Source organism: Ischnura elegans, chromosome 4 (genome assembly GCF_921293095.1).
Source record: "Ischnura elegans chromosome 4, ioIscEleg1.1, whole genome shotgun sequence".
Taxonomy (NCBI): domain Eukaryota; kingdom Metazoa; phylum Arthropoda; class Insecta; order Odonata; family Coenagrionidae; genus Ischnura; species Ischnura elegans.
In genome coordinates, this window is record NC_060249.1 from 5056609 (window position 1) to 5162135 (window position 105527).

General features: G+C 39.4%; 2 protein-coding genes across 5 annotated transcripts; one reads left to right on the top strand and one right to left on the bottom strand.

The window, feature by feature from the left end:
• Nucleotides 1-235: 235 nt before the first annotated feature.
• Nucleotides 236-56770, bottom strand: LOC124157012 (tafazzin). The gene is made up of 5 exons (XM_046531477.1): nt 56491-56770; nt 56166-56294; nt 35726-35874; nt 18481-18693; nt 236-3273 (listed from the first exon to the last, which is right to left on the bottom strand). Exons 1-5 carry the CDS (start codon nt 56603-56605, stop codon nt 3061-3063), a joined length of 819 nt encoding a protein of 272 aa, XP_046387433.1. The 5' UTR covers nt 56606-56770; the 3' UTR covers nt 236-3060.
• Nucleotides 56771-56853: 83 nt separating this feature from the next.
• Nucleotides 56854-102604, top strand: LOC124157011 (probable galactose-1-phosphate uridylyltransferase). Of its 4 annotated transcripts, none has more exons than XM_046531475.1 (7): nt 56854-56938; nt 73214-73392; nt 74477-74682; nt 77172-77400; nt 77581-77797; nt 99359-99464; nt 102258-102604. In XM_046531475.1, exons 2-7 carry the CDS (start codon nt 73276-73278, stop codon nt 102352-102354), a joined length of 972 nt encoding a protein of 323 aa, XP_046387431.1. In that variant the 5' UTR covers nt 56854-56938; nt 73214-73275; the 3' UTR covers nt 102355-102604. The 4 variants fall into 4 exon arrangements, with proteins under 4 accessions (XP_046387431.1, XP_046387430.1, XP_046387429.1 ...); XM_046531474.1 differs by lacking the exon at nt 56854-56938 and adding an exon at nt 57506-57999; XM_046531473.1 differs by lacking the exon at nt 56854-56938 and adding an exon at nt 71523-71688.
• Nucleotides 102605-105527: the final 2923 nt, after the last annotated feature.

Consider the following 105527-nt stretch of genomic DNA (forward strand, 5'->3'; position numbering starts at 1 on the left):
CTATGCTATCAGCATACCATTGATTAACGTTCTGTGTTCAGAGCTGAAATAATTTGAGCGTATGAGACGACTGGTCGATTATTCTAATGTATGTTTTGACCATCACTATCATCTATTATTCTGATGATCACTGTTTCCAGGAACTCTACTGTTGACTATTTCAAAGTAGCATTGAGTTTATCAGCTAAAATCATGATTTACAGAAAAATACAAATTGTAAAAGAAAGTTTATAGAAAACATTAAAAATTTCATTTATTAGGCCATCCTTTAAAAAAATCCAAACCTATAACTCAATTGATAGTATGTATGTTAAAAAAGCAACAAATTAGCTAGTACACTGAAACCAATGCCTAGCACATGGACCACCCATAGGGGGGCCCTTAGGGCCAGTTAAAACAAATGAAATGGCACAAGAACCTTCTCTTTGAAGAACAACATACATATGTACAATCATCAACTTTCATGGCAATTGATGAAACGATCGATTGATCTAGGATCATCTTTAATGTATATACATGTAAGTAAGATTACAATGATCAAACAGTAAATAGGAAGAAAAACTTAAAAGTATGATTAAACTTAGTATGGGTCCAAAGACCAACTATAGAATGGCAGAACTCCCATCCTTTTAGTTAAAAAGTGAATAACTTCAAAATCAATATCTCTGTTCACATAATTTAGATACTACGTACAGTATGTAACCCCCTGTGAAAAATAATACAAACAAAATAGACTTTTGATAATAATAAGGGACCAAAAATCCAAATTACAGATGTTTTTGAAGAACTGCTATTGAGGAATTTTGGAGTGTTTCCTTCCCTATTGCACCTAAGGAGGTCATATTCCTACCATGACAGCAAAGCATACCAAGCTAAATTCTCAAAACTGCTCAATACGTGCGATACTCAAGATTGCATCCCTTCTGATCAACGGGTCCTCTCAGTGAACCATTACTCACTTTAGACATAGACTATCCTCACAAAATTTGCAGGGTACACACACTAAGTAGATGCTGGTCAACATTTGCCTGTTTTTCATTGCCTCATTATTATCTCAGATGCTAATATAATATATTTGAGATACTGACAAATAATGACTAATGTCTCCTCCATATGCTGAGAAGCTTTCAAGATGATCGCATAATTTTCAAATGAGTCAACACAATGGAGAATGCAAGTGTGCCCCCTTCAGTCTGATTTCCCAACTGCCATCACACACGAGGGGATCACTAATCGGATGCATGCATGCCTGCAGTGAAAATATATTCTTGGATACTGAGGAATATGTCTTTAGGACTTGACTTTTACATAATGTTACCTGATTGACTGCTGGTGACCAACTGGAATGAAGCAGAGCACATCTTTGGTGAAGCAGACATTTTAACAGTCTAGAAACTATTATCTGCTCATTACTGTAATCCACCTCCATGGGTGCAGTGAGCATAGCATAACTTATTAGAGATAATGCTGTAACAGCAACTGCAGACGCAATTACTGCATTGTTCATGCATGCGCCTTCCACCACGCTCTCCTCTCACCCCACCATGATGGAATTGCATGATTCATGGTGTACGCATATTTCCAGGGTTTGTGTGAGGGTGAACCTCTGCTTTCTGAGGATGCTGTGAGGTGGTGGTGGAGGAGCAGTCTTCTTCTTTCAAGTGTGACACAAGACGTGCATCGTACACGCAAGATTCACAGAAAAAAACAACAGAAATTGAGAATGACTTTTTCCATTACCAATTTTCTCAAACAGTAAAGTGAGAGAAATGGGAGTGAGAGAATTTCCTTTATGCCTTCACACGCATGCAATGCAACTCACCCAAATGCACTGTCTCCTATGGAAATGAGACCACTCATGAATCACAGGCGGTCGAATTATGCATAGCATTTCCCAACGCCAGGACACTGATGGCAACTACAAGTGCCAAGCTTTCAGGGCAAGGAATCATTATTCCTTACGCCATTATCCTATATGCTCAGCCCTTTGGGGAAAACAGTCAAATTGTGGGAAAAAAACTAATAGTAATAGTAAGAAACAAATGACCAAAGACAAATTAATTACTCAGCCCACAACATATTCACATATACTCAGCAAGAATTTAAGAAGCAAATATAAATCCTTAACCTGTGAGTACTTCTAAAAACCTGAAACCATCACATAATCACCAAAGACGGGTGTCAATTAAACACACAGTGAGACAATCAAATGGAGGTAAAAAAACATCTAAAACTATAAAAATATACACACAAATATAAATACACCAATGGCAATTTATCTTGCAGACAGCACATTTAAAAATTGATCATTGAAAATACTTGAGAACCATAAATCAAAAATGAAATAAAAATACAACCAAAAGCAATGAACTATGGAGGCATAAAGAGTTTCCAGCAATGGCAAAACATTTTGGAGTCTGAAGGAGAAGTGACAGTATATACCTGCCCACTTGGAAAGTGGGCGAAATACGCAATGGCTATCAATGCAAGCACACTTTGTAAGCCGGGTCTTAGATACCTAAGACATGCTTCCACCAGTCAAGGGGTCGTTTTCCTTGGAAATATGTAATGCCCTAGAATCACTAATAAAGCTTTGCCGCCCAAAGAGGGGAAAACTCAAGCAAGCTACTCAATAATCTGACTAGCATTCATCCCGTAAGGTGAAAAAACATTCTTGGGAATCAAATACAATAGTTTTAATTCGTAAACATTTTTGCACACACAGCTCTTCTTTGGAATTTTGAAGCACCACCACACCGGTGAAACCAGCAACACGCAATGTCGTCTGTTGTCAGTCGTTGTTCGGATGTAGTGCGGTAGCCAGGTAATCCATTAGTGTAACATGGCCTCAAGATAACAATAAACCACAATCACAGCCTCAAAGTGTTTCCATGTGATTAGGTGCAACAACTAAAGGAATAAACAATGTTCGATAAAATAAAAAGATGAACAGGATGGCCCACCAGGTGAGGCAGGTTGAGGACACAGTGAGACCCATTGCCATCTGATTTCACACACAGCCCACGCAATCGACATGGCAGGTGGTGTTCATCAGCGTGGTCACGAGTCCTTATCCTTGCCACTGGTGGCAGTTGGCTCCATCTGCAAGTGCAGCTCCTCCGTCTGCAGCCTGAGTTCCTCAAGAGCGTCCTGCACGCGATTCGTCAGCGCCAGTCTCGCCTCCTCCGGCCCCACCCCCTTTGCCTTCAACGCCAACACTTCCTCCGTCAAGTCCAGCGGCTGCCCTATGTTCAGCGTCACCCGCCGCCCCACCTACAGTGATAAACATCACACGAGAGAAAGGCAGGGTATATTTGAAAGAATTCAACAACCTCCTTTCACGTGGACACTGCAAAGAGAGAAAGTGCATGTGAATGTTTCACATGAACTTCTGTTTATCGACTGAACAGGGAAGGAGAGAGCTCTATAGCCTCAATCGTGAAACAAAAAGATGCAACTGCAATGGCCTTCACATTAGAAACCTCGCCTTAAGGACAGACCGGACTTACTGTGCTGGTTTTTGGGAATAGGGTCATTCACATAGTATGTACATATGCAGTGACCAATCCGACACTCTCCATCAACATGCTCGTGACTCGTATCCTTTGAAGAGTTGATCTGAGTCAACTAAGGGAGTTTTTTAAAGAGTCAACAACCAAGTTAACTAAGGCTATACCAACAACATTGCTCATTGATTGGGAGATAGTTGAAAGATGAGATTGATGGGATTTGCTGGTTCACGGACATTTTTGCATGAACCAGCACACTAAGGTGGAGTGGGATGGATAACTACAAAGAACTTTTTCACTTTTAAGTTAATGTAGATATTGTGTTTCATATTTTTATGGAAACCTGTGATTTAATAAAAAAATAACATGTTTAAATGTTTTTAATTTAAGCTATGTAACAAAAAAGAAATTTGTTTCTGTACTGTAATCAAAACATAGAGGATTATGGACAAAATTGACAAGAATGTTTCAAAAATTACATTCCCAGTGAAATAGCGCACAACTTGCCAAGTATTTCTCAAACTCGTTGCTTCAGCTGTGGCCAGGAGGGCCACCCCCATAAAGATTGCAGGAGCCACCGAGGGCCAAGAGGAGACCAGAATTTAAACAGCGCACGAGGCCGTCGGATCCAACCCCTAGTGAGGATGACTCTGCCGAAGGTGAAAATTGTTGCAGGGGAGGAAGATTTGGTGGCAGCCTTGTACATAGAGGGTGAGAAGTATCGTGTATTTGTGGACACTGGTTCCCAAATTTCCCCAATCACACGCATAGGGATGTAGGGGATTCAAGGGGTGAGACTTTCTTCAATTAGAATTTTTGGGGTGAAAGGACACAGAATGTGGAATTACGGGGAAAATTTTGTCGTATTTAGGGTTAGTAATGTGGATTATGAAGTGACAATTCAGGTAATCGATAACTTTGGGGGATTTGATGCCATTGTAGGGTTACATTTTTTGAGAAGATATGGAGGTGTTACAGTACCCTCTCGTCATTACGAAGTTCACGGGACTGAAAAGGGTTCCGTGAAGAAAGGAGCCGGAAGGGACAATGAGCGTGAAAGACCCAAAGGAAGAATGCCTCGTTGTGGTGATTCAAAGATAGGGATTGTTTTGGTGGTTCAGGCTTATTTTGGTAATCCATATGCATGTGACAACATTGTATGACTAGGCAAGGGTGTGAGGTGTGTTTGGGGGACATCGATTGGCAGCAAACCATGCTGGCGCAGGGTTTTCCACCCCTCCTACTGTGCTGTCATCAGACACCTCTCGCCGGCTGGACTACACAAGGTATAGAGTACGGTTATCCTGCCGCATGCAACACAGCATCACAATTATGCACTAACTCATGATTGTGACCAACTGATCTAGCTGGGCGAGCGATGCTGCAGGAGCCAAAAGTATTGCTCTCTGCAGTAAGGAAGAACGGGGGAAACGCTGAACAGGTCCTAACTTCACACCGGATTCAATGATACTTTGTTCAGATACTGCCCCAAGTGCGAGTTCTTCTATGCCACACCTCGTCACATCGGCCAAATCAAAGCCACCGAATTCATGGGATGTTGCATGGGTTGATACCAACACAATGTATTGTGTATTTAGATGACGTGATTGCTTTTCTAAGGGATCAAGGAGCAAGCGGAGAGGTTGCGGCTGGTTTTTGAAAAACTGAGGGAGGACAAGTTATCCCTAAAATTTGAAAAATGCAATTAAGTGAAATACAATGAATCTTCGGTTAGCGAACGCCTTTGCTAACAAACAATTCGGATAACAACCAAAAATTTTGCTAAAAATTTGCCTTGAATAGTGAACAAAATTTCGGTTAGCGAACAGGTGTGTAGCAGCCATGTTTGTTTGTGTTCAGTGCTGTGCGATCCCAAATGGATACAAAGTTTTACAATGTCTACAAGTAATACAATGTAATACAATACCTATATACCCTGTAACTTTCATATAATAACAAGTCAATAGGAGCTAGGAACCAATTATTCCTTTAACCTCTATTTCTTATGGGGAAAATTGTTTCAGGTAGCGAACATTTCGGATAATGACCAGCTCTCTGGAATGGATTGTGGCCCTTATCCGAGGTTCTACTGTAATCAGGTCACATAATTTCTAGAGAAGGTGTGCATCCTGACCTGGAGAAAATTGAGGCTGTATAAAATTTCCCCATTCCCACAAATGAAAGGAATTACAGTCATTTCTAGCCTTTCAAACAATTATAGATGATTTGTGGATGGCTGTGCTGCGATTGCGACACCTTTGATGCGGCTCTTTAAGAAAGGGACGGCCTCATATGGTCCCTGAATTGCCAAGAGGCAATGCAAAATTTGAAGAATGCATTGACTAGAAGTCCTGTGCTGGTTTACCCTGGTTTTTTCAAAAACCTTCATTCTATCTACGGACGCAAGTAATTTTGCAGTTTTGTCACAGGGGAGAAATGGAGAGGAACACCCATGTGCTTATGCTTCACGATAGTAGAGTTCTCCAGAAGTTTCATATGCCACCACGGAGAAAGAGCTTTTGGATGTAGTTTGGAGAGTCAATCAGTTTCCCTGGGCATTGATTGGGCAGAAATTCAAAATTGTAACTGATCATGCCACACTTAAGTGGCTTTTTACTCTAAAAGATCCTAGTGGTCGTCTCTTAAGGTGGGCATTGAAACTTGGGGAGTATGAACATGAAGTTACTCATAAGCCGGGCAAGAAGCAATTGAATGCTGATGCCCTCGGTGGAAAAGTTGCCTGTGCTGACACCTCTTGCGACATCAAGGTCACCAAAAAGCAAGAGGAGGATGATAATTGCATAAGATGGCACTCCGAAAAGGTTGTTATTGAGAAAGGGGGAATTTTGAAAAAAGTGGTGGAGGAGGGCGGGAGGGTTGCAGTTCCTAATTCTTGGCAATCTGAGGCACTATGTCAATGTCACAACCATCAGCTCGCGGGGCATAGAGGAGTTGGGCCAACTATCAGTCATATTAAGGAAATTAATTGGTAGCCCACGCTTGGGAAAAACTGAAAATTAGTAAAAAAAATTGTGTGTCATGTCAACAGAGGAGCCGATACGGGAGAACTAAGGCTACCTTACAAGAGTTACCGGCCAAAGAGAGACCATTCGACTTAAAAGCGGTAAACATTATGGGACCCTTTCCTAGGGCAGGAAACGGAGATAGATGTATTTTGTCCATTATGGACCACTTCTCCCAATATTTGGAGATGGTAGCAATCCCTGATCAGACTGCTGAAATTGTGGCCGCTGCTCTTGAATGGCAGTGGATTCTGAAATTCAGCATCCCAGAGGTAGTGTTGCCTGATCAAGGGACTAATTTTATGTCAGGGCTATTCTCGGAAATGTGGCCCCTGCTAGTAGAAAAGGGCCTGAGAACATTGTCGTGGCACCCAGAGACAAATGGCCGACTTGAGCACGTACACAGAACAATCGCCAAAGTGTTAATTGCCATCACACAGATTCGAATGAATGGCCCCTATAACCTGTTTTTGCATACAATTCTAGTCAACATTCTAGTTAAGGGTTCTCTCCGCACCAAGTGATTTTTGGCCATCCAATGAGGTCACCATTTGAGCAGGTGGGTGGGATAGTCAAAGGCTTGGATGAGAGCTATGTGTGTGAGTTTGGAAAAAAACTTAGTAACATCTGGAATGTATGCCCTGAAAACAGTAAACGAGCATGTAGAACACAGAAAAAGCAATACATTAAGGGTGTGAAAGAGACAAAGACTTTCAGGGTTCAAGGCGAACCCTGATGAGGGTACAACGCACCGGGGCCCGGAACCAAGCCAGGGGCTTATACGCCAGGAATCCCGGGGAGGGGGAGGAGAGAGGAAGGAAAAAAAAGGATGGAGACGCCGTCGCGATCGGAGCCCGCCGGCGCCTCCAGGGAAAGGAAAAGGGATGGAAGGGAGGGGAAGAGGGATAAAACACTCCAGTGCTATGGAAGCAAAGGAGGCCCAATCTAGCGAAACCAAGCAAAGCTATTTCTCTGCCACCATCCCGGAAGGATTTTCCTATGAGGAAGAAAAATCCCAGATAGGGACAGTGGGAATGTGAAAGAGACAGTATGCTATTGGTCAGTGGGAGTGTCTGAGAGATTTTGGTGTAAAGGTGGGGCAAGTGAACCCTTTACAGTCCATAAGGATTGCAGCCATTAAATTGCATTACAAATTAAGTTAATAGGCTAATACTCATGTGTATATTCCAAAAAAATTGTATACAAGTGATTTCTCTAATAGTTTCTGAGATATTGTCTGGAACAAATATTCCCCTATGGATGATAAGGGTAAAATTCATTCAGAATAAGAAAATCATGTGCTGATTATGGTATATTTTATTACTATATATTGGGACAATGAATATTGTCTTAAGGTATTTTTAAAATCTTATTTAAAATCTTTAAATTCCATGCATATGGTAACGAATGGCATGTCCATAATTTAATAAAGATAATACAATTAAACAAATGTAAACAAATGAAAAACTTTCAGAGATATCAAGATGGCCGCCGAACTGAATTCGCATTCGTGTGGCTCCTGTAAAAAACAGTTTGAAAATTGCGAAAAAGTTATTGCATGTGACCTCTGTCCATTAATTTTTCACTTTAAATGCTCAAAGCTCAATGAGTTATCGTTAAAAGCTTTGATGGAAAACCGTAGTATCTTTTGGAAGTGCTTTTCTTGTCAGAGTGCCAAACTATTCCTATCTAACATGGCGGCTGAAATTGAAACTTTAAAGCGAGAATTTCAAGACTTTAAATCAAATCGCGGAGTGAGCATCATAAAACATCAAAGAAACGTCACTTTCGCAAATAGCGAAGAAAGTGATTGTGTTTCAAAGAGTGATCTTAGCGCTAACACTCCTACCCATATCGGTGAAATTCCGAGTAAAACGCGATCGACCACGTTGGCAAGTTCTACACCTACCGTAACAACAACTAAAATCATCGAAGAATGTGGCTCTGAAGATCCTCAGCGTAACAAACAAACAGCACCAACTGAAGAAAATGGTTTTGTCGAAGTAAAATCTCGGAGGAAAAGGAGAAACCAAGCTACCATCGGTACGGGTGAAAATCTGAAAAATCTCCAAGGTCTACGGGCAGCAAAACGCTCAACTTTCCTTTACATCGGTCGTTTGGATCCGGATACCACGACGGATGAGGTAACAGACCATATTTTAACTAACTTTGATATAACCTGTGAATCGTGTGAAAAGATTGAAGGAAAGAGTAAATATGGTGCTTTTAAAGTGGGTATGCCGCACTTCAGCTTGGATAAGTTGAAAGATAGATCTTGGTGGCCGCCCGGTACTATCATCAATCGCTTCACGTTCCCTAAAACTGTTGTAAATGATGTCAATTCTAATGCCAACACAACTCAAATGCCCCCGGAAAGCATTAACAAAGGGGTCAGTCGTTCCTCAAACAGGACGGTGGCTCACCCACAAACATGACTAGGTAGCTCTCTAAGTATCTACTACCACAACGTGCAATCTTTGAGAAATAAATTGCATGATCTAGAAATTCTAGTTACTAAAGAATATGCTCAAATTAATGTCTTATGTATTACTGAACACTGGCTAAATGTTAATGAAGTCGACTTTGTCCGCATTCCTGGTTTTTCTGTTGGCAGCATTTCTTGCAGGAAAATTTATAAAAATGGTGGAACATGTATTTTTGTAAAAAGTGGTATTGATCACAAGCCTATCTTTTTAAAAAGTGTTTCTAGCATTGATAAACACATTGAATTCTCAATTGTAAATATTACTCCTCTCAATACCATCATTGTTTGTGTGTATAGATCACCTGTTGGTGACATAAACATTTTCTTAAAATCACTTACAGAGTTATTGGATAAATTGTTGAAACATTGTAGTGCAAACTTCATTTTATGTGGTGACTTTAATATTGACTTCTCAAAGGATGACTGTGATATTGTCTCGAAACTTGTTAATTTTATGAACTGTTTTAACCTTCATATGTGTATCAAAACCCCAACTAGAATTGCAAGATATAAAAAATCCACCCTGGACCAAGTCATGACTAATATCCCTGAAAATAATATTAAAATTGACATGCTTTAACCTGGCTTCTCCGACCACAAAGCTATTTTACTGGAAGTAAACTGTGATACAAAGCTTCTTGAAAATCCCAGTGTATGGTCTTACAAACGTTGCTACCATGATAACCTCATCCATCTCTTTGGGCTTGCACTGCAAAATGAAAAATGGAGTGAAGTATACGAGGCAAACTCCTTTGATGCTAAAATGGTTGCTTTCCTATCTATAGAGCGTTCCACATTTAGTTGACAGTATGGGCTCTTATGGAGAATCGTTTCCCATGTTAATCTCCATAAGGCCAGGAGCGCGGTGTTGTCAACAACAGCACGAAAATTAAAGTTGCGTTATGCACTGATTAAAAATTTTATTCTAATGTAGAAAAAGGTGCTGCATTCATTGGCGCCAATAGTTTTTCGATAAAAATTATAACAAAAGCTATAAAAAACATTTCCGTAAATTTCCGTCAGAAACGTGTATTTTTTTACTTTATCTTCTTCTCGCAATTTCTGCCTGACCGTTGTCTGTATTGAATTGAATTTTTTTGCAAAAATTTCTTCACACTATTTTCTGCTTGAAGGTCTTCACCAATTGTACAAATATTGAGTTTTAATGTTGCTATGCCGACGTAACACACTTTAGGACAAGAAAATTTTGATTTTTGCAAGGTAAAAAGTAGTCGCTTTTTAACTTACGTTTCTTACGTCGTAGGTCCCTATATGCTGCGTACCAAATAGGAAGAACACTACAAGGTTATTTTTGGTGAAAAAATCATTAACTTACATCAATTCTGAAGCGAGTTACAAGGTTTTTATCTTAAGAAAAAATATTACGGTGCCGCTGGGCGGGCTTCTTGCTTTTTCTTGCACGCAGAGGGAAAATTCTCGGGCGGAAAAGGAGTTTTTTGTCAATGCATACTATGAAATGTATTTATGTATTCCTTTGATATCCTAAACAGAGAATACCTACTCATACGTCGTAACAGCAGTGTTTTTATCTGAATACATTGATACACGAAAGTAAGCAAGCGGCTTGGAAGTAAGACTCTTTCGCCTTGGGTGTTTAGGTCCCATCGGGGAAACCAAGAAAAAGAATATCTCATAATCTGTACCAAACACTACCCCATCCAGTGCACGCATTTACAAAAGGGGGCTTGGGTTTTTTCTGAGTTCCTTTCATAGGGTACCATAAAACCTGCCCCAAAAGCGACCCAGGCCGAAGGGGCTGAGGGAAGAATTTACGAAGGCGTTCAGTTTGTCATTGCATTTTTTTGGAGTGAACAAGTGAGTGTTATGTGGTGTATTGACCTTGAGAATTGTGAAGTGTGTTTTACACTTATCTTTGCTGTAACACGCCCAATCAATATGTCCGATACAAAGAAGAGGAGAAAAGGTGAGAAGCTCATATAGCCGCGAAAGACGATTGGTGCTCAAAGTCTTCTCGTACATAAGGAAATCTCTCAGCATTAGTGAGGCCTGCCGAGACGCTTCGAAGGCTACTGGGTGCTCGTAGTCTACTGTTTACAGAGTGAGAAAGGAAAGCTCCCGTGGTCCATTGGTAACTCCTTCAAAAACTAAAGAAATTAGACGGCCTTGCAAAAATTCGAGGGCAGTGATTTCCGACGGTTTGGTGAGATCGGGAATTAGAAGGAAGGTACATGAATCCTTCGTGAAAATTATACCTCCTACTTTAAAATCCATCTGAAACCCGGTGAATATGGATAGTATTCTCCCAGATTACAAAAGGACAACACTATATCGTCTTCTTTTGGACATAGGCTTCGTGTACGAACGCAGGGGGAAAAGAATCATCCTTATCGAAAGGGATGATATTATTAGTTGGTGGCACAATTAAATATCTAAGGTAGCTAAAAAAATACCGTCGCGAACTCAGGACGAGTGTATTTACAGGCGAAAGTTGGATTAATTTTGGACAAATAGTGAACATTAGTTTGCGAAACAAACAATTAGAAAATCCGCGTCAAGCTTTCCTTGCTGGACTAAATACTGGGCTTGGCCCCCACTTCCCGAGGAGGACGATTTGCAATTATACACGCAGGAACGGAAAATGGGTTCATAAAAGGAGCATCGCATGTGTTTCTGTACAAAAAGAACTCAATGGATGAGCATGAAGAAGTGGGTGGCGAGTGTTACGAGAGATGGTTTGAGCACTCACTTCTTGCAAACTTACCCGAAGGATCAATTATAGTGGTAGATAATGCCTCTTATTACTCAAGGAAATTGGAATCCTTGCCTACTACAAGGTGAAGGAAAGAGAACATTAATGAAATTAGCTTTGAAGATGTCAGCTTGAAAAGAGATCTTTAATTTACAATAAACCAAGTACGGGAAAATTTTGAAAAATTAAAGATTGATGATGTCTTATACAACGTCGCCTTTCATGTAATACTAGCTAGAGCCAAAAAAGATTGCATAATATGGAAGGAATAGAAATTTTGTCTCATTCAGGAGCGGCTATAATTTTTATTATCCTTCAATTTATTGTTATTTTTTACATTACAGATTATTCATTATTCAGTTTGTGCATTGAATAAGTACGTACATGAAATAACAAAAGACTTTTCCTTTTATACTGCAGCAAAGGTATTGTAATATACGCTAAAAAATTCCTTAATTTACGCAGTCTGTCGTGCGATCCCTAACTCCTTTTTGAACTAAACCGTTTTGGCGCCATATTATGTGTGGTTGCATACACTGTTAGGATGCCTGCCGGCGGAGCGGAAGCTTGGCAACACTGTTATCCATAAGGCCCGTACTGTCAACTAAATGTGGAACGCTCTATAGATTTCAGTTCATATTTGACACATCTTTTCAATCTAAAAAGTGTAGGGTTTGCATCTCTGACACAAGACTAAAGAGTTGGATAACACCTGAAATTGTCCACTTGAGCAAAGTAAAGCGAGAGCTATACAATAAATATAAGCAGTGTAGCAGTGATCAAAACAAGACTGCTTACAAACATTTCGTCAAGCAATACAAGAAAATAATCCATCGTGCAAAATCTTCTTACAACGATAAATGGATAGAAAATTCAGGAAAACCTTCAAGGGCAGCCTGGTCAATTATTAAAAAGGAGAGCAATAACAATCCAGCCTCTTTGCCTGAAGCTTTAAGTGTTATGAAATCTGGTACATTAGTGACAAACCCATTAACTGTAGCTAATGTTTTTAATGATTACTTTATTGAAGCTCCAGAGAAAATACTCAAGGTATTCAGCAACACTCATTCTACCAAAGATCCTCAATACAAGCTATCTATACAAGCTAATTTAAAGAGTGCACCCTTTATTTACCCAGCCACCCCAAGGGAAATTTTAAAAATCGGCCTCTCCCTCCAAAACAAAATGTCATCAGGCTTTGATGGCATTCCAGATAAGATTATTAAATACTCTATTCCTTTCATTGTCAACCTACTTACCTATCTGTGTAATTTATCAATATCAGAAGGTACCTTCCCCCAGCAATTAAAAATTTGCAAAGTCTACCCTCTCTTCAAAAAAGGAGATAAAAAGGATTGTAATAACTATAGGCCTATAAGCTTACTTTCAGGTTTTTCAAAGATAATTGAAAAGGTCATGTACAATCGCCTTATAGGTTTCTTGAATAAAAACAATAGTTTATCCAAATACCAATTTGGCTTCCGCCACAATAAATCAACAGCCGATGCTTTTTTTGAATTTGTGAATGAGGCAACTAATGCTCTCGACAAAAATAATCTTGCTGTGGGGTTGTTTATCGATCTCAAAAAAGCTTTTGATACTGTTAGCCATGACATAATGTTACGGTGCCTTTCAAATTATGGTATTACTGGAGTAGCTTATTCTTGGTTAAAATCTTATCTGACAAACAGGTACCAATTTGTCCAAATATCTTACCTGGATTCAGATACAAAGTATATAAATAATTTCTCTTCAACCATGAAACAAGTTAAATTTGGAGTACCCCAAGGCTCAATATTAGGGCCATTATTGTTCACATTATACATAAATGACCTTCCTGCATACTTACAGGAAGTAAAAACAATATTATTTGCTGATGATACTAGTATATTGGTGCAAGCCCCTAACTCACAAGAACTGCAAGAAAAGATAAACTCCACAGTTCAACGTATACAGCTATGGCTGAGAAGTAGTATGCTAGTTCTCAACCTGGAAAAAACTGTCTGTGTGAACTTCAACTGTAAACAGCCACCAAAAATTGAACTATTCAATACTGAAATCTCTTATGTAAATAACACTTCCTTCCTTGGAATTACTTTAGAAAAATCCTTGAAGTGGTGTACACATATCGAAACCTTAACCTCCAAATTGTCACGTACTATTTATCAACTGCGTCACTTACGTTCAAGTGTCTCTTTGAGTGTCTTAAAACATGTGTACTATGCTAACTTTCAATCCTTAATTTCTTATGGTATTATTTTCTGGGGTGACAGTTGCAATAGCAACGAGATATTTATTCTACAAAAGAAAGCCTTGAGAATTATGTTAAATTTACAATATAATGAATCTTGTCGGCCTCACTTTGAAACACACAAAATATTGACTGTAACATCCCTCTACATTCTGAATTTAATGGTATTCATAAAAAAGCGTGTACATTTTCTCCCAAAAAATGCTGACTACCATTCGCATATGACAAGAACAAAAGACTACCTGCATGTTCTTCCTAGAAAGACAAAAAGGAGTAGTGATGGTCCTCTCCATAAGGGAACAAAACTTTATAACCTTCTACCTGAACAGTTAAGAAATTTATCATCAATTGAACTCTTTAAAGTGAATCTCAAAAGATACCTAATTAAAAATACCTTGTATAGTGTTGATGAATATATGATCTATTGTAAAGAAAACATTTGTAAACGTATTCTATGAGCAGTGCTTGTACTTAAAATTTTATGCTGTGACAAATGTAACTTTCCAAATGTATACTTTTTTATGTGAATGTTACCTGATATATCACCCCATGCTATTCATCAGTGTATTGTATTGACGAAGCCTATACCATTTACTAATCTGTATTGGTTCTCTTGGCTAATAAAACTAGTACAGTGAAACCTGCCTTTAGCGGAACCTGAGTTAGGCGGAAACCTGTCTTATCCGGAAAATTTTGTTGGTCCTGGCAGTCACAATAGGGTTTTACGTGCATTGGTGCCCTCTGTTAAACGGAAACTGTCAAACGCGGAAACGGAATCGATTCCCGGGCACGTGTTTCTTGGTTAAGCGGAATTGCAAAAAAAAATTCCATGGACAATTTTTACCGTAAGGAAATAAAGTACTAAAAATGTTTTGTAAAGCCATCTCCATAGAAAATAATCCAACGGAACCGGCCAAATGCGTCGCACGTTCACCATGGTCTACGTCATTATTGACTGACATCACGTCGCAGGAGGGACTTAGGACAATATTGCATCGACCTTAACCACAGCACTTCCGCGTCTCCCTAAACCTAGTGTTAATCCTCCTCCAGTGCCTTATGTCCCTCGTCCCTAATGTAAAGTGCCGTGCGTTTCGTTTCACGTGCATTGTATCACATGCTCAACAATACTCCACCCCTCTTCCCTCCTGCTACCTCCTTTCTTAACCAATCCGCCAACCCATTTTTGCAGCAGATACAAGTGAAGTTGAAGTGTGGAAAGACTCAAGTTTACGAAGCCATTAAGAAGAAAGACGAAATTAAGAAAGAATTTGAAAGAGGTAGGTTCTAAGAAACATATTTCTTCTTTTCCCATGCCACAATAGTTTGCAAAACGACACACCATAAAATAATTGTTGTTTCCGTCGATTATTTTAGGCCTTAGTTTACATTCAAAGAGGAAAACGCCTCTCTGCGAATATGAAGAAATAAACGATTTAGTTTGGGAATGGTTTGTGCGGGCAAGATCGAGGAATATTCCATTGTCAGGTCCAATAGTCCAAGAAAAGGTCAAGGAATTCGCAGTTCCTTTAGGAAAATTGGATTTTAAGGCCTCCAATGGATGGTTAGAGAGCTTCAGAGCAAGACACAATGTTGTTTGGAGCAGTGTTGTTGGCGAGTCAAATGATGTTGATATGGAAACCGTGGAGTGGAAATGTAGGGTTCAAGTAAAAATTAAAGATTATCAACGATGTGATATCTACAACGGGGATGAAACCGGGATGTATTTTAGGGCTCTGCCGTCTAAGTCATTGTGTGTAAAAGGAGACAACTGCAAGAGTTTACATGCATTTCCGAGTTCTATTTATATAAATTAGGGTAAAAATTCAAACAATGATGTTTTATGTACACTAATTCTTTATTCTGTGGGAGGGAAGCACTCAAAGGAGCATTTGACCATTTTCATTTGTGGGAATATGGCAGGGGAGCTCCTAAAGCCTCTTGTCATCCGGAAATCAGCTCGACCACAATGCTTTAAAAACGTTGAAATTGAGAAGCTACCGGTCAAATGGAGTCAGAATAAAAAAGCATGGAACACGGCTTCAATCATGGAAGAGTGGCTTAAAAGTTTCAATGTCGAAATGAGGAGGAAAAATAGGAAAGTCATACTTTTCCTTGACAATGCAACCCGTTACCCTAAAATTCACCTGGCGAATATGAAGCTAGCCTGGTTTCCGGCAAACACAGCAAGCATCACTTAGCCAATGGATCAGGGAGTAATTAGATCGCAGAATGCACAATATAGGAAAAACATGATGCGATCATTATTAGCTGCAGCAGATACTGCGAATTCAGTATCAGAGGTATAAAAAGTATCAGTGCTGGATGCCATTAATTGGATTAATTTGGCAGTGAAAGATATTAAAACATCAACTGTTAAACAATCTTTCGCCAAAGCTGGAATTCTGCCAGAGCTGATCCCCGAGGAAGGTAAAGAAAATAATTTACATCCTGACATATCACCAATGTAAATGCATATTTACGCATTTACAGGATTATATATATGACCTTTGCTATTTAGGAGCCAATGGTGGATCTAAGCGAATTTGAAGTAAGTAATAAACTGAGATAACATGAGTGCTGAGAGATTTGTGGATTTCGACAACGATCTTCTCACGAGCAATGAAGATGGTTCCTTAACAGCCAATAATGAAGAAGAAGAAATCTGTGATACCGACGAAGAAGTGACCTTAATATGTGAAGAAAATAAAAAATCGTATAGAGAAATGTTGGTCTCATCAAAAGAATTAGAAGAATGCAGTCTCACCAAAGATTACACTGATTTGTTTAACATCTTGCATGGGGCCATTGGCAACGTAGAAAATTGTATTCTACAGGAAAAAAGGAAAGACAGACAAAAATGACTGATTACTTCAAATAAACTATTTAAAAATAATGCGATGCTGTTCTTTTATAATTTCATTATAATTAATCATTTCATAATCGTCTACGTGTAGAATTTGAGTCAAACCAACCTTTTAGGCAACGCATTCAATGGACGTGATATGACTTTCGCGGTCTTTTTTGAATTGTCAGACCCTGAGTTAAGCGGAATACTGTCTTATCCGGAAAAAAGTGAAGGGCCCGAGAGATTCCGCTTAAGACAGGTTTCACTGTATTATTATTATTAATGAGTGGTTTGGAAGCCAAGGGGTACAAGTGATTTCTTTTTTTCTGTACACATTTAGGTACAGAAATTAAGTATAGAAAACAAACGAGATGAATTAGATATTTAATATAGTGCATTTGATTTTCCACTCGATGTCAGCACAGAACTTAGATTCACTCATATCCCTTGGTAACCAATTCTTGTGTATTTCTTCTAACAATTAATTTTACCTAACTCTGTTGAGAAAAAAATCACTTGTACCCCTTGGCTTCTCACCCCCTCAAATATAAGAAAACTTTAAATTTTTTAAGAGCATCCATCCACGTCAATAATAATAAAATTTTACTGTAAATTGCTTCAACTATTATTATTAAGAAACATACTTTATCGATAAAAAATTAATAATAAAAAACTATGTCAAAAAGTGCAAGATGGAAAATTTAATTCTTTTCGTGTGACTGAAATCCTCCTGCAAACGGTGATAACAATGTGCACTGTTGTGAAACACAAATAAACCTGGTATATTCCACACATACTGGTTTTCTAGTTTTCAATTTCATTTCTTGCTAATTCAGAGCACCTCTTTCATCTGGGCATTTTCAGTTACAGTTCATTTTTACTATAGAATTTTTAATGTACCTTAGTGCAGTTTATTTATGGTAACTAAGGTTCATGCTTACCGGTCAATTTTGGTTAGTTAAATAAGAATAAATGCTTAAATTGTCAGTCTGTCTTTTATTACAACTATTTTTGGTATTTGAAATATGTAACACGTCTTTAAATAATCTTTTTGTTAAATTATTTTCAGTGTCTAAAATAGAAATTGTTTTATTTTTTGCGAGAACTCGGGAGTCTCCACGGATGTCTAGAAATCTCAAAGGGGTGAGACTTCTCGAGTCTCATAAAGACTCTCAATCCAGGCAAGGCCCTTGCCATGCTGAGAGAGTCGTCCCGACAATGCCGAGAAATTAAAGTCTCGTCTCGACCGTGGTCAGGTGGTCGAGAGTCTCGCACAGCCGTGTCACAAGCACTAAGGAAGTCACACACTCACATGTGAGTGCTTATTTAATTATGCGTTTCTCATTTAGTGCTAGTGACTGGCTAACGAACCACTTTTTCAAATTAAATAATTTTGACTTACTTGTCTTGCATTGGTATGAATAAAGTTTTATTTTCTACCTGTTTGGCATTATTTATCTTACTCTTGATCCAATGTTAATGGAGCATATGCATTTATTTTAAGTGTGATAATTGTGCAATTTTGATGACTATGTAAAAAGGCATCACCTCATGAAGGAAACGTTATTGCCATTATCATCATTACTTGATATAGTGTGCAGCACATTTTCCCAACGGGGACATATGGACATACCTGGAGGCAATAGGGCTCCTGGTTGGGCAATACACCATCCATGCCAACATGCCACAGCGGCAGGACAAGGGGTGGGTGCGGTGAGTCAAGGATGAGGCGCCCCACGCCCCACTTGAGGCGCATGCTCTCATGCGTCATGTTGACACGACCCTCGGGGAATATGTGCACCCAGCCACCATGACCCAACTGCTCCACGCAAAACTCCATCGCCTCCTGCAACGAGGTTCATCTTATTTGAGCATCCACTAATGTAAGCATCAGCTGCCTCTCTCTTCATAACAAACTTCTTGAGAATGGCATTATATTTCATTCCATCGAGGTGGTATTTGCAATGAGTCTGACATACTTATATCTACAAACTATAAACCCCACTTCCAACCACTGAATCACTGATTCATAGAAAGGTTTAGGGTGAGGACAACAGGCAAGAGGACAACAGAAAGCCATAGAACCAACCTCCTCTTCAATTGTCTGAAATACTGGGAAAAATTGTCAAAATACTAGATTTTCTATCTATTACAGTGTTGCCAACTGCCTCTGCTTTTCAGGTGTATTTGGGGGTCAAAAAATTCATTTTGCAAACATTTTATTTTTGTAAAATCAATTTTTTCTCAAATTAATCTAGTTCACGTGATACATTGAGAACCCAATTTTCAAACCGACTACAGCACTTTTTAATTTTTGCCAAATAGTGCAATTTTCCTATTTCATGAATTATTATTGCAGCAATGGAGGTAGATACAGCAAATAATAATATTTTATTCACCTGTTTCGTCATACATAATGCAGACTTAGGCTTTGTCATAATAAAACAGTCATAATAAAAAATCCTTTACAGTACAATGATTCAAAATTCACATTCCAAAGGACTTATATTTTCTATTGATGGGTCGGTTCGATTCCTCGATTCTCGACCAAGAACCGGAATCGATAACGAGTACTTGCCAAGGTGAAAAATCGATTCCGATTCCAGTAGTACTTGAAACCACAAATTTATATAAGACCGCGTTTCCAAGTCATTTGAATTTTCGCGCCACGTAATCGTAATAACAAAACAAATATCTTGTAGGAATGTGCGAGTACTCGAAAATTCAAATCGAGTCGAGCAGTTGGTACTCGACTCGAGCGTTTCGAGTATATAGCATTACGAATGTCGAGTCGATTAGTTAAGGTTACAGAGCTTTCGAGGCTAGGAAGCGCTATCATGAAACTCATGTAATAATGCAGTTTTTAAAGCCGATATGTCATTCTAACGCCTTGGCCTGGTAGTTTCAGCTTTCCGAATACACTATAGTCACAGTCTAAACATAGTTATAGTAAACTATAGCAAAGTCTAAACATGTTTAGACTGTGCTATAGTTGTCGACGTGGGCGCCGAATACCTTTACGCCAGCCGCGACGGCCGATCGTCTTCTTTGCCCGGCGCACACTGGTCCGAAATCGGAAAAAGCTGGATTAAAGTCCAAAATGACCTTTTTGGGGATAGAGACTTGAAAATTGGCGTAAATACTCATAAATCATTACCAGATACAGATTTTTATGCCATTTAACTTAAATACGACTATTTAGTGAGATACAGGGGCCCAAAGATGACCAATTTTTCAATGCCACGCGAGATATCGTTTTTCCCCAAAAAATCTTTGAATTTATGCAGGTGGTTTTGCGTTGGTATGAGTTTTATGTAATGAAAAACGCAATATTCCTTTGACATGTGCTTTGCCTTTACTTCCAATGACTTTTGAAGATTTTGGCCCTCATCTGTCTGGTTTTACAACTCGAAATGGCCGACCCGTTTTTCACGTGAAATTTGACATAAAGTAGACATTATCTTTCGTTTACGAAAAATATAACTCGGAAAATTTGAACCACAATATAAAGTAGTGATTTCTAAAGAATACTAATCTGAAATCGTGGAAAAAAAGTTTGCGACGAAGGAAATAAGTGCGATTTTTCAATCGCACATCAAGACTGAGCTACACGCCGCGGAACTCTTAGGCTCGGTAACTGATTTATCAAGTTTTTTCAGACATTAGTCTTGAAAATCGTCATTTAAAGATTGGATAATCGTCTTCATTGACTTAAAACACTAAACTGAGGATTTTAAAAAGGATTATGTATAGATCGACTTGACCATTTAGCGCATTACTCGAGTAAAAATACTAAGGATTGGATATTTTTCGGAACCATCCCACGCATAAGAAATATGGCTCGAGTATTGAAGTAAAGTGAAGAGATTGAGTCAGCATGCTTAAGAGAGAGAAAAATGAACTGTTTCCATGAAATGCAACAACCGATACCCTTTTTCTCTTTCCACCTTCGCCGAGGTGAGTCGCGCGGAAGGGGGAGTTTTCACACCACAAGGCTCTTTTAGCTTTTTTTATTACTGAGTCCGTCCGATGTGATAACTTAAAATAGCTGCAATAGATGCAATAGATTTTAAGGTTGATTGAATGACGTGAGAAGTATAGAATTTTTTTGGCTCTAAAAAACTAAAGTTTAGTTCCATAGTTCGTTCGCTTCGTCCTCTTGAATTCCAGAAGATTTAAGATCCAAAAAAATCGTTGATACAATTTTTAATAAAAATTCCAAAGTCTCCGAAATCTTGCAATTTTGACGGGAAAGTACTTGCCCAGTCACACAAGTGTGTAGCAAAAGGCAATTTTCTGCAGGCAGTAATACTGTAACATGGAGACGTCAAAACCTGCTGGCTGAGCATGTAGAATAATTGGTTTTTCTGCTTGAGAATTTTAAAGGGCCAAATATTACATGATTCATATATGTAGTATGTAATCTTTATTATAGCTGTGAAAATGACTATACTCAGGGCTCTCCCTTGTAGTTTGGATACATATACGACTTAAATGGTAGACATATTACTTGAGGTTCATCAATTTCAATTGTGCCCATGGAACTATTGAAGACGTTAATTTTCATTCATCTCCTACTTCTGACAATAGCCATCAACGATCCTCATTATATTTTCCATCTTACATTAGGCTAGACATTCACCATAGAAAATTGGAGTAGAATATATTGTATTGTATTGGAGTAGAATAGTATGCATTGCTGTATTGCCTGGTTCAGAAATTATCATACTCGCCTCGATACTTGCGAGTAATTTTCAACGACTCGAGATCGACTAGGGAGCCTGTGACAGGTATATGGTCAAGATAGAGTTACGTATTTGGAAAAGTACCCAAAGTCACCATAGCAAACACTGTTGAAGCTGAAGTGGAAGTTTATTTATCAGAAATGAATGCACCACCAAATTCCTTCCCTGGGAAATACTGGAAGACTTGTATCTCCTACCCAAGGCTTAAAGTATTAGCGAAGAGGTTTCTTGCCATACCACCATCCACTGTGTTCAGTGAAAGACATTTATTTCTGCAGGAAAAATATGTGATGTAAAATGCAATAGGCTTAATCCTGACAGAGTGAAGATGCTTTGCTTTCTGAGCAAAAATTTAAAGTCTGTAAAATGAGACTAAATTTGTGAGACATTATTGATAATGATAAAATATTATCTATAAAAGATGCATATTAAAGGAGATACTTTTATTTTAAATTTAAACATGAGTGCTAATATTCTAAAGTGATACCTATCATGCAACACCACTTTTCAGGTGTTAAGAAATTAGCTATTATATTTTAATTACATGGTGATGATATGAAAGATGCTTTTGTCAACCGACTCTTTCACAGAGTAATATTTTTTAAAGTGGTTTTCTTGTTGCCTGAAATTAAGTGTTATTTTTCTTGGAGCCTATGGCATCAGAATCGATGGAATCAGTATCGGTAGAATCGGAATCGAAATGTCAGAATCGGAATCGGGATCGGAATCGATAAAATTTTGGAATTGACCCATCACTAATATTTTCACATTGGAAAATTTAAACATTTAAAATTGAACATTTTTATGCAGGTTTTAGGAGTGATAATATTTACAATATTTTACAATTTTCCAATATTTCATAAATAACAATCCATTTTGGTTTCTTAGAAAAAAAAAGAACTCATCCACAGTATAAAAAACTTCACAAAGTAGTAAGGTTCTCAGTTTCCTATAAATTCCCCAAGGGGTCCAATATTCCTAATACTCTGAATTTTATGCAATTTTATTCCTTTATGGTATGGACCGACCATTGACGTGCCGTATATCATGGAACATGTATGTACCAAGATCTCCACGCAATAAAATATTATTATTATTATTACCATCACTGCAAAGATTTGTGTCTCTCGGTAAGACATGAAGTTTATCACTAGATCTAGTTTTGTAGCTAAGGTACTCATTATTTTTAACAAAAGAGTTTATACTTATTTCTATAAATACCAGAATGTTAAAGATAATAATGTAAAGATTTTTTGGTTTTTAAAGTGAATTCTGCATGATTCCCTATACGGTAACTGTAACATAGTTCGTAAAACCTTTTTTTTTTTTAATCTTAAAGATCTGTGAACTGTGATTACTATTAACCCAGAATATAATTCCGTACGAAATGAGGGACTGGAAATTGGCAGAATACAAACATTTAAGAATACTTATAGGGGTACTGGCCCTCATGTATCTAATTTGGAATATAACACAGGATAACTTTGATTTTAACCCTTTAATATGTGGACTCGATTTCATGGATTTGTCAACAACTGCACCAAGAAAACTTACATTATTTACAAAACAAAGATCCAAGTTCGCTAATTTCACATTTGGTTGAAAATGACAATTAAAATCAATACAAACTGACATCTTTAGGTTAATAGAGAGCGTATTTTCTTGAAGCCAGTCTTGAAGACTATGGGTTGTTCTAGTTATTTTTTCTTGCAGAGAAAGGTAGTTTTGGGCCTGTATTAATATACTGTTGTCATCAGCATACAGACCAGTTTTTACATCAGGAAGATTATCTGGCAATTCATTTACATACAAATTAAATAGGAAAGGCCCAAGGATTGAGCCTTGAGGGACACATTTTCAATCACAATTTTCGTGCTTGAGGAAAATGTTTTAATTGAGTTGGTACAGGCATCATAGCGAGAAATTTGCGTCATTTGTTTTCCGTCAGTTAGATATAATTTTATTCAATTGTTTGCAAGTCCAGTTATGCCATATTTTGTTAATCGTTCAAGCAACAGATCATGTTTTACTGTATTGAAAGCTTTTGTCAGGTCAATGTAGAGTCCCAAAGTTTGATTATTGTCATCCATACTGTTCAAAGTATCATTAAAAAACTCATGCAGTGCCTCAGTAGTTGACTTATTTTGTCTAAAGCCGAACTGTGAAGAAGTGATGGTAGCATTTTTGCCTAGAAAATTAATAAGACGCTTGAGCATAATTTTTTCAAAAATCATTGAGAAGCCTGAGAGAAGACTAATAGGTCTGTAATTGTCAGGATTTTTCTTTCCGCTTTTTTAAAAAGTGGATATAATATACTCGTTTTAAGCTGTTGGGGAAAATTACCCTCAAATTTAGATAGGTTGCCTAACTAGGTAAGTACAGAAGTTATGTATTTAGAGTATAACTCTCTTTTAAGTCTGCTCGGATGAATTATTTCAGAAGTTAGCCAACTATTCTTTTTTGAGCTACTATTATTTACTCAACATAATGTCTTCAGGAAAGTAGTCCCAAAAATATACTGATATTTACTTAGGAAAGCCTCGATTTTTGCTATGAATGAATCGGCATGGAAGATCTCCTCCATGTTTTCATTCTACAGCAAGAAATCAAACAGCAGTAATTGTTCATTGTTATAACACCGCTTATGCATCCAAAAGGTCTGTGGGTTGTTTATTAGATCACAGTTTGTTTCTACATTAATGGGTTTATGATATGAGAAACCAGGGTCAAAAATGTTAACTGAAAAATTACTTATTGCAATTTTGGTTATAATTTGATGCAAAACAGATTCTTTGTACTTTAATATTCTGGTGGGGGGCGTAATGAAGTGTGATAAGTTAAAACAGTTCAAAAGATTTACTACTTTCCAAACCTTGTGGCATCCTTCGTTTAAGAAATTGATGTCAATATCACCACATATTACCAAGGATTCTAGTTTTTTAGTACTGATTCAAGTAGAATCGTCAAATTGTGTACAAAAAGATTAATATCCCCAGTTGGTGAAAGATATATACAAACGACAACCACATTAAACGACGTCAACTTAACGATCAAGAATACGAGATGTTTGTCCGTAGGCATCACATTTTTAAGATTAATTGCTTGGGATGAAATACTGTTCCTAATTAATATACACGTTCCACCATTTTTCTGATCAGTTCTGCAGGAGTAATTCCCAAAATAAAAACCAGAAACAAAAGCAAAGTTAATCTCATCCAGCTTCAACCAATGTTCCATTACACAGCAAGCGATAGCGGGTGGAATACATAAAAGCTCTTTAAAAGGATGAATGATAAAACATAATTTGGCATTCTCTCACCTGATGTTACATGTAACTCAAATAAAAGAGATGGCTATTCATCCCACTTCTTCTGTAACATGCTGACTGTTGATGGATGCCAATCGATCTAGCTTGGTGAAACCATTCACTTCTTCATTCTTTGGCATCCTCAACTGCTGCTTTTTCAATGGCAACTCTTCGAACTAAAATATTAGGCTGCGTAGATGATGATATGTCATATTTCTTTGCTATTTCTTTTTGTGAAAGTTACGACTATGGTCCACGTGATTAAGAATTATCATCTTCACTTCGTTATCGAGCTATTTCTCTCAAAATTGTACTTTTTTCACTTCATTGGCAGCCAGAAACGAAGACATTTTCCTGAGCCAACCACAACAGTCGTGAACAGTCACCACACTGACCGTTGATTTTCTGGGGCCCAAATCCTAATGCTGCACTGCGTAAATTTAACAAGATAGGACGATAGGCAAATTGAATGTAAGGTAAATGTGCAAGCAACCATCAGTAATGTGAGTATTACTTTATTTATATTTTTAAATTAATTAAAGAGCAAGACAACATAGTAGGGATACTCGGGGAAGATTTGCAGAGCACAACAGTGGCCCTAAGGTGGGCAGTTTTGCACTGCACCACCAACAGCACATGTTCACAACTTTAAGTCTTCTCTCTTCGGCTGCAAGTGCAACCCTTTACCCCCCTTGTTTGGAAGCATGATGCCACACTAACATGCCTGGCTTCAGAGATAGGAATCTGCTAACTACTTAGTGGCAAAACTGGTAACGCTAGTTTCAGCAATTCTATTCACAGTCTCCAAGCTAGCACGCCTACTTCCAAACCGCTCCATATTTTTGGCAAAATAGGTTCACTACCAATCACATCGTATTGAGTTCAAGTGGCTCGAAGCAACGAGTTTAATCACTTCGTCTCATTTCTTTCTGCTGCATTTAATTTGATTCCCGGATTCGAAGTCCCGGATTAGGGACCCTTCGAAGTGCTTCGGCGAAAAGTTGTCAAGTAGTCTTCGAAGTATGTTCACAGCAGCCTGCCTTGCGAACGTACCAGGTACGTTCACAGCAGTGCAAAGGGTTAAGTAGGAGTGTACGAAATACCCCGCACGACATTCCTGACATGTTAAACTACGAAGTATTGTCGATGCGATTTTTACGAATAGGCACATAAATAGGGGCATTATGTCAGTCGCGATATTTTTACTGAACTCCTACTTCCCTTAAATTCCCTCCGTGAGGTTTTAGGCGAACACTTTCTTTCCAAATTTGCACTATCACTTACGATTTCACACTTGATGGACCACAGTCGGAAGCGCTGATTTTTTTAGCTACTTACGCTGGCGTAACTAGTTTTGTTGACAAATATTTCGCCGTAGTTCATATAAACGAATGCCATTTGCTCCTGGGGACCGAGCTGAGGTTCGTAATTTCAAAACATTTCGTATAATCGAAACTTCGTACAATGGAATAGTGCCTTGTATTTAGCATACGCTTTTCGCCGGGACAGCAATATCACTTCGTATAATCGAAAACTTCGTAAAATCCTGCTTCGTATAATCGAGAGTTTACTGTAGTTCATACACTGAATCTCTCTACGTTCAAACCGCTTTCATAATTCCAGATTGGTAGAAGTTTGTGGTTTTACTGTGACAATTTTTTTGAAGTGACTTTGTCTTCCAAAGTGCATCTCAAGCAGAAAATTACATTACAGGCCGAACAAGAGATAGTGACAAAACATTATGAGGGTGCTCCGTTGAGCACTTTATCACGTGAGTACGGTTATTTGCAGTCAACTGTATTGACGACAATCAAAGAGAAAGAGCGGCTAAGAGAAATGAAAGTGTTTGACGAATCCAATACTCTGCAAAAAGGAAGAGAGTTGGTTGCTGAAATGGAGAGTACCTCTTATATAAAGTCAAGTGCAGGAGGAGGAAGACTTACTAATAGGTCAAAAAAATTTATTAAAAAACTGCACGAAATATTTTTAAATTATGAAAGTAGAAACACAAATAAGCCACTGAACCTATAAATTAATCAGTCAAATTCATTGTATATTATTGACGCTATTATTGTGGCCCTTCAATGTTCAGGGAGAAAACTCAGAATCGAAGATCAACCTTGTATCACGGATATGATACCGTTCATTATTTGAAATGCCGAATTTAATTTCAATTGAGCTCAGGGTTCCCACTCTACTTGAGTAATAAAATTCACGGCTTTTTCCAGGTTTTCACGGTTATTTTTTAGATTTTGCACGGTTTTTTTCAGGTTTTCACGGTCCGTTAATAAGTCAACAATAAGAAAATCACTGGCCGTATATGAACAGAAAATTAACGTACGCGACAAACGCCGTGAATGTTAACGCCGCAATGAAAAGTGATATCTGTTATGACTTGATCTATCGTTTGCAAAATTCAGGGCCGACAAAAGGACCAGCCCAACCGCGCTCTTGCCTGGACGCCGAATACCCTTCGGACCTGCTTCCGTCCGGACACCCGAGGGCCTTTTTTAATTCCTCGCCGAGAGATTGTTTTTTGCGCACGTTGTTATTACTGCACAGTGGCCGAATTTCCCCTACCCCAATCTTTCTTATTTAACGGAAAATATTTTATTTAAATTGTTTATAGAATATAATAAATTGATTCTTTCTTATTTAACGGAAAATATTTTATGAAAATTGTTTATAGAACATAATAAATCGAAAAACAATTTCATACACCGTATTAGCTCAAATCTAAGACTACCCTCCTTTTTTGGAACTCCACTAGGGGAATTTTTTTTTTCCTAATAACGAAACGATAATAAAATGAATGCGGAAAAACGATCAATGCTTTATTTTTTTGCTAGGTTGCCTATGTCCCAGGAAACGCAGGATTTTGGCGAGTAATTAAGATATTCATTAAAGGTTTCAAACAATATTTTAGATAATAACAGGAATAGTAGTACTTTATCAAGACACAAAGGTCATATTGTTGATTCGACCCATATCTCTTTCAAAATTCTGAAGGAAAACGCCACCTCACTAAAAAAAGTTTGCTCTCCACTCGGCATTTACACTGCTATTATGGATTTCAGTCTGATGTAAAAATTCTTATCCATCAAACACCATTTCCAGTACACGTATTCACGAGAGCAATGTGCATGTTGTGCCTAAAACAACCGCATTCGCCGGCGCAGTGACTGGTTGTGAGATAGATGACGAAGGCCAAAAATAGTCTATTACTTGAATTGTTCCTGTCTAATGAATATATTTTAAATATAATTCAGGTAGTGTTGTGTTACTTTCCCACGGCACTGAGCTTCTCCCAATGGTAGTTCCATCCCTTGGGAAGATTCCAACTATGTGCTTGTCGTTATTAGCCATAAATGACACATTGTATTTATTTCGTCTCATTTTCGTCAAACGATGGATGCGGGAAAATTATGCGTCGGAACCGCAATTATCAAACGATCAATGCGAGAAACGATACTTCGGGGAACGATAGATGCGGGAAAAAATTACATTGTCTATAAGGAACTTTATTTGGGACCAGAAACGGCGAACGATCAATGCGGGAACGATAGATCGAGGTTCCACCGTATAACTTTTCTTTTGAAAGCGGCAGTGTAATGACTTCTTTTCTCTGCTATCGTAATACTCTGAAACCAAAACTGAATCGATTTCTCTAATCAGAGGCAAATCATGTTCCCTTCATACTTTTGCTCTGGAAAAAATGGAATGACTTTTGTAGCAGTTTATATCGCGACGGCATTGAGGCTTTAACGTTACAATCCTCGGCGGATCTAGGGAGGGGCACGGGGGCACATTCCCCCCAGACACTTAAAAAATATGCATTATTCTGAATACGGTCATATTATCATTGCGCTCGTTTTGTATCATGAGGTATCCTTGTGCCCCCCCCCCCCCCCCCCCCCCAGGAACAAAATCCTGGATACGGCTTTGCTTGTGCTCCCCCACTCCCCAGAAAGAAATCCTGGATCCGCCTCTGGTTAAAATTTAGGTAAATTGTAATCAATCACACAAACATTTTGTAAGTTGATCAAGCTCTAACTTGAATGGAGCCGAACCCAGGGTAAAGCAGGCGATCTCGCGGACACGGCAGAAGTGCACCCGGCGATTGATTGGCACGCACGCTTTACCTGCTGCCTAAAATGGCAATAGTTTTTCACTTAAACACAAAATTAAATAAGCTAAATTACAGTTCAGGTATTTTTGACGTTGATTTTTCGTTGTATAGCTATATATATTAGGTGACAAACTCTGGTATCCATAATTTTTCCTGACGAAAATTATGCAACCCGATTGACGTCGAGAATTTTGCATTCGATTGTAAGACGAACCCTCTTTTCTGCAGGAGTTAGGAGGAAAAAATACCTTGTCTTAGATAGGTGCAATTAGGTAAATTTAATTCACTTGGTTTGAAATATATAAAGACATAAAAAATACCTGCTGAAACATGTTATTTTCACTTTCACTTTACTTTATTACTCGTCAAATATTTCCACACAAACTTTCCGGTTGCGACGTAAAACTGGCAAGTCCCAGGTCGACGCATGCGAAAATCGTGTAATGCTGTGTTGCCATAAGCGGAAATTTTCTCTCGTTTTCAGGCCGCAACGCGCGAGAATTAGTTACGTCGCGCCGAAAGCTCGCTGTCGCCCGGTTCAAACTCAGGGAGCGTTATGTCCACTAGTGATGGGTCGATCATGAACGATTCGATCAAAAAGATTGAATCACTAGGTGAATCAAATGACTCATGATTCATTTCGTTAAACAAGTCGATCATCAATCATCAATCACTCCGAATTCCGGTATCATATCAATCATCCCGGTTTCCGGTTTATTTCAAAATTTGGAACGATCGGTGCTTGATCTCTTTTCGACAGGGCAGAAATAGTTGTGAGAAAATTAAATACTATGTTATACAGAACTGAATACTTGTGTAATCTTTTTCTTATATGTTTTCCAACAGTTATAAGTATTAATAACACCAATACACGTAAAAGGAAAATATTAAGATGACTCTTAAATTGTAGGAGAACGTTAAGAAGTAGAAGTTAAAGCTGTTAACATTTTACTGTGCCGTTAATAAAATTATCCTGCAGATCAGATTCATGGGTGTGGTGTACTTAGTGTTATATTTTGAGATATATAGTTAGAAATTCTTCTATTAGTGTTAAGAAACTGTGGCAGTTTTGCCTTCCCAAATATTTTCATGACACCACTTCCTTCATTTTTGCAATGTAATTTACTGATCTAGTAAATCACAATCAAAATAGTATATGAAATGATAATATGGATAGCAATCAGCGTTACCAATGATCTTCGCAGATGAGGCAGTATTTATTCGATTATTCAAAGTGATTTATTACATCCATTGATTGAGTCTTTTCGATCTTGATTCCTTTTGAGTCTTTTCGATCATGATTCCCTTGAGTCTTTTCAATCATGACTCCTTTGAGTCTTTTCGATCTTGATTCATTTGAGTATTTTCGATCATATTGATTGAATCAATTGATTGAATCATTTATGTGACTCGAGTCAAAATGATTGAATCACCAAAATGATCAACTTTGCCCATCACTAATGTCCACAGCGAATAGCAGGTTGTCAAGGTTAGCGGTCTTCCAATCAGAGGATTGAGGGTGTTGAATATACGTTCAAATTTTTCGACACAAATGCCATCTAGATTTAGTTTCGAAAGCGGTCGCTGCAGCCAGTGGGAAGCCTAATTGGATGGAAGGGGGACTTAGGAGTGACCGAGGGAGGGGAAACCAAGCCAGTCGAGGAAAGTAAACAAGCTGATGAGAAGTGGTGTCATATTTCAGGAGGGGGGGAGAGAAAAGGCCTGCCCTGGGGAAAGATGTTTTTTTTTCTTCAGGCAACATTCGTTCCCACGCTTTTCTGACCCATGCGATGATGCTCGCCACAATGAATAGAAGTGCGCTGGCTACGAACGAAGTTGAAAATTTCTGGGAAGGTATTATTATCAAGATTGAGAGATTTTTAAGGTTTAAGGACGAAATTCACGACTTTTTCCATGTTTTTTCACGGTAGACGAAATTCACGGCTAATTCACGGTTTTAAGGTTTTCACGGTTGAGTGGGAACCCTGGAGCTGTAATTGTGTTATGTGGCACGTAGAAATTATGGATGAACAGAAGAATATTGTGGCCATTTAAGTGATCAATTATCCTCCATCAACTGAAGAGGTACCTTCCACGTGCGTCGTACCTTCTTCGTCTCATATCAGATTGAATCTGAAGTATATCCCAGGACCATAAAAATTTGGCCCCAACATCAAATTAGATTTGAACTATGCATTTCAAAGTACTTTAGATTATAAATACAGTCAGATCTGGATTTAAGGTTTTCGCATTCAATGTTTTTCGGCATTTAGCGTTTATTTTTTGGGGTCCCAATTCATTCCCTAAGCGAGCAATGTAAACATTATCCTCATTTAGTGCTTCTGCATTCTGTGTTTTTCCACATTTAAGGTCGTAAAAACTAGTCCCGCACAAGATATTTTGCCCAATTAAATGTTTTTTCATTATGGTTCATTCAAATGACTATCAAAATATTTGAATTTCTGTTCAACAATAAGAAAATTCTCATGAAATTTTAGCATGAGTCGATTGAATCTACCCGTGAATACTTTGTCAGCATTCTCTCACGAATGTGGCGCTGGGACTTTCAACTTGCAAGCGGGTTATTTGTCCCAAAATCATCAGTTCAGACCTCTTAAAGCAATGCAGGGTGAAATACAGAATAACCCAGTTAAAAGTTGATTCCATTACAAATAATTTAGTAATAAAATATGTAGTGGATGTAACATATTTAAACAATTTTGGCCGTATTCATAGTTTCCTTAGTAAGCTACTAACGCCTAAGTAGCGTTCTAAGTAGTAGCATACTAGCAAAATGGTATTCATAGATCGTTAGTAAGGGCTACTAAGCTTAGTATGCTACTATCTTAGTAGCCGGTTCTTAGTCGCCCTCCGGCCTTGTCTAAGGGAGCTACTAAATATGGCGGACCGTTGTGGATGATCGAACTCCGGTTTTATTTGTATAATGTTATAGAGTTTTTACGCACTTGTGCCAAAATGGAATACGAGAATCCATTCTTCAAGTAAGGCAGGCCATGTATGTAGTGTAATTGTTGACAGGAATTGAAAGTTTTTTGTAGCTGCGAGGAAGCTACGACTTGCAGTGAACTTGTGCTTCTAGTGTAAGTGAACACAATTTGTACATTCAATGCACCCCTAAGTGAATTGATTGCATAAAGACTATTAAAATTAAAGAGTGAAGCAACAAGTGAAGTGATCTGTGAGTGTATGAGCTTCGACAAAATAATTTATTCCTTCCATACTGGTTTAATCATTTCGATCAAAGGTATCTACTAGCTTTTGCGAAGGGGGTATGTTTCATATTTGAAGCAGTTGTTCTTTAGGGATACAGCAAATGCTTATAAATTTTCATTCGTTTGTACGCTTATAAGTTGTGTTTGAATTTAATGCTTATTCTAGTCACTTCATCGTGAGCTTTCTCCATTGTTTACATTTCGTGTATTTCGTTGCGCTGTTGTTTTTGTTTTGGTTACGACTCGAGTGATAGTGGAGAGTGAGATTGGAAGTTTGTTGATGTTACAATTTCTGGTTTAAAAATTTGTTTCGGCCTATTTATTTCATTGTCTACGTAATGGTAATGTGAAATAACATCAACTGATTCTAAATCATTAGTGATGAGTGGGAAGTGAGATGTGAAGAATTCTTTCGAACGTCAACGAGTGCAAATTCTTTTGGTGTGTGCAGAGTGACTGGAAAACTGATTATCACGTTTTACTACAGTTACATTTTAGTGTTTTAAATTAAGTGTGAGTCAAGCTTTTCATTGAACCAGTTGATTTGGAATGTACAGATTATAAGTGTCATAAAGACAGCTCGTGAAATGTGAAGTGAAATGTTGTGTGCGTTGTAGTGCTATTTGTGATATGATCTGCAATAAATAAGTGAAACAAGTTACGTTAATTATGCTTTGTTTTTTACATTAACCACCTCTAATAAACTATATGCCGTATATTTCCGCACGCTGTCAATATTTGAAACATTTAAATGTAGCGAAGCAGATTTTTGTTTCCTTGACTAACATTTGAGGAGTTGCAATCATATGTTACTAATTGCTCGCACGTAGGTGTTTGTAATAATGAATATGTTTGATTCACACATTTATCTTAACGTTATTTTCTTAGTGATTCATTTCTGCATTGTAAAACTTTTCGTTTCTACTCTGACATTGAGGTGTATCTCTGCTTTCCGATTACAAATGTGTATAATACTGACGTTGCTAGTTATGTTTTTCCATACTAATCATGCATACACTAATGGAAACAAATATCGGAAGTGCAAAAAATATCTAATGTATATGATCAATGAATACACGGCCGTTTGTACAACAATAACTGCATCTCAAACATACAAATGCTTTGGTATTACCCATAAATCTACTCTTTCCCAATGGTATTGCATAATTTTTGTGTACAGCAATCAAAAAATATGTCTGCGATGCGATATCACATCGAATTATCCACTATGAAGTAAAAATTTCATTGCATTTTGCTGAATCAATTGCTTTTGTTGGAAAGTTTTACGAATTTTCCGCGCCGCGGAGGAGTCAGATGCAGTGTTGTCAAGCGTAGCCTAGCGGGTTGAACCCAAATCGCTACCAAGTATCGGCTGCCGAGCTGGCTAGTAGCATACTAAGTTAGTAGCTCATAGTAGCTCACGCAATAGAATCCATGAATACCATATCTTAGTAGGCGACTAAAAGGTCTTAGTAGCCAACTAAGATAGTCGCCCTACTAGCGTGTTTTAGCGGAAATCTATGAATACGGCCGTTTATGTTTAACTTTTCCGTTTGCTGAAATAGATTTTTGCATCAATATAACCAATCAAAATATAGTTTTAACCTAATGTTTAAATTAACTTTGAACTATAGCACGAATTACAAACAGATAAACCACCCGTAAATTAATCGCGAACTCGAACCATCGCATCCTGTTCATCGAGTGTAAATGTTCAAATGAACAAGAAATCAAAATGAATGCGAGATCCCAATGAACAGCCAGAGGAAACAAATGGCCTCCAAAAAAAGAATGCCGTCCGAGGAATAAATACCCTCCAAAAAAAGAACGCCGTCCAAGAAAAGAATACCCTCCGCAAAATGAACGCAGTGGGGAAAAGAATGGCCTCCGCAAAATGAATACCCTGATAAAAAGAGCGGCTAAAACGAACTTAATATTTTGAATGCCCATTCGTAATATTTGGGCATTCAAACCGTTCAGCAGTTATCCTGTTCTTTTTTGTGGATTGAGGGGAATGGTATGGAAAGAAGGGGAGGGGCTCAGTCATCTGTGGCGCACTTCGATGGCCTTGGATGAACTGCATCTTGCACGCCATCTGTTGTAGCCACCATGCACTTGATGCAGTGAGCTGCAGTTCAAAATTCCTATTGGTGAGCATACCTGATGGACCGAATATGCCGAACCTGTGCAGTGCAGTCATGAACAGAGAACTGGGAATTTTAGGGAACTGTTCATTTTACAACCGGTTCATTACAGTGAACATTTCGTTTTGGCAGTTTGGTTCTTTTTGACCCATCTCTAGTCTGCGCGTGCCAGACCTTGAAACATGATTCACATATCGAATTTGATCAGTCAATCGTAGTTCTATCATCAAGATTGAGATATTTTTAAGGTTTCATGGCCAAGTTCACAGCTTATTCACAGTTTTAACATGGATCCGCCCAAAATATTTATTTTGAGATTAATAATTATGAGCAAGAAGTATATTACTCAATCAAAATTCTTGAGACACAGGAATTAGTAGAGGACATTGATTTACTGATTGAACAAGTAATGATAATGATTTTGATGAAGTAATATACTTCTTGCTCATGATAATTCTATTAGATCTGGATTGCGTGATTTAGTAACCTTTCTCTATAATTTTCTATATACCCCACCACCCAGAAATTTCTCTATACCCCACCACCATGCACATTTCTGAGCTTGTGAATCGCATGTATTCCATTTTTCTGTTGGAATTTTAATCTTTCAAATCTCTTAAACACCCAAGTCAGGGTGATACATTGGTACAGGACAAGGAAACATGATTGATGGGGGGAGATGATTAGACCAAGGACACTTAAGATGGACTAGCAACGAAGTCAACTTTGAACAGTTTTGAACACACTCACTGGTCCCTCCCATGAATGCAATGAAACATCTAGATGGCAGACATCTATGAGACAGCCAAATGCCGACGGACAGTGTGAAAGTGGGGATGAAACTACAAACCATCGAATGCTATGCAAGTGGACAGGGCATGAGAAGACTACATATGTACAGGCACCTGGGCTCACCTTTTTATGGAGCCCAATGACATTTGTACATATACCCATTAAGGAGCAGCTTGCCTTCAGCAAGGACATTGGTCTTCACATGTGATCACTGGCTGCCACAATGGATGCCCAAGTCTCAATGCACCTACCCCACAATTAATCTAACGTTGCAATGTGGAAATTAGTCATCCTCATTTTACATTGGAGTAATCTCAGGTGTGATTCTACAGTATGGTTGGAAAAATCTATGACACTCTTGCACTCTCTCTTGCACTTCCCATCAAGAAATACTCAATTGTACACTTAAACCAAGTAATACAGCAACAAATATGTACTTTTATAATGGCAATATCTTTTGACTGTCATACGTGAGAGAGTTACCCCACTGAGATTGGAGACTAACGTCACGGCCAACCTCAACCTCACCTGATAGACTCCATCGCCCCTCACCACAGGGACACACTTGCCCAGCATGAAGAAGTACGAGTGGAACACATTGGTGAAGCAGATGTCATGGGCAGTCAGGGACCAGCGCATCTTGTCACGGCTCCACAGCTGACGAAAGCCCAAAGTCCCTGAGGAGGTAATGAAAGAGAGAAGCTAGTGTCAGCATGACCACATCACATCACTCCATGGCACCACACTTAGGTGCACAAGAGAGAGACGGCACTCAAAAGCAATGAGTGAAGGGCGACATAGGCGAAGTGTGAATATCCTTAGCAATCACAATTCGGGCACTGAGCAGGCCTAAACCATGTGAGGAATTCTCACACCAGAGGAATGATTGGCAACTGATAAAGAGGATGAAGTGGACCAATGTAATGGCATCCAGCATCATCACAGTCTCAGTGTTCCTTTTCACGCATATGTCACACCTGTACATATAGTACTTCTCTCGTGAAAATCACAGGAAACATTTCCAAAAGGGTAAGCAGGGAGGGAATACCTACTGAAAACTGCCTAACGTGGAAGAATAAGAGATAGGTTACCGGACAAGGTGGAGGAAGCATTTACAATTTCTTGATCCCATTTGCAGGTATACATGACCTAGATCTGATGGAGTGTGGACAGACAGCCCTGATTTGGTAGTAATGCAATTTTTCCACTGAGTGTGAAGAGGGTCGGCCATCAATACATTCGTAGGAGTAAGAGCCAGGGGCGTAGCACAGAATTTCGATGCCATGAGTGGACATAGCAGTTGCTACCCCATTCCCCCTAAAGAAGAAGTCATGATAGTAGGCGAAGGAATTAATTCTCCAATTCCATTTCTTCGTCTGGGTGTAACATTGAATTTGTAATGAAGCCAAACTTTTTACTAAATTTATTTTTGAGTTTCCATTCTTATTTTAAATGCTGTCAATTTCATTATTACAGTTCTTCTTAAATGAAACAATTTTCAGTACAAAAATAATAAATGTTTTTTATTTTTTTACAATTTCTGTGATATAATACAGTAAGCAATTAATGAAACGGCATAAGTGGTACAAGAATACATTCATAAATTATACGTAAGAATGCCTTTAAGATTTAAAATGTCTGTTTCCTCACTTTGACTATGGCAAATTTGTTAATTGCTTCATCAAAACTAATCCTGCTGGCAATGCTGTTTGTAATCGATAAAATCACAAGATTTGATATTCAAGAATCACAGTACATAGTCACGTATTGCATCATAGTTGAACGAAAGTGAGATTTTATTAATTTTAATTTAGAAAAACTTCTCTTAAATGAAGCAATAGAAACATACACAGCCAGGTAATATTACAGTAAAACCTCTATGTGGTGAACCTCTTTACATCGTAAACCTCCCCAACGATCCCGTCAGATTTACAAGTAAAATTATAGGCAAACCTATAGTGAACCTCCATCTTGTAAAACCCCCACATATCATACCAACGAGACACCCCCGAGACGGCCTAGCTACCTCCGCAAATCGTACCAAGATGATTAAAGACCATTAACACAGCCACGATTGCATACATGGAATGAAATTATCAGCAATATACGCTTCACACTTTTTTTTTCTCGTACACCTTTATTATGCTGTAATTTTCATCTTAATCATTAGTTATGGCCATTTTGTTCCATATGAGAGCATACCTAACAGTAAATAAGAGAAAAGGTATCCAACTATTCTAATCATTTTAAGTGACTGTTGAATTAAGAGAGATCACATCCTTTTTTCTTGAATCATAGTAAAAATCATGCGATAGCGCTCCCTTTCTTTAGTTATTAAGTAATAAATATATGTTCACTAATGCATGCATTTTTATTTAAACACATAAATATAATGGTTTAAAAGACAGTAGTACCTTTCATTTCCAAAGGATATGAAAAAATGGTGCCTACCACTAAAACCTCTCTATAGTGAACCTCCATACATCAGATAGCCCAAATTTTGGTCCCATCCATTATGATACAAAGAGATTTTACTGTATAAGACTAAAAATATATTGGGTAAAGCATCAGAAAGTTGAACTGAAGAAACTGCAGGACTGTCCATTGCTCAGAGTCCTCAGGGTTATGTAGAACTGCAATTAAGTTTCGCCTGAGATGGATGACCTCTTCTACCAAACCCCTTGAGCTCAATTTGTTAAAATATTCAGTTAAATTAGGTGTCAAGTCATGCAAATTTTTACTAGGGGTGTGAATAATATTCTTTGCTTTGAGGATGGCAATTTTTGAAGAAATTATCTCCATCGATGATAAATGCTGAGCCAGTTCTTCACAAAAGCAGTCCAAACATTCGAACATGGCCGGCCAGAGATCTTGAGTCAGTGTGAGTCCCTCGCTTTCTAAACAGCTGTCTTTTTCCTGCTTTTTCTTACTTTGCTCTGCAATCCATTGAGATGTTCATCTCCTGGCATACTTCTATTGCATACTTAACAGAATTCTCTACCAGTTCATCTGGAGTCTCTCATAGAAATGATAGAAAATACCTAAGCTTCTTGACACTTTTTTCCAAACCCATTCCACAAATTTGCAGATATGTTTGGCCAGCATTTACAACTAATACAAAAAGGAGAAGTCACAAACATTTGTAAACAATACTTGAGCCAATCCTCTCTTATCAATATTTTTTGAGGGGTTGGTAAGAGCTTCGATGGCAACAATCATTTCTGGGAACTACTCCATCACTGACTTCACAGCATCATCAGGTCAGGAGTCCCACCTAACAAAATGCCAAAATATTTTGCTTCTTTAATATCACTGACCTTTCCCTTGAGCTATAACCTTGTCGCAGTGGAAACACTTGCGCGTTTGTATACATTCATATTTGTCCCCTAGAGCTGCACTGGTGGGATTACTGGTATGGTATGGTATTTGGAGGAGGCGACCGACAGCTGAGGTCATTTGCGCCACGAGGGAAGGGTGTGGAAGGAAGGGTGGAGAGAAACCCGGCGTCGGCGTTAGCCTGCTCTTAACGAGAGGCGCAAAGGGGACCACGGCTTAACGTCCCATCCGACGGACGGAGTGTTGCGCTTGGAATGTCCTCCACAAAACACTCAAGCAGGGATCGGGCAGTCTCTGAAAATTCTCTGCCACTGCCGTGATTTGAACCAGAGCCCACCGGGTGGGAAGCCAACACTCTAGCCACCACACCAGCCCGATCCCCTGGTGGGATTACTTCTAGATTTTTCCTCGTAGGGCCACCCATGCCAGATCAGTTAAAGGGTAAGAGCCTCACCAAAGGCAGTACATGTGATGGTGTCACGTAAAAAACACTATTGGAATGGAAGTGGAAAACCCTACCAACTATCTCTTCCCTCAAAAAAGAAAGACCAAGAAGATGGAGAAGAAGAGAGCAATAAACTTAGGGACGTGGAATGTGAGGACATGGATGAGGGTGGGGAAACTACAAAATATCAAAACGGACATGGGTAAAGGGATGATGTATATCTTAGGGTTATGCAAAGTGAGGTGGAAGGATGGTGGGGACTATTGGAGTGATTGGTATGGGGTAATATGTATGTAGTAGTGGGGAAGAATATCAACAAGGGGTTGCTTTAGAATGAAACAGGAATATGGGTAAGCGTGTGGTAGGAATATATCAGGTAAGTGATAGAATACTTGTGGTAGAAATCTAGGCGTGACCCACCAACCTTGTGGTAGTTCAAGTATATATTCCCACTAGTAATCATAGGGAGAAAGAAGTAGATGAGGTGTATGAACAGCTTGAGGAAATAATTAGAGAAACTCCGGATAGGAAAATCTAGTAGTGATGGGGGACTGGAATGCCTCAGTCGGGGAAGGGAGGGATGGAAACGAAATAGGAGAAAGTGGATTAGGACTTCAGAACGACAGGGGTGAGAAAGCAGCTGAATTTTGCAGGAGAAACAAGTTATTCATCACAAACACGAGGTTCAATCATCATAAAGAACGAAAGTACATGTGGAAAAGCCCAGGGGATGTGGGGAGATATCAGATACTCTACATTATAGTAGAACAGAGATTTAGGAATATGTAGTATGAAAAACTCGAGCAGCTTTGCTGATGCGGATTCAGACCATAACCTAGTGATCATGAAATGCTACATACGATTCAAAAACTTATAAAAGTTAGGAAGGCGAGGAAATCGAATGCAGAAGCTTTAAAGGAGAGTATGAGGAGAGAATAGCAGGAACTTGTGGAAAACAGCATCCGGGAGATTGATAGTGCACAGACTGTAGAGGAAAGATGGGATAACATTAAAATGTGAGTAGTCAAAGTGGCTGAGAAGTCATTTGGCTACATAGACAGTAGAAGGATAGAGAAGTCATGGATTAGGGAGGCGATGGTAACATAAATGGAGGAGAGAAGGAAGAGGAAGAACGTGGACATGAAGCAGGGCAAAAGAATGTATGTATAAGGAACTAAATAATCGATTATGGCATGAACTAAGAGGGCAAGGGAGGCTTGATGGAAAAGACAGTGTGCAGAAATGGAAAAGTTTCAAAGGGAAGGAGAGGTAGGTGGGTCATATGCCAATGTTAAGTCATTATTGGGTGGAAAAATAGGACAAACCATGTCTACAATTAAAGCCAAAGATGGAAGGATACTAACCAAGTGAGAAGAGGTACAGATTAGATGGAAGGAATGCATGAAGGATACGTACGACGGAATGAACAGACCGGAGAGATTGACTTTAAAGGAGAAAAGTGCAGTGGAGGAGGATAATCTTGGGACGGGGTTTTTAGATGCGGAAATCGATGGAGCACTTTGTGATATGAAGGCTAGGAAAGCAGTGGGCGTGGACAATATGCCGTGTGAGCTTCTGAAGAATCAAAGGAGGGGTGGTAAGGTTTTTCGATCTAGCAAGCAGGATCTATGAGGAGGGATGTTGGCTGGAGGAACGTTCTAATTCCACCACCAAAAAAGAAGACAGCTGTAGAATGCAGAAATTATAAGACTCTTAGCCCATTATCGCACGCTGCACAAGTGGCACATACTGAGGATATTAAACAGATGAATGGATGTGAGAGCAAACGAGTAATTGGGTGAAGATTGGTTGTGTTTCAGAAAAGTCAACTCAAAATGCAAGAGCAATAATGAGGTCCCTGGTGGAAAGGAACCTAGATTATGACCAGGATGTGCAGTCATGATTTGCGGGTTTCAAAAGAGCATTTGATGTGCTGGAACAGGTATAGATTAGGGATGGACAGATCCCAGATTTTTTTCGGATTCGGATCCTTGATTTTCGGAGCCGGTGCATTCGGATCGGATATTTTTGGATCCAAATGCATTTTCAAATTCCTGCTTTTAAACGAAGTAATTATTCAAGTTTATTCTGGGTACATACAATCAAAGGAATGCTTTTTAGATTTTTATACACATTTTAATATTTTCACGAATTAAAAATCATTAACATAGGCTTTCAAGTTGTTTTTTTGAAAACATCTTTATATACTCAGGACCTTAACTGTTACGCTTGGGTTTGGAAATGAAAATAGGAAAAATCTTCAGATAAACCACTGACCAGTGGCATAGAGACAGGGGAACGTCCGGGGGGTCCGGACCCCCCAATATATAGATACGCAATTACTTTCCTTCATCAAAGGAAACAAAATATTGAAAAATCATGAATTTACAACAGATTTCTTTGAAAAATGAAGTTTTGAAGTTTGTGAAGGGTGTCAAAATTAGTTTGAAACTCTCTACTTTGTACCTTGTTCTTTAAAAATTTCCCCCCCTAACTAAATTCCTGGCTACCCCACTGCCATCAACAGAATTCAAATTTTCCTCACGCATGTTTTCCCCAAATTTTGTCACTTTCTCATTGCATACCGACTTGTGTTACACCTAAAAATGCTTCAGTATGGTGAGGTGAATTTAGTACTTCCTTACGATAATTTCACGCCACAGTGCACACACATGGCATACATTGGTTACTCATATCTCAATAGAAATATTTCTACACAATGAAGGACATTTTTATCGGTATATCATTAAATTAAATGGCAACTACACAATTAGCAGTATTTATAACAGCATTAACGTCACGTGCGACGAGGTGCTCGACCGCTCAGCATAAGGAAGGGGTGGGCAGCAGAAGCGCGTATATAGGGGAGGTGGATAGGAAGGAGCGCACTCCCTCTGTATTTTGAGCAACGAGGCTACAAATGAGGGAGTCAAGGACGAACAAGTCAGATCTTGCTTCAGTTCCAATCAGTCTCTACTTGTTTAAGGGGTTTAAGCTGCGCTTGTTTCTTTGAAAATTGTTTTGTTTGGACAATGTTGCATATTAGTACAGTATAATTGTAAATAGAAAACTTAATGGCAATCAATAAGGGCTGAAAAATAAACAGAAATATTGTCAGGAATGCGTAGCGTTTGGTCTAATTCTACTGTAAATCTCGTGCATGTCATCTAATTGTCGAAGCTATCAAGACATCTTCAGGTCCAGAAAGTCACTCACCTAGCATTCGCCATCTAGAAATGGAGAATTGAAGCAGGTAGGTCAAAAAAGGTCATTTGTTGAGACGGGGTAGGGATGAAACACACTTCAATTGTTCTCGTGTAATTTGATATTTTCCTTAGAAGACAATGATTTATGGTCTGTGTGATTTCGGAAACTAAAAAACAACAGAGGCACGGGCTGATGGACGGCCGAGGGTGGTTTTCTGAAATCTGCGACGTAGTTACTTTTGACGTGGTTATTATCCAGGGTTCCCACTCTATCTGAATAATGAAATTCACGGCTTTTTCCAGGTTTTCACGGTTATTTTTCAGGTTTTCACGGTTTTTTTCAGGTTTTCACGGTCTCACTTTCGCTAAATTCACGGTCCCTTAATAAGCCAACAATAAGAAAATCACTAGCCGTATATCAACAGAAAATTAACATACGCGACAAACGGCCGTGAATGTTAACGCCGCAATGAAAAGTGATATCTGTTATGACGTGATCTATCGTTTGCAAAATTCAGGCCCGACAAAAGGACCAGCCCAACCACGCTCTTGCCTGGACGCCGAATACCTTCTTCCGTCCGGACACCCGAGGTTCTTTTTTAATTCCTCGCCGAGAGATTGTCTTTTGCGCACGTTGTTATTACTGCACAGTAACCGAATTTCCCCCACCCCAATATTTCTTATTTAACGGAAAATATTTTATTTAAATTGTTTATAGAATATAATACATCGATTCTTTCTTATTTAACGGAAAATATTTCATGAAAATTGTTAATAGAACATAATAAATCGAAAAACAATTTCATACACCGTATTAGCACGAATCTAAGACGAACACGATTCTAAGACTACCCTCCTTTTTTGGAACTCCACTAGGGGAAAATTTTTCTTTCCTAATAACGATACGATTATAAAATGAATGCGGAAAAATGATCAATGCTTTATTTTTTGCTAGGTTGCCTATGTCCCAGGAAACGCAGGATTTTGGCGACTAATTAAGATATTCCTTAAAGGTTTCAAACAATATTTTAGATAATAACAGGAATAGTAGTACTTCATCAAGACACATAGGTCATATTGTTGATTCGACCCATATCTCTTTCAAAATTCTGAAGGAAAACGCCACCTCTCTAAAAAAAATGTTTGCTCTCCACTCGGCATTTACACTGCTATTATGGATTTCAGTCAGATGTAAAAATTCTTATCCATCAAACACCATTTCCAGTACACGTATTCACGAGAGCAACGTGCATGTTGTGCCTAAAACAACCGCATTCGCCGGCGCAGTGACTGGTTGTGAGATGGATGACGAAGGCCAAAAATAGTCTATTACTTGAATGTTCCTGTCTAATGAATATATTTTTAATATAATTGAGGTAGTGTGTAAAGCGTGAACAATGTTGCGTTAATCGTCTGCGGCACGCCCACCTGGATCTTCGCCTTCACATCTCTACTTGTTTTCTCCAGGTAGGTCATGTGCTAGCGGACAACCCAAGGCGCTCAGCAATATTCACGCACATCTAGCCCGGATTCTTTTCTTCATGTTCAATTATTTTCAGTCCATCTCTTAAAGTTCTCAACAGTTTCTTTGGAGGGGCCATGGTCAGAAGACGAATAAAATTAAACTAGTGAAAATGAAACCTGACTTTATTAAACCCACATGGAAAACACTCGGTGGTTCGAAGTCCAGCCACCCTGGAAAGTAGGGAACCACTCGTACGAGGTGAAGTTCGGAACTGATGCTATCGCGTACAGGGGTACGCAGAGCATACTGCAGAGGGCGAAGCGTGACCATATGACTGCGCCATGAAATTTTCTACCCTAAAGATACCCATTCTTTTCTAATTAGCGTAGCGCCAGATGAGCAGATGAATTCGGATTGTTCGTAGGGAGAAACAAAAATCCTGAGAAGATATCCCTTCGTCAGTAACTCTGACAAGTGAGACTTATAGTATAGCTCGTAAATTGATAACTGATAACAACCTGATATCATGTTTTCGGAACAAAAAGCCGAATTAACTGCCGAGAAGCTCAGCTACGAGGATATCGCGTTTCTCCAAAAATCACCATCGTATTTTTCCATCTATTTCCTTGCTTAAAATACGTCGTGTTTGGTCTCGTTTTTTTTAACGTGCAAATACTAACATTTCAATCTATTAAAAGCATAATAGCAATTGCTGAATATAACTGTTAGATACCTTTTGGGCTAATAGGTGACTCATGAAGCAGTTGACCTCCAGGAACAGGGAACTTGAAGGAGTTAGGCTGAAAAAGGTCAGTGGGTGAGAAGAGGGGGGAGCGCGAAACACGTTTCTATTGTTCTCGTGTAACTCGATATTTTTTTCGAAGCTAAGGTCTTCGTAATACGATCCCTGTGCGAGCTGGGACCTTTTTTTTATTTTGAAGAAGAGGAAAGCGTCAGAAGGGGGGAGGCGAATGCTGAATGGAGGGGGATAAAGGTTCTTGGGAAATGCACTAATGTTACTTTCCCATGGCACTGAGCTTCTCCAAATGGTAGTTCCATCTCTTGGGGAAGATTCCTACCATGTACTTGTCGTTATTAGCCATAAATGACACATCGTATTTATTTCGTCTAATTTTCGTCAAACGATGGATGCAGGAAATTCTGCGTCGGAACCGCGATCTTCAAACGATCAGTGCGAGAAACGATAGATGCGGGAAAAAATTACATTGTCTATAAGTAATTTATTTGGGACCAGAAAGGCAAACGATCAATGCGGGAACGATAGATCGAGGTTCCACCATAAACTTTCTTTTGAAAGCGGCAGTGTAATGACTTCTTTCCCTGCTATCGTAATACTCTGAAACCAAAACTGAATCGATCTCTCTAATCAGAGGCAAATCATGTTCCCTTCTTACCGTTGCTCTGGGAAAAATGGAACGACTTTGTAGCAGTTTATATCGCGACGGCATTGAGGCTTTAACGACACAAACAAACAGCATTACCTTAGATAGCACAAAGCGAAGGAACTGGATCACCACCGACAGTAAATAACTCCACACAAACTTTCCGGTTGCGACGTAAAACTGGCAAGTCCCAGGTCGACGCATGCGAAAATTGTGTAATGCTGTGTTGCCATAAGCGGAAATCTTCTCTCGTTTTCAGGGGCTTAAAGGCCGCAACGCGCCAGAATTAGTAACGTCGCGCCGAAAGCTCCCTGTCACCTGGTTCAAACGCAGGGAGCGTAGTGTCCACAGCGCATGGCAGGTTGTCATGGCTAGCGGTCTTCCAGTCACAGGATTGAGGGTGTTGAATAAACGTTCAAATTTTTCGACACAAAGGTCATCTAGATTTAGTTTCGAAAGTGGTCGCTGCAGCCAGTGGGAAGCCTAATTGGGTGGAAGGGGGACTAAGCAGTGACCGAGGGAGGGGAAACCAAGCCAGTCGAGGAAAGTAAACAAGCTGATGAGAAGTGGTGTCATATTTCAGGAGGGGGGGAGAGAAAAGGCCTGCCCTGGGGAAAGATGTTTTTTTTTCTTCAGGCAACATTCGTTCCCACGCTTATCTGACCCATGCGATGATGCTCGCCACAATGAATAGAAGTGCGCTGGCTACGAACGAAGTTGAAAATTTCTGGGAAGGTATTATTATCAAGATTGAGAGATTTTTAAGGTTTAAGGACGAAATTCACGGCTTTTTCCATGTTTTTTCACGGTAGACGAAATTCACGGCTTTTTCCAGGTTTTTTCACGGTAGACGAAATTCACGGCTAATTCACGGTTTTAAGGTTTTCACGGTTGAGTGGGAACCCTGTTATCCTATGACGCTGAGATTCTCCCGATGATTGTTCAATCTCTTGGGAAGAGTCACACTATGTGCCAGTCGTATTTTGCCTTTTTTATTTCCAACGGCTGGAATTATGCAACGTAACCTCTGCGATAGCTTTCACACAAAACGGATCATGAGTAGGACAAGAATCGCATGCAACGGCGCATTTGAAGAGAGAATTGGAACTCTTTCCACTCTTATGGGCTGTTGCATTCACTGAAGCTATTATTTAGAAATTTCGGATCCAGATCCAATCTCTTCCATGACTTTGGATCCAATGTATACGATAAAGGGCAATATCCACGGATATTTGGATCCGAGGTATCCGATCCGACCTTCCCAGTATAGATAATGTAAATTCTTAAGAAAATAGGCATAGATACTGGATATGGGCGACACATTCTTACTAGATGTACATTAGGGTGGTACTTATCTTAAAAATTTTCGAATTTCTTTTCGGAAGCCTCCCCAGTTTTGTTCCATTTGGTGACAAAATAAATCATGAGCATTATTTTTGCAATCGGATGCCAGGAAAACATGCCGCAACGCACAAGTTTTGAAATTTTGGTATTTTTGGGTGTTTTTCGGACATAACTGAAGATGATATCACTCTCAGATTATTCTATCGCTTTTTTGTCTTCTACAAGGGCTCATTAGACATTTGCGGAGTATTCCCTCATATTTCTTTCATTTCTGAAAGGAGCGCGCTCCCTCCCCTCTGTATTTCAAGCTACGAGGCTATGAGCGAAGGAGCACGGGAAGAACACGTCCGATCTTGCATGTGTCGTCGTTGCCTTCAAAGCGAAGGGGCAAAGGCACAGCAATGTCATATACGCAGTTTGCATTGCCTAAAGTTTCCAGTCCGTCTCGTCTTGTTTGAATGCACTTATGCTACGCTCGTTTCTTCCGAAATTGTCCTGTTTGGACTATTTTGAATATTAGTAGCCTTGTTTTAACCATAAATCTTTGTGTCAAACAAATAGAGCTTAAAAAACTTAAATTCTGTCAGATATGCGTCGCGTTAGATATCTTTCTTTTTTTGAACCTCGTGCGTGTCATACAATTATTGAAAGCTATCGAGATATCTTCGGGCTCAGTAGATGACTCTCCTAGCATTTGGCCTCCATAAACTGGGAGATCGATTAAGGTCAGTTGGTGAGACGGGGTAGGGATGACTAACGTTTCCATTGTTCCCCTGTAACTTGATGTTTTCCTATTTTCCTGTGGGGTCTCGGAAAGGAAAAAAACGGCAGAGGCATTGGCTGATGGAGGGCCGGGTGTGTTTCTGTTAAATCTACGACGTGGTTATTATCGTACGGCGCTGAGATTGCCCCGATTGTTGTCCAAGCTCTTGGGAAGGTTCATGCTATGTGCCTATCGTGTTTTGCCTTAAAATTTTCCACGGCTGCAATTCTATTGCAATACTCCTGCAAGAGCATTTAAACAAAATTCTTCGTGAATAGGACAAGCATCGTAGAGGAACGGCGTATGCGAAGAGAGGATCGGAACTCTTTCTACTCCCTCTTATGCCGCTATTACCGCCGCAGTTATCAAAATTTCCTCTTTCAAATAATATTGAAAGAGGAAAGTTCGATAACTGTCGAAATTCCAGGCATACGTCTGCAACACCGCGCGATATATTAAAAAAAATGCTGCAAAATTTTTTTTCTTCATATCTCCGATGCTCAAAATATGGGTGCGCCTCTTACACGTGTGCACCTCTTACACACGCTTATACGGTATTTGTTGATCAGTGCAACTAGTACGTGTAGACAGAGACTGAGAAGCACAGGGAAGAGGGTAAGAATCGACTGAGGTCTTGATTTAACAATTACTGAAGTTGAAGCAGTTCAACTTGGAACGCAGTAGGAGCAGATGGCTGTGTATATTAGGGTGGTGCGAAAAAACTCAAGTTCCAAATTTCGTGTTGTAATAGTGCGGAAAAGTTGCGATACGTTAGTACAAGAAAAACAAAAAAAGAATTATTAAAATCGGACGTCATCTTCCGATCCCGCAAAGCACCTGAAAAAATGACAAAAATGAAAAAAATTGTTTTTTTTTTCGTTGTAAAAAAATTAAATAAAATTTATATATTTTAACGCTGTAGCAAAAAATGATTACAAATAGCATAAGTTATTATTTATATATGCATATTTATGGCTTTTAACTGTTATTACCGATCGCACAAGATCATTAAAAATGTATAAATTTTTCAATTTAGCCGGTTTTTCAGAGTTGTGTCATAATAACTTAAGGTAATATTTTAGTCTGAAATACATGTTTGATTATGCAGCTCTTCCTTTGTTTATATATGATTTAATAATATTTAAACAACCCAGAACTCACCGCAGAGAGGTTGCCGCACTTTGAGTTCTACCCACACCCTCCATCCATCCAACCAATGAGGGTTACTGCTTCTACGATATTTAATTTTTTTGTCCTTTTAAATTTTGACTTTTGAAAACTACTTTGTACTGCGATTTAGTGGTAAGGTCTGGCATAATGGACCTTGATTTGAATTAGCCCTAATAAATCCATCTCTGGATCGATAGCCACAAAGCTTAAGGGATGCCTCCGTTACCAATTTCACACACGGCTCCATTGCTTGCGTGTGATATGGGAAGTTATAATATTCCAATCTTGTTTATCGCCAGATTCAATGAAGGAATCTATTTCTTCATTAGTAATTATTCTCATAGGAAGAGGTGGAGTAGATAGTATGACTACATTCCAGTCAATCAATTCTATATGGTCAGTTATTTCGAAGTTCATGGTAGGAGTAATGAAGTTTACGATAGGTTTGCATTTTGGTTAAGTCTGTCTGGCTTTAAATACTCTTTTTAGCCCTAGCTCTCTAATGTGCCTTCTGTAATCAAAAACCATCGCCATCAATACATTCTCTTCGTGATCAAAGTTAGAGTTCCGTTCAATAGCAGGGAAAACTACTTTCTTTTAATATCCAGGTATGTATCGAGAGGTTTCCTTTGCTCTGTTCACACGAGCCATCTAGCATGTGAAAATAGTCCAGTATCCCGGTTTGCTAATTCATTTGGAAAGTCGGCACTTGTGATTGCTTGACTAATACCAATAAGGTATCTTTGGTCCTTGCTCAAAATTTATCGATCAACTGGTAGAATTTCACTTTCAATTGTTTGGAAATGCAGTTTGGAAGCTTTCCACAACCATTCATATTAGTCCAATTGGCCCAACAAATGATTTTTGGCCACTTGTTTCACCATCTAAATACTGAAAAATATGACAAAAGTAATTCAATGAAATGAAGTAACCCAACTGCTCACTGCAGCGGGTGTCATTGGTGTTTTACGAGCTTTCTAATGGTGCAACCTTTCCATCTAATGTTGATGTTCGTGCCATCACAGCAAACTAACTATAAGAACTCTAATGATACTCCTTGATCAGAGAGATAAGATAGTATGGAGACCACTAAATCTTTAGCAGACCCGGAGCTTGGAGAAACATAACTCAAATACACAAAAGCCGGTTCTTTTATTAGAGAATGGTGTTCCGCTATAACTGTCCGACAGTACTCCTTCGATTCAATCATTTCTATTACTATGGTATTGTCTACCCTTCCGTCAAAGTATAACCCTGTAGCTCACCTAAATCAAGATGGATTTGCTGTAAATCGCTAATAATATTTTTCTTTTCCCTTTTAATTCTACATACGTCAATGAACTTAGAAGTATATTCTTCAGTTATAACACCAATGTCTACAAGTACACTTGATGCTATAGCAGCAGCTGTACGGTGATAGAGCAGCTGTACGGTGTAAGGTATCAAGGTCTCCAAGGTGAGACACCCCGTATTGATCACAATGAAAAGCTGTATTTTGGAATTTTACCCTCATTTGCCATGGTGATTTATATTTTTTTGGATGTACTAGGCATGTAATCTTCCTAGTCAACAAATTTCTCCTTGATTGTTGAACTTTGCGTTGCGTCATTTAAAACCTCAACATCTTCACTTTCGGTTTCAATAGGGTTAACATGCTGCCTTTTCATGTACCATAATGTGGAATAAATATATATATTATTATTATTTTTAAATTGCAATTTTGTCTTTCAATTCTAGTGGTCAGTTTTATTGTCATTTTTGATCTAAAGAGCTAATTAAAACTTCTCAAAAATTATCCTCAAGTAATTATTACAAAACTCTGAAAAATAGGCGAAATTGCAAAATTTATACATTTTTAATGATCTTGTGTGATCGGTAATAACAGTTAAAAGCCATAAATATGCATATATAAATAATAACTTATGCTATTTGTAATCATTTTTTGCTATGGCGTTAAAAGATATTAATTTTATTTAATTTTTTTACGACGAAAAAAAAAACAATTTTTTTCATTTTTGTCATTTTTTCAGGTGCTTTGCGGGATCGGAAGATGACGTCCGATTTTAATAATTCTTTTTTTGTTTTTCTTGTACTAACGTATCGCAACTTTTCCGCACTATTACGACACGAAATTTGGAACTTGAGTTTTTTCGCACCACCCTAGTGTATATATCGCAAGCAGAAAATGTGGATTTATCTATGAGGGCAAAGAATTTAATTACAGATTGCTATTTTTTAATTTACTTCTTGTGAGGGATCATTGGTTAGCTAAAATTTCATTTAATTTTCTCATAAAGAAGAGAAGATGAAATTGTTTCTCCTTTGTAACTGTCAAATCTTCTGTTTTTCTATATGAAGCATATTGGCACTCTTGAGACCCTTCTTTGTTGAAATTAGTCACAAGTTATCATTTTGGTGCTACTGCTATAGCAGCCTACTTCGACTTGTGAACCCACCAAAGAGTACTAATCTGATATTTGTTAGTTTATCTGACCCTAAGAGTTTGCTGCGACTGGGGAGAGCTGGAAAGGTAGACAGACGCTTGAGGGGTTGAGGGGAGTGGTCCCTATTCCACTTTCTGCAACGTTTCCGTTGCTGGGAGGGCGGAGCGGGGTGAGGGAAGTAAGAAATTTGAATTGGCCCAAATCAGTACTCCATGGTGGACCTATTTTAGGCCACGCAAATTGACATAGAACTGTGGGTCTCAAGGTGATTGTGGAAGAAAGGTGCAGCCACAGAATGATCACTTTAAAATTTTTATGTTTTAGCCTTGAGGCAAGTTATAATTAGCCAAAGTCCAACTTGATTTTCATCTGAGGACATATTACTATTTATTTCCTTCTCTTCCAGGGAATACACGTCTCCTAAGTACAATAAAGAAAACCACAAGTCTCTATTTCTTCTAGTTGTTCCGCAATTGAGTGGTGTGTGAGTGGTATGTGAACTCCGGCAGTGGGAAAAAACGATCAGCATAGGTCGCCCAGAGCGGCTCCCAGCCGTCACTACCATAACATCTTTAGAACCGTGATGTTCACCATCATTCTACCAGTTAAGTTGATAAGCTGTATGTTTCATATGAGCGCACTAGGAATACTAGTGCTGGTCCAAACTGTATGGGTCTTCAATTCTATAATAAATTGCCGGTTGAACTTAAGGCACCAATAAGTTGAACTCATGCTGGTAAGATCAACCTCCTAAAATATCTGAAACTAAAAATGCATTATTCTATTGATGAATTTCCAAATAAATTTTGGCATATCTTGTATCCATTGTATATTTGTACTTATTGTATATTGATTCTTTAACCTAATGTCTCAGGGAAAAATTGTTGCTGTGTAGGCCATTTGGAACTGTCATGTATCTACTTTGTACCACTGATTTGTATGTGCTTTCGAACTGCTGGGGAATTGAAACACGGTACACAGCAGTTCATGACGTCATAGCGACCTACCATGCCATCAACTCATTTGTAACACATTCTGAACCGCTTTGGATTTCCATTGGAAACTGCTATGGAACTAATTTCCAATCTTTGGAACTCATTTGGAATCAACTTTGGAACTTATTTGTACCAGTCGGACACCCATTTGGAACTCATATGTACACCATGGAAACTGCTTAATAGCAGTTCAAGATGGCTTCTAGAGTTCTCTTGAAACTCATGGCGATAGTTAGAAAAATTTAGGCCAGACGACGATGGACGATGGCAGAGTGATGTGCGGCTTTAACTGCAATCCTACTTAGTGAATAGCCACCACTCCATGATTAATCCCGATACAGTTCCGCAATACACGAACATATTCATTGCGCCGCCGTCGCAGGCTTCGTTAACAGAGGATGAAGTGGGGGGAAACTCAATTTGGTGGTCAACAAAGACCACATCGAGAGTCCACTCTTATTTGGTTGGCGTGGATCAATCATTGTTCATTTTTGAGTGAAATGCCTCCGTTTTTAGATATTTTTTTCTTTAAATCCATCATGTTAAATATCCGAAAATCCGATGCAAAAATGCGAAAAATGGCCTTTCCGGGTACCTGAACTTGTCTCAATACTGAGACATTAAAACCAAAGGGGGGGCACGTGCCCCCCCAGGCCCTTATAAAATATGCAAGATATTTTAAACGGTCCCATTGTCATTGCGTTCGTTTTGCATTGCGAGGTATCTTGTGTCCCCGTAGAACAAAATCCTTGATATAGCCTTGCTGTGCCCACCCCCCTTCCCCTAAAAGAAATCCTGGGGCCTAAGTCTGTAACTTCGTTTTCTCCCGAGTTGGGAGAAAAAAAAACTCGTGAAGCTCCAGTTTCATCCAACTGAAGTCCGTAACTCGTTTCTCCCGGTAACGGAGAAAACTTTCTCCCAGTAATGGAGAAACTGACTCTCCTGGAGAGTATCTTTCTCCCGACTGAAGTCCGTAACGCGATTTGGAGAAACTGACGCGCCCTGGACGGGAGCTTCGGAGTCACCCGCCCGGGACCCGGCGATTCATTTTCTCCATAGGAGAAACGAGGAAAATACCAATGGCGGACCGTTGTGGGCGATCGTACTGCGGTTCTAATTGTATTCTAATATGGTTTTTTACGTATTTGTGACAAAATAGAACACGAAAATGCATTCTTCAAGTTAGGCAGGCAACGTATGTAGTGTAATTTGTGACAAGAATAGAAATTTTTGTATGGCTGCATTTGCAAGGAAACTACGTGCAGTGAACTTTCATTGTGCCTCTAGTATAAGTGAACAAAATTTGTGTCCTTAGTGTACCCCTTAGTGAATTGATTGCACATAGACGATGAAGTAAAGAGTGAAGTGTGTTGTGAATGTAACATCTTCGACGAAATTATTTCGCACGTATATAACTTAGGCTACGAATCAACTGTATACATTACGATGAAAGGTATCTAACTATTGCGAAGGGGATATGTTTCATATTTGAACTAGTCTTACTTTAGGGATACATCGAACGCCTGTTAATGTTCATTCGTTTGTTCGCTTCTAAGTTCTGTTTGATTTTATTACGTATTGCATCTATTACCAATTCCCAATTCGTTGTGAGATGTGAGATTTTGGCAATGTTTACATTTCACGCATTTCGTTGTGTTGTTGTTTGTTTTTGTTTTGGTCATGTTACGGTGAGAGTGATAGTGAAATTCGAAGTTTGTTGGTGTTACAATAACTGGTTTAGCAATTTGTTTCAACCTATTCATTTAATTGTCTTCGCAATGTTAATGTGAAATAACGTAATCTGATTCTAAGTCGTTAGTGATGAGTAGGAAGTGAGGTGTAAAGAATCTTTTCGAACTTCAAGGAGTGCAAATTCTTTTAGTGTGTGCAAAGTGATTGGAAAACCGATTATCATGTTTTATTAGTGTTACATAATAGTGTTTTATATTTATTGTGAGCCAAGATATTTATTGAAACAGTCGATTCCGAATATAATGATTATAAGTATAAAAAAGATAGAAATGTGTGCGTTGTAGTGCTGTATGTGATATGATGAGCAATAAATATGTATAAGTAAGGGTAATTTTGCTTTGTTTTCTCTATATTTCTCCAGTAAACCATTTTCCCCATGTTTTCGCTATTCTACGCTGTCAGTATTTGAAATTTTTAAAAGTAGCGAGGCAGGTTGTTGTGTTTCCTAAACTATAACATTTTGGGAGATTGTAACATATGTTACTAATTGCTCGCACGTAGGTATTTGCAAGAATAAATATGTACCATTCACACATTTATCTTAACGTTATTTTCTTTACGATTCTTTTCTGCATAGTAAAGTTTTTCAATTTTCTTTTTCCACTCCCACATAGTGTATTTCAGCTTTTCGAGGATAAATGCATGTAATACTGACGTTGATAGTTATGTTTTTCCATACTCATCATGCATTCACCAATGAAAGTTAGCATCCGATGTGCAAAAAAATATGCCATATATATCATCAATGAATACAGCGGCCGTTTGTATACAAGATTACCTACATCTAAAACATAAAAATGCTTTGGTGTTACGCATTAGTCTCTCCTTTTTCAATGGTATAATATACTCTTTTGTGTGTACTAATGAACAAATATATCTGCGATGGATTTAAATCGATTTATCCACTATCACTTATAATTTCGATGCATCAATTTCTTTTATTTGAAATTTTAACTTTAATGATGAACGAGTAGCCCTTACTACAGGTGAGAATCGTTTGATTTCCCTCTCGTTTTTTTATTTGAAACAAAGCTTTTCTATTGGTTCTTCACGGTATCGTCGGCTTCGGATTCAATATTTTTCATACCTATCTGCTCTTCCTATCCGATACCGAGAATTAGAGTTTTCTCCGGTAGCGGCCAGGAACTGATGTTTTCTCCGCCAAGTTACGGACTACAGTCGGGAGAAAACTACGGGAGAGTACAGAGTCTCCGGAGAAAGGAGAATTCAAGTTACGGACTTAGGCCCCTGGATCCGCCCCTGATTGAAACAGATTTTCGAAGGAGGGATTCATTTTTTGCAAAAAATAAAGTCCTGAAATACGGAACAAAAGATGGGCATAAACCATTGACCAGGGATCGGGAAGTCAATACGTCGACCAGTTTGTGTTATGTATATAAATCGATGCAAAATACTATTTTTTCGAAAATATTATGTGCGAAATATACTTTGAAATCATTGACTTTGATGTTTTTACAATAATAATCTACTTGGAAACGCCAAAAAAATGCCATTATTAACGACGTTTGCCATGAAGTTGCTATTGAATACCTTAATTTACGCAACCAAGATTCTCGGTACATAGTGAAGATAACCTTGTCGCATTTCAAAACGGCCCCAAAAATACGATTTAAGCAACAAGGAAAATAGAATAATTTTTAAACCCATTCCAGTGTATATTTGGGAGTTCCGTTTCTATTAACTGCTTGTGATTATTTCTTAAACCATTTATGCATTTTATTGCATATATTAAAGAATTTTCGTTTTCTCGACCAAACAAATCAGACTGAACCTGGCCATGGGTTGTTGGCGCGTAGAAGGCAGTTCCAAAACAAATGATGATGTCTATAAACCGCATGTAGTCGTTCAACAAGAATTGCAAACGTATGGAAATCAGTTACACATGAATCTTCTCAGTACACAGCAGTTACAATACGAATGATATGTCTGGAAATCCTGTCGAATCGTTCAAAAGGAGTTCCAAATGTGTAGAAAGCAGTTCCAAATATTTTTCCCTGAGGTGTTACCTGTGTGTAACCTGATGTGTTACCTCTTGATGAACCTGGCGTGTCCTATATCGGTGTAACCTTTGTATTGCTTGATCTTTGGACAAATAAAACACTATTATTATCACTATTACATATTATAGCAATCATTCCTGTAATTAATTAGACAATAAAGATACAAATATACGTGCATAGATATTAGAGAGAACAATTTTTTAAATAATTATGAATAAGAAATTTCACATTTAGGTGTAGAACACTTAAACACATCATATTTTATGGATCAGTTTCATAATCGTACTTCTATTTACCTATTCCAGGCAAACAGCAATTAATGCAGGCAGATCAACTGTAATTTGACTGCGGATGTGACCATGTCAGTGACGATGGGTAGGCGACATTGGCCTGGTTTTCTCACGGTCAATAAGATGTTTTTGCGTAGAAAAGTTGAATATTCAAGGTTACGATTGAGGAAGTGACCTTCAAGGTTTACTTCCTGACGGGCATTAAGCAGACAAAAGAAAACGTACAAATCAATCGGTGTATCGTCATGTATGGGAGCAAAACTGTGACTGATGACGATAAGCCTTAAAATGTAGCACTCAAATTCCGAAACCCTTTAATAAAATTACACTTTACCCCACAATCCTGGATCGTCAAAACACGAGTAATGATTAGACACTGTGATCAAGGGAACTCCAGGAGGTCTTCTCTCAATCGCATGAATCAGCACTTCCCTGTTGTGAACAGTGGTTGTATTGAGCCATTCTAGAAAGAATAAACAATATAACTGTGATTAGGTCAATTACTGCAGATAAGCCCAGATTGGACTCTTTCACCGACGTCCAAAACTTAGATAAGAAAGCAAATAATAAATACCAAAAAACGTCGAAAAAACTGACGGAGCGAACGTTTCGACTTTAAAAAAAACACAATATGCACCAATGATTCAAAATTCACTTACCCATGACAATTTTGGAGAATAAGCCCACTGTCGAAACAGCCAGAGAACTAGCTAAATTCCAAAATCTATTAGGCTGCCTAAGCACAGGGAACACCCAATCTATATCAGAAGCCATTCTTTACCGCTAATAATACTGTTAAATTGACCCTTAATAGTATTAATTACAAACGCACAACAAGAAACAACCTAACAGCTGACGACATTTCCGAGCACTAGCACTGCGAAGGCTCGGAAAGCAGAAAACAATCTGCCATCGATATGATCGAAATCGTTCTCTCGTTATATCGTCTCGAGGGTCGATATCGACCAAGGAGATTGTAAATACGGTAAATACACTGGAGGCGCCGTATTCTTCCGCCACGATATGGCGCCGTATCGTGGGCTGATGTTCGCCATCTTGGTTTGACCATTTTCGGGTTTACAATTACAAGTCTCACAATCAAACAGTGTACGTATATAATCAAGTATTCTATGCTTAATATCGCCTCTGATTTATAAAATGAAGATGCAACAATTAATTCTTGATTTTCGTCGAAGTTTTTCGATTGTTTCTCGTACTACTATGCATATTATATGACTGTGAAATCGTGGTGATAATATATCGTCGTGAACACACTTTCGTACTACTATTGCGACCGGTCCTCTATCGTAATATTTCCATAGGCTGTAATCTTAATTACCAGTAGAAGTGGAGGGGAATGGACATAAGTTATTTTCGGCTAAGCCAGTTGCACAGCCGAACCGTGGTGATTGATTATACTCTTTCCTTGGGAAAAGATATTCGAGGCATATTTTCACGTAGCCTTCCCATAATCATAGAAAAACGTTTTACTGTATAAGTTTATTTCAACGTAACAACGATCATGACCTAATATTTCACCTGATAGTTGGCGTTGACTCTCATGGGATTATCATGTTTTTGTCAAAGTAGGCGTGGCTTCCTACCATATTCTCCCCAATGCGCACAACGCTCGGAACCAGTCCTGCCAAGTCCTGCTCTTGCAGCATAAGTTCAATCGTTCCGCCATGTTTTTCAACACGCGCGGTCGTTCTCACTCATCATTCCTTGTTCCTCTCTAACAATAGCCCTCCCGATTAGTTATTTACATCACATTATCTCAACTACAATGTCCACAATTTATTAATAACATTTTCCTTGCGTGAATTAACTGCCTCGCGTTTGTATCCTGCCTTTTTATTCTGCCCTCAACCTTGCTAATAAAGGACATGAAAAATATCTCAAACACATCGATTTGGCCATTATACAAGGCCATTATAGGCCTATATTAACCTTTCTCTCTTTATGTACGTTACGTTATCTATTGTAACATAGTTTTGCTGGAGTGTAAGCATGTTGTGACTATGATGGACTATGACCTATTTGAGAGTACCCTTAAGATAAAAGTTATTCATAAGGTGACGTGGTGATTAAAACGTGATTATAGAGCGACATCCATTCGGCGAACGGTAAAGCGCTGTGATATTTGCTGATGGAGTTCAAATTAAACGGTATGTGGTTATTTTATCCGTTGGTCATTCATGCTCTTCGTAGAATCGTGTTTTGCGATGAATTGATGATGAAAGTAGTTAGAGAATGATTAGTTTTGGAAAAGTGGAAAGTACTCGTTTACGTGTTGCATTATTTCGACGTCGTTGAAATGCGTAGCCAGACGTTTTCCGTCAAAAAGGCTGCTATAAAAACGCCTAAACGCATTTTGAATGAGGTCTTCAAGTGCTCGTCACTTTTAATCCCCATTTGTTAACTTCCACTTGATCAGGAAAATTACTAGGTAATTAAGCAGCAGCTTTTCAGAGAAAAAAGAATAAAGCTTTGTCTTGCTCATATTTACATTACACGCTGTGATAAGGGGATGCATCACTGGCTCGTCAACTTATGTTGTGTGACGTTTTACTCGTTTCAGACTCGAGATATCATTATGTAACTTTCCGGATTTACTAAGTAAACCTTATCCAGCCAACATTTTAGAATTTCAGCGCACTATTTTTATTTTTTTAGATGCAAGATTCAGGGATACAGGTTTCATTATTTATCTTTATCTTTATTCATCCACGGCGAGGATTGGCCCTCGCGGATGTTGTATACAACACATTTATAAAAACATTCGATACAACGAAACATACAAAACATGTACATTGGATCAAAACATTAGAAACACATACATTACAAAGATTACATTTAAAATAAAAGAGAAGAAAAGTCCAGCTCAAAATATTCATGAATTGAGTACAGTGGATAATTGCACAGCCACTTTTCCAGCACATTTTTCAGTCTAGTGATGCTCACTGGCTTTGCTGGGTAATTTATTAAATAATTTTATTCCCAAATTGTCAGACTGGTTGTGGGTCTTAAACAGCCTACAGTAATTAATATTTAGGCTATTTTTAGCCCTAGTGTCATGAGAGTGGATGGTGGATCGTATGGGGTAGGTTTCTAAGTTATCTTTAATGTGCATAATGCTGCGAAACACAAAGAGGCTGTAGATGGTGAGGATATGAAAGTTTAAAAATTGGCCTGCAGTGGTCACGGGGCCCAGCACCACTCAGAATCCTCAATGCTTTTTTTTGCAGTTTTAGAATTTCTTTGGTTTCATTTGCATGTCCCCAGAGTCGAACACCATAGGCAAGAATACTATGAAAAATAGGCTAATCTCATGTACTTTTCATTGACACAGGTTTTAAGTTTCCTCAATAAGTACAAAACCCTAGAGAGTTTTCTGCTGACTAGGAAAACATGTGAATTCCATGTCAATTTAGTGTCAATATTAAAGCCTAGAAGCATGACAGGATCATTGTTTAGCTCAGTGCTTTTAAGACAGCATGTAAGATGTTGTGTCTTGCCATTGTTCAGAAAGAGATTATTGGCTGTAAACCACAGTTGAGATTCTTCTATTGCCTTTTTTGTAAGAAGTCTGACTTGGCTAGGAGTATTGCATTTCTGCACCAGAGTGGTGTCATCAGCATATATCATGCAGTCCATAGAAAGATTGTAAGGTAGGTCGTTGATTAGAATAAGGAACAAGAGAGGACCAAGGACGGACCCCTGAGGAACTCCATGTTTCACTGGAAGAAAATCAGATTGGTTACAATTTACTTGTACCATCTGCTTTCGATCAGTGAGGTAAGAGGTCATGAATTTCAGCTCACTGTTATGAAAGCCGTAGTATTGGAGTTTTTGCAGGAGGGTAGCATGATTGACGCAGTCAAAGGCAGAGGTTAAATCACAAAGTGTGAGTGAGACACATTGCTTGTCTTCAAATGCCCTTGATAAATTTTTTACCACTGACTCAACTGCCAATTCAGTGGATTTCCCAGGGCGAAATCCAAACTGGGAAGGGGTGAAGAGATTGTGTTTCTCAAAGTGTACTAGAATTTGTGTATAGGCAATAGTTTCTATTATTTTAGCGATCACTGATATAATGGTGATGGGCCTATAGCTGTTGGGAAGAGTAGTGTCTCCTTTTTTGAAGACAGGTATAACCTTGGAATATTTTAAGGAGTCTGGGAAGTATCCAGTGGAAAAACGGGCATTAATAATAATAGATAGATGATGAGCTATAATATGTATTATGGACTTAATCAGATCATTGGAAAGCCCATTGATGTCACGACTGGTGGAGTTTTTAAATTTTTTTACTACATTGAAAATATCCCTCATACTAATCCATTGCCACTGAAATTTTGGAGGGGATATCAGGTGTTTATTGAGTAGTGCTAAGGCATCACACCTGTTATTTGTGATTTTTGATAATGTGGTGTCCACGGAATTGACAAAGTGATTGTTGAAGGTATCGGGATCAATTGTAATAGGAGATCTGTTTATAGAAGTGCCTTTTTCCCTATTGATCACATTCCAGGCAGCTATTTGAATTTATTTTTATTAGAGGCACTATTAATGAAATCCATGTTTGCATTTTGTTTCGCTTTTATTGCTGCGGAATGATACTCCTTATTCAATCTTTTATACACTTGTTTAAGATCCTCAGTGGGTAGTCGCTTGTACTCATGATAGGCATGTAGTACACTTTCCCTGCGTATTTGGACCTCGGGATTGTTTGAGTGGCCACGTGATTTAAAGAATTTTCGGACTGGGACAGCTTTTCTGGGAAAGGATTCATTAAAAAGGGAGATTAAAGTTTCAAAGAACAAAGAGAAATTTGAATGACTGTCGTTGTGTGAGAGTAAGCTAGTCCAATCCACACCACCAAGCAGGCCTTTAAAGACTTCAAGGCCGTGAATGGTGATTGGACTTATGTACCTAGTGCTGGATTCCCTAGGTGGACCATTGTTAATTGCAATCAACTGAAAGAGTATGGCCATATGGTCTGCAACAAGAGGATCGATGACAGTAAGGTTATATGCATGAACATTAAGAGTGGTTATCACATTATCAATACATGAATTGTTCCTCGTGGGTTCACTGTTTACACAATAGAGGTTGAAAGATCTCAGGAGATTAGACAGTTGCCTGCTACTCTTAGAGGAATGGCCTACTTTGGAGGAATGGAAATTATTGACAATGGCCTACTCTTTGTAACCTAAAAACTTCTAGTGATAGCTTAAAAATTGTGCACAAAGGATAAGTGAATATGCACGATGAAAGACAAAATTCGACTGGTTGAGTTGTTTTATTCGTCCTCGCTAGGTACACACGTAACCACATGACTATTGATATAAATAGTGTTTTTGACACTGAGCGCAATTTAGTTATTTGTATACAAACTTGAGGACACTTCATTTCTGCTCCGATAGGAGTGTCTCTCCTCTGATTTTCTAACCAGTTTTAGTACAAATGGTACTTCTATTTAAAGTCATTTCCCTAGATATTTCAGTTGCTGTTAATCCTGCCTCAATTAAGCTTGCTAATTTTCCCTCTTGCCTAGACTCAACTGCATTTCAAAGGAAAGACTCCTATCCTTTTCAATGCAAATAAAAAAGTTTTTGAGCAATGAGTTCGCCACTCCTCCTAATAGTTATGTTTTCAAGTTAACTGTATTCAAAAGCCTAATCCATCGAATCTGCTGGTTGACTGTCTTTTTCCCTCAGGAGAAAGTTTTCTTTGGTATTTTGTAGGGTATTTTGAGAGGAAAATGTGTTAGGTGCTATCGTTTTGTTAAGACATGTGAAGTGGAATTCAAGGGAACACTTCAAATCGGCACATGATGCCATGCAATGCACCAATGGAGTTGGGGCCGTCACTAGAAGGACAGGCACTAATCTTTCACATATTTGTGTGGGGAAAAAAATTGAGATGGTTTACCTATTTGAATTTCCATTGTTGACCTAAGAATTTCAACCCACTTTAAAGGACTTATCTCACTCTTCTCCATCTTCTTGGTCTTCTTTCTTGGATGTCGATGTGAAGACTCCACAAAGGTTTAATGATAATAATAATTATATTTATTTATCACCCTTGGCAAAATACAGCGCATCGCTTTGTCAAGGTTTGCATACATAAAATGCAATATAAAATACAAATGACATTAAGAGATGCATACATAATAAGACCATACATATATAATTTATATATGTGTGTAACATATAAATATCCCAGGTTGGGCTGAAGCAAAGGACACAAAAATATTTTTTTAAACACTCACGGAACTAAATTTTCGGTGGAATACATCCATCTTTCTCAGAGTTAGATAGGACACTGTAGGTAAAGGATGAAAGATAGCTGAGGGAAGGGGAAATAATGGGGAGGTAGGGTCCAAAGGTTGGGGAGTGTGTTAAGGCAATTAAGGGATTATCGGTTAATATTTAAGCCGGGAGGAAGAAATGCTTTAAATAGCCATATGCCATATAAGTTTGAGTGGGTCGTCTGTGGGGGGAAGAGAGGCTAAAACTGATACATTGTAGCAATCATTGAATTGACACTGATGAGTGGCCGCATGTTTCGCCACCGGGAAGGACGCAAAGTCAGAGGAAGTGCATGATGCCCTGTGGTTATTGATCCTTAAGTTAAGGGGAGTTGAGGATTTGCCTATAGAAAATGAGGGACGGTGTTGACATTGAATAAGATAAACTACAGTCTTGGAAGTACAGGAGGCCGCAGGGGGTGGTGGTAGACAGGAGACGAGATGATTGGGGATAGAAGGAGGGGTGAAAATTGGGCAGGTCTTGCATCTAGGATGACTGCAGTACGAAGGTGTACTATGGGGAGTCGTGGGTGACTTATGTAAGGGGTTTGTCGAGCGGAATAAGTCTGAAAGGTTTGCAGGTCGTCTGAAGGTGATAGTTGAGGGTTTGGCAAAAAGATTGGCTGTCAACTTATTATTTTTTAGAATAGGGAAAAGGTCTTTAAAGATAGATTGCAGGGATTGTATTTCAGGAAAGTAAGTGGTGTAGAGGGAAATGTCATGTGGTTTGTTTCCATTGCAAGGTTCTGGGGGGCATCTGTGTTTGAGAATTTTTTTATATAGGAGGAACTCTGGGTAGCCTCTCTGGAGGAGGGAACGGTGAAGGTTGTGAAGGAAATTATTCAGGGCATCAGGATTATTACAAATACGGTGTCCTCGAATGGAAAGGGAATAGGGAAGGGAGCGTTTAGTGTGGGAAGGATGACAACTGCTAAAGTGAAGGTACTGCTGCTTATTCGTGGGTTTTGCATGGACAGAGATGAGGAATTTGTTATGGACAAGAGAGATATTGACATCAAGGAAGGTAATCTGGGAATTAGAAATGGTTGAGGTGAAAGAAAGAGAGGATGAGGAATTGAGAGTAGCAATAAAATTGTTGGGGGAATCATTACCATGTGGCCATAGGAGGAATATGTCATCAATAAATCTGAGCCAAAGGAGGGGCTTCAATGGATATTGGCAAGGCCGTAGCCAGAAAATATTTTCAGGGGGGGGGGGGGGTTATGGAATAGTAGACAAACATAAAATTATTTTATAAGTTAAATAAAATAGCGTTTACGGTTAAATATACATATATTTATTATAAACCCTCAAAGAAAAATATAAAAATATTATTATAAAATTGAATTTAGCCTTCTAGCTTTTTTTTGCAGCGACCAAATGAATTACCGTATAAGCTTGTGTAAGAGGCGCACACGTGTAAGAGGCGCACCCCTATTTTGAGGATCGAAGCTATGAAGAAAAATAATTTTGCGACATTTTTTTATCCTATCGTGCGGTGTTGCAGACGTATGCCTGGAATTTCGACAGTTATCGAAATGTCCTCTTTCAGTACTATTTGAAAGAGGAAATTTCAATAACTGCGGCGGCATAAGAGGGAGTAGAAAGAGTTCCGATCCTCTCTTTGCCTACGCCATCGCTCTACGTTGCTTGTCCTACTCACGAACAATTTTGTTTAAAAGCTCTCGCAGGAGTATTGCAATAGAATCGCAGCCGTGGAAAATTTTAAGGCAAAACACGACAGGCAAATGGCATGAGCTTTCCCAAGAGATTGAACAACAATCGGGGCAATCTCAGCGCCGTAGGATAATAACCACGTCGTAGATTTAAGGCCCCTTGCACACCCACCGATTTTGGACGGCCGGTAAAATATCGGCCGTCCACATTCCAATAGTGAACAATGGGAGAGCATTGGAGCTTGCACACGTACCGACCACACGCCGGCACCGGCAAAATGCCGGTTAGCTGCCGGCTATTGTGACTGTGGATCGCCGACGCCGGCTCAAAAACTTATCAACGTATCGTTTGACCGGTAAAAATCCGGCGTGTGTGCAAGCATCGCTTCGCCGGTAAAATATCGGCCAATATTTTACCGGCCGTCCAAAATCGGTGTGTGTGCAAGGGGCCTAACGGAACTACACTCGGCTCTCCATTAGCTAATGCCTCTGCAGTTTTTTTCCTTTCCGAGACTCCACAGGAAAATATCAAGTCACAGGGGAACAATGGAAACGTGTTTCATCCCTACCCCATTCCACCAACTGACCTTTTTCGGTCTACCAGGTTCAATTCCCCGAGTTTCTGGAGGTCAAATGCTACGTGAGTTACCTTCTGAGCTCGAAGATATCTCGATATATCTTTCTGCAATTGTATGACACGCACGAAGTTCTAAAAAGAATTAGACCTAACGCGACGTATATCTTACAGCATTTAAGTTTTTTGAGCTCTAATTGATTGACACAAAGATTTATAGTTAAAATAAGGCTACTAATATTCAACATAGTCCAAACAGCACTATTTCGGAAGAAACAAGCGTAGCATAAGCGCATTCAAACAAGACGAGACGGACTGGAAACTCAGGCAACGCAAACTGCGTATATCACATTGCTGCGCCTTCGCCCCTTCGCTTTAAAGGCAACGACGTCACATGCAAGATCGGACGTGTTCTTCCCTTGCTCCTTCGCTCGTAGCTTTAAATACGGAGGGGAGGGAGCCCTCTTCCCCTCGATCTCTCCTTCAGCGCTCTTCACTTATAAGCATTTCCGATTTATTCAATCCACCATTTAGTCCAACAATGAGCACACTCGTTCGAATTTTTTCAACCGCAGGTTTTGACACCAATATTACTATATGCAGTATAAATGCCGCGGGATGCCCACTCGTGGCAATAAATTTAGCGCGCGCTCCGGAGCGAATCACCCCTCGCGATCTTTTCAATGTTTACCTCTGGGGTACCGACGTGACGGCGCGATGCTTGCTATAAATTCAAACAGGAGCATTTTAAGAATACGTCACTAAGGGAGAAACTCTCCTGCCTGCCGCTTGATTTTGACCCAGGGTTTCAGACGACTGACTCACGCTGAAAATCAAGGCCACTCAGTTCCCCTTGGACTTGCGACCGGGGAAGGGGAGGGGGGGGGAGATTAGAAGTTTGTGTAAGAGGCGCACCCCCATTTTCGGCTGCAATATCTGGGAAAAAAGGTGCGACTCTTACACGCGCTTATACGGTAACTCCTCGGTGTCGATGTCAATTCTGCGGTCCCTCAGGAGGCTCATAAGTCACTCACCTCTCTACTAATTCACAGCACTATTATTTCACACACTGCACTACAACTACACACACTGCACCCTTTTTTATTTATTTATTTATTATTATTTACAAATTTGCTTAGATAATTATTGACTTGAATCGCATTGGACTACTAGATGTCCCTGCGCCGCTATATAATATCGTCGTGAGCACCAAGCGAGCATAAAGTATCTATTTAATTTTTTTCATTTCGGGGGGGATCAATCCCCCTTGATCCCCCCCCCCCCCCTGGCTACGGCCTTGGATATTGGGAAAGGGCATGATGCACTTCCTCTCACTTTGCACCCCTCCCGGTGGCCAAACATGCCGCCACTCATCAGCGTCAATTCAATGATTGCTACAATGTATCAGTTTTGGCCTCCCTTCCCCCCACAGACCATCCACTCAAACTTAATTCCATCAAATCAACATACATACAGCTATTTAAAGCATTTCTTCCTCCTGGCTTAAACATTAACCGATAATCCCTTAATTGCCTCAGCTCTGCACTCTTCTCCCCCCCTTTGTTGTACCCTACCTCCCTAAAACAAAGCAGGTGAAGAGACGGATTTAATTTCATCAGGGATGTGATTATTAAAAATTGCGGAGGCGGAGTGGTAGGGGCCTTTCAGGCAGAGAGAACTTGAGGATTGCTGAGTGTGTATATTATTTCTGGAGCGGGTAGAGGAATTGTGGTAAGAGGTATTTGCAGGAAACTTGTCCCAGTTGGAGTGTATGAAGCAATCACATGTCAAAATCTATAAAGAAGGCAGTGTGAGGATGTTAGCATTTGAAAAACATCGACTTGATAGCTTGCTTTTGTGCAGAAAAAGCTCTTCTTGAGGCAGTTGAATTACCATGTGGAGCAAAATGCCATATGATAAGCGAGAGTGTATTTCAGCAAAATACAGCTTTTTCAAAGTATCTGGAGACACAGCAGGTGCTAACATCCTAATCATATAGGTGCCTACAGATACTTCACTGATTATGGCTTGAATGTGATGTGACCAATCTAGGGTCTTGGAAATGATAAGCCCAAGGTACTTCAGAGGTATTTATGTTGTTTCCGTGTGGATTTTTATTATTACTGGAAGAGAGATCCACCTTATTGTATCTCTTATGCAGGAATTGCAGAAAGACAGTTTTTTCTTCATTGAGCGTGAGGTTGTTATTGCTGCACCATTGTTGCATTTCATTGACAGTCATATTTCTGAGATGGATTAGATTTTGGGGGCTGTCAGCCGTGATGATGGCAGATGTATCGTCTGCATAGATAATTAATTTGCCATGGGATAGGTGGTTTGGAAGGTCATTGATGAACAATACGAATAGGAATGGTCCCTGGAGTGATCCTTGAGGTACCCCACAGGAGTTTCGTTGGACTGGATTTAACAGTCGAATAGCAGTAGGAATAGCAGACAACTTGCATTCTTTCACTAAGATTGGACTTGATCCACTTAAGGGGCAAACCAATGATGCTAAGAGCATTGAGCTTATTTTTTAAAATGTTGTGGTCAATGAGGTCAAAAGCCTTACTTAGGTCAAAGTATATTCCAGGGTGGGTAGGGTTAGTAGTTTGTCGTTTAGGCCTTGAGGTATTTCGTTAATGAGCTCAAAGGAGGCAGTTGTAGTGGATTTACCAGTCCGAAAAATATGTTGGTTGCCATGTAGTAGCTTCTTTGAAGATAAATATTCGTACAAATGTGTGAAGCATAATTTTTCCATTAGTTTCAAAAAAACAGGATGGCTATAGGTCTGTAGTTATCAGCATTTTTGCGAGAACCTTTTTTTATGAACAGGTATCACACGGGAAGATTTGAGATTGGTAGGAAAGCATCCAGAGGAAAAAGAAAACCCTGGTTTCACCTGACAAGGACCTTGCCGACCTCGCTGCCATGAATGGCACCCATCCTAAAGAATGCATCTTGTGTGCCACATGAAGCAGGAAACTAAAAACTTGTTGTACAGCACGAATTTTTGTTTTATAACACAATATTACATGTAAAATGTTACACGGATTTGTAACTTTTCCATGAAACATGTTATATGTAACTTGTTTATGTAATTAATGGTGAAACAAAAACACAGTACTATTCCACAAAATTTATTTAAGCTGTCTACTAGTTTCGACGTTTACACCGTCATTATCAAGACTAACTGAGCAATAGCATACAACATCCAGCCTTATTTATCCAACAATAGTGTGAGGGAAGGAGAAGGGGGGGGGGGAACTAAATGAGGAGGAGCATTGAGCATTGTTGGTTGGGCATTGTTGGTTGGATTGGAGGTTCAAAACACAAAGTATAAAAGCTTGGGGGGGCAGGCAGATAGAAAGTCAGGTGGTAATGAGGTTAATGAGAAGGGGAGGAGGAAGGATTGTCGAGGAAGAAGTCAGATTTTAAAACAGTAGATAAAAAATTAGAACATTTGAATACAGTCATATCATTAAAAATTTCGATGTTACGTGCAAGAGTGCATTTGGTGATTTCTAAAATATCCAGTTTTACACTTTTGTCAGTTTTTTTGTCCAGTTTTACACAGTTAGTCTTGATAATGACGGTGTAAACGTCGAAACTAGTAGACAGCTTAAATAAATTTTGTGGAATAGTACTGTGTTTTTGTTTCACCATGAATATTTCATCGTTCCACCAAGTAATGCCCAAATCAGTTGATTTTATTGTTTATGTAACATGTAACTCAGCGTAAATGCACCTTTATAGTGTATTATTGTCTTCAGTATTAAGGGGAAAATGCCTTGAGACATGTAGATGAGTTAGGTAATCATATGAGTGAGAAGCTGTGATACTAGTGGGCACCTTTAGTAATGAGATATACAATAAATTTACATGCCTGTGGCTTTGTTTGGTGTGAGCTCTACCCTCACCTATCCAAACAATCGTGGGGGTTAAATAATTGAATTAGTGAAATGCACCTCCTTTCTTTGGTGTAAGGCAAAAGGAAACTGGTTTTATGACTGGAAGTAACCACGTAAAATACTCTTGAAATAAGTGACAAAATTGTGACCTTTTCACTGGGAAGTAAAATTTTGATGTTATGAAGTTCACGGGACCGAAAAACCTGAGTTTCATATTAACAAACTTCCCAAGATTGTTTCTTGTAAAATTGAAAAAAAAATACTATGCCTAAATTCCTTTTCTCTTCGACCTCCTCTTATAGTCGTGCTTTGGAATATCTTCACAGTAATGTGTATGATATATGTGGTTATTATGTGCAAATTCATTAAATATTCGATATACGAACAAGATGCATTCCAAGAACTTGATCGTAAGTTGATTAAACTATGCAAGGCATCAAAAAGTATGGTTGTCCTGCAGAATGCAGCACTGCACTGCATCCTGCAGAATAACCATAATGGAATTGTGAGAAACTATGTGGCTCTTCACTTTCAATGAAATCATTCACCTAAGATTTGATTCATAATCGCGTGTCCTCTATTTGTGTTACTTCATGCAGAAGTCTTATCTTAGGAGAAACTAAAAAAGCTGTAAATGGGGATTAAATTTGTATTTACGTCTTCTCACTTGGACTTGGCATCTGGGACCACCAAGGCTGGGTTCATAGTTTCCCCATCGGCTGGGGCTGAGAGTGCCTGGCAGTTTGAGTCAAGTATGATGCATACATCTGATATCAATACATATTTGTGATGAATTGGTTCTGCTCTGAAACATTTTTAACTTGTAGCATTTTCTGAAAGTAATTGTAGAATGTTGAAAACATTTCAAGATTTTATGTACAAGTGATAAAGTTTTCCATGGAAATAAATATCTATATGCTTAGCCTCATTACAACCAGGATGCTCCTATTGCCAGTGAGGTATGCTACTCCATCAAGCTATCTTCTCCCGTGGCAAATTTCAATCAATCAAGTTGAACACTGTGCATAGTTGCATGCATTACTTTGTGTCAAGAGATAGCTTGTGGTCATGGGCTATGTTGTGAAGTCTCGTAGAGGCCATAGTTTGGGAGTAAATACACCCGTCATTCCGAGGAAACATAAAGGAAGAAAAACTATCATGCTCCTCCTGGCGGCTACAAACAAAATAAACAACCCTTGTGTGCAACTATGCTCTTCGAAGGTGGAATAATTAAGTTGAGCTACTTATTTTCTAATGTGCTTTTGTTTGTAAACAGGAAATTATGGCAATAGGACTGGGCAACAGGTGAGGCTTTGAGTGATGGGTTTGATTTCCAAATGGCGGTTGTCATGACATAATGCGTATAATATAGGGGACTGTGCATTTGAAGTGTTTTCTGCGCTGAAGTCATGAGGGGGAAAGTTCTCCTAGCTTGCAACTCACCACTAGAGGAAAAGTCCAAGAATTTGGACATTTGTATCTACAGTAAACTCTCGATTATACGAAGCAGGATTTTACGAAGTTTTCGATTATACGAAATGTTTTGAAATTACGAACCTCGGCTTGGTCCCCAGGAGCAAATGGCATTCGTTTATACGAACTACGGCGAAACATTTGTCAATAAAACTAGTTACGCCGGCGTAAGTAGATAAAAAATTAGCGCTTCCGACTGTGGTCCATCAAAAGTGTGAAATCGTAAATGATAGCGCAACTTTGGGGAGAAAGGGTTCGCCTAAAACCTCACGGAGGGAATTTAAGGGAAGTAGGAGTTCGGTAAAAACATCGTGACTGACATAATGCCCCTATTTACGTGCCTATTCGTAAAAATCGCATCGACAATACTTCGTAGTTTAACATGTCAGGAATGTCGCGCGGGGTATTTCGTTCACTCCTACTTAACCCTTTGCACTGCTGTGAACGTACCTGGTACGTTCGCAAGGCAGGCTGCTGTGAACGTACTTCGAAGACTACTTGACAACTTTTCGCCGAAGCACTTCGAAGGGTCCCTAATCCGGGACTCTTTCCTCGACGAGCTCACCCTCGCTGGCCCCTCTCTTCGACCCTCAGAGCGGGGGGCCTCCCTCCCCAAAATTGACCGCTCTGACTGCATTTTGAAAATCTATCAATCAATGCCATCATCAAAAAATAATTGTTTGCATCGCACTCCTGCCAATCAGGCATTCAAGTACGTCTGTGAACCGTGTTTCTGCGATGAGAAATAACGATTTTGTTAACTTCGCTAAAATGGCCAAGTTAATAAAATTGTTATTTTTCATCGCAGAAACACGGTTCAAAGACGTACTTGATTTCCTCCACTACAATCGCAAATTTCTGGAAATCGGCCGGATCCCCTTTGATAGCGCATTATGAGCATGTTTTTCAAGGTTGGTAATTGATACAACTATCCTACTAGAAATTCTACTGCTACAATATCACGGCTATGGTTGATTTGTTACGTTATACCTTCAGGAAGCTGCAGCGGATGAAATCGCGGAGGAGATTAGAGGCTTGAAAGATTATTTTGAAAAATACTTGGAAAAAGCAGGAGCACAGCGCGCAACATCAAACGATTATATTGCCCTAGACGATGATCTCCAGGCTTGCGACAATGCGACGCCGGTGCCTAAGTCGGAAGAAGCAGCGGCCGGGACTAGTGACGACATGGAGTGACGACGAAGATGAAAGTGTGGAAGTAATTTCACTAAATAAAAAAGAAGTACCCGCTGCCCTCCAAACATTAAGATATTTTGATCTGGCTAACGATTTAGATCCCCAATTTAATTCCCATTTATGCAAGTGAGAAACCATGGTGGAAGCGGCGATGGAGAAGGGCAAAAAGCAAAAAAAATAACAGATTTTTTTGGGCAATATCATTTCGTATATATATTAGCCTTCCTGAATAATAAACAACTTAAATATCTTAAGTATTGGGCTCTATTTACCACCGACTTATTTTCTGGCTACTCGTAATGAAGACTCACTTCTAACTCTAACCATGAACTTTCTTCTCGAGCGCCTCCCCGTTCTCCCATGCTGAGAGATCTTTCTTTCCAAAGTCTTTGTTTACTCCCTCATGCGGTTTTCTGTTGATCTTATGCTGACACCCATCTTACGCATCCCAAACCCCTCCTTCCCCAGCATTTCCCATTCACTCCCTCCCCAAGGTGACAGGACCTTGAGTGAGTCGTAAAAAAATACGGCCCCCAAACGTAGACTGAGGCAGAGCTGAATGCCCTTTCCCCACCCTTCTTTTTCCTGCCCCTTCACCCCTCGTTATGCTGACCAAACTTCTTTCCTCATTCCACTCTTATTCAATCCCCCCACTGGGAACGTTCTCCGACTGTGGAGAAGGGCATGGTTCATCTTTACCTGCAACGGGGGTAAGTTTTTAACCGGAGAGAGGCTGAAGAAGTATCTTCCACTATCGGGGAAATGGTGCCGTGCTTATAATTGTCTCTCTTCTTCTCTGCTGACTTTTCAATTGAAATTATATTCTTTGCTATTTATTTACGATTATGGCGCGACTATTTTTTAGTGCTAAAACTAAGAAAATCTTTTCTCTTTGTCAATGATCCTTTGCATAACTTTCAACACGGCGGAGAAAGGAACACGAAAACTAATGAGGTGAAGGTACAGGTTTTTGCGTGTCAATTTTGGGAGTTCACGTATGTGAACCAATACTTCACACACGTTGAGAAATGATGAAACGTCTCTTGTAGGAAAACAATCAATGTGGATAATAACGTTTCTCTCTTTATTTATCCGATAATGGAAATGTTTCTCCTGTCGTTTTCCGGTTGGAGCCTTGCTGCGGTCGGCATAAAAGAAGAGAGACATACTATATGAACATAGCACTTCACACCCGTTATGAAGAATATGTTCCTGATGAAGAATAAGGCTTTCATAGCAACATCTGCAAAGATGATGGAGCACTGTAGCCGGACGGAGAACTCCAACAGAATTTACTTCAAATATTCGCCAGAAGATAATCATATCCTACGTAATTTATGATCGTGAACTGAATCTCAATGAAAATAACTATAGATATAATATAATAATTATAATTGAAAAGATAGCACATTCAGCTGAAAATACGGAGTAACTCGAAATATTAACTTACGAAGGTTATTTTGGAAACGGGTTAAGGCCCTCATTATTCTTTTTTTTTCTCGTCAATGAGCGATAGAGGGCGACATAAATGGCGGTTAAGCCCTTAGAGTATGGTTAGGCCGGCTGCCGCTAATATTTCCGTGGGTGCTGGAAACAAATATCTATCTTCCGTTTACTGAATAGTTTCCATTCGCTCCTAACCACAGATTTATAACATTAAATTCTTGTAATAAACTTTGCAATTCATTATTTGATTGCGTTTTCTAATCTGGTCGAGAATTTCTTAAGCGATCGTTGATATTGACGTATGTACAAGAATTGGGAAATTTATGGTGGTATAATTAATTAACGATCTTTCACAGCATAAATCGATAACAAAAAGTCTTTTCTAAGAATTATACCGTGAATAACCACCGAAAACATTTAAATAAGGCCACTAAATACAAAAAAGGGCGGAAGAAACAAAAGCGAACATTTTTTCGTGACTTATGAAAAAGGTTTGAAATTACGAAACTCGATTTTACGAAGTGCCAATTTTCCGGTCCCACTGACTTCGTATAATCGAGAGTTTACTGTAATAATGTACATATTTAGTTGAAAAACTTAGCAAAGTACACATCGGCTGATAAAAATCGGCAAACACATGGCATCATGATGAAACAACCCAATGGAAACTCCCTGTTGATAACAATCAAACGACTGCTTTGGGAGATATTTTTCCTTCCAATTTGGGTTTTTGGGCGTGTTGTGAGGTTGACTTGACTTGTTCAGAGGGAAATTTCCATGTGTTTGCAGAGCACCAGCACCTGCGCTTCAACCCGCTCAAGGGGGAGTGGGTCCTGGTGTCGCCACATCGCATGCAGAGGCCGTGGGCTGGGCAGGTGGAAGCGACCGACGGCGAGGCGACACACAGCAACATTGACTGGGATGCCTCCAACCCACTCTGCCCCCGCGTCACACGTCCATCAGGACAGGTATCTTATCTTACGCCCACACTATGAGTGGAGGCGACTCGACTGCTCTGACTCTCCTGAGGAAGAAACCTTTGAACTTCTCTTGCAGGAACATTGAGCACTCTTTGGATAAGGTTAAAAAAGCAAGTTTTCAACAATAGTGATTGGTAATAATGAACAAGATTATCACAGGTCAGGGAAAAGTGAGGGGATTTGAAATGAGCAATGAGGGAGAACATGTAGTATGTCTTGGAATGTCATCCATGATGTCAAGGAAAATAAATTTTGTAACATGCAAATCGAAAGAACTGTAGCCTGGCTGAGAGCATTTGCTTGTATCCTATATCACAATTCATTTTGGTGAATGGAAGGCAAAGACTGGTGAAGACTGAAAGCAATCGGCCTAATTCAGCTGTACTCCCATAATTTTTAAAACAAAAAAATGCAAAAGTGGCCTCTTATCGTGAGTTGGTGTGTGTCATGTCTATAGAGATCTGGCATGTACATTGAAATGTTGAGGGAGAACCTTATATTGAGAGAAAGAATCACTATCACTACAGTCAAATCAAAAATGGAGCTCAATGGACCCATGCTCAAAGCTAAGAAGAAGGGGCAGCATGATCAGCATCAGTTTGCGTTATTTTTGAAAGAGTCAAGGCCATTGATCATTACCACAAATGCACAATTGGGCTGGAGATGGGAAAAATAGGGCTCTCTTTATCTTTCAGACGCACTATAGTCAACAGTGGAATGAAATTGGAGTATGAGCCCATGCTAAAGACTTGATGGATTGCTTTATTTCAAATGAATGGCAGTGATAATTCAGTGAAAACTAGAATAGTGAATTGATGAAAGCCTGCAAAGCATTTCACTGACATGCCCGAACATCTTCAAAGAGAGTCTTGAACATACATAAGTGGAAATGAAATTTTAGAATGATTATACATTCTGCTACTAATCAAAATATGTTCGTATCAATTGTAAAAAGAGGTCAGTATTCTTCCATGTCCCCCAGTGGTAATCTTATCCTTACACCATACATAATGTATATCAGTGGACAGTGATGAATCGACCAGACAAGTGCATCGGCATCGTCTTTTTGCAGGTTAACCCGGACTACAAGTCCACCTTTGTCTTCACAAATGACTTTCCGGCACTGGTGGAGACAGCACCCAGCCCACCCTCAGATGACGACCCTCTGTTCCAAGTGCAGGCAGCAGCCGGCACGTGCCGCGTCATGTGCCTCCATCCAAAACTCAACCACAGCATCCCATTGATGGCGTGCTCTGAGATAGAGGCCGTGATCGATGGGTTAGTTTGCCTCCCCTCATACTAACGTGAGATTTCATTGCCTTGATTCACTGTAATAAGTGATGTGGTCCTTCATGTTTATAGGGTTTATTGTTTTCAAATTCTTTTCATCGAGTAGTCTCAGGAATGATAATTGTGATTTGCATACCATGGGGGAAAGTTGTGCTAAATTAATTATTATGTATGTATTATCATTTTATAGATAAGAAGAAAATCTGCTCTAATTGATATGTGTCTTGATAATTTGAAACATTACTTGTGAGAAAAGTGGAATCACCACTTTCAAAGCCACCCGCCCACTTCAATAATCCCAGCTAGTCACCATCACCCCACCCTCATCTTTCAACCTTCCCAAATGCAAAACCTGCAAGAGATTTTCTCCATCCTCAGCCTCTTTTCTTCATCTTCATCCCCAGTGGTCAACAATCCTAAGATTGATTTGAAGCAGCTCTCCACTCAGTTCTCCTATCAGCTAATATTATCATACCTACGTATTTCTTCTCTTTCACATCCTTCTTTACTTGTTCCATGTATTTTGTTCGAGGTCTTCGTTTTCCATTCTTGCCTTCCACTTGTCCCTCGACGATTGTCTTCATCAGGCCATCACGAATCAAGATGTGGCGTATCAGGTTGTTCCGTCTTATTGTTAAGGTTTTCACGAGGTTTCTCTTCTCTCCTATTCTTCTTAGGACTTCCTCGTTACCAACTCAGTCAATCCATTTCATCCTCATCATTCTTCTGTAGCACCACATTTCAAAGGCCTCTATCCTTACTTTCTCCGCTGCAGTCATTGTCCATGCCACACCTCCATATAGGAGCATACTCCAAATGTAGGTTCTTATAAATTGTTTCTTTACTTCCCTGTTTAAGTTTCCAGCTGTAAGCAGGTATTTCTTTTGGTGGAATGGTCTCTTCACCTGGGCTACTCTGCTGGTAATTTCTTTCTTGCTTGTCCCATCGTTAGTTATCCTGCTTCCCAAATATGATATGTAACAGAATTCGTCCATCTCTACCAGTTTTTGCTTCCCTATTTTAATGTTAGTCTTGACTTCTTCTCACCTTCTCTATTTCTGCTATGACGACTCTGTCATCAGCAAATCTTAACATGCTAATTCCTTTCCTAATTCTTGCTTTTTCACAGTTGGGCCCTGATTTTATCACCACTACTTGGTTTTTGTATAAACTGCGGATGATTCTTCTGTCATTGTAAAGAACCCCAATTTCTTTTAGGATTCCAAGCATTATGCTCCAATCCACGAATTTCACGTGAATGGCTATCGATGAAAAGGCGTTTCGTCTGAAAGCGGACTCAATGTAGCATTGTTTGTATTTCACGCCGTAGACAGCACATCGCCGGGACAAATGGGTGCCGTGCCTTCAACGGCACGATTCGACTCGTTTGAAGACGTCCGTAGAGACCGATGGTTAGTTGAAAGAACGACGACGTGCTGTGGACGGCGGCATGGAAAAAGTCAGCTTGTTTGAAATGGTTTTTGTTATATATGGGCCAGCACTTGTAGACTTTGCATTGAACTTCAAATCAAGCTACTGACTGCTAAGCTAAGCTTACTGTAGCTATATTGTGGCAAATATTTTATGACTTTGCACAAGAAATGAAAATAAGTTTGAAAGACTTTAGCAAAAGAGCTGATGAGCTGGAAATGTTACAATGTTGGTGAGAGCGACTAACTGACGAATCCTAGCACACAAATGCGTGAGTTAGCGAGCAACTCTCAAAAGAAATAAAACGTGGAAGCCATGCAATCAGAAAGTAATATATGCATTCTTTAATCTCTTTATTTCTCTTTTTTGCCTTAAATACGCTGCAGACCATTTCGGCTTTGGGCACCAAATTCAAATCCTCGCAACTGTTCCGAGCCGGTTCCAAAGTACCGACTTTATGTGACCGGTTCTCGACACCAATTCCACAGCCAAGAACCACTGGTACCGAGAACCGCGTACCGCAACCGACCCATCTCTAAAAACAATCAAATTTAATGAATATACGTGTATGAGACATCAAACAACCCCTAGCCTGTTTACTCCTTTCACTGTGCGAAAGGTGCATATTTGAATTGGTATATTCATTGTAGAATCTCTGGAGTGGAATTTTGTGGAAGATGGCTGAGGCGGTGGGCACTGAAATGGAGGAAGGCTGTAGTTTTCTTGGTTGATTTGGATGTCGACATCCAGCTCATCAGCTCTTTTGCTAAAGGCTTTCAAGCTTTTTTTCATTTCTTGTGCAAAGTCATAAAATATTCGCCACGATATAGCTACAATAAGCTTGATTTGAAGTTCAATGCAAAGTCTACAAGTGCTGGGCCATATATAACAAATTTTGGATATGACGAAGTAAACTTCCTGCCCTGTCAACTTTGTTATAAATGGGCTTCATTTTATTAACTAAAATACTTGGTTAAATGCCCAAGGTTTTTGCTTAGCTAAGTGCCTGCCCAATAATATGTGATGGTGTTTGCATTACGTTGCAGATGGGTGGAACAGATGAGGGACCTGGGACCACGCTTCAAGTGGGTGCAGATCTTTGAGAACAAGGGCCAAATGATGGGCTGCTCCAATCCGCACCCACACTGCCAAATATGGGCATCCACGTTCTTCCCAGACGAGCCACGAATCAAGGACTTGCACCAGCGCAGCTACTTTGAGCGCCATGGCACACCAATGCTCTGTGACTACTTGCAGCGAGAGCTTGAGAAGAAGGTGAGCATGATGCTAATTGCTATGCGTGTACACAAAAGAGCACATGCACGTGTGTGGCAGATACACATACATGCCAATGAGCTCTTGTGGCTGGAAAATGTTTTTAAATTATTACATATATGTTTGCGTTTGGTGGTGTAATCAGGATTGACTCATTGTTTGCCCTAATTACTATTTCAGGAGCGGATCGTGTGTAGCAATGACGAGTGGGTTTGCTTGGTTCCGTTTTGGGCTGTGTGGCCCTTTGAGACGATGTTGCTGCCCATACGGAAGGTGTCCCGGCTGCAGGACATCGATGCATCGCAGCGCCACCACCTCGCCAAGATCATCAAACTCATCACGATCAAGTACGACAACTTATTCAAAACATCGTTCCCATACTCCATGGGATGGCATGGTATGTACTGTTGGGCGTCATTAATCCAATCTCCAATGCTATGTGATATTTCATCAAGGTCATCAGCCCAGCCAGCACAATTACCTATGTAGAATATACATGTTTTCAATTGATATGCTTCCTGTTAAAGTTTTATCTATTAAAGAGGGGCGATTTGAATCGGCATTTGATAACGCACCTCACCAGAGATGTTTCAATGGAATCCATTTGAAATGTGAGTGTTACCAAAGACTGATGAAGAGAAAATGAATTGACTGTGTAAGTGACGAGGAAGCACTAAGAAGAGTGGGAGAGAAGAGAATCCTCCGAAAACCCTTAAGGAGAAGACGGGACAACTTGGTTGGCGACATTATGAGGCATGAGGGCCTGATGAAGACTATCATAAATGGACAGGTGGATGGGAAGAAGGTAAGAGGAAGAAGCCCCAAATTAGTTACAAAGAAGAGCTTATTAAGAATGTACAAGAGAAGCCTTTATTGGACAGCCAACACCCGAGCATCCAGTTCACCATAGAAATGGAGAAATAGGGAAGATTATCATTCCTTGACACACACTGGTCCAAATAAAAGAAGATTGGAGTTTGAGCCACAAAGTATTTAGACAGTTGACACATGCCGAATTACATTTAAATGCTGGAAATCTCCTCCATCCAGCTCAATGGTCGGCGGTTCTCGTCCCTTATACACAGAGCCAAAGTTATTTCCTTCCAACAAAGCCTTCCTGAAGAACTAAGGCTCTGTGAAAGACTTCAGGAAAATGGATTTGGTCCACGAGAGATCTCCATGGTCCTAAAAAGGCCCTCGGGGGAAAAAAGGGCTGAGGAGAAGACCATTGGCCAACGTGTTCCTGCCGTACGTGTCCAGCATCCTGCAAAAACACAACTTACGGACAGTGCATCTGCTGCACAAAAAAACTCTTTGGCATGTCTTAGTTGGTGCCAAAGACCCTGCCAGACTGAAATTGGCCGGCATCTACAGTGCATACCATGCAAGTGTGTTGAAGAGTATATGTACTGGCAAAACAGGATGATGAAAACCAGAATGAAAGAACACTATAGTGTTACTTCCTACTTTGCCAACCACCAAAATCATCAGTCGTGGAGCCTGCCAACAATTTTGGCCACACTATACAATCGGAAGAAACAAAAAGGCTCGGCCACTCTAAAGATTACTTCTAACCAAGGAGGCAGTCGAAATATGTCTATCCATGAAAAACTTCAATAGAGAAAGGAGTTCAGCTTAATTAGGGCATGGAACCAGATCTTGCAAATGGCGGGAAAACGAATTCGATCTCCGCCAATAGGAATAAGCCCAACATGACCACCGAGGATACATTAAGCTGGCACCCAAACACCCACACAGGAGGAGGCACCCAAAACTGGCATCAGCAGCCCTGATGATGGTGGAAAGGAATTCCATCAAAATATCAGCAGCGATGGAGATGGAGGTGCATACCTGGGTGAAATCCTGAGAAGAATGCCACCATTCGCTGGGAAAAAGTGAAGTCTGTATTAGAGGAGAAATACGTACGTCTCTTTGAAAAGGGAGGGTGGAATAGAGAGCTGCATGCAACCAATGTTAGAACTGTTTACTCTTGGTGATGATGATGGACACTGTAAGACTACAGGAAAAATAGGGCCAGGGCAGGTTTGGAGAAGGATGATAGCTGATTGATTTCCTTGGGGTGTTGACTTCCATGCCATGCTTTGAAATGACCTTCAATGGCTCAGGACTAAACGTTGGGGTCAACTTGTTTGTTTTATGTTGACACTCGACTAATGTGTCTCTAAGTTGAAACTCACAATGCTGTGCGTGTTGCGCCTGTCATCAGCATATATTGTTTGCCCTTGTCTTTGATCTCGTAGGCCTTCATGATATGATTCTTCCTGCTTGGTATTTTCGGGGTTGATGACAAAAAATTCTGTCTTGTAGGTCTCTCAAGGAGAAGGTCAAAAGGCGGCCAGTTTGTGACTGTGTGGTGCCGCTAGGTGAAACGTACTCAAGTGAAATGAAATTTGAAAAATAACCCTTAGTTGGCCCTTTGTGCATAACTATGTCTACTATGAGCTCAACTTAATCTTCTAGCCTAGCTCCCCTGTAGCAGCAATGATGAGTTTTTTTAGCGTTGAATTTTATTTTTATGTCTGTGTGAATGTATTTTTTTCTTCGTGTTTTTGGACATCATTCCATCTCCACACCATCGCTGTATCATCATCATGTGTATGTGTTCCTGTCTCTTTGTTTCAACTTCTGTCTGTACTTATTTTTGAATTGTCGCCTCTTGCGATTTGTTTGAATGTGAATTTGGTATGTTTGTAACCTCAATGGGTTATTTGTTCTTGCTGGGATGGGCGTTTCCAGATGGGCTGTGTGTATCTTACACATCTGTGAGGGTGTGACAATCTTTCATTCCATTTCTTCGTCTGTGTTTGATTCTTCTTTGATGATGGGGCCTGTGCCCAGAGCCATCTCTTGGCCTACACATTGGGCCACATCTAGGGGGAATTGATAGTAATAATAATATTTATTAGACATAAAACAAAACACAATTTGCATTAGTCTTCGTCATGATTGGTATACAAAATATTACAAATACAGAAAATTATTATATTATTAGTGCAATTTCTGAAAATATTCAGTCACAAAATATACAAAAAATATTAAAAGATACAAGAAATTATAATGAACATTTTGGTGAAATTATGGAGAATATTAAATCACAAAAAAATTAAATCACCCTTGTCGTTATCTAGGAATTCCTCGATTGAGTAGAAGGCCTTTTTTATTAGCCAGGCATGCACAACTCTCTTGAATTTGTTAACACTAGCAAATTTAGCTTCAGAGGGTAAACTATTAAACAGGTGCAACTTAGTTACATGAAATGATTTATAAGTTTTAGATAGTCTACAGTAGGGAACATTTAGAGTCTCCCTGTTCCTGGTGAAATGCTGGTGGACATTTCCTCTTGTCTCCAAGAAGTTTTGATTAATCTTTACATCAAAAAGACACTTCTTTATATATAAATAATACAGGGTCAAAATGCCGAGCCTGGTGAAGAGTGGCTTGCAGTGATCCCTGGGATGGGCACCGGAAATAACCCTTCAATAAGATTTCAATGCTGATATATGTATATCCTCTACTGCTTCCACTGCTCTAATATCTCTTATAGAGTCATTTAATTTGCATCATGCTAACTGTGAACCAACCACAATGGACTCATGCCTTGATAATATCATTTACTGCAGATAAGTACAAAGTGAAAGTGAGTGATCAGACCACTTTGCCCTCGAATTTCACTTCACAATTGAGAAAGGCAATGGCAAAAACAATCTTAAGAACACCCATAGTTTTAGTCGCCCTATCACCCCAGAAGGGGTTCAGGAATTGCAATCCCTATTGTTAAATACACCTTGGTACTCCATGCTCACATACTCAGATGGTAATGATAACTTTTCATGCTTCTTTGAAAATTTCATACTTTTTTTCCACAACTGCTTTCCCAAGAAACTCACTAGGCACCCTGCCCCCACAAAAAAATCTCAGAAATGGTTTACCCCTGAACTTTCTAGCTTGAGATCCCAGGTGGTCCAACTGCGCCATAGGTATGTTGCATCCAAAAATGAGGAAGACAAAAGAACCTGGCGGCAACTCAAGAGGATATTCAATAATTTCTTAATTCAGTCAAAACGCAATGCAAATCTAAACTTTATAAGCAACGCCACTAATCACAGCAAGGCTGCCTGGCAAATAATAAACAAGGAAACTGGTCGTTCCAAATGTGCTTCTGACCTTCCCATCTCATCCGATTGTCTAAATAAGTATTTTATAAATTCAATCTACGAACTTGTCTCCAGAGTTGGCTCTGCCGACAACACTGCAATGGACCTTCTTAAGAACTTCCCAAGTTCTACCCTCCCCTTTAAATGGAAATGGGTGACACCTCACGAGATCAGAATCATCATTTACTCTAATGTTCCAACAGCACTGATGTATATCGGTTATCAATCAACCTAATTAAAAAACTTGGCAATGTAATTGACAAACCCCTTGCTTTAATTTTGAATTCTTGCTTCCAGTCAGGCATTTTCCCTAAATCACTGAAGATATCTAAAACCATCCCCATCCATAAAAAGGGGGATAAAAGCCTGCCTTCCAACTACAGACCTATTTCTATAATTCCTGTCTTTGGGAAAATTTTTGAAAAAGCAATCCATAATCAGTTGTACTATCATTTTGAAACTCATCATTTATTCTCTTCATCCCAATTTGGCTTCCGTAAAGGCCACTCTACCACGTCAGCTGTAGAGTCTGCGGTTAAATCAATACTTGATGCATTCCAGGAAAAATCACCTATTGCTATAACTGCCTGTGATCTTTCCAAAGCCTTTGATTGTGTCTCACATCCAATTCTTCTACATAAACTAAACCACTATGGTATCAGTAATCTCGAGCTTCAACTCATGGAATCACATCTCTCAGATCGCAGTCAATGTGTTTACATCAATGGTAATCTATCATCACCCCGAAGCAGTTGTTTTGGTGTCCCCCAAGGCTCAATTCTTGGGCCTCTCTTATTCCTCACCTTGATTAATGACCTACCCTCAAATATTTCCTGTAAATCATTACTCTATGCTGATGATACCACTTTCATCCATAACTCAAATACTCAGCTCAATACCACCACCACATCAAAGTCGATTATGTGTGAGGCAAGTAAATGGTTTTCTGCCAATGGACTTGTTTTAAACAACGACAAAACACAATCACTTGCCTTCTCCTTATGTAATACAGCATGTTTAAATGATACCATCAAGCTGCTCGCCTTCGAACTGGACCGAAAACTAACCTGGGAACCACATGTAATAGCAACATTAGGTAAAGTGTCGAAGGCGGTGTACATGCTACGCAAAATTAAAGTAATGATCCCAAAAGATTACATTACCCCAGCATACTTTGCCTTATTCCACTGCCATATCAACTATGGCATTGAGCTATGGGGTCATTCTTCATCCTCCTTATGCCTGTTCAGAATGCAAAAAAAGGCACCATCCTTTGGTCCCCCGGCAATTGGTCCCATCATTGGTCCCCCGCTGAAAACGCTGGAGATAAGAGTAGCCTCGATAGCTTGGGGCTCTGAGCATCTACCCAGGAAGCAGAAAGTAAAGTCCATGGTTTGATTCTCGGGCAAGGTGAAAATTTTCAATTTATATGTATACAGTCCGATCCGGATTTAATGTTTTCACTTTAATATATTTCCGCATTTAGTGTTTATTTCTTGGGGTCCCGATTCATTCCCTATGCGAGCAATGTAAAAATTATCCTCATTTAGTGTTTCCACATTCTGTGTTTTTCTGCATTTAAGGTAGTAAAAAAATTGTCCCGCACAAAATATGTTTTTGCTTCAACAGCAAGAAAATTCTCATGAAATTTTCAAGAGTCAATTGGATCTACCCGTGAATGCTTCATCAGCATTCTCTCACGAATGTGGCGCTGGGACCTTCAACTTGCAAGCCGGGTTATTTGTCTCCATGTGATGTTTCACTCCCCTTCTTATCCAAACCTTTTTTGTTTCAAATTTGATCTAATGGAGTTAAGTCATCCCTTAATAACATGTAAAGACCTTATCTTTCACTTATTGAACTTTACTTTGATGATTGTGTGACGACTAATGACACGAGTTATTCTCAGAGGGCGGCTACTATGATGGTTTTCTGGGAATGTTTTTCATCGATGGCTTATGCACCTTTCAACTTTCATCTCTGATCTCTACAGGAAGTCCATTGTTAGATCAATATTTATTCAGTTCGCTATTTTCCCTTCGAAAGAGGAGGCCCAATATCATTTGTGCAGTTTAACCGAAGATTCTTTCTATAATTCATTCCAAGGTCAGTTTCCATGGATGAGCCATAAAAGAACCCAGGAAGTGTTTTCCCTGACATAATGGTGGGTGAGAGCATTCTTTCTCTGTGGAAAAACATCATATTACATGGTATTTAGATATCCCGGAGCCCATTCGCGACATGCAGATGACTGTAATCAATGTCAATTAAAAGATCTACTACTATTTATATAATAACTAGCTGACCCGGCGAACTTCGTACCGCCTAACAATCAATGAACTTACAGTTTACTTACACCATTTATAAATCAAGAGCGGCTGTATCGTTTTTAATCATGTTTAATTTATTATAATAAAATAAGGATACAAATTCAATAAAACTACGTAAATGAGTACCAAAATTGCTTGTCAGAAAGACATTAGCTTTATTGAATCTACATAGGGTGAATCGGAGCACATTTATGCGAATTTTTTTCAACAAATTTTCTTACGTTTTAGCTTAAGAAATTTTGGGCATTGTTGTTTAATAAAGCAGTTCATGAAATAAAAATTATACGCATTCAGTTGTTGGCTATTTGTGTTATTAGCTGTAAAAAAATGTTTTTAGGTCCAAGTCTGTTGCATACACTTGGCCCATTCAGGGGGCAGGTTGACACGACCCCAGACCGACGCTTGACTGATGCTCAAAATCGTGCAAGAAAAGCCCCTATGAAGCAGCATTCGCATTAAATGACTTAAGGCGCGCCAGTTTTAGTATCTCTGTTTTGAAAAAATGCACTGCGTAAACGTACTGCATGCGTAAACGCACCACGGTGAGCCCTACACATTCGGGTTTAATGTCTTGCGTCAAGCACCTTCTGAGAAACAACAGTTTTTGTTTTGTTATCAGGCGCAAGATGAAGCGGATGAAGCTAAATAAATATAGCGAAGCAAAGCAGTGACGCAGCGAGGGGAGGTTTTGGGGGATAACCCCCCCCCCCCCCCCCCCCAAGAGCTTAGAGAATTTTTTTATGAAAGATTTTGTTATTAATATTTGGGGGACGGATGACTAACAAACAAAACATATTTAACTATTCACACAGCCACAAAACCCACTATTTTGAACCATTTATCTTAAAAAATGTCTGGGGGAAGTGTCCCCACACTTCCCGCTTACCTTAGCGAGTTTTCTATACCCTACTGACCCGTGGTATTAGCTGCGCCCAAAACCCCCTATCCTAGCTACGCACTTGAAGCGAAGGAAGAAATACAGAGGATGGTTTATCGACTCGTGAACATAGCACGCTAAATTGACCATGAGAAAATCATGGGTTTTCATTAGCACATGAGCACAAACAACGCAAAAACTAAAAGAATGACCATGCGATTTTTTAATCGTTATCACGAATGCAACACGAATTGTAAATTGAATACGTTTAAGCTCAAAAGGGCATATGAGTTGAGATCATGGAATCTACGGAATGAGGACTTCCTAACCTTTGAATTTTCCTTTGAGTAAAGTTGCGTGAATCACATTCATCACCAATTTTTTTAATGATCAAACACGTTCCGTTGGATAGTTATGGTTGGTTTAGGCTTCGAAAGATCATGAGCACAGAAACTACATTTTTCTGTAAATCGTGCCTTGGTAAGCCAGGTACGTCCAAGGACTTAAAATATTCAGATAGATAGTTGGTGATTTCGTCTTCGTTTGTTACACATTTAAAAGATTCGAATCCATGCAGAGTACGAACTATTTGAATTTACCTCGTTACGAAATGAGTTAAAACTACTCGATTCCTCGACAGGAACACGGACATTACCGTTTCTCAACAATTGCTTGGAGATTTGTTTACAAACACGGTAGTGAAGTGTCAACTCGAGCTGGGCCACGGCTGGGCTTAAAATCAGCTCGAATTAAATTTTTTAAATAATGCAATTTCAATTTAATTAATATTTTGAATATATTTAGTAATTAAAATGTTATATTGTTACTAAATTCAGTTATTAAAGTGGTAAAAACAAAACAAATTATTTAATTTGTAGTTTTGACCGACTTATCAATTGTTGTGTTACTATAACTCCTAAAAGCATGCCCATAGGAAAGAGATGAATTTTTTTTGTGAAATTATCCTTTTTTTAATGGCCTATATGTTAACCCCGCCTGAGACGAATCCAAAGAACCAAATCTCATTGAAATCGGTGCAGCCGTTCTCGAGTTATAAGTGTTCTAACTAACACGATTTTCGACTTTCTTTTATATATATAGATAATAATAATATTTTATTAACTCCGTTGGGATACAATTATCCATGGGTTTCGTCAAGATACAGAGAGACATAAAAGAATCACAAAACACAGATTACAAAATATCATTAAAAAAAAAAAAATTCTTTGACACTAATAGCATTTATAAAATATCATTAACAAATTCTTGGACACTATAATAAACTTTGTTACGTAGCAAGCTTCTCAATCTATTCTTAAAAACCTTTGATGAGGTAAGGGATTTCATATCAGAGGGTAGCCTATTGTGTATTGCAGCAATAGAGTGATATGGTCCCTTCTGACATTGGCTAAATGAATACAGATAACTGTGAATGTCACTTTTTGATCTAGTGTTGTGACTGTGAAAGTCCGATTTAACTCGGAAGTAATACGGATAGCACTTCACAAACATGGCACATGAGAGAATGTAAACACATGGGAGTGTGAGGATCCTGAGGGACACAAACAGTGGCCGACCACTTGTTCGTATTGGAACTTTACAGATGGCCTTAATGGCTTGTTTCTGTAAAGAGAAGGCTTTAGCTGCAGTAGGGGAGTTACCCCAAAACATGATACCATATGACAATAGTGAGTATACTTTGGCAAAGTACACAGCTTTTAGAACATATATAGAAACAAGAGGAGAGAGTTTCCTTATCATATAAATACCTACTGAAAGTTTCTTATTAATTTCAAAAACATGAGTTGACCAGTCAAGAGTGTCATCAAGCTGTAGACCTAATAATTTCACAGTGGAGCAGGTGGAGAAATCCGAATGAGGAGGCAGAGTAGGAATCTCATGAGAGAACTTGTTGTGAAAGAGAATACAAGTGGTTTTAGCCTCATTCAGAACCATTCTGTTAAGGTGGCACCACTGTAACATCTCATCTTTTGTAGTCGAGGCCAAATGATCCAAGAGAGGTAGAGTATTAGTGGATAAGAGATTAGAAGTATCGTCAGCATACATAACAGTGGAGCAATATGAGAAGTGTTTAGGAAGATCATTAACGAAGAGGAGAAACAGTAGAGGACCAAGGATAGAACCTTGAGGTACTCCAACCGGTACTTTCAAGGGACTGGATTTGATTTCCACCACTCCTGCAAGTGATTTATGAGTGTAACTCACAAACTGCGATCTGTCACTAAGGAATGATGATATCCAATTATAGTGATTCCCAAGCACTGAAGTTTGGACTTGAGAACTTCATGATCCACACTGTTAAAAGCATTTTTGAAGTCAAAAGAGATGCCTAAAATGTGATGTTTATTGTTCAGTCCAAGAATAACATTATTTAGGAACTCGAAAAAAGCAGAATTAGTGGACCGGCCAGCTCTAAAACCATGCTGAGAGTCAGAAATGTCAAAATGTCAGAAATATATGTCAAAAGAGAATGGCAATCAGAGTTTTGACGACTGTATCACAGTCCATGACTCTAAATAAATCGCTCACACTGGAAAAAACACTGCATAATTATGGTAAAATTGATGAGCACGGAAAAATACGAAAATCCTTGGTGGTTGACTTCGATATCGTAACTTTGACGAAATTGCCAAACTCCAGAGGCAGTGACAATTTTTCATATTAGCTCAAGTTCTGTTGAAGATGAAATGTTTTCGCTGCGCAGAGTTAGCTAATTGTTACTCAAGGTCCAATTATGTTTTATTAATAACTGACAATAAACAAGGTGAGTCAGTCAAGGTGATCAGTCATAAGCAACCTCTCCTGGCTCCAATCGACCTGCATGAGGCCGTGGATACGGCAACAAATCTGGAGTTACCATCAAGTTCAATCACCTTCGACTTGTATGCATATTCGAAATAAGATTCTCCTATTTTGGTTGATCTCGGAATCAAATATGTGCTAAATGTGAGGATTTTCAACTGCTCATTTGGCCCTGATTCGATGAAGCAACAGAAAACATTAAGTTGGCAAAATTCCAGATAACCTTACGCTAAAAAGATATTCCGTAGGGAATACAGAATTAAAGATTAAGGATCTTTTACTGTCTCTTTATTTCACTTGTCTATAATGGTGCAGTGATGAGGATTTTTTTGGGGCTTTATACATATTATATAATTTTAGACTTGCTGTAGTCAGCAACTTGTCACTCTTATACATGGAATAAGTTTTTTTTAATTCATCAAGACCGCTGAAAAATGAGTAAAAATGAAATCAAGTTCATAGTAACATTCTGCGTGGAAATGCTTTTAAGTTAATGTATACAATAATTTTCTTTAATTATAATCCATTCATTGCTTTGTTATTCTTCCAAATTTTTTTAGCTCTCTTCTGAAAATTGTTGTGATACCATCTTAGTGGGATAGGAACATTTAATCAGTGAATTTTTTTGCCGCGTATGGCACTAGTGACGAGAGGGTGGGGTCTGGAATTCCCCCCACACCCAAATATGAAAAAACAGTCATTTTACTTCTTAATGAAAGAAAACAAAATGTTGAAAGTTCATGTATTTACTATTGATGGGTCGGTTCGATTCCTCGATTCTCGACCAAGAACCGGAATCGAAAACGAGTTCTTGCCAAAGTGAAAAATCGATTCCGATTCCAGTAGTACTTCAAACCACAAATTTATATACGACCGCGTTTCCAACAGTCATTCGAATTTTCGCGCCACGTAATCATAATAACAAAATACATATCTTGGAATGTGCCAGTACTCAAAAATTCGAGTCGAGTCGAGTAGTTGGTACTCGACTCGAGCGTTTCGAGTAGCATTACGAATGTCGAGTCGAGTAGTTAAGGTTACATAGAGCTTTCGTGGCTAGTAGGTCCAGCAATCTGCCGACAAGAAGCGCTATCATGGAACTCATGTAATACTACAGTTTTTAAAGCCGATAAGTCATTCTAATGCCTTGGCCTGGTAGTTTCAGCGGTTGCAGCTTGCTGTATACACATGTTGTCGACGTGGGCGCCGAACACCTTTAGATCATCCGCGGTGGCCGATCGTCTTCCGACCCGGCGCACACTGCTCCGAAATCGGAAAAAGCTGGAATAAAGTCCAAAATGACCTTAATGGGTAAAGATACTTGAAACTTAGCGTAATTACTCATAAATTATTACCAGATATAGATTTATATGCCATTTGACATAAATACGACCCTTTATAGTGGCCCAAACATAACCAACTTTTCAAAAGCACGCGCGATCTCGTTATTCCTTGAAAACCTTTGAATTTATTCATGTGATGTAGCGTTGGTATGATTTTTATGGAATAAAAAATGCAATATTCCTTTGACCTGGTGCTTTGCCTATACTTTCAATGAATTTTTAAGATTTTGGCTCTCATCTGTCTGCTTTTTACGGTGCAAAATGGTCGACCCGTTTTTCACATGAAATTTGACATAAAGTAGACATTATCTTTCGTTTACGTTTCGTTTCGGAAAATTTGAATCACAATACAAAGTAGGGATTCCTAAAGAGTACTAACTAGAGATCTTGGGGAAAAAATGTTTGCGACGAAGGAAATGAGAGAGATTTTTCAAACGCGCGTCAAGGCTGAGCTACACGCCGCGGAACTCTTGAGGCTCGTAACCGAGTCCGATTTTTCAAGTTTTTTAAAACATAAGTCTTGAAAATTGTCATTTAAAGCATGGATAATCGTCTTCATGATGAATTGAAACACTAAACTGAGGATGTTGAAAAGGATTGTGTATAGATAGACTGGACCATTTAGCGCATTACTCGAGTGAAAATACCAAGGTTTGGATATTTTTCGGAACCATCCCACGCATAAGAAATATGGCTCGGGTTTTGAAGTAAATGTTCTATTGCAGGAAAACACAAGAGTCCATTAGGATATAAACTTTTAATTCTGGGCTATGCACGATACAACGCATGGCGTAGTCCCGCCAACAACTGCCGGGCGTGCCCCGTCCTCACATGTCTTATCCTTGGGACAGGGCTACCACCCTGGATACAACAACTCCCCTCCACTAAAATAACCCTTTACAAACATGAAAATTAAATACATGAAAACATAAGATACATTACATAAGAAAATCATTCAAATATTTTGGTGGCTGCCTTTTTCGTGATGGGCGACTCAAGGGAGTAGAACAAGGCTTAGCCAATACAGGGCTTCTAGGCAAGGGTTCATGAGTATTCTCATGGGTAGCAGATCCTGGACTGTCTGACTCGGAAATATCATTTTGGGGAAGTGGGATTTTAGCAACCTCCTCGGTATTGACATTAGCAGGTGGGGTAAACTCATTTCTCTTATCTTCACAGGACACAATTCTTGGACGAAGGAATTGAAGGGAGACATTTTTTTTTAGTTTCCCATCACACAAGACATCAAAGGACTTGGCACTCACTTGCTTTACTATTGTCGCAGGTTTCCATTGTTTTACATTGTGTTTAACACCCTGTGTCCACACCGTATCACCCTCTTTCAATTCCGGTAATTTAGTGCTATGTTTGGAGGCCACCTTCTCATTACAGGAAGTCACCCGGTCTTCCACAATGCTCATTGGATTTAATAGGGACAACTTTGTTCTAAGCTTCCTCCCCAGGAATAACTCTGCAGGTTCTATCTTAGTTACAGTGTGTGGCGTCGTACGATAAGCCATTAGGAATTTGTTAATCCTACGCTGCAAGGACAATACTTCACATGATTTATCAAGCACCGATTTCTTTAGAGCCTGTTTTACATGCTGCACAGTTTTCTCTGCCTGACCATTTGCTCTTGGTAAGTATGGGGGAGAAAACAGATGTTTGGCACCCATACTAGTAAGAAACTCACTAATTTCTTGGGACTGAAAAGGTGGGCCATTATCGGAGACAAACACTTTAAACAACCCATATGCAGCTGTCATGGACTCAAGTTTTTCAATTACTGCAGAAGAACTTGTTTCCTTCATAATTGCAACAATCGGCCACTTAGAATAAGCATCTACCACAATAAGCAATGTCTTATTTTCTACATAACAAAAGTCGGCATGAACTCTCTCCCACTTAGATTTTGGCCATGCCCAAGGAGAAAATGGTATTTGAGGAAGTGAGTTTTGGACCTGTTGACATGGCTCACAAGAAGCTACCATAATTTCAATGTCCTGGTCAAGAGTGGGCCAATAGACATAACCACGAGCAAGTGCTTTCATTTTACTCATTCCTGGGTGTTGATCATGCAACAAATTTAAGACATCACGTTGTAGAGCTTTTGGGATACAAACTTTCGAACCATAGGTGACACACTGGTTATTAATAGAGAGTTCTAACTGTCTCTTAAAGTAAGGTTGTAACCGCAGATCATCACATTTAGAGGGCCAGCCATGCTGGATGTACATCCGTACTTTTAATAAATCAGGATCTTTTTCTGTGGCTAGCACAATCGACTGGGCATTCAAAGGTACACCTAATGTCTTAACTAAACATATTACATTTTCAGGAGACTCCACTGGTGTATCATCTGCCAATGGAAGTCTGCTTAAAACATCAGCATGAGGGATATTTATCCCTTTTTTATACACAATCTTAAATCTGTAGCCATGCAGTAATACTGCCCAACGCTGAAGACGTGCAGCAGCGAGGGGCTTGACACCAGTCTTTGACCCAAAAATTATTGTGAGAGAACTGTGGTCAGTAACCAGTTCAAATTCTCTCCCCCAAAGAAATTTGTTAAAATGGGTGACACCAAAAATTACTGCTGCAGCCTCTCTCTCCACTTGAGCATAATTGCGTTCGGTGGAGGTAAAAGTTTTTGAGGCAAAGCCCACTGGGCGCTCTTCCCCTGAAGGGAGAATGTGAGATAGAACTGCCCCAGCCCCAACTTGAGAGGCATCACAAGTTAGTCTAATAGGTAACTTAAGGGAATAAGGAATAAGTACCTGGCTACTACTAAGGGCTGTCTTACATTTTGCAAAGGCTTCCTTTTGTTCTTTACCCCAAGACCAAGGGAAATCTTTCTTCAATAGTTTATTTAAGGGTTCCATAAAAGTAGATGCATCTGGGAGGAATTTATAATAGAATTTGACAGCTCCTAGGAAACTACTCAACTCAGACACATTTGAAGGCGCACCCATATTCACAATAGCCTTAACCTTAGATTCTTCAACATGTAACCCATGAGAATCTAGCACATGACCTAAAAATATGACTCTGTTAACAAAAAATTCACACTTAGGTACGTTAATGACAATGTTATGTTGGGCCAATCGCCCTAATACCTGTTTTAAAACAGAGGAACAGTCACACCAATTTTCAGCATAAATAAGAATATCATCAAGATACACAAATAAGTTAGGAATACCCTGTAAGATTTTTTCAACGGTTTGCTGGAAAATAGCGGGCGCAGAAGCTATCCCATACAGCATTCTCTTTACTTTAAAACAACCTACATGGGTGCTCAAAGTTAATATAGATTGTGATTCTTTACCAACGGCTAACTGTAGATATGCCTGAGAAAGATCAATTTTACAGAAACACTCACCTTTTAGTAAAGACAAATCGTCTATCAGTGGTAGTGGGTAATGATCCATACTCAGACAACGGTTTACTGAACAACTGTAATCCCCACAGATTCTCACCTCGCCATTGGATTTCGGGACCACTACAATTGGAGTACCCCACTGTGTGTTGGTCGTGGGCTCCAAAATCCCTTGTTCAACCATTTTTTCCAACTCTTTTCTTACCTTGTCTCGCAATGGAATAGGCACTTGTCTATGAGATACAAAAACTGGTACAGAATCTGGTTTCAATACAATCTGGGCGACATAACCCTTGATTAGCCCAGGCTTTCCAGAGAATACAGAAGGGAACTCTTTCTTAAGATCCTCTAACACAGTTTTACCATTGGCAACCACATTTACAGCTTTCTTTGGGAAAAGACTGTACCAATTTATAGGAAGCACTTCTAGCCACGGAAGACCCATCAAGCAATGAAACTTCCCTTTGTGCACAACCAGAGGTAACACATATTCAATTCCTTCAAACATAACATTAACCTGACATTCGCCGAGTAATGATAAGGGGGCACTGGAACAATTGTATAACATAGAGGTGGGCGTCAACTTCAAGTGGCTTAAATGTTTCTTATAAATATCTTCTCCTACACAGGATGCATCTGCGGCCGAATCTATTTGCATAGTTACAGGTGCACCATTAATCTGAACAGTCAACGTGCGCCGATTTCGTTGGGTTCCCTGCACTTGATGCAACTGCAACAACCCCACATGCCTGTGGCAGTCTTCGTCACTAGATTCCTCTGGTGTCTGTTCTAGCACGGATTTTACCATCTTTTTCATTTTGAACTTATCTTTACTCTTTTGACGGCAGAATTTCATTGAATGCCCGTCCTTGCCACAATGGGTACACTTCAAAGGCTTGTCACATGAGTTAGCATAGTGAGGCCCTCCACAATTAAAACATTTCACAATGTTCTTTGGTGATAATGGCTTACAGTGAGGTTGAGATCTCTTATTAATTACCGAAACTGAGGCAGGACTATCCCCAGTGCTTTTGGCGTATTCCGCAGATCCTTCCATATAGCACGCTTTGGCCACGAATCTCTTAAAAGGAACATTTTCGCCAGCCAATTTAGTGGTTATTTCTTCACTATTAAGACCATACAGAAATTGGTCAATTAATCTATCTTCCATACTGTTCCCAAAATCACAGGTGGCAGCCAACTTCTTTAACGCCAGGGCATACTCCGAAAAACTTTCATTGGGTTCACGAACACGACGTTGAAAGATCAGCCTCTCAGCACGAAAGAAGCGCACCGGTGTAAATATGGTCTTAAGCTCCTCCACTAATTGTTCGTAAGTCAGCTGGTCCGGTGTGAGAGGGTGAAGATTCACAGCTAGCTTCTCCAATGCTGCCCCTCCTATGTGACCAATTAAGAAATCCTTCTTGCCGAGATCCTCAACAGGAGGACGTAATGTCCTCATATAGCTGTTTAGGCGCAGAAGGTAGGTCGAGATGCTCTCAACACTTTGATCAAAAACTCCTATACTCATATTTAGGCAATAGGTCCGTGAAGATACAGAATGGCACGTACCACAGGCGCGGTCGACCGATCAGTTTTTTTTTTTCCCGAAACTCACGTAAAGCCTCAACCACACGACACATAACCCACGACAGTATCGGACTCCAAAGATCCCATCCTCGTCGCCAAATTGTTCTATTGCAGGAAAACACAAGAGTCCATTAGGATATAAATTTTAATTCTGGGCTATGCACGATACAACGCATGGCGTAGTCCCGCCAACAACTGCCGGGCGTGCCCCGTCCTCACATGTCTTATCCTTGGGACAGGGCTACCACCCTGGATACAACAGTAAAGTGAAGAGATTAAGTCAACATGCTTAAGAGAGAGGACATGGAACTGTTTTCGTGAAAGTAGGCAACGACCGATACCCTTTTTCCCTTTCCACCTTTGCCGAAGTGAGTCGCGCGGAAGGGGGATTTTTCACACCACAAGGCTCTTTTAGCCTCTTTTATTACTGCGTCCGTCAGAGTCATTTATAGCGTTTAGTTTCTATCTTGAACTTAAAAGAAAGCAAGAGATTTTAAGGTTGATTAAATGACGTAAGAAGTATAGAATTTTTTTGGCTCTACAAATCTAAAGTTTAGCTCTATAGTTTGTTCGCTTCATCCACTTTAATTCCATGAAGATTCAAGATCCAAAAAAATCGTTGATACAATTTTTAATAAAAATTCCAAAGTCTCCAAAATCTTGCAATTTTGGTAGGAAAGTACTTGCCCATTCACAGAAGTGTGTAGCTAAAGGAAATTTTCTGCAGGTAGCAATACTGTAACATGGAGACGTCAAAACCAACTGGCTGAGCATGTAGAATAATTGGTTTTTCTGCTTGATAATTTGAAAGGGCCAAATATTACATGATTCATATACGTAGTATGTAATCTTTATTATAGCTGTGAAAATTACTAGACTCAGGGCTCTCCCTTGCAGTTTGGATACATATATATTGTCGACATATATTACTTGGGGTTAATAAATTTCAATTTTTTCTATGGAGCTGTTGAAGAGACATTCATGGTTTTCATTCATCTCCTACTTTTGAAAATAACCATCAACAATCCTCATTATATTTTCCTTCTTACATTAGACTAGACATTCATCATAGAAAATTGGAGTAGAATATATTGTAGTATGCTTTGCTGTATTGCCTGGTTCAGAAATGATCATACTAGACTCGACTCGATTCGATACTCGCTAGTAATTTTCAACTCGACTCGAGATCAAAAAGTGCTACTTGCACATCCCTATTATATTCCGAAGGAGCAAATGCAGACTAAGGAGCCTGTGACAGGTATATGGTCAAGATACAGTGATGCATTTGGAAAAGTACCCAAAGTCACCATAGCAAACACTGTTGAAGCTAAAGTGGAAGCTCATTTATCAGAGATGAATGCACCACCAAATTCCATCCCTGGGAAATAACGGAATACTTGTATATCGTACTCAAGGCTGAAAGTATTAGTGAAGAGGTTTCTTGCCATACCGCCATCCACTGTGTTCAGTGAAAGACATTTAGTTATGCAGGAAAAATATGTGAAGTGAAATGCAACAGACTTTATACTGACAGAGTGAAGATGCTTTGCTTTCTGAGCAAAGATTTAAAGTCTGTAAAAGGAGACTAAATTTGAGAGACATTATTGATAATGATAAGATATCATCAATAAAAGATAGATATTAAAGGAGATACTTTTATTTTAAATTTAAACATGAGTGCTAATATTCTAAAGTAATACCTATCATGTAACAACACTTTTCAGGTACGTTCTGTTTTGAAAATTAGCTATTATATTTTAATTACATAGTGATGATATGAAAGATGCTTTTGTCAACTGGCTCTTTCACGGAGTAACATTTTTTAAAGTAGTTTTCTTGTTGCCTGGAATTAAGTGCTATTTTTCTTGGACCCTACGGCATCAGAATCGATGGAATCGGTATCGGTAGAATCAGAATCGAAATGTCAGAATCGGAAGCGATAAAATTTTGGAATCGACCCATCACTAGTATTTACAAAAGATTTATTTAAAAAATGAAGTTGTTTCCATTATAGAAAGTGTTAAAATTTGTTTAAAACCCTCTATTTTCTAACTTTTTCTTAAATTTTCCCCCGCCCTGGTTTTGGACCCCCCAAGCAACATTCCTGGCTACTCCACTGTGGGCGTAGTCCAGTACAAGCTCCCAGTGCTCCGAAGCACTGGAAGCGAGTCTTTTCGTGGTCCAGTAGAAGCTACAAAAGCTCCCGTGGCGCTCTCGTACGTCACGCATGACGTCACTATATTCGCTTCTCTCTCGCTACAAACGCTCCCAAGAAATGGCTGGAGCGAACCGGTTTTCAGCGCGAATTTGAACGGGAAGGAAGGCTAAAGAAAATGGTGTTCATAACAATTGTGGACCTGGCCGGCAATAATATGACCATTTGGAGTTGATGGAAGAAGTCGCTAAGATAGCCTGCAGGCTAGATAGTAAATGCTAAAACCAAATGGTTAAAGAACTATTCGGGGGATATTACGGTGAGGCAAATGGCTGTAACTCAATGGTTTCACAATTCAGAGTCGCCACGGGCCAGATCGGGGAAGAAATTGAGCGGCAAGACCAAGATATCTTATAAAATTTGTTGTGATAATTAATTATATATAATATTATTTAATTATTAGTGGTTTAAGCTTGAGCTAGCGAGAAGGGGAGATAGAAAATGGCTATTCGAAATTAATAAGACATGTAGTGAGTGAACTTTCCGGTCGAAGCATTCCGTCCGTTACATAAGAATTATGTTAATTTTGTAAGTTATATTGAGTTATGTAAGTTTGTAAATATATATATTTGTTATTTAGATCAATTATTAGTTATTTGAACTTGATATTGCGTGAAATTGAGATAGAATATGACTTCTTAGGTTAGGGTACGTGAACTTCTAGTTAAAGCATTCCGTTTGTTGCTTTTTGGCGGCCAACCTAGGTTTTCTTCAAGCTTTCCCCATGAAGATTGTATTCCCTGTTAAATGATGATATCTTCCTCTAATCTTCAACTGAAGTTTAATCAATTATTGATGTTCGGTTGTATTTTACTTATGTAATTTTCTTAAGGTCAGGTTGATACGCATTGCATTTATGCTTAAGGCTCGTTGTTGACGAGATTGGTTCAAGTGTAGGACTGCTTTTGAGACTGTCATACAATGTCATGAGTGCAATTGACAAATCGCATAAAGGACACTCCACTTAAGGCCTTTTTACACCTACATAAATCCGCACAAGTCTAAATGTATGAACGCGAGAAAGAACACGAAATGTACCGTACGGTTGCGTTGTTGCACGTTAAGTGGTTACACGTGTAACCACTCAACTTGTGCAAATGCATGATCGGCAAATTTAACCTATTTTAGCTAGGTTCAAACATTCGTACATGTTCCGTTTCGGTCCACAAAAATAATTCACGCAAACAGGCATTAACTTGTACGTGTATCGTTTAAACGCAGGCTTTTAGGTGAGTTAAGTTAATTAGGCTTATTTTTGGTTTCATTGAAATTTCTATAATAAGGTATTTAATCGGTCTTATCTTCTTTTATATGTATCATATGATCTGCTCTTTATAGTTTAAGTTTATCACCTTGTTGTTAGAGGATTTGCAAACCAGTGGGTAAAATCTTCAGGACAAGCATCGGTCTGCTGTGGTGCCCGATCATGGTATCCAATGAAGATCTAATATTAAATAGGTTTTTTGTGGTGTACCCCATGGTCATATTCTTTTTGTCATTTATATTACTGACCTCTCTAACACGCTAAGTAAAGTACAAGGGGCTATAACAATCCCTAATTCAGACGATCTAATATCCGAGCAGACGATACTAGTAAAACAAACGACTAACAAATGCTACAATCGCTCCAGCCGTGATCCAGTAGGGTAGCACTGGGAGCGATAGGAGCGAAAGTGGACCACGAATCTGTAGCGTCTGAAGCGGGAGCACTCGGGAGCATTGGGAGCGTGTACTGGATTACGCCCTGTGTAGCACCTTTTCACTTTGGCTCTGCATGCCCCAAAACGCGTGTTTCTGTCTCTTTCCTGCTATGGTGTGAGTGTGTATCTTTCCTTTCATCCTTGTGTCATTGTCCATTTCTTCTGCTGGTGAGTGGTGATCTGCCCCCGTGCCATCTATTGGTTACTCTTGTGGGCCATAGCAAAGGGAGTTTCCTGTGCATAAACTCCCGCCGAAATCATGGTAAATCTAAGCATCCTGGTAGCGCAACTGGTAGAGCACCTGGCCGGCAACCAGGAGGTTCTGGGTTCACGTCCCATTCAGGCTGCATTTTTACCCTCTGATTTCTGTCTTCTTTCCACCTACCACAGCACCGTTGTCCTCTTCCTTTTTCCATTACATATATGTTCCTATCCCTTTCTTTCCTTACCTGTGAATTTATCTACCCAGAAAGCAGAAGATGGTCTGTGGTTTGATTCCCGGTTCAGGTGAAATTTTTCCATGTGTTTTCGGCCATCATTCCATCTCCACGCCATACTATGTCATCGTCCTGTATTTATTATCACAGAACACACAAGTTAAAGAATAAAAACTCACATTAATAACTGAATTTTCTGTGGCATTACCACCTTCCTCGGAGTTAGGTAAAAGACTGTAGGTAAAGGGTAAAGGATAGCTGAGGGAAGGGGAAATAGAGGGAAGGTAGGGTCCAAAGATGGGGGAAAAGAGTGAGCTGAGGCAATTAATATTAATATATTTATATATATGATGGTTTCCATGGACAAACTCTATTAATATCAGAATTAATGGTAAATTTAAATGAGCAACCACAAGGTGTGAATGAAAATAATTTCACTAAAAATGTAAATCAGCAGGAAATCTCTGTTAAACAGCTTAGTATCGTCTCCATAATTTTATTTGCAAAGTCAAAAAGTTTAAATAACACTTTGTTAAAGATCGCATGCATGATCGACCAGTCTGACACACACATCACACACACACAGCAGCACACCACTGGTTCTTTCTCCTGGTCTTGAATTTAAAAAAATAAACATTTTTACCCTATCTGGGTCTAACTATTCTTTTTTTTTTGATAGAAATATTGCCTCCGGTAATGAACAGCCAGTCACTGAAAACAGTAATTGTTGATGATTAAAAGAGAGAGACATACACGGGTGTATGCCGCGTGTCGTATACGTGGAGATTGCCCAGACGTTTCATGACCAACTGGTGGCCACTTCTTCAAGGGAATGGTGCTTGCCACCTCGGTTCTGCTGCCTTTTTATTATTTCAGGTGGGCGGAGAGGGTGAGGCGTGAGGACTGGAGGGGGAAGATGAAGAAATGTTGTGGATGACTGGGTTCCATGTATTACTAATTCTCTATCCGGTATCTCTGTTATAACAAATTATTACAGTTATATAAGTCGGGGAATGAATTGTCCTCCATCCCCACCTTATTATTACGAGAAAGGCAATTTGCTGTTTGATTCACAGCCATGGATTTTCACAGGTGCGCCGACAGGCCCCAATCAGCAAGTTGATGCCCACTGGCAGCTGCATGCAATTTACCTGCCTCCCCTGCTGCGCTCGGCATCCATACGCAAGTTCATGGTCGGGTAAGTACTTGCGCTCAAATGCATTACAAACATGCTTGTAGCCACACTAATCCCTTCTTCTAGTGCCCAGGTTCTCACTTCATGCACATTCATATGCATCCATTTCAGCATTCCCAAATGCAAGTGTTCTTTCAAAGTCTGAAACTAATCATTTGTTAGACTCTACACATCCTCTGCTTGTTCAACACCATCAATATCCCCTTTTTCTTTGGCGGTCGTCAGCTGGTCAGTTTTAGCAACTTTAATGTAGGATGGGTATCTTCAGTGGAGTAACACTGCCGAGAGGATGCGTAGCAAGGTTTTCGGGTTGACCTCCGCGTCGTTTCATCTTCATGACGACAGTTTCGCCAGCTTTGCAGCTAGCGTCTTCAGGTACGAAGTGACTTCGTACTTACTTCACACTTCGTACCTGAAGATGCTAGCTGCAACACCAGCGAAACTGTCGTCATGAAGATGAAACGATGCGGAGGTCAACCCGAAAACCTTGCTACGCATGCTGCACCACCCCGCAAAAGTCTCCATCAACATTGCCGAGAGGAGTTAGTTCCCCAACTAAATGCTCGGTAGCTGCGGAGTCTAGAGTAAAGTTTATGTCACCTTCAGACTGTGAGCTTGTTCCCATAGCAGTTGATTCCTCCTCCATTGCCATCTTCTTGTCTTCTATCTCCACATGTACTGCAAAGCTGATTCCGTAGTCGTCATCTGAAGATTCTTCATCGTCGTTGGCTGGGTGATCACTTTTACCCTTCCAGCATTCAGCCCTTAAATGACCTAGTTTACCACAGTTGTGACAGCGAATATGAGATTTGTAAAATTTATTTTCATTCTTTACCTCAGCAACGTCATTCTTCCATGTATTCCGAGAGTTGTTCTTTACTTGTTTGGACTGTGTAGCGGATTCCGTCGTAGGTTGAACCTCAGAATTCATGTCCTGCTCTCCGTTAGCCAAAAACAATCGCTTGGATTCCTCATCAAGTTATCTGTTCTTCACAAAAGCTTAGGTTAGTCTATCAGTGGACATGATCTCTATGGCTGTGACGACCACGTTATATTCTTGCGGCAAGGTGAGCAACAAATGACAAATGATATCCGGCTCACTCACATTGGCACCCGTTGACTTCAGTTGACGAATCAGTCGATCGAAATGAAGAAAGTGATTTTCCAGATTTTCCTTCTTCGGGTTATGTTGACGAGCCGGAGATAAAGGCTGTCTTCTAATTTGTAGCTGAGTTGCTAAACCTTTCAAATGTGTCTTTCAGCTCCTTCCTTACACTGTATGCTGATATTTTTCCTTTTTCTTACTCCAAATGACTTTTCGCTAGCTTCCGAATTATTAGTCCACTGAATCTTTTGACTCGACTCCGCAATGTAGCGTTCGCTTCTTCTCGAGATGTACGTTCCGACGCTGATTCGTTTAGGATCGGTCCTGGATAAACTGGTTCTTCCTCGGTGAGTGTTAAGAGATCTAGTTCATCAAATAACGTTTCCATATGAGATTTGCAGTCGCCGTATTCTGCCCTGTCGAACAAGGGAACTTTGAATCTGTCGTCTTGATATTCCACCGCCATCCTTCAGCGTAAGTTTTTCCGACAGGATTTCAATGTTAGCTATCGCAGAAAAATGTAACCTCTTTGTTATACGTATCTCGAAAAATTATTCTAATTGAAGCTTAATGTCTGGGCCCATAACCTGATATTATAGAGTTACAAAGTTTCAGAGAAATAAGAAAGCCGTGCATTCCAGTCAGACAACAATACCCAGACAGCCCGATACACACGTATCGAACCTTTTTATTTATGTTGGAAACGTCTTAGTAAATAAATAGAATATGCATACATTCCAACAAGTGGCCACCCTGAGAAACAGTAGAGTGATTTACTCCCAAAGTTAGTCTCTAATTTTGTTTACAAAGAATCATGTTGATTTGCAATGAACTGTATGTACCATTGAATAGCTTAGAATTTATGTTATTTTTTAAACTAAGTTCAATCACATGCATTTTTAAATATGTACATAATTTTTTTTGTTTCATTGAGCTCTCCACCTTGACCGCAAACATTGCGTACAAATTATTCTTTCAACTCTTCATTGGTTCTGACTATAGTTTTCCACAGAAATGCGGGTTAGAGATCGCCTGTATTTTCAATTAGGTGCATACATAGTTCCGAGTCTGTGCTATGGGAGGGGGTGTGGTTTGAATTCAAATATTTGAAAGTGATGCAACTACTTGAAATCCTGTCCTGCTTTGCACAACTGTGTTAGTATATGTTCTCTGCGCCATTGGAGATCTTGATCAGGCATTGTGGTGGGCATCATGTATTGATTGGTTGCTGATGCCATTGTCCTCTTAATTAAATCTTGTCGATGGAAGTCGTGCTGACATCAAGGATCCTGGAGACTTGTAACTCACTCAAAGTTCAATATTTTCAATCAAATTCGGAGGTGGTAGGATATTTTAAAGTCAACCAAAATCCTTTGGCACCTTGTTTCTCCCCTATTGGTGTAATAAATCCAAATTGGGTTTGGACCCACATTGTGGGGTCAAAATCGTAAAATTTTCCTTACACTCAACAAAACATGCGACTTTTTCCGATGAGTATGCCAATTTTCATGAATATAACTTGAGGGTAAGTGACTTTTAAAATTTGAGGTCACAAATGACACACGACTAATGGGACAGTCTGTATATGGAGGGGAATGATCAGAAAAGAGAGAGAGGTGTGATTTGACGTCACTTGCTGAGTAACAGATAAAAAAAGCAAAAAACCATCCGGTATGTTCTCCTTGTTGCAGGTACGAGATGTTGGCAGTCCAGCAACGAGACCTGAGCCAGGAGCGAGCAGCTGACGTCTTGCGTCAACAGCCCAACGTACACTACAAGGCGACCTGATTGTTCCCCCCCCCCCCACTGTAGGGTAGGGCTCTCCAAAGCCAAACTCACCATCAACCCAAGAGACACACACTTTTGCACACAAGTTCATGGTGCAATTCATGCAACACTGGCAACAGTCTCTGCAGTGATTCCCTAATGTGTATATGTGTGTATTAGCATATCTTTTGAACTTGAAATGTCTTTGATGCTCAATGTACTGACAATTACAATAAAGCAACCATATCACTAGGTTTTCGTTGGATCCTAAGACACTAGCATTTTTCCCAGATAATCCAGACATTAGTACATAAACAATAAAACCTCTGTACCATGAACCCTCATGCAGCAAAAGTTTAGGGGAACCTCCCTATTTTATATTTTTTATACATAATATTTTGTAAATAGCAGTCATGAACACAAAGAACATCGAGATAAAGTTCCTGTATTTGTATGAGATTCCTTAAGTTTATTTTCTGTCATCAGTCTTAAGAGCTCTATCAAGCAAAGTTGCTGCATAAAGCCACCAGAATGATACCAAAAATTGCTATTGACTTATATTATTGCTCCCCAAGAATAAAATCAGCTAGATATTGAGCATAATAGGGTAGTTTCCTTCATCAAAGAAAACAAAAGGCAATAATTGCGATTCGTTACCCACCATTAGTGTATTCATAATATACAAATTATTTCGTTTTATAAATGCCGGTGTAGACGAATGGCAATGGTCCATTTTTATCCTCATTTGAAAAGGGCCAGATTGGCGCCCATGCGATGCCACTCCACGTGACGTCACAGGGACCTAGTTTCTATAGGAGAAGATAGGAGTTATACGTCGTCTGAGGTTACCAAAGCATGCATGAGGCGCAGAGCTCAGGGAAACATGTCTTAATAATCACTTATTAAAACTGGCTAAGGTCGGAAAGTTTTCCTCGTTTGATAAGGTATTAATAATCCTTATTTAAGCCAAGCGCTACCAGGCGGCAGGGCACTAGGCTACCCGCTGGCAGCCTGCGACGTATCAGCGCTAAGCCTCGCCTCAAGGTCACCTTACCGGGCGGAGGGGGAACCAGAAATACGACGTACGGAGAGATTTCCCATCATTCCTACTAACGCGTCGCGTTTTCGCGCGCTTGAAAATTTTCACTTTTCATTTAATCGCGAAAAATAGATATTATCATTTAAAAATCTAAAAGCGTGAAATACGTACTCCAGGAGTAATAATCTTTCGATTAAGGCAATAAAAAAATAATAGGAAACCACCCTATTATGGAGCACTTTGAAAATATGTAATCCACAGGCATTAATTTTTACTCTCCTTTAATTTCAGAGTGTAACCAATGTAAGCCATGTAGCATAGAGCTGAATCAATGAGGAAAGTAACAATTTCAATTAGATATTAAGTGCCGTGACGATAGCCATGGTAATTGATGGTAAATAATGATTGCTTACCACATACTATTGAAGAGGTTTGTATGGTGAGTGAAACAAGGTTGAGAAATTTACTTGATTTGTTTCATATAACAGTTAGAATACATATGTGCTTAATATGATATCACTATTAACACATTCAGCACGGAGCACGTCAAGTGACGTACTCTGCCAGTCGGTCTGGGAACCCACTTCTCCGCCTCCGTACGTAACTAATATCCACTTCCGATTGTGTGCATGGCCTTCCTCTTTCATACGGTGTGTGCTGTACACAAATGGCAGTATCTGATACGATCAATTTCAAGATTAGGCCTATTGCTAAGCACTTTCACCTTACTATTGAAACATAGCATAGCACTTGGCAGAATCTGTGTATTTATAGTTGAATTCACAGTGGCTAGGAGAGGAAGGCTTTCATGCTTTTAAATCAAGGTAACAGCGGTGGAAATCCATTTATTCTCTTACATAACGAAACCATATTTTATCATTAGTGCAGCATAAGTTATGCTTGCCGAAAAACTTTGTTTCATTTGATGTGGATCACATCGTTGTACGTTGATTTCATAACTCAGAGCAGCAATTTTTTTTTATCGGCCAATAGGGTAGTTTCCTTCATCAAAGAAAACGATAGGCATTGATTGCGATTCGTTGCCCACCATTAGTGTATTCATAATACACAAATTATTTGGTTTTTGAAATACCGGTTTAGACGAATGGCAAGGGTCAAATTTTATCCTCATTTGAAAAAGGCCAGATTGGCGCCCATGCGATTCCGCTCCGCGTGACGTCACAGGGACCTAGTTTCTACACGAGAGGATAGGAGTTATACATCGTCTGAGGTTACCAATGCATGCATGAGGCACAGAGCTCAGGGAAACATGTCTTAATAATCACCTATTAAAACTGGCTAAGGTCGGAAAGTTTTCTTCGCTTGATAAGGTATTAATAAACCTTTTTTAAGCCATGCGCTACCAGACAGGAAGGTACTCAGCTATCCGCTAGCATCCTGCGTCCTATCAGCGCTCAGAGCCTCGATCAAGGTCATTTCACAAGGAGAGAGGGGGAACCAGAAATGCGGCGCACGGACTTTCCTACTTACGCGTCGCGTTTTTGCGCGCTTGAAATTTTTCACTTTTCATTTAATCGCGAAAAATAGATATCGTCATTTAAAAATCTAAAAGCGCGAAATACGTACTCCAGGAGTAATAATCTTTCGATTTAGGCAATAAAAAAATAATAGGAAACCACCCTATTCTGATGACTTTCATTAAAATTAGGCCCGCATTGAATGTGTTGAGATGCAGCTTGTATATCATGTCAATGCAAGGAAACCCCCATGAGTCAGCAATGTCATGATTTTTCTGGTCCCTAAATTCATTGTACATAGGTTTTACAATTTCACGTTTGAGTGGGGAAATTAGTGTGTACTTTTATTGTGAATGAAACAGCAATAGACTAAATGCCCAAACCAAGCAGCATTCCATTGAATTGTCAATACACCTAATTTCGACAAACTTTTGTCCCTCACAAAGGTATACATCCTCATTTTCACCACATCAGGATGTATGTATATCCAACTCAAGACTCCAATTCCCAAGATCGTTTTGAGTACAAAATATTAACTATCATTATATGAAAAAAATAATACACTTCCATTTCTTGATATGCTAACGATAAGAAATCATGATGGATCCATTCATTTAGATTGGTGGAAGAAACCACACAAATCAGACAGATTTCTAAATTTTCAATCACATTACCCT

Coding starts and splice junctions, on each gene's coding strand:
- LOC124157012 (XM_046531477.1), bottom strand. CDS start 56,605: ATGGCTTCTGATATAGATTGGGTGTTCCCTGTGCTTAGGCAGCCTAAT. Junction 56,295..56,490: donor ATTCTCCAAAATTGTCATGG/GTAAGTGAATTT, acceptor TATTCTTTCTAG/AATGGCTCAATACAACCACT. Junction 35,875..56,165: donor TGACGATCCAGGATTGTGGG/GTAAAGTGTAAT, acceptor TTACCTCCTCAG/GGACTTTGGGCTTTCGTCAG.
- LOC124157011 (XM_046531473.1), top strand. CDS start 71,538: ATGCCCTTTCCCCACCCTTCTTTTTCCTGCCCCTTCACCCCTCGTTAT. Junction 71,689..73,213: donor CATCTTTACCTGCAACGGGG/GTAAGTTTTTAA, acceptor ATGTGTTTGCAG/AGCACCAGCACCTGCGCTTC. Junction 99,465..102,257: donor ATACGCAAGTTCATGGTCGG/GTAAGTACTTGC, acceptor TCCTTGTTGCAG/GTACGAGATGTTGGCAGTCC.